Source organism: Staurois parvus, unplaced genomic scaffold, assembly GCF_062004578.1.
Source record: "Staurois parvus isolate SC_StPar_1 unplaced genomic scaffold, SC_StPar_1.0 ptg000157l, whole genome shotgun sequence".
Lineage (NCBI taxonomy): Eukaryota > Metazoa > Chordata > Amphibia > Anura > Ranidae > Staurois > Staurois parvus.
In genome coordinates, this window is record NW_028317953.1 from 5,354,069 (window position 1) to 5,498,247 (window position 144,179).

The 144,179-nt window shown below is 42.5% G+C and overlaps 2 protein-coding genes across 2 annotated transcripts in view; one reads left to right on the top strand and one right to left on the bottom strand.

The window, feature by feature from the left end:
* The window catches only part of LOC149463189 (V-set and immunoglobulin domain-containing protein 10-like 2), an 11,095-nt gene extending 6,242 nt beyond the window's left edge, over positions 1–4,853 (bottom strand). Inside the window, exons 1-2 of the mRNA XM_089675744.1 lie at positions 4,699–4,853; positions 1–270 (exon numbers count right to left, since the gene is read on the bottom strand). The exon at positions 1–270 is cut by the window's left edge and continues 42 nt beyond it. Of these exons, the coding sequence (XP_089531870.1) occupies positions 1–270; positions 4,699–4,777 (349 nt within the window). The 5' untranslated portion in view covers positions 4,778–4,853. The remainder of the gene's footprint in view (positions 271–4,698) is intronic.
* Positions 4,854–16,566: 11,713 nt separating this feature from the next.
* On the top strand, positions 16,567–105,361 carry LOC149463190 (ATP-dependent RNA helicase DDX25-like). Its single transcript, XM_089675748.1, has 12 exons — positions 16,567–16,680; positions 20,240–20,279; positions 26,750–26,785; positions 39,755–39,890; positions 50,767–50,859; positions 51,012–51,114; positions 53,502–53,616; positions 72,632–72,809; positions 90,928–91,165; positions 101,922–102,084; positions 102,657–102,845; positions 103,756–105,361. The coding sequence occupies exons 1-12, from the start codon at positions 16,567–16,569 to the stop codon at positions 103,827–103,829; spliced, it is 1,479 nt and encodes a 492-aa protein (XP_089531874.1). The 3' UTR covers positions 103,830–105,361.
* The last annotated feature ends 38,818 nt before the right edge of the window (positions 105,362–144,179 follow it).

The window sequence follows — 144,179 nt, forward strand, 5'->3', positions numbered from 1 at the left end:
TCTTAACCATACATGTGAACTGCCCCTCAGCCTGAAGAGTCAGTTTGTCTATGACCAGGGTACTGTCTATCAGACTGACGTTTCCCAGCCATGCAACTTCCTCACTGATCAAATCTCCCCAAGCAATGGGGACAGACCGATTAGTTCCCAGAGCAATAAATGACCAGAGGAAAGTGACAGTAGATATAATTTCTCCACATGCGAGTGCCACAGACTGGTCCACTACTCCATAGAGTGTCTGTGGGGCTGCTTGTGTATCCAATTTTTGTCCTGGAAGAAAGCACAAAGAACTTCAGTAAATTAAATGCTCTGGGATTCATTTATAATAAGAGAGTCTAGTCTCAGACAGTTGGTTCTGCTTCTCTGAGCCATAGGAAACCTGACCTGTATTGATAATACAGATTTGTGTGCATTCCTCTGTCCCACACACTAAAATGAGACAATTTGATTTATGAACACATAATGAAGTGCTGCTCCATTCTTAAAGTGTATTTCCACTTTTATAGCCAAATTTGGATAACACCTACTTTATATTTATTACATGTTTCCATTAACAGAACTTTAAAAAAAAATTAAAAATTGATTGTTACCCTCTCCTTAAAAACATCTAAAAGGCATGAAATATAATTTAGTAAAAAAGAGTCAAATTGCGTGGAGAGGGTTTTTGAGAGGAATACTAGCCCCAGAGTGGGACCCTTAGTGGAGCCAGAGGAGCCAGTGGAGCCAGGCTGAGATCCCTCCAGGAGTGGGATATCCTATGAGCTGTGGCTCTTAGTGGTCGAGTATAGGAGGTGAGGAGGCACTCTAGCTATTCTAGGGAAGTCACGTCAGAGTATCACCAAAAGAGCACCTATCCATCATGGAATGAAGAATTGAAGCACTGTGTGTTGGATTGAGCACCTTTAATATTGCACACTTTATTTTGGACTGCATTTATTATTCATCCATATTTTTAGTGTTTGAGCACTTGCCACTTTGAATCACACTGAGTGATATCACTCAATATATTTTTTCACCATAGTCTGGGTAGCCACTAGGTGGCAAACCAGACAGTTGTTGTTTTTGCACATATATATATATGTTGGATTGTATGAATATTAATGGAGAGCATAAGTCACTTTGAATAATATTGCATATTCAATTTATCACGGTGTTATACTAGTTTATTTTTATTATTATATATATATATTTATATATTGTCTATAGGGAATTGTGTGGGGTCTAGGAATATTGATTTTTTTTTTTCATTTATCTGGTTTATCACTAATCGGTGTATTTATTTATATTATTTTTTATTTATTTGCATCATTTGAATTTTGAATTTTATAGTTTGCTGATTTTCAAGGGGTTATTTGAAATATATTTATTGCACTTTTGCATGCTTAGCGCTTCATCATTTTTTTGGTATATCCACTATATATATATATATATATATATATATATATATATATACTTCCCTTACTGATCCAAAAACCAAGCTCCCTTATATGGTTCATTGGGAATGGGACTTAAATATCTCCCTAGAACTAACTGATTGGCAGGACACTGTTTACGTTCTGTCCAAGATTTCTATCAATACCACGCTAATAGAATCTAACAATAAAACACTTATATGATGGTACTTAGTTCCCACATGCCTTGCAAAAATACACCCTACCACATTGCCCTCCTGTTTTCGCACTGTGGCAGGAGGGAACCATGTGCCACATCTGGTGGCAATGCCCTGTGGTGACTAGATTTTGGACCAGAAAGTTTACCTGTATTTAATCAGTGACAGGAGTGAATATTCGTAGATCCCCAGAGATAGACCTTTTTAAAAAATTACCTTTAGCAATCCCCCCAAAAATTGACCAAATTGATCCTTTACATGATCCTGGCTGCAAGAATCACTACTGCTAAACATTAGAAATGATCGGTGATACCACTTGACTATGTTAAAAATAAACTGAATTGGATCATGGTTAATGACAAACTCACCTGCACTCTCAATAACAATACGTCAAAATTCGACAGAACTTGAGATCCGTGGATTCAATACCTCTCCGTGCCTTAGAGGTAACAAGGCTGACCCTCTTTTACTTCACTTTTTCCCTTATTCTTTATTTACTCTCATTCTTTCTTCATACTTTTTCTTTCCAACATTACCTTTTGATGTATCTGACTTTAGTACCTGAATACTGTTTGGTCATGCTCATTATTAATCGTTTTTCATAGTGAAATATGTACTGGAATTCTGTCCATTGCCGCAGCTTATCCTCTTTACCTGTAGATTACACCAGAGGGACTTCCTGGTCACATATGTGTAAGCAATGTTTGATTCCTCAATCTCTCTGTACAATGCCAATGTCACCTATGTTCATATGTGAATATTGTCCTAGAAGTTCAATATCTCTCATTTGTTGGTACTGTCGGTCTGTACGTTTGGTCTTTTCAATAAAAGATTGAAATATAAACGAAAAAAAGACTGAACATTTTTGAAAAAAAACAATATTTTTTACTTTCTGCTATAAAACTTATCCAATAAAAAACTAACAAAAATCAAAGTTCTTCATTAATTTTGGCTAAAATGTATTCTGCTACATGTCTTTGATACAAAAAAAACCCCAACAAGTGTATATTGATTGGTTTGCATGAAATTTATAGCGCCTACAAACTATGGTATATTTACTGGAATTTTGTTTTATAAATACTACTAATGGTGGTGATCTTATAACGGGACTGTGGAATGCAATCTGACACTAACTGACTAACTACCAGTGACATTAATACAGTGATCAGTGATAATAATAAATACCATACTAATGACACTGGCTGGGAAGGGGTTAACATCTAGGGCGATCAAGGGGTTAAATGTGTGCTTAACTATGTGTAGAGTGTACTGCTTTTTACAAAGCGATCTCTAAGATTCTAATCGCTACCTCTGTACAGAACTCTGGGCTGTGATTGTACACAGCCGATTAACAAGTCCCGGCCGTGAATCATTGGGCGGGACTTCCCGACAGACTTCCAGCGGTTGCTGGCAGGGAGCGCACTCCCACAACCCAGAATATACATACCCACCCGCAATGCAGTACATTGTGGGCAGGCGAGCATGAAGTGGTTAAAGAAAAGCTAGAGACTAATTAAGACTATACACAGAAATAAATCGGGTATGTTCAATAATAGGAAGTTAGGAAGTGCAGTAATCACAAAACTATAAACAATGTATGTGACATGTGGCTTCAGCTCATAAAGGCAAATGCATCACGGGATTCAATTTCTCTTTCCTGCTTTAGACCTTGGCATTTATGATACACTGGGGAGGAAGACTGCAATGAATAACTGCATGGCATTTACAAACATGATCCTTGTGTACATCAACTTAGTTTTGGACTGAAAAACACACAAAAGGATATTTATCTGGTATACAAGCAATTTTGTAACTTAACATTATTGAAAATGGATTTTCCATTTCAGTCTGCAGATGCTAGAATTTCTATAAATGCCAAAAAAATTACAATTTTATTTTCTCCCCAAAACCATGTTCATTGAAGATTTTCTGCAATCCTCCTCCCCCTTGCTCCTTTAATAGGTTGCATAGCCTGTTTGCTGAATATGTGCAGTTCTTGTAGGCTGAAGTATGAAAAAGATTATAGGGGCACCCAAAAACCTTCTTGACTGCATAATGTCTGCAAGAAAAGTTTGGTCAATAATGCTGCTGGACCTCTTAGGTGTTTATGATGTAGGGCTCTGATGCCCAAACTACTGGACACAGGCCACATGGTACTTGATGTTCGGGCTGCTGGAGCCAACAGTCAGTAGTGGGCACATTGGTTTGTAAAGGAATATTAGTAGTCATCCCTAGTAGACACATAAAACGTACCCAATCTCTCACTGTTTTCTGTAACACATTTGCAGTGTCTAACCAAACTTTCTTAGCATTACATATACTGAACATTATGTGTGGTCCCTTAGTGATGTCAGGGGCTACAGCTGAGGCCCCCTACACCCTGCTGACTACCACTAAGGTGTCAGCATCTCAGTTAGAAACCAGGGTTTCACTTTACTCACTGAAGAATTCTGAGTGAAATTTCAGGTGCAGAAAAAGTCTCAAAAAAAGGACAAATTGGATAAGGCAAGTGCAAATGATTGTGTTTGATTACAAGTTATGTAATGCATGTCTGAGGTTAACAGGGCTCTCTTCAAGAAAGCAATAAGCTATATAGGTCAATACAGATGTCACACTCTGGGTTGCTGCCCCTTTTCTTTCATCCAAAACTTCAATAAGCAGACAGACATTTGCTGCAGTGTAATTTTTACTGCCAAGTCAATCAGGCTTCTGTGCTTCCAAGCCCCGAAGAAGGAGGATCCTGTTACCCCTGAAATGTGCTGGATATAAACATATTAAAGATGATCATTTGCACCTGGCCACCTCATTGTTTGGCACCTAGCGGTCCTTTTCTTCTACACTTCAATATTAATATTTATTAAAACTGCATGGTGCAAAATCTGGTACAGCTCTGCATAATAACCCATCAGCTTCCAGGTTGTATTGTCACAGCTTAATTGAACAAGCTAAAGTTAGAAGCTGAGTGGCTGCCATACACAGCTGCACCAGATTATGAGTGCTCCAGTTTTAGTAAATCCCCTCCTTTATGGCCACAAAAGGCACTTCTAATTGATTCTCCTGAATAAAACAATTAATCAGAAGCTACTCACCAAAGGAAAAAGTTGGGAAAACATAGAGGGCAATCAAGATTGCCTTGAGATGACAATTTCCTGTCAGTCTATAATCCATTTCCCCATTTTGCTTACAGAAAAATCATCCAAAAGAGAAGATATGCAGAGATCTCCCTTCCGTGCTGGTCCTTTGGTTTATGCAATTACTACTGATGGAATGTGCTCAAAATTTCCATCATTCATGTACACTAAAGCACAATACTCGTGTTACACTCTGAATAATTCACCAGAGTGTCTCTATCATGTTTCTTGTTGCATACTGCTTGTCCCATCTTAATTCATAATGCAAGAGGAGGTTCACAGTTCTCACTCTCAACCTGAAACCTTCTTTTCAAAGTCTTAAGTTTCTCATAGATATTAATCTCAGAGACTAAAGTTATCTCAGAGACTAAAGTAAGCTGATAAAGTAATGGTATCTTGACAAAGCAAAACAATTAAAACCCTATTCCATTCAAAGGTTTCTGTTGCTTTTTTTGTTTTGTTTTGCATGGTTGCTGGCAAGGCGAATTAAACGCTGGCTTTCCTTTTTTGGGGGACTCTAACTATGAGACATTTCCATTAGAATTCTTACTCTGTCTTAAGCGAGGCATAGATGGATCGAAGTTAAGCAGAGCCTAAACAAATTTTGATTTGTGTGTGGCCCTCCATGTTAAAGAATATGTTCTCCTTTGGGGTGGAACATGTAACATGTTACCATAGCTGAAGCCGAGACCACCCCCCCCCCCCTCCCTTTGACAGATAGTATGGGAAGAAGTAATCCCATACTATCTGTCAGATTTGAAAACAGTGTTTTCAGTACAGTGTTCTGTGAATGAGCGCCTACAAGTCCCGACAGCCTTAACGGCTGTGGGCTTGTAGTTTTCAATGAACTACCATGGCACTATGGAGCACTGTGGTAGTTCATTGAAGCTTCCTGTCAGTATATCTGCTTGACTGTACATCCCATACAGCAAGCAGATATTCTGACAGGTCTGCAGGAGATCTGCATGGCATCAGAGATCAACTGATCGCTGGTGCAATGCTTTACAGGCTCCTTTGGACAAAAATAATAAATGCACGGTTTTACCTGCATTAATTATTTTTGTCCAAAAGGTGCACTTATCCTTGAGCCTAGGTCAGTGGTGGGCAACCTATTTTTTCAACTGAGCCAAATCTCGCCAAAACCACGATTGAAATTTATTATGAGAGCCACATTTTTAAAACTGAAAATACATCCCCCATATAGTAATTCATCCCCCATAGTAATTCACCCTCCATAGTAATTCATCCCCCATATAGTAATTCATCCCCCATAGTAATCCATTCCCCATATAGTAATTCATCCCCCATAGTAATTCATCCCCCATATAGTAATTCATCCCCCATAGTAATTCATCCCCCATATAGTAATTCATCCCCCATAGTAATTAATCCCCCATAGTAATTAATCCCCCATATAGTAATTCATCCCCCATAGTAATTCATCCCCCATATAGTAATTCATCCCCCATATTGTAATTCATCCCCCATATAGTAATTCATCCCCCATAGTAATTCATCCCCCATATAGTAATTCATCCCCCATAGTAATTCATCCCCCATATAGTAATTCATCCCCCATATAGTAATTCATCCCCCATATAGTATTTCATCCCCCATATAGTAATTCATCCCCCATAGTAATTCATCCCCCATATAGTAATTCATCCCCCATATAGTAATTCATCCCCCATAGTAATTCATCCCCCATATAGTAATTCATCCCCCCTATAGTAATTCATCCCCCCTATAGTAATTCATTCCCCATATTGTGTCAATTCACTTACCTTTGCTCCGCGCGTTCCTCTCGCCGTGTTCCCGCGCCGTTCCGGTCTTCAGGGCGGACTGTGAGAGGAGAGGAGTTTGTCACGCTGCCCCGCCTACATCCTGACAGCCAATGTTTGCCACGCTCCGCGGGATTAAAAGGTCCGCCGGGCCGTATACGGCCCGCGGGCCGTAGTTTGCCCATTGCTGGGCTAGCTGCAGAGTCCTGACTTTTGGGGCGGCCGCCCGAGAGGAGGGAGGGGAGCGGGCGCCCGGAACACAGAAGAGCCACATTAAAATGTGTAAAGAGCCGCATGTGGCTCGCGAGCCGCAGCTTGCCGACCACTGGCCTAGGTTTACACTACAGCAGTGCGGTAAATCCCATGTGATTCGCACAGGAACCACACTGCACCTGTACAAATCACATGCAATTTGTACGCGGTGCGATTAGAGCCATACATTTTGTATGGCTGTATTCACACTGCACCTAAAACGTGCAGGACCCTTTTTTGGTCCGCACTAGAATCAGATCGCATAGGTATTCACACCTATGCAATCCGATTCTGCACATCCCATCGCGTTTTGCAGACCGATGTCAGTTGTTAACTTAACATACACATCCGCATTGGTTCGTATGAATGGGGTGCAATTGTGATGTGGTGCGGAATTCGCACTGAAAATGCTGCAAATTCCACACCACATCAGTGTGAACCAGGGTTTAAACTGAAGTTGATCATCAGATCAACTTCTGTCAATTGAAGACAATAGAAACTTTTGTCAATTGGCTGTAGCTGCTAATCGGTGTATTCTGACAGCTAAGTCTCCCGCTTTCAGAATACAATGTTCCAGAAGGGGGATTCTTCCATCCACCTTGGTTGTGTGGATCAGTCTTTTTCAACCAGGGTGCCTTCAGGTTTCTTCAGGGGTGCCTTGGCATAATTCCAAAAAATTGTCCACAATGGTATCCAAGCCAGCAGGTGGATTAAGCCTGCCTTTTAGTTACACAAAGCCACGTTTTCAGTATGCATTATTACAACTATTACAAAGGAGGAGTTGGGCACCTGCACAGCATCTTTTTTTGCCCCTCCTCTGCCCCTCTCCACCAGCACTGGGGTCACATTAGCTGAGTGAGGGAGAGAAACTGAGGGAGAAGAGAAATATTGGAATACTAGTCAGTACCAGTGTACAGAGGTGTATTTGCTTTAAAATGATATATCACCCCTAATGTTGGGTGTCCTATATGTGTGGATGCAGCTGCATTATGTAAAGCTGTTAGTTTAGTTTTTATATTTTTGAATGGGGTGCCTTGAGTTTGTGCATAGTTCTAAAAGGGTGCCTTGACTGGAAAAAGGTTGAGAAACCCTGCACTACACCAACAGAGAAGAATACATAATAGAGGCTGGGAACAGGGGCTGTCAGAGCTTCACATAAATTGTATGTAGAAAAAGGTTGTAATTTGCATACACAGCACAAATTTTCCTACAGTTGTATCTGTTTATCTGTAGCTCTTTCCCTCTATAGCTGTTCAAGGTGCAAACTTTATACAGCTTGTCTGAGCTTACAGAAAGCAGGGAGTGTGGAGCTGAAGTTACACTCTGCAGAGCTCAGTAAGAGCTGATTGGAGGGAAGGGACACATTCCCATTCACACTGCACACAGGAGGATGTCAATCACAGGCTGTGCGCTGGAGTTCCCTCCACTGTCACCATTTTATCTTTTGGTGTCAGGAAATTTTGTCAGAAGTGACTCATGCAGATAGCAGAGGAACAAGGCAGCAGACAAAATGACACCAAAGCCTGTAGTAAGTGAAAAAAATAACACTTCTACTGGCGGCATCAACAGGTGATAAAACTATGTTACATGGTAACAGGCTACATTATACATGTCATTTTTAATTTTGCCCATAGCAACACTTTAATTCTGAGATTACCGTATTATCCAATCAACACCTAACTCCTATGTAATCTGGAAAATAGTTACAGCATGTTGTCTTTTTCTTTGCACTCTGTGGGGTTTATTTATTAAAACTGGAGAGTGCAAAATCTGGTACAGCTCTGCATGGAAACTAATCAACTTCCATGTTTTAGCCCTGGTTCACACTGGATGCGACTTGGCATGCCCTGCAACTTGCAAATTGCATGCCAAGTCGCAACCTATTGTCCACAATTGGAGCAGTCATATCGGTGCGGTTCCAACTTGATCGGAGCCGCACCAATTTCAAAAGTAGTACATGCACTACGTTTGGTGCGATTTGCATAGACATCTGTATCAGATATCTTGCAAATCACACCTGAAAGTGTCTGGTTCCCCCCGACTTTGAGATTGTGTGACTTCACTCTAAGTCGTACGATTTCAAAGTCGGGCTTTATGTGAATGGAGGGTTATTCCCAAAGCTTAATTGAACAAACTGAAGATAGAAGTTGATTGGCTACCATGCACAGCTGCACCAGATTCTGAGTGATCCCAGTTTTAGTAAATTTACCCCTTTGTCTTTTTTCTTCCCTGAAATTTTACCCTGCCCCTCTATGACAAATTAGATGTTACACTTTGGAACTTTGACTCAACATATCCAGTTCTGAGGTAACCAGAGCTGGCACCCTTAGGTGACAGCTGAATGTGGTGTGCAGGAGCCTAGCTTCTCTTAGCTAATGGGTGCACAGTCATGTCTTATTTATGATGAAAACAAAAGATATGACCAATGCATAGCGATCTTTTATTTAGCAGCAAGATTTTTTTTTTGCGGTTACTCGTTATAAACATGTTTTTAATCATGTCCAACTTGACCTCATGCAAGAAGAATTGTTCCTATGACCTAAACAACTAATCCGTTTTCTCCTTGGAGAATTCTAAAACAACCAGTTTCTTCTTTTCATTTTCCTGTGCACAATAGTGGAGAGCTCTGTTCAGCCCACCTCAGATCTGACTCAAATGCATTTAAGCGAAGTGGTGAAATTCTATTCATAAGTGGACCAGAAAGCTGTGAATACCACCATGGTTGAGGCTCAGGTGTCCATCTGTGGACGACTCTACTTCTGCACAGAAAGCAAGGGTCCTCTTCTCTGCAGCATGCTGGCAGTGGACAGACTTTTCACTCAGGATTGAATTGCTTTTTAAAGAAAACAAACTGTTAGGGCTCATTCACACATCTACATTTACCTCTTCCTGTCTGCCCATAATTTATAGACGGTGGCCGGGAAGCTTTGCTGATTCGGGCTAATGTACCTGTATGTTAGCCCCCATCAGTGGCTCCTGTGCGGCTCACAGAGTGCACACCCAGGAGCCTGGCGATCGGTATATCACCCGGACTTATTGCCACTATGTCCAGGCAATCACATGGTAACCATATGATTGCTGAGATTGGACACAGCAATCACATAGTAAACACTAGAAAATGAAACTAAAGATCACTTCTCTGCTCTCAGTGTGAGAGCAAAGAGAAGCAGACCTGGAGCCTGTGAGTGTACAGCAGCCTGTCAGGCTGCTTGTACACTCACAGACCTTCAGTGCCAACCAGCCACAGTGTCCGTGATCACTGCCCCAGTGTAGGGACAATAAGTAATGCAGCCAGTCCCTGTCACCTGTCCCAGTGCTCACAAAAACACCATCATACACCATACCAATGTCCTGATCACTGCCATATCCCATACCAACACCCTGATCACCACCATATGCCATACAAGCACCCTGAACACCACCATACACCAAACTAGCATCCTGATCACCGCCATACCCCATACCAGCATCCTAATCACTGCCATGCCCCATGCCAGCATCCTGATCACTGCCATGCCCCATGCCAGCATCCTGATCACCCCATACCCCATATCAGCGTCCTGGTCACCGCCATACCCCATACCAGCGTTCTGGTCACCATCATACTCCAAACCAGTGTTCTAGTCACCACCATACCCCATACCAGTATCCTGATCACTGCCATACCCCATATCAGCATTCTGATCACCCCCATACCCCATACCAGTGTCCAGATCACTGCCATACCAGTGTCCTGATCACCGCCATGCCTTATGCTAATGTCCTGATCACTGCCATATGTCATATCAGCATCTGGCATTTTAGGGTCTCAACTGATCAATTTTAAAATATATATCCCATATTTTGTAGCTTTCACACAGACTAAATATACAATGTATGCCCTTGCAAGGGCCATGTTTACCCATATGGGGATGCACAGAACACCTTTACATTCATGTAATTTGGGACACAAAGGCTGCACGGACATAGGCCCTGCAAGGACATAGTCCCTGCTCCTAATTTGACATCCGTGTGGGTGTTGGCCCCAAACACAAATTGTCTTATTTCAGGACAGTGCACCAGCGTGGTTGTCAAATTGGGAGCAGTGGTTGTATCCGTGCAACCTCTGCATCCCAATTGACATAAACAGGACTGCCTACACAGGGATGCACAAAATACTTGTGCATCTCTGTGCTGGTAAACACGGCCCTAGCATGGGTGTACACTGCAGTATGCCCATGTGAACAAGGCCTTAAAGAAGAACTCCACACACTGGCCACTGTTCAATTGCTTAGTAACATAAATTGCTAATCAGCCAATCACATGGCAGCAACCCAATGCATTTAGGCATGTAGATGTGGTGAAGACGCCTTGCTGAAGTTCAAACTGAGCATAAGAATGGGGAAGAAAGGGGATTTAAGTGACTTTGAACATGGCATGGGTGTTTGGTGCGTCTCACACAGGGTGAAGAGCTCAGAAATGCATCTCACACAGGGTGCAGAGCTCAGGAGTGCGTCTGACACAGAGTGACGAGCTCGGAAATGCATCTCATACAGGACATAGAGCTCAGGAGTGCATCTCACACAGGGTGAAGAGCTCAGAAATGTATCTCACACAGGGTACAGAGCTCAGAAATGCATCTCACACAGGGTGCAGAGCTCAGGAGTGTGTCTGACACAGAGTGACGAGCTCGGAAATGCATCTCATACAGGACATAGAGCTCAGGAGTGCATCTCACACAGGGTGAAGAGCTCAGAAATGTATCTCACACAGGGTGCAGAGCTCAGAAATGCATCTCACACAGGGTGCAGAGCTCAGGAGTGCGTCTGACACAGAGTGAAGAGCTTGGAAATGCATCTCATACAGGACATAGAGCTCAGGAGTGTGTCTCACACAGGGTGAAGAGCTCAGAAATGTATCTCACACAGGGTGCAGAGCTCAGAAATGCATCTCACACAGGGTGCAGAGCTCAGGAGTGCGTCTCACACAGGGTTCAATTGTTTGTGACACACATGGCGCGTTGTGGCTGAAAAGTCCTGTTTAGACTTTATTTTTTCTGTCTGGAGTGGGGCTTCAGGGTAAAAGATCATCTGAACTGTATCTAAATCCAAAACCAAAAATGTAGTAAACTGGAACTTACCAGTCGTTAAATATGGTGGCTGCAGTAGTTTTCTTTATTCAAGCAAAGAACATTCTCTTCTACTACAGAAATTGAGTTCTAATAACTTCCATTGTACTGAACTGAGATCTTAAAAACAATTATCAGCTTTTCCAGCTATCTTCTGTGAACTACAGAAACCTCCTCCCATGTCATGGAGAGGAAGACATGTTTGTAGTCCAGATCAGAAGAGCAGCCTAGGGTGACAATGCTACTCCTCCATTGATACAGTATGGTTGGTGAATGCTGTCACTCGTCTGGGACATGTTATCTATGGGATCACAGGTGAAAAGAAAGGGAAAAGGCCTGAAAAAAAAAAAGGCTAATGAAGCCTTGTGCAGCTCAGCTTACAGAGACTGGCCTGATCCCTGAGTGTCAGGATGACTAGCTCCTGCGTAAGCACAAAAGTGATGTCATCCTGTACTGGCCAGTAAAGATGGCTGAAAACCAGCATAGAGAAGAAGTTGTTGGCACCGGCAAGGGATGGGGACCATTGGAGAAAATGTGAGTATAGTTTCCTTTAGTTCTGCTTTAACTGTTCCCCAAAAAATATTTGGGAGATGCTTACAACTATCAACTTGTTTTTGGTTAAACCCTGTTGCTATAACTGCTCAAAAAATGTTAGCTGGTGTTGGGTTTTTATTTGTTTGTAACTCACTTAAATAGGAACTGAAGCCATTTTTCAAGAGACTACGAGCAGGCGGGCTATTATTGCAGAAGAGACATGCATTATATTTTCTGCGATAAACTACACCTACCTACCAACTTGCAGTCTTCAACGACAGATAAACTGAGCTGCGCAGCTTATATCGCCAACACAGTCCCTATCTGCCAGGATGACCGACTCCTGGACATGCGCAGAGTTATGTCATCCCACACTGGCCAATGGAGATGCCCGAAGACCGGCACCCAGTGAGAAGATGCCGGCACCAGCAAGGGACCCATTATAGATCAGGTAAGTAAAATTCCTTCAGTTCCCATCAGTTTAGCTGCTTCCCAAAAGAATTACATTCAAGGCCTCCTGTGAATAACTGTCGCAGTTGCTTGTGATCTCAACTAATCTATCAAGCCATCAAATGCTAGTGTCATAACAGATCATATGAGCAGAACTATGGCAACTGCAGATCAAACAGAGGCTAAAATGGCTGCCTATTTGGCTGTAAAAGTTAGGAGGGTTTAGTTCTGTGTTAACATCCTTTGCGATCAAGCTGGCACCATCTGAGGTCACACTGATGACCCCTGAGGTCATACCAACACCCTCCAAGGTCACATTGCAAATTTTTAGGGGTCATACCGATGCCCTCTGAGGTCACCCAGACTTCCTCTAAGGTCACATTGCACCATTAGGGGTTATACTGACACAACTTTTAGAGGTCATATGCTCTGAGGTCACACAGATGCCCACTAAGGTCACATTGGCAACCTTCCTCTAAGGTCGTACTGACGCATTTTGACACCCTGTGAGGTCATATGATACACTTTGAGGTCATACTGATGCCCTCTGAGGTTACATGACAGCCTTTGATGTAATTTTGATGCCCTCTCAGGTCACAGGACACCCTTTGTGGTCACATTACATCCTCTGAGGTCATATCAACACCCACCAAGGTCACATTGACAAGTTTTAGGGTCATACCGATGTCCTCGGAGGTCACATTGACAACCTTTAGAGGTCATACCGATGCCCTCTGCGGCGACACAGATGTCCTCTAAGGTCACACTGCAATTATTACGGGTTATATTGACGCTCTCTGAGGCCAAACATATATTACCTAAGGTCATACCTAAGCCTGCTATGGTCACATTGACAACCTTTGGCTACGGTCATACCTTTGTCTTCTATGGTAACATTGACAACTTTTATAGGTCATATGCTCTGAGGTCACACAGATGCCCACTAAGGTCACATTGGCAACCTTTCGGGGTTTTACTGACGCTCTCTGAGGTCACACTGACATTATCTAAGGTCATACCTAGGCCCTCTAAGGCAGTGTTTCTCAACCTTTTTTCAATCATGGCCCCCTTTAAAATTATGGACAATCCCAAAGCACCCTTTAAAATTATGGACAGCCTTGACGCACCCCATTATAAAATGTGAAAAACTATTCTAACAGGGTAGGGCAAAACTAGGATGCTGTGCAGGCAGCCGACATCCTCCTTATCAACTGATGATGTCATTGGTTGTCAGGGTGCCAGCAGCTAGTAGGATGTAATGGTACACAATGGAAACCTGTGGCTTTGTGTAACTAAAAGGCAGGCTTGTTCCACCAGTTGGGTTGTATACACATTTTGGGCAATTTTTAGACATTTTGCCAAGGCACCTCTGAAGAAACCTCAAGGCACCCTGGTTGAGAAAGGCTGCTCTAAGGTCACATTAACAACCTTTGGGGTCATACTGATGCCCTTTGAGGTCACACTGACACTGTCTAAGGCAGCAATGGGCAAACTACGGCCCGCGGGCCGTATACGGCCCGGCGGACCTTTTAATCCGGCCCGCGGATGTGGCTGTCAGGATGTGTGTAGGCGGGGCAGCGTGACGAACGTGAGGGGAGGGGAGCTAGGCTCCTCTCACAGTCCGCCCTGAAGACCGGAACGGCGCAGGAACACGGAGAGAGGAACGTGCGGAACAAAGGTAAGTGAATTGACACAGGGGGGACTTGGCTTACTACTTGGGGGGGAATAGTACTGTGGGGGATGAAATACTATATGGGGGATGAATTAATATGGGGAATGAATTACTATAGGGGGGATGAATTACTATATGGGAGATGAATTACTATGGGGGATGAATTACTATGGGGGATGAATTACTATAGGGGGGATGAATTACTATATGGGGGATGAATTACTATGGGGGATGAATTACTATATGGGGGATGAATTACTATATGGGGGATGAATTACTACATGGGGGATGAATTACTATGGGGGATGAATTACTATATGGGGGATGAATTACTATGGGGGATGAATTACTATGGGGGATGAATTACTATATGGGGGATTAATTACTATGCTTACTATGGGGGAATATTACTATACTTACTATGGATGACACATACACATCATTCATCTACTCTTGGTCCGGCCCCCGGGTCCAATGTATGAACCCATTGCGGCCCTCAAGTCAAAAAGTTTGCCCACCCCTGGTCTAAGGTCATACCTATGTCCTCTTTGGTCACATTGACAGCTTTTAGAGGTCATATGCTCTCTGAGGTCACACAGATGTCCACTAAGGTCATAATGATGACCACTAAGGTCAAACTGATGGACGCAAATTGCACCGCAAAGATCAGTATGCATTTTGAACAGGAATGTGATTCCTGTCCAAATCGCATGCGGTTTCCCCACTGCTCCTGTGTGAACCCAGGTTTGTCACAACTCGAGTTCACACATGTGCGGTGCGGGAAACCTCCCTTAGGTGCCACCAAGAACACAATGATGACCTTTAGGGGTCAGACCGAAACCCTCCAAAGGTCATACAGAAACCCTCTGCAGGTCATACTGATGCTGTCTGAGGTCACGACTCCCTATCAGGAGGGATTCGGGTGATGTATTTTCCAAAAACTGAAAGTGACAAGACAAAGGAGACCGATCCTTATGTCTGTATGCTATTTTAACCACTATATTGTAATTCTTTTAAAGAAGACTCCGAGATACCAGGAATCACATGGCCTCAAAGGACAGTCAGAGGAAAATGAAAACTCTTCCTACAAGCTTTAACCAGCGCTCTGCTAGACAAAGATAAAAAATCTCAAGACTGCTATATACTGCTGACGAGAAAAGGTATTTAGCAGTTTATATTTAGGCTCCATTCACACTTTTCAAAATCCTGTGCTTTTCATGGCGACTTCACAGTGCAACGTGATGCAACTTTGGCTTTTACCAAGGATGATTGTGCTTTACAAAGTCACACACAAGTCGCATGTACATCATTCAGGTGCGACTTTGGAGGATTTGCATTGAAGTCTACAGCCCTCAAGTTGCTTAAAAGTTGGATTGAATGCAGGAACTACTTTTGAAGTCGCACAGATATGAAAGGTACTCATTAGGAAACATGGGGTGTGACTTGTCATGTGATTTTGGACCCCAAAGTTACAGAACAAGTCGCACAAGTGTGAAAGGGCTCTTGCTACAATAGCTGCATTCCCATGTTGTGTGTACTGTGGGAGACCAGGTATAGTGAATGCAGGCTCCTGGGTTTAGTAACAAGTGTGATATTTACAATGTGATACATCCAGTTCATTTACATGGTGTAATATTTATTTATGGATACATTAAGGCGTTGCTATACCAAAACATTTTGCACTCAATCATTTGTATGTTTGAGACCCTTTAGTAGGTCACACCAACACCCTCTGAGGTGATCACATAAACACTTCAACGTTGATGTCACACTGACTCCCCCTGGGGTATCCCATCCTCTGTCCCTCTCATAGCTAGCACCACATCAGCCCACAGAGAAGCCGGGAACAACCACCGACTTAACACTGCCACTTGCAGCTGAAGCGCACCATAAAGGCCCACACGCTTTCCCACCAGCACGCCGTGTAGCGTCGCGACGTTCAGCCCGGGCGTATTAAGGGGGCGGGTCTTTATATATCAAGCCCCGCCCAGGCGTTGTAAACGGTGTTTGAGGAGTACAGAGAGCTGTAGATGGCTGGGGCTACGTGGGAAGCAGGTGGACGCGGCCGAGGTCGAGGGGCTCTGGCGGCCGCTGTGCGGAGCTGGAACCCGTTCGAGGAGCCTACCGACCTGCAGAACAACAATGTGAGTGTTACACAGAGCACTGCCATGGAGGACATACACGTAGACTAGGGGGATCTAGAACTGCCTCTCACAGTTGGGGGAGGAGAGACTAGTTAATGGTGGTGAAGTAGGTGGTCAGGGTGTGACGACACTGGAAATATCAGTCCAGGACCCTATGTGTGTTTATGTAACATGTTTTTACAGTGCAGGCCTACTATATTAGTTTACTCACACTCCGTCTACCCCCATCCATCATTGCGCACAGACAAATATCAGGGACGTATTGAACTGCATATTGGGGTGATTGGCTGCAATGCTCAGCACTCTCACTAGGTGGCAGTATATTTTACACACATGTATGGTAAATGATTTTGTTGCTCAAAATGTTTTTCTTTTCTGCAGTGCTTGATACTATGTATGCGAGTAGTAGTGGCTAATATTTACCTCTTCACTTACTGATATATGTGCAGCTGTAAAGTAGCACCATAGTACATTTATACAAAAAACAATGGAAACATTACTCCATATATTTAACAGGAATAGATTTACTGATTTCATACAGTACACATGTGTACAGCACTACATTCTGAACTGTTTTATTAGGAACCTTTAAAAAAATGAAGATTAAAAATTACAAATGCCACTGAAAAAATGAATGGATTTCTGATAACAATGTGGTTAATATTGATCTGCATGGGTATTATGGGGGGATATCATGGTAATCTATTTTTTATAAGCAAATGCATATATTTTTTCTACATGGGGATTATGGGTGCAGTTTTGTGGATACACATGCCAAGGATCATTTCATCAATTTCTGACAAGATTATGGGTATAGTTGTTTTTCTACATGGTGATTATGGGTGGAATGTCAAAGTTAAACATGCCCAGGAACACATTTGACCCCTTTCTGATAAGAATGAGACTAGCCATTTTTCTAGATGGGGATTATGGGTGGATTATTGTGGATACACATGCAAAGGATCATAATTGCCTATTTCTGAAATGATTATGGGTATAGTTATTTTTTTTCCATGGAGATTATGGGTGGAATATCATGGTTAAAAATGCCTAGAAACACTTTGCCTCTTTCTGATATAAGAATACTTATTTTTCTACATGGGGATTATCGGTGGATGATTACCGATAAACATACTGTACCAAGGACCAGATTTGACATGTTTCTCCTAGGATTATGGGTATAGTTATTTTTCTTAATGGGGATTATGGGTGGAATATCATGGTTGAATATGCCTAGGAACTCATTTGACCCCCTTCTGATAAAAATGAGAATTCTTTTTCTACATTATGGGTGGATGATTGCAGATACACATGCCAAGGACCATATTTGACATATCTCTCCTAAGAATATTGGTATAGTTATTTTTCTATATGGGGATTATGGCTGGAATATTATGTTTAAACATGCCTAGGAACACATCTGACTTCTGTCTGATAAGAATGAGAATCCCTATTTTTTTTCTACCGCTTTAAAATATAAATTTAGGATATATATATACACCGTATATTGCTAATAGTATTGAGATGCCTGCCTTGGCACACACATGAACGTTAATGGTGTGTTAGTCCGTAGAGTTCGATATTGCATTGGCCCACGCTTTGCAGCTATAGCAGCTTCAACTTTTCTGGGAAGGCTTTCCACAAGGGTTAGGAGTGTCTATGGGAATATTTGACCATTCTTCCAGAAGCGCAAGTCAAGCACTGATGTCGGTCGAGAAGGCCTGGCTTTCAGTTTCCTCTCTAATTCATCCAAAAGGTGTTCTATCGGGTTGAGGTCAGGACTCTGTGCAGTCCAGTCAACTTCCTCCAACCCAAACTCGCTCATCCATGTCTTTATGGACCTTGCTTTGTGCACTGGTGCGCGTTCATGTTGGAACAGGAAGGGGTCATCCCCAAACCGTTCCCACAAAGTTGAGAGCATGAAATTGTCCAAAATGTCTTGGTATGCTGACGTCTTAAGAGTTCCCTTCACTGGAACTAAGGGGCCAGGCCCAACCCCTGAAGAAAACCCCACACCATAATCCCCCTCCACCAAACTTGGCAAAATGTAGTCAGGCAAGTACTGTTCTCCTGACAATCGCCAAACCCAGATACGTCCATTGGATTGCCAGACAGAAACGTTTTTCATCACTCCAGAGAGCACTTCTCCACTGCTCTAGAGTCCAGTAGTGGCGTACTTTTATACCACTGCTTTGCATTGTACTTGGTGATTGTAAGGCTTGGATGCAGCTGCTCGGCCATGGAAACCCATTCCACAAAGCTCTGTACGCACTTTTGTGCTAATTTGAAGGCCACACAAAGTTTGGATGTCTTCTGCTATTGACTGTGCAGAATGCGCTGACCCCGCTCTGTCATTTTACGTGGCCTACCACTTCATGGCTGAGTTGCTGTTGTTCCCATTTGACTGTGGAATATTTAGTAGCAAGGAAATTTCACAGATGGATTTATTGCACAGGGGGCAACCTATCACGGTGCCATGCTTGAATTCACTGAGCTCCTGAGAGTGACCCATTCTTTCACAAATGTTTGTAGAAGCTGCATGTCTAGATGCTTGATTTTATACACCTGTGGTCATGGGGGTGATTGGAACACCTGAATCCAATGATTTGGAGGGGTGTCCCAATACTTTGGCAATATAGTGTGTATTATACATTCACATCAGTCTCTGCCCCCAAGGAGCTTACAGTCTAAGGCCCCTACTTCGCATATGTACACATACTAGGGGCAATTTAGAAAGGATCCCATTAACCTACCAGCATGTCATTGGAGTGCGGGGGGATACTGGAGTATTCTGAGAACCCAGGAGCAGTGTTGGGGTTCTTTAACACTAGTAGCTAGGGGGTGATAAAAACAGCCACTTACCTGCAACTCTGACACTGCTTGACTATGGCAGTAGCACCTCCTGAATGTCTGCCAGCCCCTTCTGTAAAGTACTTTGAAATGCAGTTCACCACAGATTACTTTTCAGATGGCAGTGAGCAGTACCACCTGTCTGAAAAAAAGCTTTTAAACTACATTCACACCTGAGTGGTCGGAAAACATGTCACTCTCAATACCATTCATTGTTGAAGGCACCACAAATGCAGCAAGCAGACATACGTTTTTCATGCTTTAAAACATGTGAAACTCCGCTCCCAATAGGTATATGAGCTACTTTGCTGTGCTTGGGGTAGCACATTGAAATGAAAGGGCGTGTGTGTTGCAGATAACAGGTGTTTATCAAACACTAGCTGTGAACCCAGCCTTACAGAGCATTGCAAGCCATTAGTCAAAACCTTGCAGTTGTGCATGTCAGAAAGGAAGGGGTAGAGTAGATAATTACAATGCATGCAAATCACCTATTCTTCATCCCTGGTGTTTGTTGTTATTATTATATTATTATACAGTATTTATAAAGCGCCAATAGTTCGCTCAGCGCTTTACATTACAGAGGGGGACAGAACAATACCAATACAATGCAAAACATGAGGGGAGCGAGGGCCCTGCTCTTTTGAGTTTACAATCTAGGAGGTGTTATATATGTATGTTGTAATTTCTGTACATTTGTTTCATTTTTCAGATTATTGGTTTTGCTTCTCGTAAGAAAACAAATGTAGCAGGTAGGATCGTGGACAGTGGTGACTATATCAGGATAAGTATGTGGCGCCTGCTGTATGGCTGATGGTTTGTGTACACAGAGCCATCACACCTATATAAGCTTTTTGGACATACCATTCCAAAAACATTATGTGGTTGACACTCACTCACTTACTCACTCACTCTGCAGCTGTAACATCCTTCACTCCTCAAGTCTTTCCACAGTGCCTGTGCATATATGTGCCTATTTAGCCAAAATGAATTTGTGAGGCACTGATGTTGGATCAGAAGACCTGGCTTGAAAACGGCATTCTAATTCATCCTGGTAGGGTTGAAGTCAGGGCTTTGTGTAGACCACTCAAGTTCCTCCACACTGTCATCAAACCATGTTTTTATGGAGCTGGCTGTGTGCAGAGAGCACAGTCATGGTGGGACAGAAAAGGGCCTTCCCCAAACTTATCACAAGGCTGAAGAGCACAGTTGTCTGAAATGTTTTTGTATGCTGTAGTATTAACTGTGTTTAACTATTAACTGTAACCTTTCACTAGAAACACCTGAGCTTAATCCTTTGGAGGGGTGTCCACCTACTGTTTCGCCCATAGGCTCTGTAAGGGGTTATTTTTGTTTTTATAAAATTCGGCTCTCCTATGCACCAATATACCATAATATATCTCAGTTGCAAAAATATTCAACCTGTTTGATCTGGAGAGCAAGGCCTTCCCTTAGCCTTTGGTAAATTTCTTGGGTAGCTTTTTCAATTCCTGGAATGTAGACCCAGTAGGACCACGGAAAATGATTACCAGCTGATCTCATTAGCACACACATCCTGAACTTACCTCATTAGTACACACCCTTCATCCATCAACGGTTTTTCACAGCATCCCTGGGATCTCTTCCCCACTGCATTTGCCTGGCTACCCCAGCGTATCTACAGACAGGCTCAGGCCAAGTGATTGGATAGATGCTCTATCCTCCTCCTATATGGTTTTAGTAAATTTAAAGGAGATTGTACAATCAGATTGTATAGTGTATGGCCAACTTTTATACGCCTAAAATTACCTAGTTGTGCTTTAAGTATAATTAACAGCACACCAAACACAGAAACAAGCACACGTTTTGCCACAAGAAAAAAAGGTAACCGATGCAGCAAAACGCGCAGTAAAAAAAATGTGTGATGTGCATCACGCCTAAATGTCCGTCCCATGAGCCTTTGCCACGTGTAGCGCAGCACATTGAAATTAACAGGCTGACCTATGTGGGTCACTGGAAAAACAAGCCAAAAAACATGTGCCCCCTCTACTCTAGGTGTGAATGAGGCCTGAAAGTGAAATTGTTGCGTCTATACAGAACAATGAGGCTCCATTCACATCTGTTTCCGAATGCATCTGCACAGAAAATGCATGCTTTGCCATGCATTTCAAAAACATGCTGCAAATGTGCATCGTGTTTGTGTTGTCATTGTATTTTAAAGGCACCCCAAATCTGGCATACACCAAAAACTATAACGCACCGTGCTCCACTCCAAAGAAAATTCTGGGGTGATTGTTTTGTTTATGGCAGCCAGTTCAAGTGAATGGGCTGCCCTGTGTGTCGAGTGAAATGCCCAAAACAAACGCATGCGGGAATGTGAGTTTTCACTGCGTTGAGATGTGAACGGGGCCTGTCCTCCTCCCTATGAACTTGTATAAAGATGGCCATACACTATGCAATCTGATTGGTACAGTAAAAGGAAATTGTACAGAATTATGGAATAGGAGGACAAACCTAAAAAATCAAATTTGTATCAGATCAGACAGGTCCTTGTACTACACAGCTGATGGGAGGAAGGTAGTATTGTAATGAGGGAGGTGTGGTCCAGAGTGGTGAACACACCCTCTTCTGTGATGCAATAAGGAAGTGAAGGCTTCTGGGAAGTGGCCCACAGGAAATGAATGCTGAGAAACAATACAGGAAATCGTGCAATCTGAAAATCTGTTCAAAATCTCACAAACTAATAAATTCTATGTCTTGTGGATGAGGTAAGTGAGAACAAATCACACTGGGATGGCTGGGCCAGAAGTGGCATTGGAAATGCTTCGATTTATTATGAGAAGTGAGTTTTCACCTGAAAAGGTGAGCTTATCCTTTCACCAATTCCATACTGCACCCTGTGCTGTCTGATTGCTGTCTTTTGGACACAACTGATTACATGACATGGTAAAAAGTAAATCAAATCACAGCTGACCACCATGTAAATACACTTGCTGGTTATCAGTACTTTCCTCACTCTTTCACAGTGTGAGGAAAGTACTGCCGATAACCAGCAACTTTCAAAAGACATCTCCACTGATTATCAGTGCAGCCCCAAAAGTGCCCAGCAGTTCCTAACAGTGCTGCCCAGCTGCCCTTCAGTGCTTCTTATTCGTGCCCATCATGGCCGCATTTCAGTGCCGCCTCATCAGTGCAGCCTCCAACACATCAGTGAAGGAGAAAAAATGCATATTTCCAAGATTTTCTAATCAAAATAAAGAACTTTCTCAAAACGGCAATGAGAGCATGCAGCTCCTCCTCCTTTCGCAGGAAACGCACACCCACATAGACTTCAAATTGGAGGCCTCTCCCCACAGTCCTCAGTTATTGTTTCCTCTGTCCAGGTAGGAACTGTGTTCTCTTGGGTGCTGCCTGAGTGGTCTCTGTAGTGCTTTTTTTGTTTTTTTATTTCTCCTTGCAGAAGGGTTCTTCCAGGCAGAGTCCCAGGGGGTGGGGGGGTCCTGTTCCTGGCTCCGCTCTCCCTTTTCAGTTCTTGCAGAGACCCAGGACCACCAGGTAGCCTGCAGCCCTGCTGTCCATGTGTGGACAATGATGGCGGCCATGTTTTTGGTGTCCAGCGGTGTCTGGGTATGCCTGTTAGGTCGCTTCTGGTTGGGCATGCAGTGTCTGTTCCGGCCACAGGGGGAGGGGGCAGGACCCAGCCAGTGCCTATTTCCGGTCCTGGGCTGGAATAGCTGCATTCCAGGACGCTGTTACCAGGAGACACAGCCACGTGGACCACTGCAGGCTCTGCTATGGAGGAGTCGGAAGTGACTGCAGCTCCGGAGATAGGTGGAGGCACCTGAAAAGCACAGATAGGAGAGGGCTTCCTATGGGCAAGACTGTGTCATGCTGCTTTTCTTTGCAGGGTACTGTGGTGTCTTTTCTGCTTGGTGGCCGAGGGCCTGTCTTGTGCTCTGGATTCTTGGTGTGTGTGTGGGGTCAGTGCAGTAGTGGTGTGGAGGTTTGCGCTGTGGCTGCACTGGGTGTGTTTAAGGTCAGTCAGTGTCTAAGTGACTATGTTCCTTGTGCTTTCTTGGGCTAAGAGCAGTGAAAAGGAGTCTAGCAAGAGGAGATGTCCTTCGTGCAAGTGTAAATTGTCAGATGCTGGAAAAAGCATTTGTGCAAGGTGTGCATCTCTGCTTTAGTGAGAGAGAAGACACCGTCAACTTCTAGTGACTTTCTGGCCTCCTTGAAGGTTGAGTGGAGTGCAGTCTTCCAGAAATGTCTGCCTCCGAGTGCTTCTGAGCCTACCCCCACACCACAATCAGCTTCCTTAGAAGCAGGGTCAGGGATACCTTCTGCACAGGTGGCTGTCTCTCTTCCATGGTCAGAGGGAGATTCAGAGGATGATGGGGCAAGAGGTGGAGAATTCCTCAGCATCTAAATATAAGCAGTCGCTGGAGGATGTGGAATATCTACTTAAAGCAATCCATTCCACTTATGCATTAGAGGAGGAATAAGATCTCTCCCTCCATGATAATAAAATGTACTCTGGCCTTAGTGAACCAAAAGGGAAATGTTTTCCTGTACATTCAGCCATCTCAGACATGATAAAAAAAAATGGCAGGACCTGGAAAGGAAATTTTTTTTTTTTTTTTTTTTCTTCTACATCACACGAGATGGTTCCTGTTTTTGAATAAAAACTCCTTGTCAGTATGGAAGGTTCCTAAGGTAGACTGTTTTCCCAAGTCTCAAAAATCACACTTTCTCTGAAAGAGGCTATGGATAGAAGAATGCATTTGCTGTTGAACAGAGCATGGCATTCCACAATAGAGAATATGAAGCCAGCTATAGCAGTCACATGCGAAGCAAGAAATATGGAGCATTGGCTGAACCAGCTAAAAGTTCATATCAATGCAGGGACCCCAAAAGATGAGATCTTAGATTCCTTCCCTACAATCTCAAGAGCTGTTGGGTATATAGCGGATGCATCCGCGGAATCAATATGAAAGGCCACTCACTCATAAGAAGGGCCTTATGGTTAAAAACATGGCAGGAAGACGCTACATCAAAAGTTAGGCTGCGTGGAGTCCTATTAGATCTCTTCCACAATAGGAAGACGTTGAGCCTGTATATCCAAAATCTTGTCAGCCTGGTTTGCAGAGGTCCCCCCAGGAAGGTATTTGGTTATGTATATTCCGAAGAATCCAGAAAAGCTCTTGCTATGAAGAATTTTTGGTTCGTGATCTGATATTCCAAAGAGTGGTGGTTCCGGTCCCATCAGGGGAAGAACAGATGGGGTTTTACATCCATATATTTTTGGTGGGAAAACTGTCAGGAAAATTTCAGTTGATACTCAACTTGAAACCCTTAAATGAAGCAGTGCAATACAAGCGGTTCCAAATGGATTCGATCTTTTCAGTCAGAAACCTGCTGTTTCCAGATTGCTTCATTACATCAATCGATTTAAGGGACACCTATCTGCACATCGCAATTGGAGCACTCCCAAAGATTCTTGAGGTTAGTTTTGAAGACTGGACACTAGGTTCAGCACCTGCAATTCAGGGCACTTCCTTTCGGGCTGTCAGTCTCCCCAAATCTTTACCAAGGTAAAGCGGAAGCCTTGGTTCCCTTGAGGCTCTGAGGTGTGTAAGTAGTTCCCTACCTAGATCTTCTGTTCCTGGCAAGCTCAGTGGGACAGTGGCTGAGGCAGCAAAGGTCAAACTCAAACTAGAGGGAATTTTAAAAGCGATTGCTTTTGGCTCTTGTGGCTTTCTCTTAGGAGCTCCAGGGTTGACATATGCAGGTCTAAACTGACAACACCACAGCAGTAGCCTATGTAAACAAGCAAGGCGGCATGAGAAGCAGGAGTCTTCAAAAGTCTGGCAGAAGCAGTTGTGACTTGAGTGGAGGTCATTTTGGCATCCTTGTCAGCAGCCATCTCAAAGGCTTGTTGAACCTGGTATCTGAGTTCTGAGCAGATACCAGCTGAAGGAGGGTGAATGGTGGCTAAACCAGGAATTTCTCAGCTTAGTTCAGGAATGCGGTTAGCCACAAATCTGTTTGCGAGTTGTCAGAACACCAAAACCAGTCAGTTCTTTTCCCTGAACAAGGAAGATGGAGCAGTAGGGCTTGATGCCCTCATTCAAAGGTGGAGCATCCAGATGTGCTATGCCTTCTCCCACCACTTCCAACTAATTCCTTTTGGCTCTGAAGAAGCTGCCAACAGAGGTTCAGATCATTTTCGTGGCTCCCTTCTGGCCGAAAAGGTTGTGGTTGGCAGCTCTCCTCTGGTTGTCAGACAATATCGGCCATTTCCAAACAGGAAGGACCTGCTACTACAAGGTCCTCTGTTATCCGAAAGTTGAAAATCTATGCCTTGCGGTGTGGTTTCTGAAGGGCAACTGCTAGAAAAAGAGGCTTCTCAAAACGCTTAGACACTCTCCTAACAAGTCGTAAGGGGGTCACAAAAGCTATCTACAGGGAAATCTGGAAGAATAATTCTTGGTGCCTAGCCAATTCAAGGTCCTTGGAAGATCTCCTCAGGGTAAAAAGCAACTAAAGCATCCACTGCCAGATGGCTGAGAATGGCAATCAAATCAGCCTATGAACTTTCTGATCTCGTTCCACCGCTGGGCATTCATATTCATTCCACAAGCACTCTAGCAGCCACATGGGAAGAAAAGGCCTGTGCCACCCCAGAACAATTTTGTAAGGCAGCAACGTGGTAAAGCATGCCCACCTTTGTAAGCCATTGCAGGCTGGATTTGTTGTCAGCAGGAGAGCAGGCCTTCTTGGAAGGAAAGTCTTGCAAGCTGTGTTCTTCACCTAAGGGGGTAAGTTCTTGTTTATCATGTGCTGTCCTGAATGACGTTTTGGGGAAAATAAGTTAGACTTGCCGGTAACTTGTTTTCTAGTATTTCAGGACAGCAATAATTGCACGCCCTGATATTTATGCTGTTGTGCTTATGTTTTTCAGATGGGCTAGAGGTACTCTTCGACAACTGAGGACTGTGGGGAGAGACCTCCAATTTGAAGTCTGTAGATGTTTACTGCAAGAGGAGGATCTGTGTTTTCATGTGGCACTGTAGGTTGAAAATTGGCCTGGACAGGAAGGAGGTAAGTTAAGACAGTAGAATAATGGCAGTACATATTGGCAGTGATTTTTATACGTTTCCAAGATGTTGGCAGCTGTCTACAGGACTGTTTTTTGTTAAATTGGGGAGAATCATTTTGCAATCTAAAATGTCACTTTGTTTAGGTGATTGCTGCCAAGATGACAAGGATGAAGACACTGGTAAGGTTTGTGTGTGTGGTTTTTGTTTTTTTGGTTTTTTTCTTACGGTAGAGGGCAAGGGGTTGTCAATTGTCAAACCGTTATAATTGTACGTTAAGGCAATCTATCAAAGATCCTGAACAGCAACAGGAGAGCTCTGCTACCTGCCTCTCCACCGTTGATTCCATCCTTCAACCCCTACATTGCTGCTGTGTTTAGTGTAGGAGTCACAGAATGTAACCACAGTGTGGGTTGGTGGGGGTGTCACAGGTATCCCAACACTTCTAAAAGTGTTGATTTGCTGAAGAGAATGGCGGAGACTGCAGTTTTTGAGCTAAGGAAGGTGGTAGACATATGGACCATTGGAGTATCATAGGATGTCTACTGTAGGGTGCAGCTTTCTGTAGTTTTATTACAGACTGACAGGATAATGATTAGGTGGTATTGAATCCAAAAGCAAACATTCTATATTGCAGTTTTACGAATTTTTAGTTGTGATGGCTGCATTGGTTTTTTACTTTATAGGCTTCCCTGGCGATCCTGTTATCTTTTACTTTGGAAGAAAATTCTGTCTGGCCTGTCTTTTCAATAATGAGACAGGCTCTTTTTAAAGTCTTCTTGGAAAGCATGAAGAAAGATCTTTCAGGTCTTACCCAAGTCGGAACCATACAGATTTGACCGCTGTAATTGCAGACAATAGGGTGCAACTTTGCATGTGATTTGCAAATCGTATGCCAAGTCACACCCGATGTGGCTGGGGTGTTACACAGGATTCTGCTGTACAACGAGCCCTTAAAATTTTTTTTTTTTTTGGTTTAAAGAAATAGAAGTGCTTAAAGCTGAGTTCCAGTGAAAAAGTCAGCAGCTACAAAAACTGTAGCTGCTGACTAAAAAAAAAACAAAAAAAAAAAACAGCCACTTGCCTGTCCTGCGGTGCCCAGTGTCGGTACAGTCAGTTTTTATTAGCACTGATCACTATGTTGGTGTCACTGGAGAGGTCAGTGGCTGTTAGTCAGTTCCCACCCAGTGTCAGAATGCCTGCCGCAGTCCCACTAGACGTTTCTGAGATCGCCGCCATTACTTTACTAAAAAAAAACAAAATTGTGCAAGTCGCTATTTGTAAAGGTAGAACTGTCATGTAAACCAATGAATTTACACGTATTGGGATTTTTTTTTTTTTCTTTTAGCAAAAGACTTGGCAGAATACACTTTGGGCTAAATTTTATGAAGAATTTTTTTTTTTTCAATTGGATATGTTATAGCAAAAAGTTAATTTTTTTTTTTTTCTTTCTTTTCAAATTGTCAGTCTTTTTGTTTATAGCGAAAAAAATAAACGCAGATTTCATAGATTTGATCAAATACCACCAGAAGAGAGCTCTATTTGTGGGGGAAAAATTACATCAATTTCAATTATGTACAGTGTTGCATGACCACGCAATTGTCAAAGTAACCAAGTGCCGTATTGCAAAAAATGGCCTGTCGGGAACGAATGGGGGGGCGGTAAATTCTCTGGAGGGCAAGTGGTTAATATGCAAAGTATAAAAAGGCAGTTTATTCTTGAATATCTACAGTTTATGCTGTGGTAAATTATACTGTGAATAACCACCTATATGGTAGGGAAACAAAACGTCTAATCCACTCCGTATATAGACATCTCTTTTGTCTGTTATTCTATTAGAGGTTGAATCTGGTATATATCATCAGACTCAGATCAAAATTTTTTTTTTTTTATTTAAAGGAAAGACCTGAGATGCTGTTTTTACAGCTTTCAGACAGGACTATAATGTTATGCATGAGAGACACCCCATACACAAACAAATTTTCCTTAGAAAATAGAACAGGTGGTTCTAAAATGGAGATTTTTTTAGTGGAGTCAGATTGATAGTTTTCGACCACAGTGATGGGAAAATTCAAAGGAACAAAATAGAAAAACTCAATTTTCGGACAGAATGTTGTGGGTTTTTGTTCAGAAATTACATTCCTTTTTAACTGCTTCCGCGCCTCCCTATAGTAGAAATACTGCTACAGGGCGGCACGGGTACGCAAAATCAGGTGTGCGTATATATACATGATTTGCATTTTCGTGGGACGGGGGGGGGTGTGGGTGTTGTGTTTTGATCCCCGAGGGATCAATCATCCGATTTAGGCCAGTGATCATCAGCCCAAGTCGGATGATCGATCCCTGTCCTATCAGGGATCTTCCTGTACCTGTGTCTACAGTTACACAGGTACAGGAAATGACTTCTTCTCTTTGGGCACATTCCGTCCCAGAGAGCAGAATCAACACAGTGAATAAAATAGCACCATTTTTTTTACAGTTTAGGACACATTTAACACCTTGATTCCCCCCCCCCCCCCCTCCCCATTTGCCCTTCACTGCCCTGTCACTGGTGTCATTAGTACAGTGTTCAGATTTTTTGCTGATCACTGTATTAGTGTCGCTGGTGACTTCAGATAGCATTAGTGCCCCTCCCAGATAGCATCAGATTGCCCTTCAGTACACCAGTAATCCCTATTAACCCCTTGATTGCCAGGAACACACTCATATACACAAACCTTCATTACTAGTATAGTGTCTGAACGGATCAGTATTTTTGATCAGATCGGCACTATACCAGTGTTCACATTTAGTATAGTGTCCCGAAAAATGCGGCATTAGCGGGATCAGCCCCAACGCCTGTATTTAGCTCCTACGCATAAACCCCTTCTCCCCCAGCAATGCAGTGTCAGTAGGTTACGGTCACTCGATACATTTGCACACAAAATCAGTGTTCGCAAAATCAGGCCAGACCTCTTTTAGCACTTGCTGGTAAATTATTTCCCTTTTTTTTTTTTTTTTTTTTTTTTTTTTTTTTTTCGCTGTTCAAGCAGTCCCCAGGTACTTTTTCCTGTGAGTCGCACTAGGCACCTATAAATGTAGTGGCCAAAATGTCAAACGAAAGGTACTCTAGTGAAGAGGCCTACAGGATTCTGAGAATGTCAGGTGAGAGCGAAGGGGAAGACTCCCTGACACAATCAGCCTCAGAATATGAACCTGTAGACAGCAGCAGCACCCTGACAGATGGCTCAGATGATCAAGCTAAGATCAGGTGTACCCGACCCCATTCCCAGATTGCTGAGATGTTCCAAACGCATGACTCTCATATGCAGCAGAGTGTCATTACTAGTGCCGCTCTACCTTTTGGTGAACTGGTGAGCACCAGTTGCCTAGTACATCCTGGTCTTTCACATACCAGCACTGCAGTATCACTTGGTGACGTGGCGAGTCCCAAGTGCAGTACAAGCTGGTGCAGTGGGAGCACCTAGTAGCTTTCCGGATGTGCTTGCAAATCCCGATTGGCAGCACCCGTACTTCAAACCCCCCCCCCCCCCCCCCCATTCACTGCCCAACCTGGAATTCAGGTGAAAACAGCAAATTTAAATACTTTCCTTGATGATTTTTTTTTTTTTTTTTTCACAGATCTGTATGCATTGATTGTGGATCAGAGCTATTTTATATGCACAACAGTTTATTGCCGCCAACCCAATTTCAAACCCTACCAGACCATTCGCATGGAAACACTTTACAGTTTCCCAATTTAAAGTTTGGTTTTTTTTTTCTTTGGGGGGAGGGGGGCCTAACCCTCAACATTACTAAAGAAAAAAAAAAATTGCGGTTGTATTGGTCCACAGACCCGATTCATCATTTGTCTGTGTTCTCTACTGCCATGGCCAGGCATAGATGTTATTGAAATGCATAAAAACGCATTACACTCATAACACACTGTCTTCCTCCAGGTGACCTTGAATTTGGCTCCACAAAATTCACCCCTCATAAATCACCTTAACCAAAAATTTGCAGATGTCTATACTCCCCAGCAAAGCATCTTCGTTGAGTCCCTCATTACTTTTTCTGGCTCCCTTGCGTTCAAAAATTTCTCCCAAGCAAGTGTGCCAGGTATGGGGTCAAGATGTAGAAGACCTGCAAGAGGGCAACAGGCTATACATATAAGTTTTGGATTTACAAGGAAAAAGAGAGCCCCCTGGATGCCCAGGCTACATGGGGAGCAGTGGCAAGATAGTTTGGGACTTGGTGTCAACCTTTTTCCATATGGGGTACCACTTATATACCACAACTTTTATTCAAGAGTGCCACTATTTAGAGATTTGTGCAATCTTGGAATTGGCACCATGGGACCTAATTGCTGGCGCTTCCTCCAACAGCTTGTAAATGCCCGTCTTAGGGGGAAATAGCCTGTTTGAGGAATTGATTGCAGTGAAGTGGAAGGACAAATAGGATGTTTTCCCTAGTCCTCTTCCAGGAGAGCTTCTCAGTGAGAGATAGGCTCCTCCCAGGAAACACCAGATCCACTTCCTTTTCCTTAAATAGCCTCTCTCCCTAGGGGACCCTCAGTATTAGTGTTTCCTCTGGCCAAGAACAACTCTACTACCATTTTTTTTCTTGCGGGGTACAGAGGCCCCCTGGCTGGGGCCCCCCTTCCTCCTCTTCTCAGCAAGGCAGGGGCCTTGTGGGGTGGCTTCAGCCAGGCTTTTCCCTAATAGTCCCCCTCTTTTTTCTAGGGATGGGGGTGACGCGGACCCCTCTGATGGACCTGCGGGGCTCTCCAGGGGGTATAGCCTGCTCCCCAGACCTATTCAGAAGGGCCACTACCCGTGGGGCAAAGCCTGCCTTCCTCCCAGCATCCGACATCTCCACAGGGGAACGAGGAGGTGTGGGCCGGTAACGTTACACCCATGTAATTTCCAGGTGTCAGGTCCCTCGACGTCACTTCTGGCGCTCGAGAGACAGGAAGCGGACCGCCGCCATCTTGAATATTGGTGGCAGACCGCAAATTTGCCCCACGCCACGGCTGCTCTATCCACTGGCGGCCGTGAGGGGAGGTCGGCGTACCTGGACCCAAGGGAGAAAGCGTAGCCCCATCAACCCTTCAAAAATAGCTGAGGGCGGGATGTGGCCAGAATGGAGTCAGATCTGTCTGAGCTGGGGGAGGCCAGCTAAATGCCCAGCTATTCCTCCTCCCACGAGGATCTGGACAATCACAACCAACTAAACATTAGGTTGTGGGGCCTACCCAAGGCAACGGTCACTGTGAACCTTTTACCAACTGTTCAGGGCATGTTTTTATATTTTTATTTATCTTTTTAGTTCAGGGCATATTTACTGGCCTCCTAGGCACTTCCAACTCTGGATCTGCAAATGGACAGAGTGCATTGGGCTCTAGGCCCCTGCAATCCCAAGCCTGCTAAACCTAGGGATGTCATCTGTCGGGTGCACTTCTACCATACCAAGGAAGGCTTGCAAGAAAGGCCAGTTGGACTTTGGTGCATCCATTACACTTCTATCTGATATCTCTCGTCATACTCTGGGGGGGGGAGATGGAAGGCTCTAAAATCATTACTTTGCTACATGAACACAACCTCTTCTATTTGGGCTTCCCGTTTCAACTGTAGATCTGACCAGAAGGAAAGTTATTCACCATCAGACGTACTTCTGACATACCCATGGTGTTATCCGCTCTTCACCTGCCTGACCTCCCTACCCTGGATTTGGCATGGACCTACTCCATGATGCTAGGATTTGGATGCTCTCCTGCCAGAGCGGTCAACTACTTCAAGCTCTGGGCCACCTGTGGATTCCGAATGCCCCTATTGATGTGCATCTATATGGATTTTCCCAGTGTTTTTGCTCTATTTTCTTATGGGGCCTCCATTTGTTTTATTTGTGGGGTTTTTTTTGTTTTTTTGTTTTTTCCTTCACCACCCCCCCCTAGTGTCATCTGAGAATGGAGCCCAGGATCCCACCCCTGTTATGTTGATGGCCTCAACAACCAATCTAAGACTCGACAAGTCCTATGCTCCATACGAAGTCTATTCCAGGAGACCCACTTCTGTACTAATTAGCCTTCCTATTTGTTCTAGGAGATATTATTCCAGATGGTTTGTCTCCTTCCTTCATCCAAAATCAGGGGTGTCTCCATTGCCATACACAAACATTTCTCGGTCCTCTCTCTGGAGCACAGGGATGATCCCAATGGTCTGTATCTTTTTACTTAAGTTCTCACTTTGGAATAAGCGATATACTGTGGCCAATTTTTATGTACCCAACCAGGACCAAGTTATCTCCGTAACGCAGTATTCGCGTCTAATAGCAGACTTTGTGAAGGGCATGATGTTGCTAGGCGGTGACTTCAACGTAGTGTTGGAACCCCTTCTTGACTCCTTTTCCCAGCGTTCCCACATGTCCTACAGCCGTCTTCAGCTTCTAAAAGAAAAAAAAGATTCCATGTTCACCAGCTTCTGGATCTCTGGCGGACGCTCCACCCCAAGACTCGTAATTACACATTTTTCGTCAGCTCATCAGTCTTATAGTCAAATTTTGACTATTTTTTCACAAGCTCCCATGTGCTTGAGTGGCACCCATACCTAAATATCGGCTGTCTCATATGGTCGGATCATTCTCCTCTGTTTCTGATTCTGTACCCTCCGCAAGCCCTTCGTTCTGACCTGGCGTCTTAATGATTGCTTACTAGCAGACCCTACATGCCAGCAGGCGATTACCACCATGATCAGCAACTTCTTCTCTGATCACGCCGTGGATGAAACCCACCCCACCACCACTACAGTGGGAGGCACTTAAGGCGGTGTTGCGGGCATTTTTCATCCAACATGGTATGAGGCTTAAACACGAAAGGTCTAAGTGGATTCAAATCACTTTAGACAAGCTACAGGACTTGGAGACTCGTCATAAATCTTCCCCTACTCAAGAAGTGCTTGCCTCCATATCTGTGACCAGAACCTCCTTTTTATTACAACTTTGAGATTTCTCAGTATGCATCAGGGTCGCTTTGCTTTCAGTAGATAGTTTTGGTGACAAATGTGGTCGACCTTTGGCACAATCTCTCTATCCTCGTACGTCGCCAACCTTTATCCCTAATATTAGAACCCCCACGGGTGATCTGATATCGGACCCACCCCTAATTCATGAAAGTTTTTTTTGTGATTTCTTCTCTGCTCTTTATAATCTACATTCCCAGGGACGGGATGGGAACTCCTCGGTGTTCCCTGATTTGCCTTTTGAGATTGTCTGTCTCTGTCCCACTATTGAAGCTGACACTAGGGGTTCCCTTGACAGCCCTTTCTCCACCACAGAATCGTTAGCTGCTATCTCAACGACCCCTTCAGGCAAAAGTCCAGGTGCCGGTGGCTTTACCTGTAAATTCTATAAGACCTTCAAAGATGTTTGTTTTTATGTTGCACATGTTTAACTCCATCTCTGCCGGATCCTCTTCCACAGCATACTTTGGAAGCTCACATTTCGCTTCTCCCTAAACTGGATAAGGACTTGAGTCTCTGTTCCAGCTACCAACCTATCTCTTTAATTGGTGTGGATATTAAGATCTATTCCAAACTAATCGCCACCCGCCTGCAGAATTTACTCCCGGATCTCATCCATACGGAACAAATGGAGTTTGTGCGTGGCAGGGAGGCTCATAACACCTTTTAAAAACCCTCTTGGCTATGCTCAATCTGTTGGACTCCCTTTTACCTCCTATCGAAGCTGAGAAGGCCTTTGATAGGGTGGGGTGGCCATTTTTGGCGCAAACATCCTCTCAAATAGGATTGGGCCCCGGCATGCAGCAGAAAATTCTTTCCCTTTTTATACTACCACTAGAATTCATCTGAATGGCTCTGACTAGCCTCCCTATAACTAATTGCACGCGGCAGGGCTGCCCATTATCTCTTTTGTATGTTCTGGTTATAGAACCACCTGGCGCTAAGTCCAACATTACCGGAATCCTCATTGGTTCTTTTCGCAGATCTGCTGTCTCCAACCCACCTCTCTACCTTCTATCTTATCAGAATTTCACCGGTACAGTGAATTCAGCAATTTTAAAGTCAATCTTACAAAGTCCAAGATCCTGAATGTCTCTCTGCCCCCTCCTTAAGGTACAGGAAGTTAAGGATAACTTTTCTTTAAAATTTTGCTCTGCATCTCTTGTAGTGAGATGCAAAAGGTTCAAGATGGAGTCAATATACACCAGAAGGGAGCTCCTGACGCCGGGGGCTCTTTTGATGTCACTAGACCTGAGGGATGCCTACCTTCACATTCCTATCTGTCAGGAATCAAAGTACCTCAGATTCACAGGGCTCGACAGTATTCTTTCAGTGCAACACACTTTCTAGTTAGCATCAGCACAACGAATCTTTACCAAGGTGCTGGCAGAGACTCTTTAAGGCCTGAGTTTGGCAGGGATACAAAAATCCTTGGTTACTGTACCGCTATTTGGGGAATTCTCCATAGGAAGTGAAGTAGAACTTTGGATGAGACCATCAACCACCATCAAAGCCTAGGATGGTTGATTTAAACTGGGAAAAGTCCTACCTCATACCTTCCCAACAAGTAATCTTCCTGGAATGTATCATAGGCTCTTCAGTAACCAAGATCTTTCTAACAGAAGATTTAAACCTTGACTGGGGAGATCATAAACTTTGGCCTCAGTTCAGAAACCTCAAAGTTCATGAGGATACTGGGGGGCTGATGACATCAGCCATTCCTGGAGTTCAAGGGGCCCAGTTTCATACAGGACCCCTTCAAAACTTTATGCTGACAATTTGGGATGTTCGGAAGGAATCCCTTCTAACGTTGGTAAAAATACCTCAAGAAGTAAAACAGTTGGTGAGATGGTTAAGGCAGGAGAAACTTTCAGTAGGTAATCTCTGGAGTCAACCGCATCCTGTAGTTGTCACTAGAGATGTGAGCTTGTTCAGATGGGGGCACACAATGTTCAGATGGCTCAGGGAGCCTGGAACAGTCAGTGGGCATGCAACTCACTCAAGGCAGTTCTAGAGACTCTAGAAGCTTTCTGGCCCACTTTTAAAGAACCATGTTCAAGTATTCTCAGACAACATAACCACAGTGAGCTACATCAACAAGCAAGGCGGCACAAGAGCAGCAAACCTTGTACGATTGCAGAACTTCTAAATTAGGTAGAGGAGAACTTGGCATCATTGTCAGCTGTATACCTGAAGGTCAAACTGAACACACTAGCAGACTTTGAGCAACAAGAAATGTTCTTAGAATGTAGCCTGAATCCATCTAGATTCGACCAGATAAGAGGTGTGGGGAAACCGGCATAGACCTGTTCACTACAAGGGAAAACCAGAAAGTAGATTGCTTCTTTACTCTTCAAAACTATCCTGTCTGGGGCTGGATGCTCTATTCCAGCTGAGAGGGGGAATGTCTGTTTTTGTTCTCATATCCAAGATCTTAAGGAAGATAAGACTCGGTGGCAAAGGTCATTCTGATTGCTTCCTACTAGCCCAAGAAGGGTGCTTCACAGGGTTGGTAAAAGTCTGCGTGACAGAACTATGGTGACTGCCCTGCTTGCCAGACCTCATTCACCAAGTAGCCGTGACTCATCTAGGAGTGGACCAACTTTTACTGACAGCCTAGCTTCTGAAAGGACATTGCTACAGCAAAAAGGTCTGTCAACAAATTCCTCAATACCATCCTCAGCAGGAAAGCTTCAACTAACTCTATATACAACAAAGTGTGGAAGCGATTCTGCGAATGGCAAAAAAGCTAATTGATAGAATAATAGGTCTCATTCTATCCGTGTTGGATTTTCTTCAGGCCAGGGCCAATCTGGGCTTGGTTCTAATACACGGAGGGTGCTTGCATGTGGGTTTTTTTTGTTTTGTTTTTTTGAGCCTAAGACTTATAGCTGTTAAGATGTTCCTCTATTTTGAAAGTAGAATGCCAAAAAGTAACATTCCCATTTGGGATTTATTTACGGACGTGCAAAGCTTTTGTAAAGAACCCCTTGAGCCGTTGGATGTCTGTGTAGTCAGAATGTTAACCTTGAAAACGTTCCTTTTTAGTGGCCCTAGTTTAGGCTAGGAGAGAGTGCAAAATTCAGGCTCTGCAATCCTGCAAGGTGAGGTTCTTTCCCTGGAATCTAGCCTTTCTCCCTAAGGTGGCATCAGATTTTCACTGGGGGAGATCATGTTTTTTTTTTTTTTACTGAGAATGCAAAAGAGGTGGAATTCAATAAATCGGATGTTAGGAGATACATGATTGCTTACATTGAGTACACTACAAAAACTAGAAGTGAATCTCCAGTCCTTACTCTTCTCTGGGCCCAACAAAGTCAAGAGCCTCAAATACTATTCCAAGGTGGATGATGTCGGTGATCATAGCATATCAAACATCTTCTTTGGTACCCCCCCCCCCCCCTTCAGCTATTTGACTCAGTGGTGGCATTCCTTTTTTATAATGTGGGTCATATGTTTCCTGTACTAAGTGAGAGGAGCCTCTCTGTAAGCCTTCTTGGAGTTTAACAGAACAAGCAGACCTACATATATTTAGAGTATTGAGACAAACGATTTTTCCACTGACGGGGCTTACTATGATCAGCTTTTATTATATAAAGCTTTTGTCCCAAAAGGAACAAAACTCTGAAGCCAAACTCCAGCTAACACATTATCCGTTACAGCACAATTTGTTAGTAGGTTTATAAGTCTACTAATGCAACACTCCCCTCCCCCCCCCCCCCCCAGACTGAAAATAATGTCTGCTGTGCGCCTTCATCCAGAGTGGGGGCACTCTAGTACAGGAGGTGTTACTAGCCAGATCATCAGGTGAAAACAATGGGGGGGGGGAAGAGTAGGAAAACCAATGCAGCAGCCACCATTATTAAGCTGCAGTATATTATATTGGTGTCATGGAATCAGACAAACACTACAGATAGCTTTTTGCTTTGTTCAATCTCCAATGCTCTTAAGTGTTTTCTCTGGTGCTTTGTTCCTCTGTTATCGGCCTGTCACTTCTGAGCTTTTTCTGACACCTGGGGTGTGTGGTGGGGATGGGGACTCTGCAAACAGCTTGTCTATTCACAACACAGCAACTGTGCTGTGTGTGAAGGGGGTGTGTCCCTATCTTCCAATCATCTCTTAAAGCAGAGTTCCACTCACTCTGTTTAATAAAAAAAAAAAAAAGTCAGCAGCTACAAAAACTGTAGCTGCTGACTTTTTTTTTTTTTAAACAGCCGCTTACCTGTCCCACGATCCCGCGTTGCCTCCGCCGCAGCCAGTTTCACCGGCCGTCCTATAGTCCAGGTGCCAGCATCTTCAGTGTGGGCACCCGGCCGTGACCGCTTGCGGCTTCAGTTGGGTGCCCACTGCGCATGCGCAAGTAGCGCTGCACTTCCTGAATGACGCCTTCTAGGACCTGTCACGGTTCCCACAAGACTTTGGGGAGGGAGGGTAGGAGAACAACAACCAAAGGTGCCGATCCTTAATGGAGAGCGGGGGACCAATCTTTAAAGCGGAACTTCCCCTTTTGGGTGGGACTCCGCTTTAACTGCAGCTCCCTGCCCCTTTCTCTGTGATGCTGACAAATGGAGTTTTTCTAAAAATCTGCACTTTTGAAGGGATGTACAAACACTACAGATAAACAAAAGGTATGTAGGATTGTTTCATCTGTATCACCAGTTCAATGCTGCTGTGAGCAGAAAGCGGTAACTCTACTGTCACCGTTGTGAGCCCAGTGTTGTCCACTGGAGTGCTGGGCTGTGGAAGGAGAGGGAGCTGGCTCAGGCTTGCTGGAAAGGCTGAGCCAGTTGCTGCTGCAGGCTCTGGGGTGGATACTTATTTTGAAGTCGGGCTCTCTTCTCAGACTGGACTGGCTGAGTGTTACGAGAGCAGAAGGAACTGCACTCCACTCCTGTGATCCACAGGAGAAGTACAAACCAGAGCTTTGGCTGTACCTCTCCTGTAACCACTTGCCCTGCATTAGATTTACCAGACCCCCCCCCCCCCCCCCCCCAACCACCCTCTTATGACCAGGCCTTTTTTTTTTTTTTTTTTTTTTTTGCTGTTCTGCACTGCACTGTAATTGCATGGCTGTGCAATGCTGTACCCAAACAAAATGTGTCCTTTTTTCACACAAATAACTTTCTTTTGGTGGTATCTGAACATCTCTGTAGTTTTTTAGTTTTTGTGCTATAAACAAAGACTGAAAATTTTGAACACCCCCCTTTGTCTTTTCTGACACTTTGTTCACATGAGAATTTTTTTTTTTTCTCGCTAGAAAATACTTTGAACCCCCAAATAAAATATATACATTTTTTTTTAAGCAGAGGCCCTAGAGAATAAAACAGTGGGTGTTACGTCACACAGTGCTTGGGCAGCGATTTTTCTAACTCGAATCTTTTGGGAAAAATACACTTTAGAATTATAATGCACAAAAACACAATATATTGCCCAATTGATAAAATAAAATATAAAAGATAATGTTATGCCTTCCCCCCCCCCCCTTTTTTTGTTTCTTTTTTTTAAATTTTAAATACATTTTTACATTCTGTCCCTTTTTTTCATTTTATTGCTATCACAGGGAATGTAAATATTCCCTGTGACTGCAATAGGCATTGACAGACCCTAGATTTCTCAAAGAATACGTATTAGACTCTAGGTTTCTCCTCAAGCTTTACATCTGATCTCACCAAGATCAGTGTGATTCGATGCTTTCCCAGTTTACAAATGGCGCTGTTTATATTCTGCAAAACCGAAGTGATGAAATGCTCGTAGCTTCCGATTTCTTAGACTGTAGAGATGATTGGAGCCAATGGTCAGCAGTGGAACTGACGGCTGCATTCTCTGATTCCCCTATGGGACAGTAGAGCCCAAGAAAACTGTGGAAGGTGGCGGTCCCTTCCCTTCCTGCTGCTTGTAAAAATTATTCAGCAGCTAATTGGCCAGAAGGATTGCTTTTACATGAAAGTTGACCGCCAGCTGAAGAAAAACTATACCAGGATGATGCCTGTAGCATTAAAATACCTGTCTCTTTTCCCATCTTTAATTATTCCTTTTTAATGGTCTTTAAATTAGTGTAATTAAAGAACATTCAATGTGTTTTTTCCTTGCATGTATGTTTTTTCTTTCTGTTGTGTTCAACCTTTATTTTTTTTCCTTACATGCTAACAGGTACAGTGGACCTAGCAGCCACCTCTTTACTAAATAAGCTGATCCATAAATCTTTGGTCGAATCTCGTCAAAATGTGGAGGTTTTGCAGAGAGATCCCACCTCTCCTTTATATTCAGTGAAGACTTTTGAGGAGCTTCACCTGTAAGTAGTTAAAATATGTTGGCAGTGTCAGGCGGGGGTACAGTCACAGAGGGCGTTGTCCTGCGTAAATGCTGCGGTCTCCTCTCCACCTAACGGTTTCACTGCTGTGCACTGACTTCCTGCAAAACTCAGGATAATTTAGTCTATCTTTTTTGTCTGTGGTTGTTTCTCACCTCCTTTTTTGCCTCTGTGATCAGAGAATCCATCCATCTTTTATGGCTTTGGCCTTTGTCTGTGGTTGGTGTGGCTTTGACCAAATTCATGTGTTCCTTATCCATTCCTAATTGGGGTGGAGAAGGGTTGCTAATTTGATCTCCCTATAAATTTAGACCAGCTTATTGGGGTTGGAGGAATCAGACGGGGTACAGCATTGTCCTGTGAGTGCATTTTCTGCTGGAGTGCAGCACAGCAGTTGAGCACAGACGGCAAGAAGATATAACTAAGAACACTACTGCAACCAAAACACTCTGGGGAAACATCTCCAAGTCTGATTCCCACTCCATGTACACTTTTTTTTTTTTTTTTTAATTATTTATTTATTTTTAATATGCCCCTTCTACTCCTTTTCATAATGCTATCCCCTGTTCTCAAAATCGAACTTCTTTACCCCTCTGCTCTACCCCAAAGCTTATACATATCACCCTCACTTCTACCATCTCCCTACTACTGCTTTCATCACCCTCTGCTAATTCTTAACTCCCCTGCTGACCAGAAAAGAGGCATGTGCACTAATATACATCCTGCTCCCATCTTACTTTCCTCACCCTCCTAACCTGTGGGGATATCTCCCCAAACCCTGTCTCCCACTCCCTTAACTTACTAGCAATTACAGAAACCTGGCTACAAGCATCAGATTCTGCTTCTCCTGCAGCACTTTCCTATGGAGGCCTCCACTGGACTCGCTCACCCAGACCCAGTGGTTGGAAAGGTGGAGTTTGGTTTGCTTCTGTCCCCACTGAACATCCTTCAAGTCCTCACTACTACTCCCTCTCTATCCTTCTCTTTTGAGACTCATTGCAGTTGGCTGTTTTCTCACATTTCTGAGGATTGCAGTAATCTTTCGTCCTGGACCGCTGTCGCGCTTTCTTGATGACTTCTCTGGCTACCCTACTTTCTCTTCTCTGAAATACTCATTATCATTCTTGGAGATTTTAACATCCCCATTAACCACTTCCTGTCCGGACACTTTTACCCCCTTCCTGTCCAGGCCAATTTTCAGCTTTCGGCGCTCTCACATTGTGAATGACAATTACTCAGGCATACAACACTGTATCTAAATGAAATTATTATCATTTTTTTCAAACAAATAGAGCTTTAATTTGGTGGTATTTAATCATCACTGGGGTTTTTATTTTTTGCTAGAAAAATGAAAAAAGGCTGAAAATTTTGAAAAAAAACATGTTTTTCTTAGTATTTGATACTAAATTTTGCAAATAAATATACTTTCTTCATAAATTTAGGCCAAAATCCATTGTGCTACATTTTGTTGGTAGACATAACCCAAATCAGTGTGTATTATTTAGTCTTTGTGAAAGTTATAGAGTCCACAGACCACGGTATATATATTTGATATATTTTAAAACGTATCAATCCTGATGCACGGACTACCTATATAATTTCTTGGGGCCCTAAAATGCCAGGACAGTACAAATACCCCCCAATGACCCCTTTTTGGAAAGTAGACAGTCTGAGGTATTTAATGAGAGGCATGGGGAGTTTTTTGAAGTTGTCATTTTTTGCCAATTTTTTAAGGAAATGATGAAAGTAAAAAAAATTCTTTTTTTTTTTCCCACAAAGTTGTCATTTAACAAGTTCTTTCTCTCACACGGCATAGGCATACTTGCAATTACACCCCAAAACACATTCTGCTACTCATCCTGAGTATGGCGATACCACATGTGTAAAACTTTTTCACAGCCTAACCACATAGAAGGGCCCCACATCCAATAAGCACCCTTAGGCGTTCTAGGGGCAAAAATTACACATCTAATTTCTTGACTGTCTATCACAGTTTTGGAGGTCCTGGAGCACCAGGACAATTGAATTACCCACAAAATGACCCCATTTTCAAAAGAAAACACCTCAAGGTATGTTTTAAGAGGCATGGGGAGTCCTCTGAAGACTTCATTTTTTGCCACATGTTTTTGGAAAATGTGAAAAGAAAATGAAAATGTATTTTTTTTTACGCAAAGGTGTCAATCTATGAGATATTTCTATTACACAGCATAGGCATACTTAAAATGATACCTCAAAACGCATTCTTTAACTCCTGCTGAATATGGCGATACCAAATGTGTGAGACTTTTTCACAGTCTGGCCACATAGAGGGGTTCCACATCCAATAAGCACCTGTTAGTGTTCTAAGGGCAAAAATTACACATCTAATTTCTTGACTACCTATTGCCGTTTTGGAGGTCCTGGAGCATCAGGGCAATGGAATTATCCACAAAATGACCCCATTTTGGAAAGCAAACACCCCAAGGTATGTTTTAAGAGGCATGCAGAGTCTTCTGAAGACTTCATTTTTTGCCACAAGTTTTTGGAAAATGCGAAAAGAAAATGAAAATGTATTTTTTTCTACACAAAGTTGTCAATCTATGAGATATTTCTAATACACTGCATAGGCATACTTAAAATTACACCCCAAAACACATTCTCTAACTCTTCCTGAATATGGTGATACCAAATGTGTGAGACTTTTTCACAGTCTGGCCACATAGAGGGGTTCCACATCCAATAAGCACCTGTTAGCGTTCTAAGGGCAAAAATCACACATCTAACTTCTTACCTACCTATTGCTGTTTTGGAGGTCCTGGAGCATCAGGACAATGAAATTATCCACAAAAAGACCCCATTTTGGAAAGCAAACACCCCAAGGTATGTTTTAAGATGCATGGGGAGTCTTCTGAAGACTTCATTTTTTGCCATATGTTTTTGGAAAATGTGAAAAGAAAATGAAAATATATTTTTTTTTTTTATGCAAAGTTGTCAATATAGAAGATATTTCTAATACACTGCATAGGTATACTTAAAATTACACCCCAAAACACATTCTCTAACTCTTCCTGAGTATAACGATACCACACGTGCAAGACTTTTTCACAGCCTAACCAAATGGAGGGGCCCCACATGCAATAAGCACCGTTAGGCATACTAAGGGCAAAAATTACACATCTAATTTATTGACTACGTATCACAATTTTGGAGGTCCTGGAGCAGCAAAGTCTTCTGAAGACTTAATTTTTTACACAGATTTTTAGAAAATGTGAAAAAAAGTAGTTATTTTTTCTTTAATGCAATGTTACCAATAATAACATATTTCTAACACACTGCATAGGTATTCTTAGAATAACACTTTAAAACACATTCTGCTACTTTTCATGAGTATGGGGATACCACATGTGTAAGACATTTTCAGTGTTTGGACTGATTACTGGTCATTGCAACCTGTTTATCACAAAAATTAGCAAACATTATATATCAATAAAGCATAGTGTAGCTTCACCTACAGCCTGTTCCTAAAAGCTTAACCTATTAGTACGTGGCTGTCCACATAGCACTATGTTCATTCACCAAGAAGTTGAACAAAAGATAAACCAAAGAGTACCTGTTGTTTCAGTGCAGAGGGTGGGTGGCACCAGTGTCTTGCAGGAAGGTAGCCAGTGGGATGTGCAGATGGGTCAGTACCGGTGTCATGCATAGACGTGGTGAGCAAACAGGCAAAGTAGTGGTCCAGGAAGAAGACAGGAACATGGTCCATAAAAAGGCCACAGTCAATACAGACAGCAAGCAAAGACGTGGTAAAAGGATTGGTCCAGGCAGAAACATTAAGCTTAGGGCCTTGGTTAGGTAAGACTGGACAAAGGGGTAGAGGCTTCATCCCACCCAAATCTCTTCGAAGCCTCTGGTCTCCAGACCCTGATCCGGGAATTAAAAAACCCAAAGAAAACAAAAAAGTTTTCTCTGCTCGGAAACACTACTCTGGATCCCCTCACATACGTGAGACCCCTGTGTTGTCTTGAATCCCACTACTAAAGTGGGAGGGCAAAAGATCAGTCCAGGAGGCAGGCAGAGGCATGGTCGATTAACAGGCCGAGGTCAGTTCAGGCAGCAAGCAGAGGCATGGTCGATTAACAGGCCGAGGTCAGTTCAGGCAGCAAGCAGAGGCATGGTCGATTAACAGGCTGAGGTCAGTTCAGGCAGCAGGCAGAGGCATGGTCCATTAACACACCGAGGTCAGTTCAGGCAGCAAGCAGAGGCATGGTCAATAAACAGGCCGAGGTCAGTTCAGATGGAAGGCAGGAAAATGAATTCAGGCAACAGGCAGAAACGTGGCAGGGAAATAGCAAACAGAGGACAAAGAAATATATCTTCACCGTACTTCACTAATAATGTAGTGCGGTATGGTAGATACGGAAGCACTCTTCTATACAGAGACCAGGCTTTGAGGGACACTGGGGACAGTAGTATCGGGTGTCAGATCGAATTCTATGTTTGGAGCATACCCGACATCTCTTTTGAGGATTGCGGTCTGTTTCGGTAGGGGGGACGATATTGGGGAAATGTCTTTCATGCAATCGGCTCACTGCATCAGACCGAATTTGTTCAGGTACGGGTCTTCCTTGATAGATGAGGGATGTGATAATCTCTTCCTGATATTGTAAGAAGGTGACAGGTCTTTGTGTGGACTTCTGGAAAACGATGTAGGAATTGTACAGGGCCATATGGAAAAGGTAGAAGGATACTTTTTTATACCAGTAGATTGATCTTCTGTTGGGTATGTAGGGCTGTAACATTTGATCATTTAAATCCACTCCCCCCATGAACAGGTTGTATTCGTGTATGCATTGGGGTTTTCGGATGGGACCGCGACTTCCTTGAATTTCCAATGAGCTGCTGTTATGGATAGATGAAAGGACATACACATCCCGTTTGTCTCGCCACTTAAGGGCCAGGATCTCTTCATTTCTCAAGCTAGCTGACTCCCCCCTGTTTAGCTTGGTGGCAACCAATTGTTGTGGAAATCCCTTCCGATTGAGTCGAGCTGTGCCACAGGCTACAGTGTCCTTGAGATAAAGGTGGCGGAAAAGGGGCAGGCTTGTGTAGAAATTGTCCACGTAAAGATGGTACCCCTGATTGAAGAGGGGGTATACCAGGTCCCAGACAATTTTTCCACTAATCCCCATATAGGCTGGGCATTCAGGGGGCTCTAGCTGACTGTCCTTTCCCTCGTAGATACGGAACTTGTGCACGTATCCTGTGGACCTTTCGCAGAGTTTGTTCATCTTCACCCCGTATCTGGCCCGTTTACTTGGAATGTACTGTTTTTTATGATCAGCCTCCCAGTGAAATGGATTAGGGATTCATCGACACAGATGTTTTTTTCAGGACAATATATTTCTGAAAATTTTTGGCTGAAATAATTGATTAGTGGACGAATTTTATAAAGTTTGTCGTACTCGGGGTGATCTCTGGGGGGGAACAGGGAATTATCGTTGAAATGTAGAAAGTGCAGAATTGTTTTATAGCGGGTCCTGGACATAGTGGCAGAAAAGAGCGGCATGTGTTGAATGGGATTTGTCGACCAATAAGCATGCAGTTCATTTTTTTTTGTTAGTCCCATATTAAATGTAAGGCCAAGAAAAACTTTAAATTCTTCAACTGTGAGGCATTTCCACTCAAATGTTCGAGCATAACAGGAGTTGGGATTTTGAGTGATTAATTGCTGGGCGAAAATATTGCATTGGTGCACAACAGAATTCAAAAACTCTTCAGTGAAAAATAAATGGAAATAATCAATGGCTGTAAAATTTTGGGTTTCTGCCTGAATGCCTGACTGGGCTATGAATGGGGGAATTATAGGTGCTCCTGATCCTGAAGGTAGCCACACAGGGTTTAAAAGAGCATCTGGGACAGCAGTATGGGCCCTAATCCTTGGTGGCGGATGTGACACCTGAATACTAGAACTTGCACTTACAGTGCTGGTAGTAGCCATATCAGAAGAACGTATTGAGCTGCTGGTGGTTGCTTGCTGCTCCTTGGAGTTCCTCATTCTTTTTGTTGGAACACCTTCTTCTGATTCAGAGAGTGAACCGCTGCTGTGTTCTGGTTCATATACAGAATCAGAGTTTGACAGTGAGAGTTCTCCGTCACTCTCATCTGTCATACTCAGAATTTGAAATGCCTCCTCGCTTGTATATGATCTTTTGGCCATATTTTTGACACTGATCAGGACCCACTGGTATGGCAGTGATCAGGATGGTGTTGCAGTGAGGGACAGATATCTGGCTGCAGTTGGTTCACACTAGTCACTGTTGGGCAAAAATCAGAGATACAGTGAGGTGGCTGGCAATGTTTTGTGAGTGTGTGTAAACTCTGTGCAAAGGCTGAAAATTACTCAGTTAGCTGTACTGGATCTCTCTCCTCACAGACGATGGCAGTGAACAGGATCCACTGGTGTGGCAGAGATCAGGGACACTTTATGAATAGGCACACTGTAAGGTGATCAGGGACACTGATTGAGCCACTGTATGGTGATCAGGGACACTGCTGGGCCACTGCGGTGATCAGGGACACTGCTGGGCCACTTGTGTGGCGATCAGGGACACTGTGGCGATCAGGGACACTGCTGGACCACTTGTGCGGCGACCATGGACACTGCTGGGCCACTGCGATGAGCAGGACACTGCTGGGCCACTTGTGTGGCGATCAGAAACACTGCTGGGCAACTGCGGTGATCAGGGACACTGCGGTGATCAGGGGCACTGCTGGACCACTTGTCCGGCGATCAGGGACACTGCTGGCCACTTGTGTGGTGATCAGGGACACTGCTGGGCCACTTGTGTGGTGATCTGGGCCACTGCGGCAATCAGGGACACTGCGGTGATCAGGGACACTGCTGGACCACTTGTGCAGCAATCGGGGACACTGCGGTGATCAGGGACACTGCTGGGACACTGCGGCGATCAGGGACACTGCTGGACCACTTCTGCGGCGATCAGGGCCACTGCTGGGCCACTGCGATGATCAGGACACTGCTGGGCCACTTGTGTGGCAATCAGAAACACTGCTGGACTACTGCGGTGATCAGGGACACTTCGGTGATCAGGGGCACTGCTGGACCACTTGTCCGGCGATCAGGGACACTGGGCCACTTGTGTGGTGATCAGGAACACTGCTGGGCCACTTGTGTGGTGATCAGGAACACTGCTGGGCCACTTGTGTGGTGATCAGGGACACTGCTGGGCCAATTGTGTGGTGATCAGGAACACTGCTGGGCCAATGCGGTGATCAGGGACACTGCTGGGCCACTTGTGTGGTGATGAGGAACACTACTGGGCCAATGCGGTGATCAGGGACACTGCTGGGCCACTTGTGTGGTGTTCAGGGACACTGCTGGGCCACTGCGGCAATCAGGGCCACTGCGGCGATCAGGGACACTGCTGGACCACTTGTGCGGCAATCAGGGACACTGCGGTGATCAGGGACACTGCTGGGCCACTGCGGCAATCAGGGACACTGCGGCGATCAGGGACACTGCTGGACCACTTGTGCGGCAATCAGGGACACTGTGGCGATCAGGAACACTGCTGGACCACTTGTGCGGCAATCAGGGACACTGCGGTGATCAGGGACACTGCTGGGCCACTGCGGCGATCAGGGACACTGCTGGACCACTTGTGTGGCAATCAGGGACACTGTGGTGATCAGGGACACTGCTGGGCCACTGCGGCAATCAGGGACACTTCTGGGCCACTTGTGTGGCAATCAGGGACACTGCTTGGCCACTGCGGCGATACTGCTGGGCCACTTGTGTGACAATCAGGGACACTGCTTGGCCACTGCGGCGATCAGGGACACTGCTTGGCCACTTGTGTGGCGATCAGGAACACTGTGACGATCAGGGACACTGTGGAGATCAGGAACACTGCTGGGCCACTATGTGGCGATCAGGGACACTGACAATCAGGGACACTGCTGGGTCACTTGTGGGCGATCAGGGCCACTTGTGAGCGATCAGGGCCACTTGGGGCAATCAGGGCCACTTGGGGCAATCAGGGCCACTTGTGGGGGCAATCAGGGCCACTTGTGGGGGCAATCAGGGCCACTTATGGGCAAAGCCACTTGTTGGGGCAATCAGGGCCACTTGTTGGGGCAATCAAGGCCACTTGTTGGGGCAATCAGGGCCACTTGTTGGGGTGATCAGGGCCACTTGTTGGGGTGATCAGGGCCACTTTAGGGGCGATCAGGGACACTTTAGGGGCGATCAGGTGTCTACTACCTCCTCTTGGCTGTTTCTCCTCTCACAGACAACTCCGTGAGAGGAGAAGGAGGCGGAAGCCGCACCATGCGGCTTTTGTTTACACTTATGCTGTGTCCTTATTGGACACAGCTGATCACATGGTATGGGACCGATTTCATTGGTCCCATACCATGTCACGTAATCTACCGAGTCCGTCGGACTCGGCGATCATCAGGCTCGCGGGTGCGCGCTCTAGGAGCCGCGCACGAGCCTCAGACACAAGGTGCCGTTTAGAGACGGCAACCCGCTCCTGTAGATGTCCCGTCCTGCCGTTTATAAACAGCGGCCGGACGGGAAGTGGTTAATGTGAACAACCCAGCTACATCCCAACTCTTCAACCAAACCTCATCTTTTGCCTTCACATGATGGACACAGTCCTCCACTCACTCTGGGAATATGAGACCTGTTTTTCTCCCATCTTTGCACCCCCTACAGCTTCACAAACACCCCCTTTTCCTTTCTCTGATCACAATCTCATCACCTTCAGTGTCCTCATCTTCAAACACCTATCCCTTCAAGCAGCAAACAATTAGCTGAAGAAACCTTCATAACTTTAATCCTTCTCTTTTCTACTCTGTACCACCTCTGACAGAATCTCTCCCCTGTCCTGCCTTGACCTGACCACTTCTGTCTAAAACAGTTCACTTTCATCCACACTAGGCTCACTTGCTCCTCTAACTACACAAAGTATCAGGCCCCAACCATTACAACCTTGGCAGACTGACACCAGAAATCTAAAGAGACCTAGTCTTGCACTGGAGTGCTTGTGGTGTAAAACCAAATCCCAGCAGTCACCCGATATGAATCTGCTTTCTTAAAATACAATTCATCCCTCTATACTGCCAAACAAGCCTATGTTGTCACTCTTAATACCTTTTTCATCCAGTCCTCATAGTCTTCTCTACTTTCTCCACCTCCACCCAGTAACTCGCTCACTGTTCACGAGATTGCAAGTAATTTTAAAAAATTATCAATATTTAAACTCTGAGTGCCACATCCCTAATGTATATTTTGAACCAAAATACCTGAGAATAGGGACTTTTAAGGCACAAAATGAGCATAAAAACATGATTTATGATGCATCAAAATCCAATATGACAACATTCTATTTCACATCAACAATACTAAATCGCTTTCCTCTTATGACCTTGCTACATCTGAAGAGGTTTCTAAAGTTTTCTCAGAAGCCCATCTCACTACCTGCTGCTTGAATCCTGGTCCCTCACCTTTTGTCACCCTCTGCTATCCTTTGCTCCCTCACTCACATCTTCGATCTCTCCTTCTCTACAAACCTTAACAATAACATAGCCATTTATAACTCTGCTCCAAATTACATCACCAATCTTGTCTCCAAATATCACCCAAACCGTCCTCTCCGCTCCTCCCATGACCACCTGCTCTCTAGCTCGTCTCCTCCTCCCATGCTCGTCTCCAGGACCTCTCCAGAGCCTCCCCCATCTTCTGGAACTCTCTACCCCAATCAATCCGACTATCTCCTACTTTGCCCACTTTTAGGTCATCTCTGAAAACCTATCTCTTCAGGGAAGCCTATCCTGCCTTCAGCTAATAACAATCTTCTATTTCTATTAGTTCATCTACCACAGTTATTACTTTTTTTTTTTTTGTACCACCAGCCCCTCCCTCTTAAAGAGAGCAGGGCCCTCCTAACCCTCTTGTATTGAACTGTATCGTTGCTGTATTGTCTCCCTTTTTATATTGTAAAGCACTGAGCAAACTGTTGGTGTTCTATAAATCCTGTATAATAATGTTTAAACTTTCCTTGCTTCTCAATCACATGCAAAAGCTCATATGAGTGTACCCAAAAGAAGCATGTAATCCTCTGCCCCTGCTTTTCAGTATTATGGGTTTTTTCTCCTACTTATGAAAGTGAGTCGGCGTGTCAGCAGCCACTCTGAAAATTGGTGTCAACTGTATTGTTAGGATGTCCTAGCAACTGTACATCCATTTCCAGGCTCACTTATTTTTGGCACTGCACCATGTGTAAGATCCTCTTTGGATCTTCACCCAGCAGTGGACAGTCCCTAACATGCAGAGGTAAGAAATGACTTGTGGACAGTCTTTTTTTTTTTTTTTTTTTTTTTTTTTTAAAAGTGCAGATAACGAAAATGGTCTGATTATGCAAATGCAGCTCTGTCCGTCCTTATGTGTGGGGCATCATGGTTATGCCCTTTGGGGCAGGTCCATGAAATCTTGTGCTCACAGCATGTCCCCAGTCTTCTGGGTTAATGACTCCGGTCCGTAAAAGGAATATGGAAGGGGACAGCTGTGGATTGAAGCATATTGCAACAAAGGCTGCATTGTTCTTGTAAACACCTGTGGGCTTTCATAACAGAGAAAGTAGCCTTGAATTTAACTTTGATGCAAGGCAGAACTGGTTGCCCCAAACTAATCTCTGCCCCTTAGCATATGCTGTATGTTACCCCCTTTTAAGCAATTGGCTTTTTAGTGGAATTGTTAAGGCTGCCTGCTCAAAATGGATGCTTGGAGAAGAAAAGTAAACTGAGGTGAGAGGCTTAATGGATGCAAATGTTTTCATTGCTTGTTTCCCTCTAGGAAGCCTGAACTGCTTAAAGGAGTGTATGCAATGGGATTCAACAGACCATCGAAGATACAAGAAACTGCTTTGCCTATGATGCTTGCATTTCCGTAAGTTCAAATTGAATAACGTCTTATAATCAACCCCCCCCCCCCAAGAATGACAGGCCTGGAAGACACCTGCCTGTGTTTTGAATAGTGTGATGGTTGTCTGTGAAGCCAGTTCAATTCCAATCTACTAACCAGTTCATTTGTGTCTGCAGCCCACAAAATCTGATTGCCCAGAGCCAGTCAGGCACCGGAAAGACTGCTGCTTTTGTCCTCGCCATGCTCAGCAGAGTAGACCCCTTGAAAAAATACCCACAGGTAAGCTTGTGAGAAGGACGATGCTTTGAGGTTCTGAATGCTTGCAATCAAGTTTTTATAAATGCCATTTTTAGTCCGGGGCTAGAATGTTCCATCTCATGGAAATGGGTATACCAACTCTATTCATGGGATGCTACTGCTTACTGGATGCATTAGAATTTTGCTATTGGTTTTATTTCTTTATTTTGTGATAAATCCCAAACATACTAAAATATATTTTCCTAAGCACCCTAAAAGTTTACTAAATCCTATTCTACAGCCCAATTGAACACTTTGTTTATATCAACGAAGTACCTTCCAGGTGCATCAAAACCATTGCGGAAAGTCTTAGTTAATATTAGGGATGCACCGATATGGTATCTGTTTCGATACTAAGCATTTTCGCAATTACTTGTGAAAATGCTCCCAATACCTAAAAAAAAAAAAAAAAAAAAAAAAAAAACTTCATCCACTGATGCAAATAACACCGCAAAGAATAGTGTGCTATTTGAACAACAATGAAGTACTATTCCTGTCCAGAATCCAAATGCAGTTTCCCCATTGTTCCTGATTGAACTCCGTCTCATACGAGCGGTGTGGGAAGCCTCCCTGCACCAGACCCATGCTGTCACAGCACAGATACTGCAGTCGGCATGAGAGAACACAAGCCTGTTTCCTGTGTGGGTGTTTCTTTTTTGTAAAATATATATAATGCGAAAAATTAGAATATCGTGCAAATGTTCATTTATTTCAGTAATGCGACTTAAAAGGTTAAACTAATATATGAGATAGACTCATTACATGCAAAGCAAGATAATTCAAGCCGTGATTTGTCATAATTGTGGTGATTATGGCTTACAGCTCATGAAAACCCCAAATCCACAATCTCAGAAAATTAGTATATTACATGCAATCAATAAAACAAGGGTTGTACATAAAACAATGTTGGACCTCTGAAAAGTATAAGCATGCATATGTACTTGGTTTGGGCCCCTTTTGCAGCAATTACTGCCTCAGTGCGGCGTGGCATGGAAGCAATCAGCCTGTAGCACTGCTGAAATGTTATGGAAGACCAGGATGCTTCAATAGTGGCCTTCAGCTGTTCTGCATTGTTCGGTCTCATGTCTCTCATCTTTATCTTGGCAATGCCCCATAGATTATCTATGGGGTTCAGGTCAGGCGAGTTTGCTGGCCAATCAAGCACAGTAATCCCACGGCCGTTGAACCAGGTTTTTGTGCTTTTGGCAGTGTGGGCAGGTGCAAAGTCCTACTGGAAAATGAAGTCCGCATCCCCATAAAGCTCGTATGCAGAAGGAAGCATGAAGTGCTCCAAAATCTCCTGGTAGACGGCTGCGTGAACCCTGGACTTAATGAAGCACAGGACCAACACCAGCAGATGACATGGCTCACCAAATCAACAGACTGGAAACTTCACACTGGACTTCAAGCATCTTGCAGTGTGTGCCTCTCCATTCTTCCCCTATACTCTGGGTCCTTGGTTTCCAAATGAGATGCAAAAGTTGCTCTCATCAGAAAAGAGTACTTTGGACCACTGAGCAACAGACCAGGTCTGTTTTTTTTCTTTAGCCCAGGTAAGACGCTTCTGACGTTGTTTGCTGTTCAGGAGCGGCTTGACAAGAGGAATACGACATTTGAAGCCCATGTCCAGGATCCGTGTGTGTGTGGTGGCTCTTGATGCACTGACTCCAGCCTCAGTCCACTCCTTGTGAAAGTCCCCAACACTTTTTTGAATGGCCTTTTCCTGACAATCCTCTCCAGGCTGCGGTCATCCCTGCTGCTTGTGCACCTTTTTCTTCCACATTTTTCCCTTCCACATAACTTTCTATTAATGTGCTTTGATACAGCACTTTGGGAACATCCAACTTCTTTTGCTATTACCTTTTTGAGGCTTTCCCTCCTTATGGAGGGTGTCAATGATGGTTTTCTGCACAACTGTCAGGTCAGCAGTCTTTCCCATGATTGTGATTCCTACTGAACCAGACTGAGAGACCATTTAAAGGCTCAGGAACACTTTGCAGGTGTTATGGCTTAATTAGCTGATTAGAGTGGGACACTTTGAGCCTAGAATATTGCACCTTTTCACAATATTCTAATTTTCTGAGATTGTGGATTTGGGGTTTTCGTGATCTGTAAGCCATAATCACAATTATGACAAATCACGATTTGAACTATCTTGCTTTGCATGTAATGAGTCTCTCATATATTGGTTTCACCTTTAAGTTGATTTACTGAAATAAATGAACTTTTGCACGATCTTCTAATTTTTTTTTATTTTTTTTTGAGGTGTGTATTTTACAATTTTGTTTTTCTCTCAATCTATAACTCTAGTATCTCTATATCTCATGCATTGTTATAAAAGTGGTGACAAAGTTCCATTTCCCTCTTAGTGTATCTGTCTCAGCCCTACATTTGAGCTTGCTTTGCAGACGGGAGAAGTAATTGAACAGATGGGGATGTTTTGTGATGGTGTTGAAGTGGTCTATGCACTACGTGGAAACAGACGTATGTTTTAGCATGAGTAATTGCATTAATGATTTCATATCCCATATGCAAAATCATTTTTAAATATTATGCAGTTCTGCTCAAAAGTTTGCATTTGCTTGGAGAATTGGCATAGTATGTACCATGAGTGAGCAGGCAAAAAACATTTTTTTGTTATGGGATTCATATTCAACTGTAGTTCATAACAGAATGGCACAATCCTAAAACAAGTAAATGAAATGATCCCTGTTGAAAAGTCTGCATACCCTTTTAGTTCTTAATACTGCATATTGCCCCTTTAGCATCAATGACAGCATGCAGTCTTTTGTATTGGTGGTCTGAGGCCCCAAGTGCTTGCAGATGGTATAGCTGCCCATTTGTCTTGGCAAAATGCCTCCAGATCATGCAGAGTCTTTGGTCGTCTTGCATGAACTGCACATTTGAGATCTCCAGTGGCATGATATTAAAGTGTTACTAAACCCACAACCGTAAAATCAGTCTGTATATGCAGTAAAGCATAGTTGCTATAAGCACTGTAGAATCTAAGGAGTTAATCCTTTGCATTGTGTAAAATACGGTTTGATCCTGACTTCTCTGATCCCCCCTTCTTCCAGTGTCCCTGTTATCTCCTGATAAGACCTATCATGTGGAGATGCTCAGTTTGGTGTATATTGCTAGGTGTTTTTTTTTTTTTTTTTTTTTTTTTTTTTCTTGAGATTGCATGCGATCATCACAGTGCCAATCTGCACTTTCCAGACAGAGGTCAGGGGTTCTGTATCCTAGAGCAGAAAAAACTCCTCCTACAGGCTTTAACCAGTGCCCTGCTGGACACTGATAGAAGTCAGAAGACTGCTGTAACTGCTAATGGGAAAAGGTATTTAGCAATTTTATATTTACTGAAATAATTGTATTTCCATGTACTGTGGGAGACCAAATATGGTGAACAAAAACAAACAAGGGTGCACTTCCATCGTGCATTAACGTGGTACACCACGTATTTATTGAAAAATAGTAGAAATATACGCACAAACCAAAAAGGTTAAAAACAGAACAGGTAATCCGTAAGGGCAGTCCAGTGGTCTACATTTTAGCTCTGAGGAAGGGGATTTGTCTCCCGAAACGCGTTAGCCTATCCCATATAGGTGTTTGAATCCATTGGACTGCCCTTACGGATTACCTGTTCTGTTTGTAACCTTTTTGGTTTGTGAGTATATTTCTTCTATTTTTCAATAAATACGTGGTGTACCATGTTAAAGCACGATGGGAGTGTGCCCTTGTTTGTGTTTGTTCACCATTACCTAGATTATCTAGATTTCCCGATCGCACCTCAACTTTTTGGCATTCAAAATTTTCTTTAGTCTGCATGAAGATTTGAGCGCTGGTTTCATTTTTGTTTTGTTAGACCAAATATAATGAATGTAGGGTCCTGGGTTTAGTAACACTTTAAGGTTAGGATGGCCACTCGAACATTCACCTTTTTCTGCTGTAACCAGTGGACGGTCAACTTGGACTTTCCAGCATGACAATGACCCCAAGCACAAGGCCAAGAGTCACATGCACAGCTTATGTGCAGAAGAATGTAAATTGTCTGCCAATATTTTCTGATAACATTCTGCATGCGTATTAAAATCAATTTTCACAAGATTCCTCGTGCCTTTTAGAGCTCGCACCCCTAAAACATCATGGAGCCACCACCATACTTCACTGTGACGATGGTATTCTTGTTGCTATAGGCCTTGTTGACCCCTCTCCAAACATAGCGCTTATGGTGTTTCCATAAAGCTCTCTTTTGGTCTTGTCACTCCAGATTAGTGTGCTAGAAGCTTGAGGCATGTCAATGTGGTGTCGGACATATTGTAGCTGGGCTTTTTTGTGACATTGACACAAAGGCGGTTTTCTGGCAAATCAACCAAGCAGCTTTCTGTTCAAGTGTTGTGCTTCTTGAAACAACCACACCATCTTTTTCCAGAGCAGCCTGTATTTTTCCTGAGGTTACCTGTGGGTTTTTTCTTTGTATCCCAAACTATTCTTCTGGCAGTTGTGGCTGCAATTTCTTGGTCTACCTGACATTGGCATCTATCAAGAGATCCCCAAATTTTCCACTTTTTTTTTTTTTGAACCGTACTGATTGGCATATTCAAGACTGTGTAGATAGACATTTTTTTTTTTTTGTTTCATTACCTTGTTATGCAGGTCTTTTGACAGTTTTCTGCTCCCCGTGGCTCTGTATCTAGCCTGCTCCGTGTATTCATATGAGTGAACAAACTCATTGACTATACAGACATTAACTACAATTTAAAAAGCCACCAATGTAGGGAAATTGACCGTTAATTGCAATTTTTAACCTGTGTCTGTACCAAGGCCAGACGTTCCAGGGTATGTAAACATTTTTGATCAGGGCTATTTGGGTGACTTGCTGTTTTAAAAACGAGCCATAAAAATGCGATAATAAATGGCTTCATATGATCTCTATCTTTAACCACTTGGTAACCTTGCTATAGCCGAATGACGGCTACAGCACATCACCCAGTTCTGGAAGGGCGTCGTGACGTGCTCCCAGTATGTACTCTCCTGCGCCCCCCCCGGTGATCTCCATGATTGCTGTGTCTAATGACACAGCAGATCACGGAGTAAATACAGTTGCCGGTTATTGGTAGCACTTTCTTCATGCTGTGACAGCGTGAGGAAAGTACTGCTGATAACCGGCAGCTGTCAGGGGAGATATGTGGCACTGATCATCAGGGCCCTGATGATCAGTGCCGCGATGATCAGTGCCGCCTCATCAAGAAAACAAAGGGATGTGGCGCTGGAGTACTAAATAACAAAGTTCAAATGTATATACACACATAAATTGCACTAAACCGAAATGTGGATATAAAGTGACAAAAGTGCAAAATGCAAAGCTAAAAGGTGATAATGGTGAGCACTGACAATGTGCTGAGTGTTAATAATTATACATAGTCCTGAAAACAGTTCATGTAAAGTGCTTAGAAGTGGTGATCCATCTGAGGGGACCTCAGGTAAGTGCTCCTTACAACATCCTGGTGACGTGCCGTGAAATTGTTAGGAATACGCACTCACCAGATGCACAACCTTTATGCGCATATATGTATATCTCAAAGATGTCTGCTGAAGATCTCCTTCAGAACCGGATCAGCCTGGTCTGGTCACAAACCGGTAGGAATCCCCTTCCCCTGGGCAGTTTGCAGCACTCTAGGCCTTCGTGCCTCCTCATCAATGAAGGAGAAAAATTAACAGTTTGCAAAATCTTATAATACAAAGACTATTTTTTGCGCAACAAAAAAAACAAAAAAACACAAACGCCCAGTGCCAATTTAAATACCACCAAAAGAAAGCTCTATTGCCTCTACCAGGCTCTTTTTTTTTTTACCCCTTTTTGTTTCCAAGCCAATTTTCAGCATTGTTGTACTTTGACAATTGAGTGGTCATGCAACATTTTACCCATAATAATTTTTTTTTTTTTTAACACAAATAGAGCTTTCTTTTGTTGGTTTTTTATTTTGTGATATAAACAAAAAAAGCAAAAAATTTGAAAGTTTTTCGATTATACAGTTTTGCAAACTGGTAATTTTTCTCCACTGATGTGCATTGATGAGGCTGCCCTGAGGAGGCAATGATGGGCACTGACTGACGGCAGGGCAGTAATGATCGGTGCCGATCTGCTCTGTAACAGCTGCTGGTTATCGATAACGGCGATTGTATTTACTCCATAATCTGCTGTCATTGGACACAGCTGATCCCATAGTAAAAGGCTGCTGTGATTGGCCTTTTACCTTATGTGATCAGCTGTGTCCATAGGATACAGCGATCACTATGATCGCCGGGGGTGCGTGGGAGGGCATCATGACACCCTCCCAGAACTGGTTAACTGCGCTGTAGCCGTCATTCGGCTATACCGCAGTTAGTGGTTAATGTCATTTTAAAAAAGAATAAATGTCAATATTTTTAAATGAAGTTTTTCATCAGGTCCTTGTTGAGACACTTTCTGATCTAGGGTAACAATGCTCTGTCCTTTGCCTCCACTGAGGGCAATAGGTTGACAACATATTGCACAACTGGGAGACTGAGCTGCCATGGTGGCATACATTGAGTAGACATGGTCCACTGTAGTAATCGGGAAACCTGCACTGAGAGATGCCATGCAGCCATCACTGAAATGCATGTGGATGGGGTAGCCACAAACAGGCTTCAGGAGAAAGTAGTCCTGAGGGGAAATCAAGCATTTAAAGTCCTCCGGATAGCCGTAAAACCTCAGTAGGAATGATCTTATCCTTCCCCAGTCTACCCAAAACTAAAAAATGCTGGGTTTGCAGTGGGTGCACATCTCTTCTGCCACAATTAATTTGCCCATGGAACTTCATTCTTGATTGATTCTTCATATTTGACATAAATCGGTGTATGAAGTACATACATATTGTAATTCCATATCATTCGTTTTAAAAAAAAAAAAAGTACTTGCAAACCAGCTTAATTGGTATAAAAAAAACATTGTTGTGACTGCTACAGTGTATCCTGGAGTTGTGGAAGGGGCTCAAAGTACCCCCCAGGACAACCAAAGGTGGCACGTGATGACAAATGAGTGGAAATTAGAAGGCCAAAATCCTACCAAAGCTAACAAATGAGCCTGTGAAAAGGAATTGAAATAAAACCTGTATTGCCTATGTGTGAAAGACTACCACCAGGTGTTGAGAGAGGGAATGCCTCAATATATCCTGTCTATAAAAGGACATACAGTGGGGGAAAATAAATATTTGATCCTCTGCAGATTTTGTAAGTTTGCCCACAAAAATCCACCTATGATAAAAATATCATTCTTCATTTCTTTGTAGAGACAGAATACCAACCAAAAATTCTGAAAAAAACATGATACAAATGTTTTTACTTGCTGAACAGTAACACCAATTTATAAGTATTTGATCCCCTACCAACCAACAATTCTGGCCCCCACAGGCTGGCTGTGTTCATGTGGTACACAGATTAGTCCTGTCAATTTAGGAAGGTGTTCCTAATGACATCTCCTTATGTGTACAAGACACCTGGCCACAGAATCTTTCTTCGGTACCACCATGGGAAGACAAAAGTGCTGTCAAAGAACATCGGGGTCAAAATTGTAGACCTGCACAAGGCTGGAATGGGCTCCAAGACCATTAGCAAGAAGCTTGGTGTGAAGGAAACTGTTGGAGCGTTTGTTCGCTAATGGAAGAAATACAAAATAACAATCAATTGCCCTCGGTTTGAAGCTCCATGCAAGATTTCGCCTCATGGGGTAAGGATGATCATGAAGTAGGGGGATCAGCCCAGAACTACACAGGAGGAGCTTGTGAATTATCTCAAGGCAGTTGGGGCCACAGTCGCCAAACAAACTATGTGTAACACAATACACTGCCATGTATTGGAATCATGTGGCGCCTGCAAGGTCCCCCTCAAGAAGGCACATGTACTGGCCTGTCTGAAGTTTGCCAATGAACATCAAAATGATGTGCTCAGATGAGACCAAAATTGAGCTCTTTAGCATAACTCAACTTGCTGTGTCTGGAGGAAGAAAAATGCTGACTATGACCCTAAGAACACCATCCCTACAGTCAAGCACGGAGGTGGAAGCATTATGCTTTAGGGCTATTTCTCAGGTAAAGGTGCAGGCTGACTTTGCTGCATTGAGGGGCCAATGGGCAGGGCCATGTATTGTAAAATCTTGGATGAGAACCCTCTTCCCTCTGCAAGAACACTAAAGATGGGTTGGAGATGGGTTTTCCAGCATGACAATGACCCAAACCATACCGACAAAGCAGCAAAGGAGTGGCTCGAGAAGAAGCGCATTGAGGTCCTGGAGTGGCCTAGCTAGTCTCCAGACCTTAATCCGAAAATTTATGCACGGAGCTGAAACTTCGAGTTGCCAAGCGACAGCCAAGAAATCTTAAGGATTTAACAAAGATCTTCAAAGAAGTGGACCAAAATCCCTCCTGAGATGTGTGCAAACCTAGTGACAAACTACAAGCAACCTCTTACCTCTGTGCTTGCCAACAAGGGTTTCACACAAGTACAAAGTCATGTTTTTTGCTTGTGGATGAAACACTTTTTACTCACTTAACTGCAACTTAATTTATAACAATTGTGTGTTTTTTCTGGATTTTTGGTTGATATTCTCTCATGTAAAATCCACCTATGATAAAAGTAATCAACCCTTCATTTCTTTTGTAAGTAGGCAAACTTACAAAATCTTCATGGGGCCAAATGACCCTGGACCTTGTTTTCTCCCATCTCTGCACCCTCCACAACCTCACAAACACCCCTTTCCCTCTCTCTGACCACAATCTCATTACGTTCTTCATCTCCCTGTCCTCAAAAACCTCCCCCCCCCCCCCCCCCCCCAAACGTCAAACCATCACCAGCCGTAACCTCCGCAACCTGAACCCGGCCCCTCTCCACTCTGCAGCTGACCGTCTGTACGACAGTATCCTTCCACTGTCATGCCCTGACCTGGCCATAGTATGACTATCAACTGCCTTAGACTCAACACCCCTAACCACACGTAGCATTAGCCCCCGACCGCTTTAACCCTGGCAGAACGACCACACTAAAAATCTTAAGACGCAGTCGCGCGCTGGAACAATTATGGCGCAAAACCAAATCCCCTCGAGCGTTCTCCCTCTACAAATCCGCCTTCCTCACCTACGCCTCCTCCCTCCACGCCACCAAACAAGCCGACTTCGTAAAGCTCATCAACACCCTCTCCACCTGTCCTCGCCGGCTCTTCTCCACTTTCAACTCCCTACTCTCTCCCCCCCCTTTCACCCAGTACCTCACTCACCGCCCACGAGATTGCCAATCACTTCCAAAATAAGATCGATGTAATCCGTAAGGACATCGCTAATGCTCAACCTTCTTACCCACCTAGCCTCCCACTATAACCCCATCAACTCTCCCCTCCTCTGACCTCGCAACCGCCCTACCCCCCCACCACACCTAACATCCCACACACCATAACCTCCCCAACACTCCGCTCCTTCAGCCTTGCTACCACTGAGGAGGTCACTAAGGTCTTCTCAGAAGCCCGCCTCACCACTTGCCCCCTTGACCCTGTCCCCACACAACTCCTCCGGTCACCCTCCTCCTCCATCCTACGCTCACTCACCCACATCTTCAATCTCTCCCTCTACTGGTGCATTCCCCTCCCCCCTTAAAGCACGCGCACATCACCCCCATACTCAAAAAAAACCCTCCCTGGACCCCACCGATCTGAACAACCTTAGACCCATCTCCCTGCTGCCATTTACTTCCAAGCTCCTTGAGCGCTTAGTCTACAATCGCCTAAGCACCCACCTCACTGACAACATTCTCCTCGATCCACTACAGTCTAGCTTCCGTCCCCTACACTCCACCGAAACCGCCCTACTCAAAATCACTAACGACCTGCTAACCACCAAAACTAATGGCCACTACTCAGTCCTCTTACTCCTCGATCTTTTCACGGCATTCGACAGTTTACCACCCCCTCCTTAATAAACTACACTCCCTCGGCATCAGAGACTCCGCTCTCTCCTGGCTCTCCTCCTATCTATCCCAACGCTCCTTCAGCATTACCTAGAACGCTACCACCTCCCCCTCTCCCCCTCTCTGTTGGGGTCCCCCAAGGCTCTGTCCTCGGGGCCCCTTCTCTTCTCCATCTACACCTCCTCCCTCGGCAATCTGATACACTCCTACGGCTTCAACTATCGCCTCTACGCCGATGACACGCAAATTTACCTCTCCACCCCTTCAGTCTCCGCCCATATCACCCACCTACTGAACGACAGACTGGATGTCGCTCCATTTCCTCAAATTGAACCTTTCCAAAACAGAGCTCCTGATTTCCCCCGCACCCCCCACCCTCTCCATCACGACCAACAACGCCACCATCAGTCCCACCCCACAAGCCAAAGTCCTAGGTGTCACTCTAGACTCAAACCTGTCCTTCCAATTGTTGGCAAACTCATGCAGGCTCCACCTCCGCAACATCTCCAAAACACGTACGTTCCTAACCCCAGACACTACTAAACTCGTTCACTTCCTTATTATCGAACGTCTGGACTACTGCAACTTCCTTCTCACTGGCCTATCTCATCAGACTATCCCTGCTTCAGTCTATCCTGAACTCAGCGGCCAGACTTATCCGCTTCTGCCACCCCCCCTCTGTCATTCCCTCCACTGGCTCCCGATTGCCCAACGCATTAAATTCAAACTACTAACACAGACATACAAAGCCCTTCATAACGCTGTCCCAAACTACCTCATCGACCTGATAGCCAAATACCACCCAACCCGTACTCTTCGCTCCTCACAAGACCTCCTACTTTCTAGCTCTCTGGTCTCCACCTCCCACGCCCAACTGCAGGACTTCTCCAGGACTTCCCCCATCCTCTGGAACTCACTACCCTAATCCATCAGACTGTTACCTACCCTCCTCACCTTTTAGGCGCACCCTGCAAACCCATCTCTTCAGGGAAGCCTACCCCACCCTCACCTAACAGCCAATCTCCTCCTACCACTCCATCCCCCACAGCCACTTCCTCCTGTACCACTATCCCCTCCCTCCTAGATTGTAAGCTCGAAAGAGCAGGGCCCTTGACCCCCTCGTGTTTTGTTTTGTTACTGTACTGTCTCATGTTCTGTCCCCCACTACAATGTACAGCGCTGAGCAAACCTTTTAGCGCTATATAAATACTGTATAATGACTTTCCCCACTGTATACACAAACTAAATTTTAAGATAACTTCATTGTATTATAAATTTACCAGAAGACACCAGTGAGTGAAAGATGGATCTAAGAAAAGGCAAACTCGAAAAAGCAAAAGATAAAGGGATCCAACTCCTATATAAACCAAAATGGGGAAAAGGTGCAAGGATTGCAAAGTCATAGCCACTAGTTTAACAATCAGTTGGTCTACTGTCATTCCCTATGCTGACAAGCGTCTTGAAAAACTCTTAATGTGCGGACACGATGCCACAATATTTTTAATAAGCATCATAACTTTGCAAGTTTGTGCAAGAGGCAAAAGGTGATACTGCAGTCACTGTTGGTAGTGTAACTGGAGTACACATGTCCACTGCATGTAGGTTGCTAGAATCTTACTGCAGCCCAATTGGGGATAAAATATGCTCCCATAGAAACTGATAAGGAATGTTCACAAATGCTAGGAGTTTGAACAAAATAGAAAAACTGGAACTACTGATATAGAAGTATTTTTACTTTGTGGCAGTATCAGAGATCTGGTTTGACAGCATGCATGACTGGCTTGTGGCTGTTCAGGGGTACTTGCTGTATCAAGGAGATAAGATGGGTAGAAGAGGGAGAGGGTGTGCATATTTGTCAATTTTGCTCGTGAACACAAGTGAGGAGGTGGAATCTTTCTTCCCTTCAAAGCTCCAGCCACAAAGGGAAATTATTAGTGGGGTATGCAAAGGCCCCCTACCCTGAAAAGTCTGATCTGCTCTTGCAGTTAGAAATGTTGGCAAGACAGGGCAATGTTATCACTTTAATTATCCAGATATTGACTGGGGGGCAGATGGAACTGCTCACTCTAAGGCCTGTAAGTTCCTGAAAGTCTTGCAGGACAATTTTCATATGTCAATTGGTGGAAGCCCCAACTAGAAACAAGGCTGTGCGTGACCCAATAATTACAAAAAACTGAGCTGATAGCGAATGTGGAAGTAAGAGATAACTAGGGGAAACGGCGATCACAGGATTATTACATTCACCGTAATTTATAGGAAAAGCAGATGGGGTTGGACAAGCACATTAAATTTCAAGAGAGCTAAATTTGCACCATACTACACATTTAAATGGGAGGATACTTCCATCTTGAATAATGGCATTAGCCAGTGTATTCCAAAAGGCAATAAATATAAATACTAAAGCTTTAACCTGGGTGGTTAAATTTGAGCATAAAAAGGCATGCTAAAGAGTAGGTATAGAAAATCAACAACCCCCCCCCCCCTTTTTTAAATTAAATTTTGTTACTTTGCAGCCTTTTAATGGAGATAGTTGTGTTTTTTTTGGGGGGGTTTTTTTTTTTTTTTACATTTTATCCAGCTGCAGTTATAACTTATAACATCCAAGGGGAGAGAGAGATTCACTAAAATGTAAAAACCAGAATCGTGCAGTTGGAAAAGATCTCAAAATTCCAAAACAAAAAATGCTGGCAACTCAGTGTGCTCTTTTGATTCTTGTTTATTGGCCATACAACATGAATACAGTAAAACGTGTTAACATGTTTCAGCTATTCCTCAGTGTGCTCTAAAAAAAAATAAATTGATGCTTGTATACTTTTTAAGCCCAGCTCCACAACCAGTCATGGAGGCGGGACTACAGCCATTTAAAAACAATTAGTACATAGGTAATTGCACATTAACCCTAGGTTCACATCTGTGTGGGTGGTGCCGCTGCGGATCCGCATGAAAATCCGTGCAGCCACACCCACCCGCACAGACATGAGGACCTGTGGGCGGGTTTCATTAGTTCTAATGGCACGTCGTCCACACTGGGAAACGCAACCGTACTGGAAACCGAGGTTCCCGTGCGGGCTGTGTTTTCAAAGTGGTGCAGGGACTACTTTCCCTGCGTGGCACGGGAGTACATTCAAATGAATAGGCTCTCGGGCCCGAGCAAAATGCGGCCCGCACAGCCACAAAGGTGTGAAGCGGGGGTGAGGGAACTGACAAATGTTGAGTTGTAACATCTGGGAAAATGGAGATGCAATACAGTACTTACAGTGAAGGAAAAGTATTTGATCCCCTGCTAATTTTGTATGTTTGCCCACTCACAAAGAAATGATCAGTCTAAAAATCGAATGGTAGGTGTATTGTAATACTGAGAGACAGAGTAGCAACAAAAAAATCAAAAGAAATGCATGTCTAACAAATTATGCACTGATTTGCATGTTCATAAGGGAAATAAGTATTTGATCCCCCTATCATTCAGCAGGATTTCTGGCTACCAGGTGTCTTTCGTACAGGTAACAAGCTGAGATTAGAAGTAGCCTCTTAAAGAGTGCTGCTAATCTCATTTTGTTACCTGTATAAAAGACACCTGTCCACAGGAGCAATCAAACAATGATTCCAAACTCTCCACCATGGCAAAGAGCTGTCCAAGGATGTCAGGGACAAGATTGTAGACCTACACAAGGCTGGACTGGGCTACCAAACTATCGCCAAGCAGCTTGGTGAGAAGGTGACAACAGTTGGTGCAATCATTTGCAAATGGAAGAAACACAACTGTCAGTCCTCCCTAGGTCTGGTGCACCATGCAAGATCTCGCCTTGTGGAGTGTCAATGATCATGAGAACAATGAGGAATCATCCCAGAACTACACGTGAGGACCTTGTCAATTATCTCCAGGCAGCTGGGACCACAGTCACTAAGAAAACAATTGGTAACACACTATGCCGACAAGGATTGAAATCCTGCAGTGCCCACAAGGTCCCTCTGCAAAAGAGAGCACATGTCCAGGCCCTTCTGAAGTTTGCCACTGAACATCTGATGCAGAGGAGCACTGGTTGAAAGTGTTGTGGTCAGATGAAACCAAAATTGAGCTCTTTGGCTTCAACTCGCTGTGTTTGTAGGAGGAGGAATGCTGCCTATGACCCCAAAAACACCATCCCAACTGTCAAACATGGTAGTGGAAACATTCTGCTTTGGGGGTGTTTTTCTGCTAAGGGGACAGGACAACTGCACCGTATCAAAGGGCTGATGGACGGGGCAATGTACCGTCAAATCTTGGGTGAGAACCTTCTTCCCTTAGTCAAAGCATTGAAAATGGGTTGTGGATGGGTGTCTCAGCATGACAATGACCCAAAACACATGGCCAAGGCTACAAAGGAGTGGCTCAGGAAGAAGCATATTAAGGTCCTGGCCTAGCCAGTCTCCAGACCTTAATCCAATTGAAAAATCTGTGGCGGGAGCTGAAAGAGTTGCCAAACGTCAGCCACCAAACCTTAAAGACTTGGAGAGGATCTGCCAAGAGGAGTGGGACAAAATCCCTCCTGAGATGTGTGCAAACCTGGTGGTCAACTACAGGAAACGTCTGACCTCTGTGATTGCCAGCAAGGGATTTGCCATTAAGTACCAAGTACATATTTTGTGAAGGGGATCAAATACTTATTTCCCTTATGAACATGCAAATCCGTGCATAATTTGTTAGACATGCATTTCTTTTGAATTTGTTGTTGCTATTTTGTCTGTGTTACAATACACCTATTTGATTTTTAGACTGATCATTTTTGTGAGTGGGTAAATATTAAAAATCAGCAGGGGATCAAATACTTATTTCCTTCACTGTATAATATAAAATGTATATTCTTGGCATTGTGGTTATTGGTGTTAGTGCTCAGATTCTAATTCTAAGGGGCATGCGGTGCATTCCACATACTGCATCTTACAAATATTGCACTCGATAATCTATACCACTGATTATGTATTACAGTTAATATACTGTTTATTTGGAAAAGGTTTTCCAGTGGTAAGACACAACCTGGTTTTACAGTACCTGCAGGTGTTATATCTGCAACAAAGTGCTAGAACGAGAGGTGGTGTCTGAGTAGAATAAACTAGGAGATAAAATACACCCCAGTGTAGGTGCCGTCTGCTAGAAAAATTGCAACCAATAAGAATGGTATGCAATTCCTTGTCCATATAAAGATTGGAGAAATGTTTTTTTTAATTGAACTAGTTCAGTAGAAAATGTTACAAAACTTAATTGAATATGCTGTAATCAATGTTTCACTTTTGAAGCAGGCTCTCTGTCAAGATCAGTCCTGTGTGGCTATGCTTCGGCTTTTTGAGATCCACTGTTCTTTTATATCCACGGGCACGTAATAGTCTTGTGTGACACAGTTCCTCCTAGCTCTCAAACTCTGCTGTAGGAAGATTTTACTGTGTGGAATCGATGACAGCTGGAGGCTAACCGAAAAGAATTACCCTCATTTTCTCTCCTATGTTTCTCCTGTATTGACCTCACCTGTAAGAACGTCCAAATAGTGTATGTACTTGGGATGATGGATACTGGTGAATTCCAAAATAAAATCATTCTGGCTCAAATAAGAAATTAAGTCCGCTTTTTCAGTACCTGCTGGATGATGAGGTGGAAACTTACATCGCATGCTGCTAGCGAGGGAAGTGTGGTGGATCCACATTCTTAATACAAAAGCACTGCTGGGTTCAAAGAAGACTCATTACAGTACTTAAGCTTTCAAAAATAAGTCTACGTATATCCCAGATGTTACAACTCGTCAGTTCCATCCATGTGCAGTTACCTGTGTACTGTTTTTAGATTGTCTGTAGTGTGCCTCCATGATTGGGTTTTTTTTTTGTTTGTATATTCTACAATAAAAAAAAAAGTTATAAGGAAAGCTATATAGCTAAAATGCATTAGCACCTTTTTTTTTTTTTAGTGTATTCATGTTTTGTGTGGCCAATCTATAAGCATTGGAGTATGCAGAGTTGCCAGTGTGGGTTTTTTGGGGGGGGGGTTTTTTGTTTGTTTTGGAATTACTATATGTGGAGTTGGACGTCCAGCTTGTGCACCGATCTTCAGCGTCCATTCTAACAGAGCGGGTGAGCTTGGGTAAGATTCTTTCTTTTCTCCTAAAAATTACTTGTAAACTCAATCAGGTGTAGCTAATCACCTTCTCAATGGCACACAGCCATTTGATGTTCAACTGCGATCAGTTGTGGTCCTTTTTTATCAGCATGAAAAGCTTTTCTGGAGCATTTCAGTCCCTGATAGTGCAACTGAAGCAAACTATGGGTGGCAAGGCACTGTCAATAGATCTCTGCAATTAGTTGTGGACAGGCACAAGTCTGGAAATGGATCCAAAAAAAGTCAAAGGCTTTATCAACGCCTAAAAACACAGTGAAGTCTTAAGAAGTGGAAGGTATTTTGTACAACAAAGACAGTCCCTGGCTCAGGACATTGCTCCAAACTGGATGAAAGGGCCAGAAGGAAACTGGTCCGAGGCTACCAAGTGGCCTAAAGCAACTCTAAAGCAGTTCCAGGAATTTTGACAAAAGGTGGTCATAGTGTGACAACGCTATCTCAAAATTCTCCACAAATGTGGCTTGCATGGGAGGGCCACAAGAAAAAAAGCCACTCAAAGGCCACATGCAGTCACAACTGAGCTTTGTCAAAATGCACCTTGAAGATTGAGGTCGCATGGGAAAAGTGGTCTGGTCAGATGAGACTAAAATTGAATTAGTTGACCTAAACGGAATGGCTGCTGGAATTCCAATACAGCTCACCATCCAGATAACATTCCTACAGTAAATCATGGAGTTGGTAATAGTATCATTTCATGTGACAACACTGAAGAAATTACTTTGTTACAATGTAAAGTAGTGAGTGTACAACTTGTATAACTGTGTAAATTTACTGTCCCCTCAAAATAACTCCACACAGCCAATAATGTCTAAACCACTGGCAACAAAAGTGAGTACACCCTTAAGTGAAAATGTCCAGATTGGGCCCAATTAGCCGTTTCCCTCCCTGGTGTCATGTGACTCAGTGTTACAAGGTCTCAGGTGTGAATGGGGAGCAGGTGTATTTAAATTTGGTGTTATCGCTCTCACTCTTACTGATCACTGGAGTTTCAACATGGCACCTCATGGCAAAGAACTCTCTGAGGATCTGAAAAAAAGAATTGTTGCTCTACATAAAGATGGCCAGGTTCCACTCAGAACAGACATCGCCATGGTCGGCCAAAGAAGTTGAGTGCACGTGCTCAGCGTCATATCCAGAGGTTGTCTTTGGGAAATAGATGTATGAGTGCTGCCAGCATTGTTGCAGAGGTTGAGGGGGTGGGAGGGTCAGCCTGTCAGTGCTCAGAACATACGCCGCACACTGCATCAAATTGCTCTGCATGGCTGTCGTCCCAGAAGGAAGCCTTTTCTAAAGATGATGCAGAAGAGAGCCCGCAAACATTTTGCTTAAGACAAGCAGATTAAGGACATGGATTACTGGAACCATGCCCTGCGGTCTGATGAGACCAAGAAACTTATTTGGTTCAGATGGTGTCAATCGTGTGTGGCGGCAACCAGGTGAGGAGTACCAAGACAAGTGTCTTGCCTACAGTAAAGCATGGTGGTGGGAGTGTCATGGTCTGGGGCTGCATGAGTGTTTCTGACACTGAGGAGCTACAGTTCATTGAGGGAAAAATGAATGCCAATATGTACTGTGATCTACTGAAGCAGAGCATGATCCCTTCCATTTGGAGACTGGGCTGCAGTGCAGTATTCCAACATAACCCCAAACACACCTCCAGGACTACCACTGCCTTGCTAAAGAAGCTGAAGGTAAAGGTGGCTGGCCAAGCATGTACCCACACCTAAACCCTATTGAGCATCTGTGGGGCTTCCTCAAATAGAAAGTGGAGGAGCGCAAGGTCTCTTTAACAACCCCCCCCCCCCCCCCCCAGCTCCGTGAGTGGAAGAAGACTCCAGAGGCAACCTGTGAAACTGGTGAACTCCATGCCCAAGAGGGTTAAGGCAGTGCTGGAAAAGAATGGTGGCCACACAAAATATTGACACTTTGGGCCCAATTTGGACATTTTTACTTAGGGGTGTACTCACTTTTGTTGCCAGCAGTTTAGACATTAATGGCTGTGTGGAGTTATTTTGAGGGGACCGCAAATTTACACTGGTATACAAGCTGTACACTCTCACTACTTTACATTGTAGCAAAGTGTCATTTCTTAATGTCACATGAAAAGATATAAAATCTTTACAAAAATGTGAGGGGTTTACTCACTTCTGTGGGATACAATACACACTATATTGCCAAAAGTATTGGGATGCCTGCCTTGGCACGCACATGAACTTTAATGGTATCCCAGTCTTAGTCCATAGGGTTCAATATTGAGTTGGCCTACCCTTTTGCAGATATAGCAGCTTCAACTCTTCTGGGAAGGCTTTCCACAAGGTTTAGAAGTGTCTATGGGAATGTTTGACCATTCTTCCAGAAGCACATTTGTGAAGTCAGGCATTGATGTCTGGCTTGCAGTCTCCGCTCTAATTCATCGCAAAGGTGTTCTATCAGGTTGAGGTCCGGACTCTGTGCGGGCCAGTCAAGTTCCTCCATCCCAAACTCTCTCATCCATGTCTTTATGGACTTTTCTGTGTGCACTGGTGCACAGTGCTATTGGAACAGGAAGGGGTCATCCCCAAACTGTTCCCACAAAGTTGGGAGCATGAAATTGTCAAATGGCTTGGTGTGCTGATGCCATAGGAGTTCCTTCACTGGAACCAAGGGTCCAAGCCCAACCCATGAAAAGCAACCCCACACCATAACCCCCCCCCACCAAACTTTACACTTGGCACAGTGCAGCCAGGCAAGTACCATTCTCCTGGCAATTGCCAGACCCGGACCCGTCCATTGGATCGCCAGAAAGAAGCGTGATTTGCCACTCCAGAGAACATGTCTCCACTGCTGTAGTCCAGTGGATGCGTGCTTTATACCACTGCATCAGACGCTTTGCATTGCACTTGGTGATGTAAGGCTTGGATGCAGCTGCTCGGCCATGGAAACCCATCCCATGAAGCTCTCTATGCACTGTTGTGCTAATCTGAAGGCCACACAGTTTGGAGCTCTTTAGCTGTTGACTCTGCAGACAGTTGCTGACTTCTGTGTGCTTTAGCATGTGCTGACCCTGCTCTCATTTTGTGACTTACCATTTCGTGGCTGAGTTGCTGCTGCTCCCTGTTGCTTCCACCTTTGTTAAATATTCCAGTCTTCTGTTCGTGATATAATAGCAAGGAAATGTTATGGATGGACTTATTGCACAGGTAGCAACTTATTACGGTACCACGCTTGAATTCACTGAGCTCCGAATGACCCATTCTTTCACAAATGTTTGTAGAAGCAGTCTGCATGCCTAGGTGCTTGATTTTATACATCTGTGTCCATGGAGGTGATTGGAACACCTGAAGCCAATGATTTGGAGGGTTGTCCCAGTACGTGTGTGTGTGTTTACATGCCCTCTGTTCATAAGAGCTGCGGGAGGAGGAACAGCCACACACAACTTCCCAGTGAGTGGCTGTGCAAGGGGGGGGTGTCAGGACATGTCTGACCATTGAAGGAGAGCAGTCTTGTTTCCCAGCACTGCTGTAGAACTGGCCATGCTGTGCTTGCATGCCTTGTGTGGGCAGTTTTTAATAAAAAATAAAAAAAAAAAAGGGATTGGCAGAAGCGCCAGGAATCTCACACAATGGAAGCAAACTTTTTCATAAGAGTACATGGTACAGCAGGCACATATCAGGAATGTGAAATTTTACATTTTCTTGAATGCTGGCAGATTACCAGGGCCAGATGGCTTACACCCAAGAGTCCTCAAAGACCTTAGCATGGTCTTATTCCTTATCTTTAAGGACAACTTGCTAACCAGAACGGTACCAGCCGTTGGCGAAAAAAGCTATTGTAATTCCAATACATAAAGGGCCAAGATAAATACCTGGAAACTACAGGCCAGTCAGCCTAGCATCAATAAGCTGTAAACTATTAGAGAAAATAAGGATATCCAAGAATTTGCTGATGAAAACCATATCAGTAGTAGTCGGCATTGACTTACGATCGTTTTTGTTATACCAACCTGTTAACATTCTGCGGAAATGAGCTATAATCTGGATAGACGGAAGCCCTGTGGATGTAGCGTATCTAGATTTCCTCAAAGCATTTGATATGATACCTCATAAAACACTTAATTTAAAAATTTAAGATGTGTTTGGTATTGAAGATGGTGTATGTACCTGGATAGAAAACTTGTTAAAGGAGTGCACTCAAAGAGTGGGGATAAATGGAATATTTTCTAAATGGTCTGAATTGTAAGTGGTGTGCACCAAGGCTCTGTCCTGGGACCAATTATATTTAACTTGTTTGTAAATAACAGAGGGGAAGGTGGGTATAAATTGTATCGTTGGCAAACAGAGATTGAACAAAGTGTGGCAGGGTAAAACCCCCACAACAGGATATAGCAACTTCTCAGGAAGGACTCGATCAGTTAGAGGTGGGCAGCTACATGGCATGAGGTTCAATGTGGGAAAGTATAAATTGGTACACTTGGGTTATAAAAACACAAATGCAAGTTACACACAAGGGGAGAACCTCTGGGGGTTCTAGTAGATGACTGACCCAGCAATGTCCTGTAATGCCAAGCTGCAGCGAACAAAGCCAGCAGACTGTTGGCCTGCATTTAAAAAATGCTGTTTACTCCAGAGAGAAACTATAATTCTACCACATTACAATACTAATTTAGCCACATCTGGAGTATGCTGTCCTTCTTTTTTTTTTTTTTTTTTTTTTTTGGTCACAGGTCCGCAGGATGTGCTGCAACTGGAGAGCGCCCAGAGAACGACAACAAAACTAATAAGAGGACTGAAGGATCTCTGTTAGGCGGAACATCTGCAATCCTTAAACTTCTTTTCACTGTAGAAGACTCTTAAGAGGAGACATGATCACAATAAACAAATATCTTAACGGTTATGCCAGCATAGGGGAAAAAACTATTCAGTATCAGATCTTTTACACAAGGTCATTGGATGAAGTTGGGCGAGAAGTAGTTTAACATTTTTTGTGTAGAGTTTTTTATGGTTATGATGTAGAACTCCTTCCACAATCAATGTGTCAGCAGGAAGTGTGGATACTTGAAAACTTTTTTTAGATGGGCATCTTATCAAACAAAATACAGGTTTATGGGAAGATATAATTAATTATACAGGATTTTTATATAGCACCAACAGTTTGCTCAGCACTTTACAATATAGCGGGAGACAATACAGCAACATTACAGTTCAATACAAGAGGGTTAATTTTATGCCCACACAGACTGAACTGAATGGATTGGTGTCTTTATTCAACCTTGGCAACTATGTAACTCTAACAATTTGACACTAGGTTATTGCTGTTTTACCACAAAAATATACCTTCATTAATCTACATTTACATTGCCTGTCATCAATACAAACCATAAAATTAGATTTATTTTGTTGTCTTTAGCGGCTAAAGGCAGCAATATAGAAGCGCAGATTGTCGTTGGGACCCCGGGAACAGTCATGGATTGGTGCCTCAAGCTGAAGATTGTGAATCCGAAGAACATATGTGTCTTTGTACTAGATGAAGCAGATGTCATGATTGGAGTTCAGGGTTATGCAGCCCATAGTGTGCGTGTAAAGAGGTGGGTACATGATATACACGTTACAGATTTGCTTTTTTTTGTATAAGTCTTACCTCCAGTAGCCGAAACCACAAGATGCCTGCTGTTTTAGTCAGAACACTTTTACTAGTCCTTTATTTTTCTATGCTCCACCCACCTGCAGTTCCCTGTCTGAGAGCTGCTCTGTGGTTATTAAAGGTGTTAGTGGAGAATCCAGTCAACACGTGGGTAAGCTTGGTTTAAAGGGGGTGGAGCTTATTCTCAGTCAACCAAGTCAAGGCCTTTAAAGCCAATCTCCAGGATTTCACCTCCTTCACGAGATACTTTTTCTCTTAAGGGCTTTTTTTTTTCCCTTTTTAATACATTCCCTCTTTCTAGAAGTCTTCTGTGTTTTTGCAACCTCATCCCTGGCTTCTTTTTGCATCGGTGGGCAGGCCTTTTTCCAGGACTAAGCAGTGCTTGGATCAGAGGGGAGCACAAAGGTTGCTTTCTTTATTGTACATCACGAGACACCGTCTTCAGTATAATTGTGCCATCTACCAGTGATTGGACACTGGCAAAAAAGGCAGGAAGCACCCTTCCTAGGCCTAACCTGTGCCTGTTAGGGCCATCCATCTGAAGGTGGTCACATCTGTGCAGTTCTCTGCACAAAAATAGCTTCCCAGTGCTTCCACCCAGGATCAGAATGGCTTTATCTGGATCCATTTCTACAGCTTTTTATTGCTCAGGGCAATGGTACCCAGACCACATGTGGGACGATGCGGTGACGGCATGCACAGTGTGGCCGATTGACTTAACTAGTAAGGTAGAGCATGTGAACTGGAGCGTTGGCAGCAGCAGGGGGGGTGCTCTGAGAAGTCAGTATTTCATAGTGGGAATACAAGGTGCAGTAGAACTATTGGTAAAAGCAGCGTGTCTTGGGGGATGTCATTCTTGACAGTGGAGCTACTGATTGCAAGTATTCCAGGGACCATGAATACTTTTTTTTTTTTTTGCGTGCAATCTTCAAGGACGGGGGTTCTTCTTGAGATACAGGCCTCTTAAAGAATCTGTTGAAAGCTATGGACCCCTTCCCCAGAAATATTCACATATACATAACTTTCCAATAATGAAAATACACTGCTCAAAAAAATATAATGCTGGATATGTATACTGAAATGGACTGGGTACTGTGTTAGGAATGGAAGGATGCCCCATCATTTTGATGGAAATGAAAATGATCAACCTACAGAAGAACTGAATTCAATGACACCCCGAAAATTAAAATGATTAAATGATGCAACAGGTTAGTCCAATTTGCTGAAACTTCATTGCAGCAACTCAAAATGGTACTCAGTAGTTTGTATGGCCCCCACGTGCTTGTATGCATGCCTGACTACATCAGGACATGCTCCTAATGAGTTGACGGATGGTGTCCTGGGGTATTTCCTCCCAGATTTGGACCAGGGCAACCTGGTGGCGTCGGATGGACCGAAACATGATATCCCAGAGGTGTTCTGTTCAATTTATTCAGCGTGGGGGCCATTCAATGGCATCAGTTCCTCCATCCTCCAGGAACTGCCTGCATGCTCTCGCCACCTGAGGCCAGGCATTGTCGTGCACCAAGGTAGGGTCTGACAATGGGTCCAAGGATTTCATCCCGATACCTAATGGCAGACAGGGTGCCATTGTCTAGCCTTTAGAGGTTTGTACGTCCTTCCATGGATATGCCTCAACGGAAAATCCACTTACCCACCACCAAAACTGTCATGCTGAATGATGTTACAGGCAGCATAATATTCTCTACGGCTTCTCCAGATCCTTTCACGTTTATCATGTGCTTGGGGGGGGGGGGAAGAGGACCTGCTCTCATCTGTGAAAAGCACAGGGTGCCAGTGGCGGACCTGCCAATTCTGGTGTTCAATGGCAAATGCCAATTGAGCTCTATGGTGCTGGGCAGTGAGCACAGGGCCCACTAGAGGACATCCAGCCACCCTCATGAAATCTGTTTCTGGTTGTTTGGTCAGAGACACTCACACCAGTGGCCTGTTGGAGGTCATTTTGTAGGGTTCTGGCAATGCTCATCCTGTTTCTCCTTTCACAAAGGAGCAGATACCAGTCCTGACGGGTTAAGGATCTTCTAGGACCCTGTCCAGCTCCCCTAGAGTAACTGCCTGCCTCCTGGAATCTCCTACATGCTCTTGAGACTTTGCTGGGAGACGCAGCAAACTTTCTGACAATGGCACGTATTGATCTGCCATCCTGGAGGAGTTGGATTGTCTGCAACCTCTGTAGGGTCCAGGTATCGCCTCATGCTACCAGTAGTGACACTGACCCTAGCCAAATTCAAAACTGGTGAAAAACTGTCAGAAAAGTTGAGTAGGGAAATTGTCAGTGGCCTCCACCTATAAAACCATTGCTGTTTTGGGGGTCGTCTCATTGTTGCCCATCTAGTGCACCTGTTAATTTTATTAACACCAAAGCAGCTGAAACTGATTAACAAACCCCCTCTGCTACTTAGCTGACCAGATCAATATCCCAGGAGTTTAATTAACTTGATGCTCTACTCTGATTTAAAGTGTTGCTTGAATTTTTTTGAGCAGTGTATATACTTTAATTGAAACTTTATTGCCTCATATATATTGTGTAGGACATACACAAAGTATGAATTAAGTAAATAGTCTTAACGCACTGCTTTTCCTGCAAAAAATAATGGCCACTCATTACAAAAAATACAATCTTGTGTAAATTAACCGCTTGCCGACCAGCCACAGTAAATTTAATGCGGCAGGTTGGCACTGCTGCGCAAAGTGTGTGTGTGTGTAAAATATATAAATTTTAGTGTATGTGATATTTTTCATTTTGGGTAGGAGGCGCACACCCACCCTACCCGTGCTGCCAATCATGGCCACGGGTGTCAGCCACCAGATCCCAGCCGATGATTACCCGCTGGAGCCTGGCAATTACCGGCAAACACTGACTGGGAGGAAGACTGAATTGTTTTCAATGCAGCTCTCCTCTGACAGTTTTTAAGCACACTGATCAGGAACACTGAGCACAGCCTTCTGGATCAGTGTGTTACAGTGAAGCACACACCCCCTGCCCCCTAGTGAAACCCTTTCCTCACACAGTTAACCATTTAATTGCCTTCTAATGTTAACCCCTTACTCCCCAATGCTATTAGTACAGTCAGGTGTTTTTTTTTTTTTGTTTTTTTTTTGCACTGATCACTGTATTTGGGTCACTGACATCCCCAGTGACACCGTCAGTTCCCCTGCAGTGTCAGAATGTCCGCCGCAGTCCCGCCATAAGTCACTGATCACTGCCATTATTAGTATAAAAAAAAAAAAAAAAAATTCCAGTATATACACTGCCATTTGTAGACGCTATAACGTTCACGTAAACCAATTTACATGTACTAGGATTTTTTTTTTTCCTTTTGCAAAGATATGTCGCAGAATACATTTTGGCCTAAATTTATGACATTTGATTTTTATTTTTTCTTTACTGGACATGTTTTATTTTAAAAACTCATATATATATATATATATATATATATATATATATATATATATTATACATTTTTTTTTAACTGCAAAAAATAAAACCGCACAGGCGATCAAATGCCACCGAAAGAAGGCTCAATTCATGGGAAAAAATGTAAATTTCGTTTTGGTGCAGTGTTGCATGACCGCCCAATTGTCAAAGTAACACAGCGCCGTAACACAAACCACTACCACCTGACCGCTCTATAGCAGAAATACTGCTACAGAGCGGCACAGGTGCGCAAAATCGTGTGTATGTGTATATGTATATAACCTCTTGATTGCCAGGAGCACGCTCATGCACAATAAAACTCCATTGCTAGTATAGTGTCTGAACTGATCAATATCTTAGTATAGTGTCCCCAAAAACTCAGCGTTAGCGGGATCAGCCCTCATACCTACCAGCACCTGCGTTTATTCCCAAGCTTACCCCCCATCCCTTCTATCCCAGCAAGTACAGTGTCAGTAGGTCACTGTCGCTTAATACATTGCACACAAAACCATGTTCGCAGAATCAGACCTGATCTTTGTTAGCACTTGCTGGTAAATTTTGATGACTCTCATATGGAGCAGAGTGTCCGTACTAGTGCCACGCTACCTTTTTGTTGAACTGGCGAGCACCAGCGGCCTAGTACATCCTGGTCTTTCACATACCAGCACTGCAGTATCACTTGGTGATGTGGCGAGTCCCATAAGTGCAGTACAAGCTGGTGTGCTGGCGAGCCCAAGTATTGTCCCGCAACCACCAAGAATTTGCACACAGGTCCATAGTAACCTTCCAGATGTGCTTGAAAATCCCAATTAGCAGCCCACATTCTGCAGCACCCATACTTCCCCCATCCACTGCCCAACCCGGAATTCAGGTGGAAACAGCACATTTAACTCCTCCCCTTGATTTTTTGGAGCTTTTTTTCAAGAAATATTTGTATGCATTGATTGTGGATCAAAGCAATTTATATGCACAACAATTTATTGCCGCCAACCCAAATTCAAACCTTACCAGACTATTCGCATGGAAACCCATTACGGTTTCTGAATTTACATTTTTTTGGGGGGGCCTAACCCTCAACTTGGGCATTATTAAAAAAAAAAAAATGAATTGCACTTGTATTGGTCCACAGACCCAATTCATCATATGCCCATGTTCTCTGCTACCATGGCCAGGCATAGATATGAGTATAATGTTTTGTGCATTTCAACGATAATACACTGTCGTCCTCGGGGTAACCCTGAATTTCACTGGCTCCACAAAATTCAGCCCCTCAAATCACCTTAACCAAAAATTTGTAGGTGTCTATACTCCCCAGCAAAAAAATCTGCGTTGATGAGTCCCTCAGTTTTTCTGGCTGCCTTGCATTCAAACAATTTCTCCTCAGCAAGTGTACCAGATATGGGGTCAAGATGTAGAAGACCTGTAAGAGGGCAACAGGCTGTACATATAAGTTTCAGCTTTACGAGGGAAAAAAATAGTAACGTGGAGCCCCCCGAATGTCCAGACTACATGGGGAGTAGTGACAAGATAGTTTTGGACTTGGTGTCATCCTTTTTCCATATGGGGTACCACTTATACGTGGACAATTTTTATTCAAGCATGCCACTATTTAGACATTTGTATAATCTTGGAACTGGCGCATGTGGCACCGAGTGACCTAATGTGTGCCCACCAATAGAAGTGGGTGGATGCAGGGCGGCATATTCTAAGGGTGGGCATTCCATATACTTTTTCTGGCAGTTTTTTTCTTTTTCATTCCGTCCACAGGCTGCATACAAAAAAAAAACATAGCATATATACCCAACAAGGACCAGCGACGTACTGGAACATCACTGGACTTTGGTTATACCAGGATGATGCCTATAACTGCAGGCATCATCCTGGTATCGTTTTTTTTTTTTCAGCTGGCGATCGGTTTTCATGTAAAGGTAATCCTAGTGGCTAATTTGCTGCAGGATTGCTTTTACAAGCAGCGGGAGATGATGCCTTCTTGGACAGTCCCATGCCATTGGGGGAACCTGAGAATGCAGCCGGTGTTTGTCAGCTGACCATAGAGCTGATTGGAAACCGGAATAGTGCAATCATCTCTACAGTCTAAGAAATCGGACGCTACGAGCATTTCATCACTTCAGTTTCGCAGGATATAAACCGCGCCATTTGTAAATTGGGAAAGCATCTGATCACACCAATCTTGGTTTGATTAGATAATTAAGAGCAGAGGAGATATCTAGAGTCTGATAGACCCCATATTTCTCAAAAAAGACTGACGGTGCCCATTGAAGTTATAGGGGATATTTGCATTCCCTGTGAGGGCATTAAAAGTGATTTAAAAAAAAACGCTTACGTTTTTGTGAAATATCTAATGTTTTCATACCTGGTCCAAGGCATTGAACTATTTCATGCTTTTTGACAGCAGAGAGATCCTTTTTTCTTCCCCATATTGCTTGAAAATGGTGCTCTGCTTAATAATGTGGAACACCCTCTTTTTAGTAGTTTTTCCTTAAATTGGGCTCACCTGCCAATCAAATTATCTCAGGTGTCCGAGGATTGTTTTCAGTGATCAAAACAGTCCTGAGACACAATGCCATCCATGAATTAAACTGAAAAACAAAATATTTAATCTTTGACACTTAAATAGAATTTGCATAATAATTTGGAACAGGGTGTAGAACCACTTGCAGAAGTGAGTGATGATTCGTGGGGAAATTCGTCATCAGACACTGAAAAGGATTTTGTGACTGAACTTAGCAATGTGCAAACTTGGCGCTCTATTTAAAATTTTCAGTGTTTTTTTTGGTTTGATTACATTATTAAATTAAATGTATTATATTTTTATGATTATATTATAATTTATGATTTTGCGTTTCATATTTTATCATACCCGGGATGTTTACTAGGCTCTTGTTCGGACAGATTTCAGTGAGTTATTCCTAAGAATTACAGGCCTACAATAAAAAAAATAAATTTTCATTGAAAATATTGTACCGCTTTGAGCACGGAAATACTGACATAATCAGACCGCTAGGGAGGCTAAATGATTTATTGCTCACACATGCCATGGGTATATGTAGAATTACTCCCCAAAATACATTCTGCTACTTCTCCCAAGTATGGGGATACCACATGTGAGAGATGTTTTGGCAGTGGAGCAAAGTACATGACCCCAAAATCCAATAAGCACCTTCAGGCTTTTAAAGGGCTTTATTTCCTCATTACACTTCCTGACTACCTATCCGTTTCGGAGATAGCACCGAACCTCCCCAAATGACTCCTTTTTTGGAAAGTAGACAACCCAAGGAAATTGATAAGAAGCATGGTGAGTATTTTGCAGTTATCCTTTGCCACAAGTTTTTGGAAAATGAAGAAAAAAACACAAACATTTTTTCTTTTGTATTTCAAAACCTTGTGAGAAAAAATGAGATCTGCAAAATACTCACCATGCCTCTTTTTAAATTCCTGTGGGGTGTCTACTTTCCAAAAAGGGGTCATTTTGGGGTTGTTTGGTGCTATTCTGTCATTTCAGGGCCTCTGAAACTGTGATAAGTAGTGAGGAAGTGAAACAAAGTTACGCACCTTCAGGCTCTCTAAGTGGTCATTAGATTTCAGGCTCCTGCATGTGGCTAGGCTCCCAAAGTCTCACACGTGGTACCCCCATACTCGGTAGAAGTAGCAGAATGTATTTTGGGGTTTAATTTCACATATACATGGCTTGTGCGCGAAATATATAATTTAATTGACAACTTTGTATAAAAGTTTGTAATTTTCCAGAAACTTGTGGGAAAAAATAAATCTTCCATGGACTCGATATGACTCTTAGCAGATAGCTTAGGGTGTCTACTTTCCAAACATGGGTCATTTGGGGGTGTTTGTGCTATCCTGGTATTGGGGGTGTTTGTGCTATCCTGGTATTTTAGCACCTCAGGAAATGTGATGCAGTCAAAGCAAAAGCTGTATAAATTTCATTATCTATACCATAGTTTGTAGATGCTATAACTTTCACACAAAGCAATCCATATACACTTCTTGGAATTTTTTTTTAACCAAAAACATAAAGCAGAATACATTTTGGCCTACATTTATGACGAAATTTAGTTTTTTGGGTTTTTTTTTTTTTTTTTTTTTTTTTTTCACAAGAGAATTTTTTTTCAAAACTTTTTTGTTTATAGCGTCCAAAATAAGCGCACAGGTGATAAAATACCATCAAAAGCTCTATTTGTGTGAAAAAAGGACATACATTTCATTTATGTACCATATTGCATGACCGCGCAATTCAATTAAACTAGTGCAGCGCTGTATAGCAAAAAATGGCGTAAATTGCAGTATCTATACCATAGTTTGTAGACACAATAACTTTCACACGAAACAATCAATATACACTTCTTTGGCTTTTTTTTTTTTTTTTTTTACCAAAAACGTAGCAGAATAAATTTTGGCTTAAATTTATAACTATCTTTGAGTTTACTATATCTTTTAATATTGTTTTTCTTCAAAATTTTTGGCCTTTTTATTTTTTTTATTTTTTTTTTGTTTATAGCTTGAAAAATAAAAAGAGCACAGGTGATCAATTACTACCAAAAGAGAGCTTGATTTGTGTGAAAAAAAGATGTAAATTTCGTTTTGGGTACAGCATTGCATGACTGCAATTATCAGTTGAATTAATGCAGCGCCAAGCAGCAAAAATAGGCCTGGTCATTAAGGGGGGTAAATCCTCTGGAGGGCAAGTGGTTAAACAAATCATTTTAATTTTTGCTCAATACTACTACCTCATTTGCTATTATGGAGTTTCATTAGTTGGCGGACAAGTCAAGATCCTTGGTAAGCACTAGAATTAGTGGGAGGGTGCCTTTTTTTTTTCTCCAGTTTCTTACTATTGGAAACCGTGTGTGTGTGTACTTTATTTACCATTTCTGTCCCCCTGATACCCTTTCATGGACCCCAGGTTAAGAACTCCTGTCCCAGGTAACAGTACCCTAGTGTTTTGTTTGCTAATGTTATCTCAGCTGACTAGAGCCACTGTGTTTGTAGAGTCCTGATTATATGGGTCAGCAGGCAAATGTCTGAGGGGATTAAAGGATCAGGGGTTCCAGAAACCTTTTGTCAGGTAGGGAGGAACGTGGACATAGCCCCCTGTGGAACATAATGTGTTCCTTTTTTTGTTGGTCTGACTCTCCACCTATCTGGTAGCTCCTTCCTCCATTTCTTTCATAACATAGAAGTTTTCATCCGCACATGGTGGGGTACAATAGCAGCTTTCCAAAATGCTTGCTGTTTTGGACAGCCTGGGTTGCAAACAGAAGCACTCAATGTTCTTCCCCTCATTATTGGAAGAGGAACCAGTGGAGGAAGCAGAGAAAAGGCATTTATTCGAGTTGTAGGATGCAGAAGACTACACCTGAAAAACCCCTTGGACAGTGTTTATCCTAGATCCAAAAAGCCTCTGAATTTTTTCACAGAAATTGTTCACGCTAACTTGAAGTTACCGCCTCCCCCCCCCCCCCCCCCCCCCCCAAAGGTTTCAGGACTTTAATGGTGGCTGCCACAAGATGTTCAGAAAGACTGGGCTCTCCCTGGCAAGGTGTTTGCTTTCGCAGTATGCCATGGAAAGTGAGTTCACCAAGAAATGGCGTATGCCTTTTGGTAGATCTAACGGTTCTTGCCTCAGTAAAAAACTGCCAATACCATGTGATGAGCCTGGACATTGCCAGAGAGCAGGATCCTTCTAGCAGAGATTCCGATTTGAACAGGAACCTAAATTTCCCTTGTGCTCTTGGCTTCTTCATGGATGCACTAAAAGACTCAGGATTCTATGGCTGAAGTGTTGGTCAATGGAAAGGGGCATGTGGAAAGTGTTTTTTTGTTTTTGTTGTTTTTGTTTTTTTTACCTTTTCAAGGGGAACATTTTTGTTGGAACTCTTCTGGATGATTACACCTAGAAGAGATCAGAAGGTAGGAGTACTCTGTTACTGCTTAGGGTAAGCATGGGGCTCATAAACCTGCCGTTGCTGCTTCAACAAAGCATTCTTTCTCAAAACATCTTTCAGGATAGCACATGAAAGCAACGTAGCTCTTCCTACAGACACACAACGCACACCCACAGTAGACTTTACATTGGGGGTCTCTCCCCACAGTCCTCAGTTATGTTTTCTCTGGGCCAGGTATGAACACACAGGAACTGTGGGGATTACGTCCTCTCGGGTGCTGCCTGAGAGTGGTCTTTTACATTTTTGCTTTTGCAGCAGGATCCTCCAGGCAGTATCCCAGGTGGTGGGGTCTGTTCCTGGATCCTCTCTCCTTTTAGTTATCAGGGAGAGCCAGTACCCGCTGGCAATCTGCAACCCCTTGTCTCCTGCATGGCGACGACCATGTTTTTGGTCTCCAGCAGTGTCTGTGCCTGCCTGTAATTTAATTCCAAGTGAGGGTGGAGCTTCCAGCTGGGTTTGGCATCACTTCTGGATGAGGGGGGAGGGAAGGACTCAGCCATTGCCTATTTCCAGTCCTGGGCCGGCGCAGTGGCTTTACAGGACTCTGAGATCAGGAGACACAGCAACGTTGCTTGCTGCAGGCTCTCTCCGGAGGTAGTAGAAGGGATTCCTGTGCGCTGTTTATGCGGCTTTTTTTTCCTGTGTACATTTTCTCTGTGTCACACTCCCTGGTGGCTGAGGGCCTGTCTGTTCACTTTCTCCTATATGGAAAGGGTCAGTGCACATGTGGCATGGAGTCCAACTTCTGGGAACTAGCTGCATAGGGTGCGTGTGTTTGTGGGGTTGTGTTTTTTTTTTTTTTTTTTTTTTTTATTTTGTGAAAAGCAGTGCAAGATAATCTAGTAGAACGCGATGTCCTTCATGCAAAAATAAATTGTCAGATTCATGGAAAAAAGCATTTATGCAAGAATTGCGTTTTGGGCAGTAGTGAGAGAAGAGGCAGCTTTCAGCATCTAGTGACTTTCTGGCTTCTATGAAGGCTGTGTGGAGTGCGCCTTTTGCAGTCATTTTAAAGATATGTTGGTCTTTCTGAGCTCACAGCCACACCATTATCATCTGCTTCCTTTGATGCAGGGTCAGGGATACACTCTGCACAGGTTGCTTCCTCTCCACCACAGTCTGAAGGAGATTCAGAAGTTGGGGAAGAGGTTGAGGTCAGCGTCTAAATAAAAAATGTCGCTGGAAGAAGTGGACAGACATCCTTCATGCATTGAGCAAAAGGATCTCTTCATGATAAATTTTACATGTGGCTTAGCGAGCCAAAGGGTAGTTGTTTTTCCTGTCCATTCAGCTATCTGAGACCTGGTAAGAAATGAAACCCGTGTTTTTTTTTTTTGGTTTTTTTTTGAGATCTCAAAACTGTTCTCATTTTTTGAGGAGGATTCCATCAGTTTCTAACAAAGTGCCCAAGTTAGATGCTTTCTCCCAGGTCTCAAAAACCAGACTCTGCCTTTGAAAGACATGGGAAGCTTAAAGGAAGCAATGGATAAAATGATGGATTTATTGTTGAAGAGAGCATGGCAATCCTCAGTGGAGAATTTGAAGCTGGCTATTGCAGTCACGTGCATGGCAAGAAATCTAAAACACTGGTTAAACCAGCTCAAAGCTCATATTAGCACAGAAACACAAAGTGATTCTAGATTCTTTCCCTACAATTTCAAGCGCAGTAGGATGTATAGTGGACGCGTCCGCAGAATCCAAATTCATGACCGCACGCTCAGCTGACTCTTCTATTCTGCAAAAAGAGCCTTATGGCTGAAAACCTGTCAGGGGGACACTGCCTCAAATGTTAGGCTATGCAGTGTCCCCTTTTTTCATGAGATCTCCTCTTTGGGCCAAACTTTGGAATCTATTTTGGACCACACAGCAGATTGGAAAGTCTTTTTACTGTTAAAGAAAAAAACAAATGCCAAAGTGTGTGTGTGTGTCCTTTTTTTTTTTTTTTTTTTTTTTTTTTTTTTTTTTGCCCCCAGAGAAGTTTGCAGCAAGGTGACAAGTCTCGGAAGAGGTGTGGGGGTCACAGAAGGTAAGCAAAAGGAGTAATTTTCCATACTACTGTGCAGCCTGAGAAGTTGCAATGACTTCCAGTGGGAAGACTTCAGGCGTTCCATCCACAGTGTGAACAAGTAACAAGCTTGTACATCCGGAATCTTGTCAGCAAGGGGTACGAGATTGTTTGTTTGCAGAGGCTCTGCTAAGGAGGTACTTTGTTACACATATCCCAAGAAATCCGGTAAAAGCTCTTGCTATTAAGAACCTGGTTCAGGATCTGATACTTCAAAGAGTGGTTGTACCGGTCCCTGCAGGAGAAGGACAGATGGGATTTTATTCCCATATATTTAGTGCGAAAACCATTAGGAAAATTTCCTTATTCTTTAAACTTCATCTTCAACCTGAAGCCATTAAACATTGTACTACTATACAAAAAGTTTTGGATAAATTTAATCTTTTTGGTCAGAAATCTGCTGTTTCCAGACATACATGGAATTGATCAATCTAAGGGATGCCTATCTACACTTCCCAATCAGAGTTCTCCCAAAGGTTTTCGAAACTGGACCTGAAATTGGGAAACAGGTCCAGCACCTGCAGCTCAGGACACCGCCATAACTTTCGTGAACATGAGATGTTAGCATGACAGACCAAATGGCACTGTTGGCCATGCACATTCCATGTGAAAATGGGCTCTGTAACTGGAAGTGTTTGAGGAACTCTGACAGTGGGGCACCCTGGATATGGATTTTTTTTTTTTTTTTTTTTTTTTTTGGGACGCCCAGGTTTAATGCAAAGCTGGAAAGGTTTGCCTCTAGGACCAGGGATCCTTGAGAATTTGCAGTGAATGCTTTGACACTGTGGGACCAGTTCTCCCTGATTTTATGCTTTCATGCCATTGCAGCTTCTACCCGGTCTGCTTTTGAAGGATTCAGGTGGTAGGAATTGCAGTGATTCTAGTCACCACGGCGTGGCCCAAGAGAATGTGGTATTCTGATATCGTGCACATGGCAGTGGATGATTTTGGATTCTTCCACATCGATACAACCACCTTCTGCAAGATCCAATTTTCCTTCCTCCTTTGCAGTCGCTGGCTTTGATAGCTGGCTGTTGAAACCCAAGTCTTGACGGGAGTCTCATTTGGTTATTCCTACTAGTGGTGCACCAAAATGAAAATTCTTGGACTGAAACCAAAAATTCAGGATGCTGAAAACCGAAATGGACAGTTGAAACGTGTGTGTGTGTGTGTGTGTGTGTGTGTGTGTGTGTGTGTGTCACGCTGTTCAAAAAAGTTAACACTTTGAAAACATCAGATCTCAGTGGGGAAAAATATCATACTGATATGGGCTAGGTAATGTGTTTGGATTGTACACTTGCATCCTTTACGTTTCAAACACACACATTCCTGCGTTTAAAAATGGCTGTGTGAACAGAATCAGCAAGGGAGAATATCACCAGCACAAAGAGGCTCACCAATATAGGTCAGAAAGTTTTAATGAACGATCACATGAAACGCAAGGATGCCCCGTGTGATAGAAATGAAAATTATCAACCTACAGAGGACTGAATTCAAAGACCCTGAAAATCAAAGTGAAAACAATGTTGCAGCAGGCTAGTCCATTTTGCTGAAACTTCATTGCAACAACTCAAAATGGTACTCAGTAGTTTGTATGGCCCCCACATTCTTGTATGCATGTCTGACAATGTGGGGGCATGCTCCTAATGAGTTGTCTGTCCTGGTGTATTTCCTCCCAGATCTGGACCAGGGCATCACTGAGCTCCTGGACAGTCTGCGGTACAACATGGCGGCATTGGAGGAACATGATATCTCAGAGGTGTTCCATTGGATTTAGGTCAGGAAAGCGTGGGGGCCATTCATTCAATGGTATCAATTCCTTCATCCTCCATGAACTGCCTGCATACTTTCGCCACATGAGGCCAGTCATTGTCATGCACCAGGAGGTACCCAGGACCCAATGCTCCAGTGTAGGGTCTGACAATGGGTCAAAGCATTTCATCCTGATACCTAATGGCAGTCAGGGTGCCATTGTCTAGCCTGAAGAGCATGGGTGTCAAACGGGTGGCCCTCCAGCTGTTGCCAGACAGTCTTGTGAGGCTTTGCAAGATTGACCGTTACAAGCATGACTCACAAAGGCAGATGAATGATGGGACTTGTAGTTTTGCAATAGCTGGAGGGATCGCAGTTTGACACCCCTGTTGTAGTGGTCTGTGCGTCTCTCCATGGGTATGCCACCCCAGATCATCACTGACCCACCACCAAAAAGTCATGCTGAACAATGTTACAGGCAGCATAACGTTCTCCACGGCTTCTCCAGACCCTTTCACGTCTGTCACGTGCTCAGGGTGAACCTTCTCTCATCAGAAAAGCACAGCGCTCCAGTGGCAGACCTACTAATTCTGTTTAATGGCATGCCAATCAAGCTCTATGGTGCCAGGCAGTGAGCACAGGGCCCACTAGAGGACCTCAGGCCACCCTCCATTAAGTTTTACTGATTGGTCAGACACTCACACCAGTGGCCTGCTGGAGATCATTTTGTAGGGTTCTGGCAGTGCTCATCCTGTTCCTCTTTACACATAGGCACAGATACTGGTCCTGCTGATGGGTTAAGGCCCTTCTACGGCCCTGTCCAGCTCTCCTAGAGTAACTGCTTGTCTCCTGGAATCTCCTCCATGCTCTTAAGACTTTGCTGGGAGATGCAGCTAACCTTCTGGTAATGGCACGTATTGATGTGCCATCCTGGAGTAGTTGGACTGCCTGTACAACCTCCTGTAGGGTCGAGGTATCTCCTCATGCTACCAGTAGTGACACTGCCTCTAGCCAAATGCAAAACTAGTGAAAACAGTCAGAAAAGATGAGTAGGAATAAAAATGTCAGAGGCCTCCAACTGTAAAACCAGTCTGGGTCTGTAAAGCATGTTGCAACTGCAGGTATTGGTAAAACCACCTCTAATCTAGAGCAAATTTGGAGCAAAGTATTGAAATGTATTTAGCGCACCACCAGAATGGAGCTGCAGTAGGGAGGGACACCTGCCCATTCTTAATGTCAAAAACCTTTCAGGTAGGATGCCTCAGGAAGCTACCCATTTGCCCATAGCGGAGTATATTGGGTGTGACCTTTTTTTTTATTACCCAGTACCATCTTAGTTGCCTACCAGATCTTGTTTATCAGGGTGGGTGAGGGGATGACCGAGTGGGCATATGGTAGGATATTGGAGTAAAAAATCTGAAGAGGGTTTCAGCCAGCAGGTAAGTGAGTATAAGATTTGAGGGCCCCAATTTTCCCTTCAAAAGTTGACACGGCCAGCCACTAAGGGGTAGTTGACACGGCCAGCCACTAAGGGGTAGTATACACCATATGCTGCACTGTGGAATCTTGACTGTGAAGGAAGCAGGTTTCCAGGAATATAATCATGAATCTGAATGGAAATGTTCACCCCGAAATAATTAAAATGGGAATCCACCTGGACTTAACTGCACAGAAAGGAGAGTGTCCAGAGGAAGGAGTATGGATTTGTCACAATTTGAAGACCTGAAAATGTGCTAAAGCTTGTGGTAGCAGACTGGAGCAGAGAATAAGAAACCGTGAGTATCACTCAAATAGGAGTATGTAATTTGTGTAGCGCTATTTTATCCTCTATCCCCTGCAAGGACCATGCACCTCCAGGAGTCTGAAGCAGCAGGGTGGTTAGGGGCTCTGTGACCAGTGCAAATAAAAGGAGTGACAATGGCCAGCCTTGTCTAGTCCCACATGGCAGTAGAAAGGGGGTGCAGAGCTCTCCATTAACCCAAATCTGCCTTTGGAGAGGCATACAGAAGTCTGACTCATTTCCAGAAGATGTCGCTGAAGTGTTTGAACACTTCTCAAAGGTAACACCATTCAGCACTCTCAAAGTCCTTGGTGGCATCCAGAGACAAAAGGGCTCTGTTCTCAGATCAGCAGGGACTTGAATATTCAGTAAAGTGCGTCTAATGTTAACTGCAGTGGAGAGGTTGAGCATAAAGCTCATTTTTAGTCTGGGTAGAGTAATAACTTTATTCAACTTGTTGGCTAATACTTTGGCAAGAACTTTGATGTCTGTCATTAACAATGAAATTGGTGTATAAGACTCTGGATTTAGGGTATCTTTAACCTTTTTAGGGCTAGTGAGTCTTAGAATGACAAACTGCAGCTCAGTACGGTAAAAATTACACCACAGGTTATACAGATTCAGCTCTCTAGAGTCTATCCAGGGGAGTAAAGGTGTCGGATGTGGTTGACAAGGATCCTTTCACAGGCGATGTCAAAGACATAGTTAAGATCGTCTAGCTAGTGCAAAGGTAGTTTATTAGCTAAAAATTTGTTAAGCAGGCAGAGTAACTCTGGCAAGAAAGGAGGCAAAATGCATACATTGGCAATAAAACCACTTATCAAAGCGTTTACAACACAGGAATATCTATCTACCATGCTTTATAATGTCTGGCTGATCCCACCGCATAACAAAATGGAAATGCCTCTTGCCTTATAGGAGTAAGTACAGCGGTATGCCTTATGTAATTGTTCCAGGAATCTGGTAGTTTCGGGGTTGGCATGCCTCTCCTGCAGGCAGATCAGAGCTGGTTTAAAGGCATAACCGTGTCAGATCACCTGGCGTTTCAGAGTATTGTTACTACCCCTCACATTCCAGGATACTAGTTTTGTTATAACTGAAAATGTGAAACTACTCAAATGGATGCATAGCAACCTGAAAGCTTTGAGGTGTACAGAAGACCCAGTTCCGCTGGTTGTAGCTATTTGTCTTCATTGTTTACGTTAATTTTTTTGTGGTTTCTCTGCTGCACCAAACAGAACTGTGACCCTAGTCCAAAAATATACCAGCCAACACATGCTGACCATGACCACAGGGCCAACAGAACAGCAAAAAAAAGATACAAAAATCCCTGCAGCGGAAACATGGGGCAGATCCATCCTCTGGCAGGCTGAACATGCTTCATTAGCTGTACAGGTGTCAGCCATAGCCATGAGGGAAAACAAGGTGCTATACAGGAGCCTTGAAGAGAGACCGCATCCAGCTCTTGGTGCGCATCAGAGGGTATGAAACCCCAGGTGTCTTGCATATTGTAGTGGTTGTCCAGCCAATCAGAGGCAGCACACAGCGTGTCAAAAAGAGTAGTGTCATTCGCCACAACTCTCAGCTTAGCTGGGTAGAGCAATGGAGTAGGTGAGATGAAGTTGCTGCAGACGTTTCTTGACCTGGAAGTGGGAGTGTTGTTTTTGTACTTCCAGACATGTCAAAGAACAAAACTTTTTGTATCATTGAAAAAGCGATCTCTTTAAGAGCCATAACACTACGGAGGATAATTTTTCTTAAAATTTAAGATGGATCAGGAAAGGATGTGATGGAATGCCAGGAGGCAGAGGTCTGGTAGGAACTCAATAAGCCCTTTCCACTGTGAAGAGAGAAGAGATGTTCCTTCCCAATGCGGTATCTGAGGCTGCACCACTATCTTGAGTCCCCTGCTCAGCCACTCCAACTCCCTCCTTTCGTCTTGTCATAACACTGGGCTGCCAGAAGATACAGGGGAGAGTGTCAAGGAGGGTCCGCGGGAGGAAAGCGGGGTACAGCAGCTGTAGGAAGGATACTGGCAGGATTATGAGCTGGAGCTGCAAGGCACACGTCTGCTTACATGAGCCACCAGCCATGCCCCCTTGTATTTTATTATGGAGTTTGCTAAGAGAAATATTTTAGCACAAGTAGATTTTAAAGCTTCTGTAGGACATGCAAGTGTGTAAGTATTGATATATAAAGGGGAAGTAATAGCAGTGGGGCAGTCTTGGACAATATCCCCAGGTTATGACCTGAAGCACCAATAACTCATAGGATATTTAGGCCTGGTTCACACCTATGCGTTTTTCAGTACTTTTGGCGTTTTGTGGAAACTCACTACAGTCCATTTACTATGGTTTCCTATGGGACACAATCACATCTATGCATTTTCAGCCACATTGTTTTTTTGCATAGGCTCAGGGACTTTTTCTCGCAGCAGGTGTGAACCAGGCCTTAGTCTCACCATCCCCTGTTGCAAGTTTTTGACAGCTTTCTGTAGCATCACATTCAGGGCTAATTCACATAAGCATTGTAAAATATCTCACCGAAAGGACACACGGGAAACTACTTGTTTCCAATTGTCACATTCACACTGCAGTGCAGCATATGATTGCAATAAAATGCAGACATGCTGCATTTTATCGCACTACATCACACTGCTTTACAATGCAGTTGAGTAGGTTTCTTAAACTACAAAGTTTGTACAAAACAAAGGAGTCGTGTGATGCGCTGCCTACCGCAGCCAGCAAGAGATCTGTCACAGCAGTAAATCACTGTGGCTGCTCTGCTTAGGGTATCAGTGAACATTATGTACTGATGACCTTTGTCATGGGCCACACTTGTCAAGTAAGTTGTTCACCACTACTATACTATATAGATGAATGTGATAGGTACCCCATCAGCCACTGAGTTACACTGAACATTCTTTTAATTTCTTACTAAATACCTTTGTTTCCTCAGGTGAAGGTGATGAGAATTCACATAATCATTTTTTAATTTTTTTTTTTTTTTTTTCCCCGCTCTCTCTCCCTCTTGCCTCCACCATAGAGTAATGCCAGCAACATGTCAAATGCTCCTATTTTCTGCTACATTTGAAGACACAGTGTGGCAGTTTGCTGACAGGATTGTGCCTAACTCAAACATTATAAAGCTTAAGAAAGAAGAGATGACCCTTGAGAATATCCTGCAGTTCTATGATTCCTGTGAGGGCATAGAGCAGAAGTACAGTGCACTGGGCAACATTTATGGCACAGTCACCATTGCTCAAGCTATAATATTTTGTAGGGTAAGGCCTTTTTTTTTTTTTTTTTTTTTTTTTAATTGCATTTTGTTAATGTACCCTAATTGTGTTCACATTCAAAATGGTGCTTGTCTTTTAAATTGAGCTGAATCCTAAAGCTTCCTTTAGCTTTGGATAGAGTGGGGAATGGTTGGAACCACTGAAAGATGGAGAGGTTCTTGGAGCACGAAGAGTGTTCACTATCAATTTTGGTTATTGCACCCAGTTGAGAACAGTGTGCTTATGTGGGGGGATTCAAAGGGGTGTGTGTGTGTGGTGGTTTTTTTGTTTTGTTTTTGTCTTTGTTTTTTACCAGAAAATGCAGTGTAAAGCTGTGATGAAGGGAATATTTTTTGGATGTTTTTTTTTTTTTTTTTGTCTTTAAAGCAAAACTAGACCCTCCTATCCTTTTTTTTTTACGGCTTAGGATGATGCCATCTTAGCCACTGATCTGCAGTTGCCATGGTGCTGGCTGCACATATGATCAGGAATGAAACTGTTTGGCTTGACAGTTTTTAGTTGACAGGACAAGTAGCTGTGATTGTTGTAGTCATGGCATGCCTTAAATTTAATGGTTTTGGCAAACTGGTAAAGTGATGGGTTTAGTTTCTTTCTAACCGGATAGAGCAACATAAAGATGATCTGGTATATTATCTACACAGTGGGCATTTTTTTCTTACCATTCCAAACTGTTAAACCTGACAAGGATTCTAATATACCCACACTGTCCAAAAAGTTTTAGGTTTTAAAGCCGCTTTTCACCTTCCTGGCATTTTATAAATACAGTAGAGGTGAAAGGATTTTACCTTTTGTTAAATTATATCTCCGGGCTGCTTCTTGTTTGTTGATGAGGATGATCACAAGATGAGATGTGCTGTAACTAAATGCTATTACCCGCATTGGCAGATGTGCTCTGTCAGATCTCTGGAAACATATTTCCGAGAAAATGTCACAAGAGTATTTGATTTTCAAACAGGAAAGTCCCCCTTTACAAACCTAACTTTTCAGGTCTATGGATTTAAAGAAATAATGACTGTTATAGAAATGCTGGGTCTTCTAACACTGCATTCTGTACACTGCTCAGTGCAGCAGAGTTTTAAAGCTGGTGTCCTATTATTCTTGCTCTGTTCAGCTACACTGCTGAATTGTCCATGTTGGAGACACAGGTGAAACTCAAAAAATTAGAATATCGTGCAAATGTTAATTTATTTCAGTAATGCAACTTAAAAGGTTAAACTAATATATGAGAGACTCATTACATGCAAAGCAAGATGGTTCAAGCCGTGATTTGTCATAATTGTGGTGATTATGGCTTACAGCTCATGAAAACCCCAAATCCACAATCTCAGAAAATTAGAATATTACATGCAATCAATAAAACAAAGATTGTACATAGAACAATATCGGACCTCTGAAAAGTATAAGCATGCATATGTACTTGGTTTGGGCCCCTTTTGCAGCAATTACTGCCTCAGTGCGGCGTGGCATGGAAGCTATCAGCCTGTGGTACTGCTGAGATGTTATGGAAGACCAGGATGCTTCAATAGTGGCCTTCAGCTGTTCTGCATTGTTCGGTCTCCTGTCTCTCATTTTTCTCTTGGCAATGCCCCATAGATTCTCTATGGGATTCAGGTCAGGCGAGTTTGCTGGCCAATCAAGCACAGTAATCCCACGGTCATTGAACCAGGTTTTGGTGCTTTTGGCAGTGTGGGCAGGTGCCAAGTCTTGCTGGAAAATGAAGTCCGCATCCCCATAAAGCTTGTCTGCGGAAGGAAGCATGAAGTGCTCCAAAATCTCCTGGTAGACGGCTGCTTTGACCCTGAACTTAATGAAGCACAGTGGACCAACACCAGCAGATGACATGGCTCCCCAAATCAACACAGACTGTGGAAACTTCACACTGGACTTCAAGCATCTTGCAGTGTGTGCCTCTCCATTCTTCCTCCATACTCTGGGTCCTTGGTTTCCAAATGAGATGCGAAAGTTGCTCTCATCAGAAAAGAGGACTTTGGACCACTGAGCAACAGACCAGGTCTGTTTTTCTTTAGCCCAGGTGAGACGCTTCTGACGTTGTTTGTTGTTCAGGAGCGGCTTGACAAGAGGAATACGACATTTGAAGCCCATGTCCAGGATCCGTCTGTGTGTGGTGGCTCTTTATGCACGGACTCCAGCCTCAGTCCACTCCTTGTGAAAGTCCCCAACACTTTTTTGAATGGCCTTTTCCTGACAATCCTCTCCAGGCTGCGGTCATCCTTACTGCTTGTGTACCTTTTTTTTTTTTTTTCTTCCACACTTTTCCCTTCCACATAACTTTCTATTAATGTGCTTTGATACAGCACTTTGAGAACATCCAACTTCTTTTGCAGTTACCTTTTGAGGCTTTCCCTCCTTATGGAGGGTGTCAATGATGGGTTCTGCACAACTGTCAGGTCAGCAGTCTTTCCCATGATTGTGATTCCTACTGAACTAGACTGAGAGACCATTTAAAGGCTTAGGAACCCTTTGCAGGTGTTATGGCTTAATTAGCTGATTAGAGTGGGACACTTTGAGCCTAGAATATTGCACCTTTTCACAATATTCAAATTTTCTGAGATTGTGGATTTGGGGTTTTCGTGAGCTGTAAGCCATAATCATCACAATTATGACAAATCACGATTTGAACTATCTTGCTTTGCATGTAATGAGTCTATCTCATATATTTCACCTTTTAAGTTGCATTACTGAAATAAATGAACTTTTGCACGCTATTCTAATTTTTTGCGTTTCACCTATATACAGTGGGGCAAAAAAGTATTTAGTCAGCCACCAATTGTGCAAGTTCTCCCACTTAAAAAGATGAGAGAGGCCTGTAATTGGCATCATAGGTAGACCTTAACTATGAGAGACAAAATGAGAAAAAAAATCCAGACAATCACATTGGCTGATTTGGAAAGAATTTATTTGCAAATTATGGTGGAAAATAAGTATTTGGTCAATATCAAAAGTTCATCTCAGTACTTTTTATATATCCTTTGTTGGCAATGACAGAGGTCAAACGTTTCCTGTAAGTCTTCACAAGGTTGGCACACACTGTTGCTGGTATGTTGGCCCATCCTCCATGCAGATCTCCTCTAGAGCAGTGATGTTTTGGGGCTGTCGCTGGGCAACACGGACTTTCAATTCCCTCCAAAGGTTTTCTATGGGATTGAGATCTGGAGACTGGCTAGGCCACTCCAGGACCTTGAAATGCTTCTTACGAAGCCACTCCTTCGTTGCCTGGGCGGTATGTTTGGTATCATTGTCATGTTGGAAGACCCAGCCACGTTTCATTTTCAATGCCCTTGCTGATGGAAGGAGGTTTGCACTCAAAATCTCACGATACATGGCCCCATTCATTCTGTCCTGTACATGGATCAGTCGTCCTGGTCCCTTTGTGGAGAAACAGCCCCAAAGCATGATGTTGCCACCCCCATGCTTCACAGTAGGTATGGTGTGCTTTGGATGCAACTCAGCATTCTCTCTCCTCCAAACACAACGAGTTGTGTTTCTACCAAACAGTTCTATTTTGGTTTCATCTGACCATATGACATTCTCCCAATCCTCTTCTGGATCATCCAAATGCTCTCTAGCAAACTTCAGACGGGCCCGGACATGTACTGGCTTAAGCAGGGGGACATGCCTGGCACTGCAGGATCTGAGTCTCTGGCGGCATAGTGTGTTACTGATGGTAGCCTTTGTTACGTTGCAGGTCATTCACTAGGACCCCCCGTAAGATCCTGGGATTTGTGCTCACCATTCTTGTGATCATTTTGACCCCACGGGGTGAGATCTTGCGTGGAGCTCCAGATCGAGGGAGATTATCAGTGGTCTTATATGTCTTCCATTTTCTAATTATTGCTCCCACAGTTGATTTGTTCACACCAAGCTGCTTGCCTATTGCAGATTCAGGCTTCTCAGCCTGGTGCAGGTCTACAGTTTTGTTTCTGGTGTCCTTCGACAGCTCTTTGGTCTTCATCATAGTGGAGTTTGGAGTGTGACTGAGGTTGTGGACAGGTGTCTTTTATACTGATAACAAGTTCAAACAGGTGCCATTGATACAGGTAATGAGTGCAGGACAGAGGAGCCTCTTAAAGAAGAAGGTACAGGTCTGTGAGAGCCAGAAATCTTGCTTGTTTGTAGGTGACCAAATACTTATTTTTCACCATAATTTGCAAATAAATTCTTTCCAAATCAGCCAATGTGATTGTCTGGATTTTTTTTCTCATTTTGTCTTTCATAGTTGAGGTCTCCTATGATGCCAATTACAGGCCTCTCTCATCTTTTTAAGTGGGAGAACTTGCACAATTGGTGGCTGACTAAATACTTTTTTGCCCCACTGTATGTATAGAATTCTTGAACTCTGGACCTTATTTAAAAGAAAATAAATTCTGAACCGTATTAATTTAGAAGAAAGTCAATTGGCTAGGTGTCAGTATTGCCTATGGTCTTTCTTCAGCTGATCCTTTCTCCATTACTAACTTGGTCCGAACTATGTGCATGCATTTTGGAGATCATCTTGGTAAGGGGCAGGGCTTTGGTTTAGCATGTTAGGGCTGCCCCTGGTGACTGTTGGGGAAATACAGGGGTTAGACAAAAATTGGAAACACTACATGATTTACAGGTGTGAAAGTGACATGTTTTGTGTTGAAAGCGAAAGTGATGTTTGCTTCTGGTGACACACCTAGATAACAGGTGAAGACTGAGATTGAGCTTTGCAGTCACTTTTTGTAGCAGTCTTCTTATTCCGGGCCACATTCTTGCACAATGTCCTTTTTTTGTCTTTTGGTCAGTTGACCACGCTTATGCTTTTTAGACTGTTTTCTTTGACACGTTTCAAAATCTTTTTGATACTGTACCATGTGACACAGCAAATTGGCAGCTTCAGTCAGAGGCACCAGCTAAGCAGGCACCAACAATTTTGCCCTCGTAAGCTCTGACACGACTCCGTATAACTAGCAGTGAATGACAAGTGAGGCTTCCCACCTGTTGACCAAGTCTCATCACACAGCAAAAGAATGTTACATCACTTTCGCTTTCAACGCAAAACTTGTCATCACTTTCACACCTGTAAACCATGTAGTTTACATTTTTTGTCTTAACTCCCTGTACATAAAGTGCCTAAAGACATGAAAGAAGCACAGATCTAGAGAATAAATGAAGTGGAAATGGGGAGATCATTGCAGTACAGCTTTTCAGGTAAAGCTTCCTCTCCAACTGAGAGAACAGTGAGGAGCACAGTAGTGACATATCCAGAAGACACTAGCATTCACAGGCAAAGTGCTTCTCCCTGCCTAAATGCAGCTATAAGGATGTAGGCACAAGTCTTCTGTTTTATGCAAGAACAGCTATTGTGATTAAGTGGAAATCGAACCAAGACCCCACCCTGCCTTTTTAGAAAAAAATTGGTTAATTTAGCTGTCCCCCTTTATAAAGTGACCTATTACCCAGGGGGGTGCCCCAAAAAGTTAGAAAAAGTATGCAATCTTTGACCTATTCCTCTACCACGGATTCCATAGATTATGGTGCTGAGTCCTCAGCTAATACTGTGTGACTGGATTGAGCTTGAATGTACACTGCTCAAAAAAAATTAAAGGAACACTTTTTTTTTTTTTTTTTTTAAATGAGTATAGTATCAAGCCAATTAAACTCCTGGAATATTGATCTGGTCAATTAAGTAGCAGAGGGGGTTTTTAATCGGTTTCAGCTGCGTTGGTGTTAATGAAATTAACAGGTTCACTAGATGGGCAACAATGAGACGACCCTCAAAACAGCAATAGTTTTACAGGTGGAGACAACTGACATTTTTTTCCCTACTCCTCTTTTCTGACTTTTCTCTAGTTTTGCATTTGGCTAGGGTCAGTGTCACTACTGGCAGCATGAGGCGATACCTGCACCCTACAAAGGTTGCACAGGCAGTCCAACTCTTCCAGGATGGCACATCAATACGTGCCATTGCCGGATGGTTTGTTGTCTCCCAGTACAGTCTCGAGCATGGAGGAGATTCCAGGAGACAGTTACCCTAGGAGAGCTGGACAGGACCATAGAAGGTCCTTAACCCATCAGCAGGACCGGTATCTGCTCCTTTGTGCAAGGAGGAACAGGATGAGCACTGCCAGAGCCCTACAAAATTACCTCCAGCAGGCCACTGGTGTGAATGTCTGACCAAGCAATCAGAAACAGACTTCGTGAGGGGGGCCTGACGTGCTCTAGTAGGCCCTGTGCACACTGCCCTGCACCATAGAGCTCGATTGGCAATTGTCAGATCCGCCACTGGCACCCTGTGCTTTGTCACATGTGCTCAGGGTGAACCTGCTCACATCTGTGAAGACGCAAAAGGGTCTGGAGAAGCCATAGAGAACGTGATGCTGCCTGTAACATTCAACATGACCGTTTTTTGGTGGTGGATGATGGTCTGGGGTGGCATATCCATGGAGGGACTCACAGACCTCTACAGGCTAGACAATGGCACCCTGACTGCCATTAGGTATCTGGATGAAATACTTGGACCCATTGTTAGACCCTACACTGGAGCAGTGGGTCCTGGGTTCCTCCTGGTGCATGAGAATGCCCGGCCTCATGTGGCGAGAGTATGCAGGTAGTTCCTGGATTATGAAGGAATTGATGCCATTGAATTAATGGCCCCCATGCTCACCTGACCTAAATCCAATAGAACACCTCCGGGATATCTTGTTTCGGTCCATCAGACACAGCCAGGTTGCACCTCAGACTGTCCAGGAGCTCAGTGATTCCCTGGTCCAGATCTGGGAGGAAATACCCCAGGACACCATCCGTCAACTCATTAGGAGCATGCCTTGATGTCATGCATACAAGTACGTGGGGGCCATACAAACTGAGTACCATTTTTTATTTTTTTTTATTATTTTTTTTGAGTTGCTGCAATGAAATTTCAGAAAAATGGACTAGCCTGCTGCATCATTTTTTTTTCACTTTGATTTCTGCGGTGTCTTTTGAACTCAGTCCTCTGTAGGTTGATGATTTTAATTTCCTTGTGTTCCTGACACATTACCCAGTCCATATCCGTATAGATATCCAGCATATTTTACCTGATGTGAGATTAATATTATTATTATTATTATACAGTATTTATATAGCGCCAAAGGGTATACTCAGCACTGTACAGTAGCAAGGGGGAGAGAACATGAGACAAGACAGTAACAAAACCGTACACGAGGGGTTCGAGGGCCCTGCTCTTTCGAGCTTACAATCTAGGAGATCTGATGTGTTTTCAAAGTGTTCGTTTAACTTAGGGATTGCGTAATTCAGATTTCTGATTCTGCCCCCAATTTTTTTTTCTTTATATGCTGGGGGGTACGATCATCTGGAGACTCATGTTGTTCCTTGATGCAAGAAAGCAGGTCTGAGCAGAAGATTTTACTACAAGGTTGTTATTTTTAGTATGTTTAGTGATATCCAGGTGTGTTTGTTTTTGAACTGGGGAATGCCCCAAGTCTGTTTTGTACTTGCTTTCAAAAACTTCAATAAATAGAAGTTTTGAAAGGGGGAAAAAAAAATGTAGGCACAAGGCTGCCTAGAAACCTAGTACACTATTTTTCCAGGGAGAATTCAAGACATAAGTTTAGTCTGTTTTGCTGCTTAGACACAAGGGCAAATCTTTTAAGTTTAAAGTGGAGATCCACCCAAAAGGGGAAGTTCCACTTTAAGCCTTTGTCCCCCTGCTCCCCATTAAGGATTGGCACCCGCTACCACTTCTGCTGCGATTGCCTAGGCGATCGGAAGCAGAAGTTGTGCTCCCCCCTCCCCCGTAGTCTTCTGGGACACGTGACAGGTCCCAGAAGATTACGGGGGCCATTCATAAAGCGCAACGCTTCTCGCACATGTGCAGTGGGCAGCCAGCTGTGAAGCCGCAAGCTGTCACAGCCGGGTGCCCACACCGAAGATGCTGGCTCCAGGGAGAGAAGACGGCCGGTGAAATCAGCGGTGGTGAAGACACCACTGGACCGAGGGTCAGGTAAGTGGCTGTATTTTTAAAAATCGGCAGCTACAGTTTTTGTAGCTGCTGACTTTATTTTATTTTTAATTTTCTTTTAGGTGGAATGCCACTTTAAGTCTATAAATGATCTGAGTAAGTGGGTTCCATTTCTCGTGGCAGAATGCTGGGTGCCACATGCATCCCCAACTGGGAGAATTGTTCTTGATGCCATTCTAGTGGACAGGAGATAAATGGTTAGTTGCATAAATGTAAAACTGCTCCATTTAAAATTTTTCAGCCTGGATCAGGAAATTGTCTGCAATTAACCTCCCTGGCGGTAATTCTGAGTGTAGTGCGGGGTTAACTTTCAGTATCAGAAGCGGTAACCCCGAGCAACACTCAGGATTACACTGCAGTGATCCCTCGAGCGATTACCTTGTCCTGTGGTCTCGCGATGCCTCCCGCTGCGTCCCTGGCCATGTCCTCCGGCCGATTCCGGCATCCGTCTCCCAGGTTCCGTTCTCTGCGAGGGTCGGGACGTACGGGGGGGCAGAACCGGCGGGAAATTCAAAAAAGTTATAATGTGACACACACACCATACATTGCAATATGTTAGTATTGCATTACCATATCAATCCATTTCACCTCAGATTTGTCCAGTGCCCTGCCTGCATTTTGACTGTTCTTTCTGCCTGGAAACTTGAGAACGTCCATGGCATCCAAAAAGCATCCCTGTATGCCAAAAGTGGTTTTGGACCAGCTAGAATACGGCGACGGTGAATTAGAATCACTTGTAGAATTGAGCGATAGTGATTCCTGGGGAAATTCATCATCAAACACTGAAAGTGAGGACAGTGATGATTCTGCGACTGAGCTAAGTGATGTGCGAATTTTGGTGCGCTATGGACTGGTACAGATCAGACAGCGCCCCCAAGATTGCCGTTTAATGGAGCACCTTGTATGAAAGGTAGATGTCCAACATGACAACCCCTTGGCATACTTACAATTATTTTTGACCGATGAGGTTATTGAAAAAATTGTTACTGAGACAAACTGGTACCAAGAGCAACAATTGGCTAGTCTGCATTGAAAGTTTCCAAGAGGCAGAAAGTGGGAACCAGTGACCAAAGATGACATTTGGAAATTTCTGGGCCTAATAATACTTCAGGGAGTGGTGGGAAAACCCATGCAGAAGTGGAATTGAACAACTAATAAATTACTTGCCACTCCATTCTTTGGCACAGTCATGTCAGAGTACAGGTTTTCCCTGATCATGAACTATTTACACTTTGAAAACAACAAAGAAATTGACAAATACTCACCAAATGCACCAAAACTAAAGAAAAGTATCTCAAATGATTCTAAAGAATTTCCAACGGCGGTGTGTGCCAGAAAGATATCGGCATAGATGAAAGTCTAATGGCCTACAAGGGAATGCTCAGCTGGGTGCAGTACGTTGCATCAAAGAGAGCATGATTTGGCATAAAAACCTACATGCTATGCGAATTGTGAACTGGCTACATTTGGAATTTAGTTATATACACTGGAAAAGGAACAAAATTCAATCCAAAATACAGCAACTATGGAATGGCAACATCTTCTGTTCTTTCACTAATTGAGCCATTGCTAAATCAGGGCTATTGGGTGACAACGAACAACCTTTATATGTTTCCTGAACTTTGAGGTTCTTCTACAAAACAAAACCGATGCCTATGGAACCATTAGGGCTAACCGGCACAAGATGCTGCCAATGTTTGGCAATAAGAAGCTGAAGACTGGAGAAATAATTGCTTGTCAGGCAAAATGATGGCACTGCAATGGTGTGAAAAAGATGTGTGCCTAATGAGTATGAGTCATAATACCTCCAGTGTTATGGTATGCACAAAAGGTGGGAAACAAATGAAGCCAAGAGTAGTGATAGACTACAATAACACCATGGGAGGTGTTTGACAGCCGACCAAGCAAGGACATTCTACCCAGCAATGAGGAAACAGCAAAAGAAGTACTACAAGATCTTCAGGCATCTTCTTGAGAATGCTTGTGGAATTCCTACATTCTGCTCAAAGTGACAAGCCTGTGATTCATTCGGACCTTTTCAGAAAATTGCAGAATGTATCTTTTGTGAACCACCAAACGCCATCAATGACTGTGAATAGAGGTCGTCGTAATGTTGGCATTTTTCAACCCGGAACGCCTAACTGGTTGACCCTTCATGGACTACTCTCACCAAACAAGAAAGTCAGCACCTACTAGGATGTTCCTGGTTTGTTTGCTCGAAGTGGGGTGACAGTGGAAGGGAAATTGGAAAGGAAACCAGATTCCGTTATCCTGATTGTAACGTCTGACTTTGTGCAGTCCCGTGTTTCAAAATTTTTTATACCCGGGAGGTTTACTAAACCAATATGTAGTGTCTAGTAATATTGCACCCTTGTTTGAACAATGTGTTTTTGGTTTGATTACATTATTGAATTAAATGTATATTATTTTTTATAATTTATTATATTCTAAAATATGCTTTTGTGTTTCAAACCTGATCATACCCGGGATGTTTACTAGACTTATTTTGTTTGGACAGATTTAAGTGAGTTATTCCTACGCCTACAATATAAAACCACAAATTTCCATGCAAAACAATGTACCGCTTTGGATTCAAAATTACTGAGATAATCAGACCTCCTTGGAGGTTAATGACTAATAACCTTATAACCTTGAGATGCAGCTGTCTCAGAGTTGGTCCTTCATCCGCATCTGTTTTTTTTTTTTTTAACTTTTTTTATCTTTTTTTTTTAACAGACCCGCAAGACAGCTAAATGGCTTGCCTGTAAAATGGTGATTGACAGTCACACGGTAGAGCTTCTGAGTGGAGAGCTTACAATGACAGAACGAGCCTGCGCTATTCAGAAATTCCGTGAAGGCAAAGTGAAAGTTCTCATCACCACAAATGTCTGCGCACGAGGTGAATTGTTTGTGTCAAGCTCGTAGATTGTATGGTATTTTTTCACTTCCTTTTTTGAGGCTTTTGAGTGGCCTGTGTATGTGAGACAGTGGGTTTTCTAAAATCTGGGTGAGTAAAGCACTAGAATGCAAACAGTTGTTCTAATCCACTGGGACACTATGGCAGATGCTGGCGCACTAGGACACATGTTGACATTCCACTGTGGACACTGCCAGATGTGGATGGGACACTGGCTGGGTGATTGGTGTGTGAAAATGCTCCAAAACTCACTGATACCTGGCTGAAAACACAAGTTGGCTTTTCTTCTGCGTCTTCCTTCTCGTGGTCTCTGGTCTGTAGTCTGGCCACCATTCTGTTTCCCTTCCCACCCCCCTGCAGCAAATAATGGACCTTTTTTATATAAACCTCTCCATATTCTCTCCCCTCCCTACATAGGGGAGTGTGTAGCCCTGTGGGGCTGCAGTAGAGGTGGTGATCTGCATAGCTTGTAACTCGCTAAATTATGCTTGTTCCATGCTGTATGATATACAACTTTAGTCAGCACGACATTACAATTTTAATTTTCTTTTTAGGAATTGATGTGGAACAGGTGTCAATCGTGGTAAATTTTGACCTGCCCGTGAACACAGATGGTCAGGTTGATTTTGACACTTACCTGCACCGTATCGGACGCACCGGCAGATTTGGAAAGAAGGGCATTGCCATCAGTCTCATTGAAAGATGCTATTTGAACATGTTACGTCAAATAGAAGAACATTTTGGTAAATAGACCTTCATATTTGCGTATATTAAAATTTTTTGAAAGTACCTAAAGCTTTACAGAGTGACTGACTTTTTGGTGGCAAAAGTATTCCCAGTCATGGCACAGGAAGGCTTCCAAAGCTGTGAATTGTCTTTGTTGGGCCCCTTTCACACGAGTGGTCTCATCAGGTCTGTTTTTCAGGCACACCCTCCATTCTGCTCTGTGGAGCGGCAGGTGTAAACAGACTTGTCTAGTTACACCCACCTACCTCCGATCTGCCAAAACAAATGGAAGGGGGATCTGTTCCCCTCCACCTCATCAGATCAGAGGGTACTCAGATGTCAATGGACAGTAGGTCCGTTTACATTCCACTGCCTCTAGAGCAGCGTGAGCTGTGCGTGAGCGGACACAGACCTGTCATCCACATGTTCAGCTCTGATTTTTGTTGGATTCATACGCAGCATTTTTGGCGGCTATACTGAGATACCCTCCTAGAGTGTAAAATTTACTCTGGAGCCCCATTCACATCTCGTTTGTAAATTTTGTGTTAAACCCTTATTGCCCTTCGTTCGTGTCAGATCTGGAAATTGATGGGCCAGTCCAGAGTTTAGCCTACACATCCCAGGGTGACTGTGCTAACCCCTGGTGTATGGAAGTTGCATACCTACTGATCAGATGCCCTACAGGGACCACTTCAATATAACTGTGGCATTAAGTTGAACACGAAACTATTACCTATATTTAGCTCCAGGTTCCAGTGCCCTTGATCTACCCCCTTAGTGTTCAGTTCATATCTTGCTGTAGGACTGCAGAACCCCTGTTGCAAAATGTAAAGACAAGATGTCTGTCTCAATGCACATGATACAAATGCAAAAATGAACTCCTAGGTCAATGACTAATCACTTATTCATTACACTGTATCATTTCAGATACAAAGATCAAGAGACTCAACACAGCAAATGTGGATGAACTTGAAGAGTCTTTACCGTCAAGAAATCTGTGAAAACAATAACAAAAGTACTCCAGTAAAGACATTTTTGCACTTAAGTTTGAGAATAAAGGATATTTGTTTAATACAAATGTATCAGGCTTAGTAATAAGAGTGGTTTATTTCTACACCCACCAGCTATAGACTCTCTGTCCTGCATAGGAAAGATCATGAATCTTGTGGCTCTGAGACTAGAGAATTTTTGACTCCTTGATGCATGAAGCTTGCGGGCTTTGTAGTGGCCAATATAGTACTAAGCATACAGGTTTGATGTTTACAGTTTGAAAGTTTTTTGCTTTGTGAGATGTTATGTTTTGTGCACATTTTTTCTTTGTTACCCTATCCTCACTTTAGGAGTTTTTCTCCCCTTCTGCATTTGTCACTTTTTTTTTTGTTTTTGTTTTTTTTCACATGACACGAATGCACAACAACCCTAAAATGTCAAATCTGTTTAAGAAGCTGTGACCACACACACAACTGTTTATACCTAGGTTCACACTAGGCAATTCACATGTGATTTTTGTGCAGTTCAGCTTGAGCCCATTCATTCTGAAAAGGCTCAAATCGCACTGCATCTGCATGGAGTTTTGCAATCTGCTTTTGGAAGGTCGTTACCTTTCAAGTGACATTCACAGCAGATCGCAGAACACAGTGCAATTGCAAGGTGGTGTGGGAAACTCACAGGGAAGCGCTGCAGTTTGCCACACTGCATCAGTGTGAACCAGGGCTAAATGAGCACTAGAACACTGTAGAAATCACTTATTTAGTTTCTATATCACACTTGGGTTTCTTTCTACTGCTGAATATTTCTGATTTGTATTCTAGAAATAGTGCATAGTGGATTTATTTTAAATATTTCAGGTACTTGTATAGCGCCATCAATTTATGCAGAGCTATATATATATATTCACATCAGTCTCTAACCCTCAAGGGATGTACAATATAAGGTCCCTAACTCACATTCATACATACACATACTAGGTTAATTGGATCCTGTCTAAATTGGCCCTAACAGCATGTCTTTGGAGTGTGGGAGGAAACCCACGTAGACACGGAGAACGTGCAAACTCGAACCAACGACCCTAGTACTGCCAGGCTGAAGTGCTAACCACTTAGCCACTTTGCTACCCCCGATCATACAGAGTATGAATACTTTGGGTGCTGCTGATACTGCAGTGACTCAGTGGGGTTAATTTGCTACAGCTGGCTCAGCCAGTAGCCTATACATTTTCAAACAAATGCCTTATTTTTTCTTTTTCTTTTTTTTTCTAGTAAATTTGTGTGGAAACTGACTTGTATTGATGTTTGCTTTTATGTAAAGTTTTTACGTGTGCACTTTGACTCTTTTAATGATCGTGATTCATGTAAATTACTTGACCATTGCACAAAGGGCTCTAAGAAAATTGTGTTGTCAAATAGTAATCCATTAGGGTTTTTCATTTTATATTCTTTTATTCCAGAACCAGTTGGTTGCTTTAGGCCTATATAAATCTGCCAGTGATTGTAAAGGTCACTAGTATGAAAAGTTATTAAACAACTGTTATCTAGTCATGGCTGCAGGTTTCTTTTTTCTGTAAAAGTGTGGCTATAATATAATCCCTTGTATGTAAATTGCAGGTGACGTAATCACTGTAGCTCCCTGAGCAATCCATGTATATGCTGGTGGGCATGTTGACAGGGATGTGACATCATTGCCGGAATTTCCATGGCGATGAAGCACAGCGAGACCTGGCAGCAAAACGTCACTTCCCCAACCAGTGCAGTAAGAAGAGGAGGAGGGGGGGGCGCGTGGCTTGCTACAGACCACAAAGCATACAGGCACACTGTGCAGTGTGCCTGTGTTAACAGCTGGATGACACGACTGACCACACATGGGAGGCGGGACAGCAGCAGGATCAACCAGGTATTATACCACACAGGCAAGAGAGGTTAAAAAAAAGCAATATTACATTGCTTTTAAGAGGCGTGTGTGTGTGGTCACATAGTTACATACTCTGGGGGGAAAAAAGAAAAATGTTCAACCATTATAAAAAAAAAAAAATAATAATTATCCTGCACCCACAGTTGATCCAGAGGAAGACAAAAAAAACAGCAAAGCATGATCAAATTTGCTCTTGCAGGGGAAAAAATTCCTTCCTGATCCCTCATGAGGCAATCTGCTATTCCTGGATCAACTTTTACCTATAAATGTTAGTAACCAGTTATATTCTGTGTATCCAAGAACCCAGGCCTTTTTTAAAGAAATCCACTGAGCTGGCCAAAACCAACTCTTGAGGGAGTCTATTCTACAATTTCACAGCTTTTACAGTGAAGACTACATTTTCACAGCTCTTACAGTGAAGAAATCACAGCTGATCGCATGTAAACAAGGAAATGCCGGTTATCGGCATTTCTCTCCTCCCGAGCTGTCACGCTGACTGCTAGGGAGGACAGCTAGTAATCTGCATTCCTCAGAGGGGCCATCTACACTGATTGTCAGTGCCCTGATGATCAGTGTAGCCCCATCAATGCCACCTGTCTGTGCCCATCTGAGCTGCCTTTCCCTGCCACCTATAATTGCCAGTGAGTGCCAACTATGAGTGCTGCCTGTCAGTGCTGCCTATCAGTACCATATGAGTAATGGCCATCACTGCAGCCTCATTAGCACACATCAGTGAAGGAGAAAAATTACTCATTTATGAAATTTTATAACCGAAACTAAACTGAAAATTTTGTTCTTGGTTTATTAAAAAATAAAAAAAAACCCAGGGGTCATTAAATACCACCAAAAGAAAAGCTCTATCTGTCTCAAAAAATAAAAATTGCATATGGGTACAGTGTTACATGATCGTGCAGTTGTCATTCAAAGTGCGACAGCATTGAAAGCTGAACATTGGCCTGGGCAGGAAGGGGGTGAAAGTGCCCGGTAGCCAAGTGGTTAACTTGAAAAAGGAAGAGTTTTTTTACACTTTTGCTTATGTTTATCTTCCTAACCAGAACCCAGTGCACTTCTTCACCACCATCACTTTGAAACTTGAGACTTTGGAGCTCACAACCTTATACTGGTTGCAGACCTTAATCTGGCGTTGGCCCCAGCGATGGCTTTTACTTCGGGTAGGCTTTCTGTTTCCTGTTCCTTGCTACAGCAATTCAAGGCCCTATTACACAAGCTACAAGATGTTGATGATGTGTGGCGAGTCCTACATCTATCTGAGAGGGATTGCAGATATTATTCCCTTCATAACATCTACAGTAGGACTATTTTCTCATTTCTCAAGCTTTACTCGACTCCTCCCCCTCTGCCGGTATTGGATTATGATCCGATCACATCCATATCCTGGCGGTTCCTCCCCCTCTGCCGGTATAGGATTATGATCCGATCACATATCCATATCCTGGAGGTTCCATATCCTGGCGTCTTAATGACAATCTATTACTTGATTCAGTCTGCATAGCGGACGTCATCCAAACAATTCACACCTTTTGTGTGAACATACGCTCAAGCCGACACTCATCCTCTGATCAAGTGGGAGGCTCCCAAATGTACTGTCTGTGGTGTATTTATTAAACCTGGGACGCACCTTTAAAAAAAAAAAAAAATGAGCACAGGACATTTCCACACTTTTCTCCACTATATCTTGCTGGAAAGCCTTCCATAAAAAGGATTTGGATGCACCTATTCTACTCGAACTTTCTAACACTTGCCGAGAGCTCCTCCGTCTCACTGAAGAATACTCCCTAGAAGCTAGAGAGAGCACACGCAAAACTCATTATGCCCTGGCCAATAAATGTCATCAACCTCTGTCTAGGATCTTGCACCCAAGACACCCTAGGACTACTATTCCGTTCATTGTCCCCTGCAGATACTAAACTACATAACACTGCCATCTCGGAGACGTTCCATCAATATTATTATTTTTTTTTTTTATAATCTTCCTTCTTCCCAAACCCTCTCACCTCTCCAGTCTACCTCCTATTTTATCTTTCTTATATATATACAGGAAACCGCGCTGCCAACCGTTGATCCGGAGCAAGCGGATGAGTTGGATTCTCCTCTTTCCATACCGTTGTCCCTTTAGCACTATTAAATGCTTGAAAATTGGTAAGTGTCTGGGTCCTGATGGGTTTACGCCTCAGTTCTTCTTTGTGGATCTTCTTGCTCCTATCATGGCCCAGACTTTTAACTCCATTGACACCTACTCTCCATATTCTCAACTACTATCAGCTACCGTAGCACTTATTTTTAAACCTGAGAAGGATCCTTTTAGCTGCGGCAGTTATAGGCCCAGCTCTTTGTTGGATATAGACCTGAAAATCTTTTCAAAGATGCTGGCATCAAGGTTATCTCCCCTACTTTGCAAGCTTATCCACCCTGATCAAGGTGATTTTGTCCCTGGTTGTGAGGCCAGAGACCATGACTAAAACGCTGAACCTCATAACCTACATTAGGAAACCTCTAATCTTTAGAAAAAATTGGTCTGGGCCCCAATTAAATCAACAAAATTATGGCTCTTTTTTCCTCTCCATCCGCATCAGTCTTGGTAATCGAGAAAGGTTTAGAGCATACTTTGTTAACCAACAGCACCCATCAGGGTTGCCCTCTTTCTCCCCTCTTATTTTGTTCTTGTGTTGAACATTTGGCTCAGGCCATCAGACAAAACCCTTGTATAGTTGGCATACCTGTATCCAACAATCGTTATAAAATATCTCTCTATGCCAATGATCTACTCTTATACATCCAACATCCCCATTGTAGCTTACCCTCTCTTTCGTGAAATCAGACGCTTTGGAGACCTATCTAACGTTAAACTCAATATACTGTATCGAAGACAGAAGCCTTAAATATCTCCCTTCCACTACCTACTGTTCAACTCCTTCGCTCTAATTTTCCTTTCCTTTGGTCTGATCGCTCAATTAAATACTTGGGTACTGCGATTCCCACCCTATTGACGGAGGTGTTTTCACTCAATTTTGGCCCTGTACTAGCCCAGCTTCAAAGGGATTTGGAATACTAGAAACATTCCATGGTTTGGAAGAATTAACTCTTATGATACACTTCCTAAACTCCTTTTTAATCTTTCAAACTCTTCCAGAAGCTCTCCCTTCATTTTTCCGAATGCTCCATACACTCTTCCCATTTTTGTTGGTTATTTTTTTTTTTCTTTTCAATTTTGATTATTTTTCCAGCCCTATCATACCCAAATGAGATTTTCTGTATAGGTAAATTAGACAGGGAAAATACAGGACTGATCTACACTTTAGATTCCCCATTTTTCATTTAAGATAAATTTATCAAGGGGGTGGAAGGATGTAGAACTCTTTTGTTTACTATAACTAGGTGCTTTCTTTCCACTGACATGTAGCCTTTATGTACATTTAGAGGCATCACACTATATTTGTGAGCTAGGGTGTGGCGTGATAGGAAATTGCATATGCCATATTTCCTTATTGCTATTGTGTCTCATTGGGTTTTTTTTTAAATTTGTTTTGAGTTTTACATATTTATATACAACAACCCCACACAGTTACAATAGAACAAGCCATAAAAAGAACCAGTGGCCTCGCAGGGCCAAGTTTGACATTATTATTATACAGGATTTATATAGCGCCAGTTTGCTCAGTGCTTTACAATATAATGGGAGACAATACAGCAACAATACAGTTCAATACAAGAGGGATAGGAGGGCCCTGCTCCTTGGAGCTTACAATCTAGGATGGAGGGGCTGGTGGTACAAAAGGTAGTAACTGTGGGGGATGGACTGGTAGGAAGAGTAGAAGACTCCATTATTAGCTGAGGGCAGGATAGGCTTCCCTGAAGAGAGAGGTTTTCAGAGAATGCCTAAAAGTGAGCAGAGTAGGCGATTGTCTGATAAATTGGGGTAGAGAGTTTCAGAGGATGGGGAAAGCTCTGGAGAGGAGCATGGGGGGAGGAGGAGACAAGGGAGCTAGAGACTAGGAGGTCTTGCGAGGAGTGGAGAGTACGGTTTGGGTGATATTTTTTAGACAAGATCGGTAATGTAATTTGATATAGCGCTCTACCATAACCTTTACTAACAGGGCAACCCCTCCACTCACCTGAGATAGACATGATTAGGTAGAGGAGGAAGGGCTATCCATCCAGACTTGCCACACTTTATCAAATTTTTTTTATGGATACCCCCTATTCCTGTAGATGGCCTTATCGAATTGGATCATTTTGTTAACCAATCCCTTGCAGTAAGATAAAGAAGGAACCTTGGATTTTCCAATTCAAAATTAAGGCTTTGCAAGCAGAGAATAGCCAGAGGCTAAGCAAGGTGTGTTGGGCCCTAGTAGGGGGGAGGCAAGACCTTCCAAGAAGACATACTGACATACTGTCCCTAGAATTGTTACAGTTGTAATCTTAGTAACACAATGCAATAGATCTTTCCAAAACTTCTGAAGTACCGGACAATCCCAAAAGATATGTCCAAAGGTGGCTGGAGAGTGTGAGCAATGCTATCACTCCGTGGACACCCATGGGTAGATTTAAGCCAATTTGGCAGGTATCCTGTACAAGAATTTGAAGTGGATCAATCTATCTCAGGTGGACATCAGATGAGAAAATAAAGGTCCACTCCATCCAAATCTGGGACCTCCTCTGTCCATCTCACCTGCACCTAGTCACGGAGGGAGCGAGAGTCGGAAAGAGCGCTTTGTATAGGTCGGACGTTGGTTTTTGGGGGTTTTTTTTTTAGTTATGAATCTGTAAGGACATTTTCAAGCAATGGAAGGCCGACTCTACACCAATGGAGCCATACTGAGCAATAACGGCGTGTTTTAGTTGCAAGTAACGAAAGAGATATACATTTGGCAGGGTAAATTTATGCTTAAGGGCATCAAATGTGAGCACTACACCCTCCCCCACTGCATCACCCTTGGAAGCCCATTTAATGGGTTTTCAGGTATAGAGGCAACAAGAGGAAATTTGGGGAGGCTGGTGGGACAGCCATGCAGGTATGGGCCAGAATGTGCCGAGTAACCTCCCATGCTTTGATAGTAGCCCTCATGGTGTCAGTGAGAGGAAAGGCAGCTCCCAAACCCTGATACAGAAGTCAAAGGCTTTCATACAATCTTAGGACCAATACTGTGGCCAAATCTCCAATGTCCCCAAGAAGCCATCTGCGAGCAACGACTCCCTGCCCAGCTAAATAATATATATAGAGATCAGGAAGTGCAATGCCTCCCTGACCCCAAGGTTCCTGGAACACCCTCAGGCCAATCCTAGGCTTGGAAAAACCCCAGATAAAGGAGCTGAATAGTCATGAATGAGTAAAAAAATTAGTGTGGGATCCATGTAGAGGAGTTTTGTAGGAAATAGAGGAAGATTGGTAGCATCTTTATTTTGAGAAGATTAATATGCCCCAGCAGGGACATTGAAAGGTTACACCACACTGCTATTTTAGAATTGAGAAGGTCAATCGGGCAGTAGGTTCAATATACAGTAGTCTTTAACCTTAGCAGATAGCCGAACGCCCAAATGGGTAAATTGGGTCACCCACTGCAGAGGTAGAGAGATATCTTCAACGGCCCGGGTCCCTAGGTCCACCAGTAGGATAATGGACTTATTACTGTTTACCTGGCATCCAGAAAAAGTTGCATACTTATTTTATTTGTGAAGGACTGCACCAAGAGATGGACCCGGATCCTTAAGAAAAAGCAGAAGGTCATCAGCATATAATGCAAGGCATTCTTTAATCTCACTTCTAGCGCACCAACCTACTGAGAGGAATGCAGGGCCACAGCCAGGCATTCTATCATAAGTGAGAAGGAGGAGAGGAGGCAGCCCTGTCTAGTGCACCTGCCTATGTTGGAAATGGAGGTTTCAATTTTAAGAGCCATCTTTGGGATGCTATACAATAGGGAAACCCATTTACGAAAGTATGGTCCAAACCCCATCCGTTCTAACATTAGATGCATATATCCCCGATCCACTGAATCAAACGCTTTTGCGATGTCCAGGAATACCACCACCCTGGAGCCAGTGGAGAATGAGATATCTGTAGATGCGTAAACGATCTACAGAGAATGTTAGTAGACTTCCCAGGCATAAAGCTTGTCTGGCCAATATCTACCAGGGCAGAGATAACCGGGGACAATGTTGTGGCCAGGAGCTTTGTAAGAATTTTGAGGACAGAATTAAGCAACACTATAGGCCTGTAAGAGGAAGAGTAGGTTGGGTCTTTCCCCAGGCTTGGGAAGATGAACCACATGAGTTTCAAGCATAGATTGGGGCAACACGTTATGCTGCAAACAGTATTGATAGAGGACATTAAGCTTGGGAACCAGGATGTCAGGGTACTTTTGGTACCATTCGATGGGAAACCCATCAGGTCCAGGAGTTTTGTGCGAGGGAAAGGAATGGATGGCCACCACAATTCCTTCCTCAGTAATATCTCGATTGAACCATGCTCTTTCATCCACAGTCAGAGTTGACAACGGCATGCCAGCCAGTAGGGTATCCAAATCTCCAGGATCAAACAGTAGTATTGGGGCATAAAGAGCAGCATATTAATCTGTAAATACAGACATAATAGTTGTGGGGTCTGTGACCAGGTCTCCAGCCGGAGACCTGATACAAGGGACACTGACTTGGGCACGTTGATCAGCGACCAGCATTGTATACAGTTTTCCATTTTTGTCTCTCTTTTCAAACAGACTCGGCCTTATAACACAGGGAGGAGAGCATACGCTGTGTCTCAAGTAAAGCAGCGCAAGTCATATCAGTTGGCATATCCGCGTAAGAGGCAGCACACTGCTGCTCCTCCTCCTGCAACTCCTTATATTGGGAGTTATAATCTCATCCAGTTGTTCTTGCAGAAATATATGCACCTTCACATTACTGCCTTGAACGCATCCCAGACAATGAGTTCTGCTGTCAAGGGGTTTGTAAGCCAATACGTAGCCATGGGGGTGGCCACCTGCTGAGTTACCTGTTTAGTTTGTGACCACCCTGAGGACAACCCTCATGCATGTCCTCCCACCCTGGGGGCCAGCGATGAGGTAAGTAGGAATGGTCATGGTCCGAGATATTGCCAGCCAGGTAAGATGTGGCCTGTACCAAATTTGGAAAGGGGGCTTATGCAAAAGCAAGATCAATCCTCAATGCTGTTTTGTGTGTAGCAGAGAGACAGAAAAAAGCTGTCTGCTAGGGGCTCTTCTAGCGCCGTAGCTCAGTAACTTGTGCAGTGGAAGGCCAGGAAACCAACTCTACAGATGATAATCTGTTCAGGTTCGTAGTTTCCAACTATAGTCCCCACCCTTGAGTAGAGGGAGTATGGATATAGGGGGCCAGTACCATTAGAAGGTCATATAGGAGTTGAGAGTGAAACAGAGGTGGTATATATATATATATATATATAAGTTGTGTTCAAAATAATAGTGTGTTGAAAAAAGTGAATAAAGCTCAAAATCCTTCTAATAGCTTTTATTTCCATACAGACAAATGCATTGGGAACACTACACATTCTATTCCAAATCAAAACATGAAGGAAAATATATCAAATTTGTGTTGTTCCTCTAAAAAAAAAAAATTGAAAAGTGAATATTAGACTGTTCAAAAAAATAGCAGTGTTTGTATTCTTCTTTACAAACTCAAACATTCACTATATAAACTGAAAAATGTTTGAAGATTTTGCTTTCCTTTGAATCCCTTAATTAATATTTAGTTGTATAAGCACTGTTTCTGAGAACTGCTGTACATCTGTGTTGCATGGAGTCAACCAACTTCTGGCACCTGTGAACAGGTATTCCAGCCCAGGATGATTGAACTACATCCCACAGTTCTCTATTTCTTGGTTTTGCCTCAGAAACTACATTTTGATGTCACCTCACAAGTTTTCTATTGGATTAAGATCCGGGGATTGGGCTGGCCACTCCATAACTTCAATCTTGTTGGTCTGGAACCAAAATGTTGCGTATTTACTGGTGTGTGTGGGGTCGTTGTCTTGTTGGAACACCCATTTCCAGGGCATTTCCTCTTCAGCATAAGGCAGCATGACCGCTTCAAGTATTCTGATGTATTCAAACTGATCCATGATCCCTGATAAATAGGCCCAACACTGTAGTATGAGAAACATCTCCATATCATGATGCTTGCACAACCATGCTTCACTGTCTTCAGTGTACTGTGGCTTGAATTCAGTGTTTGGGGGTCGTCTGACAAACTGTCTCCGGCCACTAGACCCAAAAAGAACAATCTTACTTTCATCAGTTCGCAAAATGTTGCTCCATTTTTCTTTAGGCCAGTCAATGTGCTCTTTGGCAAATTGTAACCTCTTCAGCACATCTTTTTTTCAACAGTGGGACTTTGCGGGGGCTTCTTGCAGATAGCTTGGCTTCACATAGGCGTCTTCTAATTGTAACAGTACTCACAGGTAACTTTAGACCTTCTTTGATCTTCCTGGAGCTGATTTTTGGCTTGCCATCTTGCCATTTTGGCTATTCTTCTATCCATTCGAATGGTAGTTTTTCGCTTTCTTCCACGTCTTTCAGGCTTTGGTTGCCATTTAAAAGCATTTGCGATCATTTTAGCTGAGGAGCCTATAATTTTCTGCACTTCTTTATATGTTTTCCCCTCTCCAATCAACTTTTTAATCAAGGTACACTGTTCTTCTGAAATTCTGAGGAAAATGGGTCATTCCAGACATTGTTCAGAGAGAAATGCACTGTAACCAGCATGTACAACATTTGCTGCCTTCCTTCCTTAAATAAGGGCAATAATTGCCAACTGTTTTTCAAAGAATAAATGACCTCACTAATAGAACGCCACACTGCTATTATTTTGAACATGCCCCTTTCAATTACTGATTCAATTACACAGAATCAGCAGCATGCATGTCATGACTGTTGGGTGTGTTTGATTTCTATTACTCTACTACACCTGCTAGTAAATTATTTGCAATGTAGAAATATGATTTCTACCAAAAACAGTGATTGATCAGGTTAGTGATGTCTGACTGCTATTATTTTGAACATAACTGTATATATATCCACTATATTGCCAAAAGTATTGGGACACCCCTCCAAATCATTGGATTCAGCTGTATAAAATCAAGCACCTAGGCATGCTGACTGCTTCTACAACCATTTGTGAAAGAATGAGTCTCTCTTAGGAGGTCAGTGAATTCAAGTGTGGTACCATGATTGGTTGCCACCTGTGCAATCAGTCCATCCGTGAAATTTCCTTGCTACTAAATATTCCACAGTTAACTGTTAGTGGTATTATAACAAAGTGGAAGCAATTGGGAACAACAGCAACTCAGCCACCAAGTATTAGGCCACATAAAAATGACAGTAGGGTCAGTGCATGCTGAAGAGCGCAGAAGTTGCCAACTCTATGCAGAGTCAATAGCTAAAGACTTCCAAACTTTGTGTGGCCTTCAGATTAGCACAATAACAGTGTGTAGAGTGTTTCATTGAATGGGTTTCCATGGCCGAGCAGCTGTATCCAAGCCTTAAATCACCAAGTACAATGCAATGTGTGGGATGCAGTGGGGTAAAGCACGCCGCCCCTGGACTCTACAGCAGTGGAGATGTGTTCTCTGGAGTGATGAATCACGCTTCTCTGGCAATCTGATGGGCATGTCTGGGTTTGGCAGTTGTCAGGAGAACTGTATTTGCCTGACTGCATTGTGCCAACTGTGAGGTTTGGTGGAGGGGGGATTATGGTGTGGGGTTGTTCATCATGGGTTGGGCCTGGCCCCTTAGTTCCAGTGAAGGGAATTCTTAAGATGTCAGCATACCAAGACATTTTGGACAATGTCATGCTCCCAACTTTTCAGGAACAGTTTGGGGATGGCCCCTTCCTGTTCCAGCATAACTATGAACCTTGCTTTCTGCATTGGTACGCAAACACATGGATGAGCAAGTTTGGGGTGGAGGAACTTGATTGGCCTGCACCTGACAACCCGATAGAACACCTTTGGGATGAATACGCTTCTGCAAGAATGGTCAAACATTCCCATAGACACACTCCTAAACCTTGTGGACAGCTTTCCCAGAAGAGTTGAAGCTGTTATAGCTGCAGAGGGTGGGCCAATTCAGTATTGAATCCTACGGACTAAGACTGGGATGTCATTAAAGTTCATGTGTGTGTAAAAGCAGGCATACTTCTCTCTATCATATCTTTTGGACATGCAGCTCCATTACTCCTTTCTGGAAAGATGTTCTCTCCCTGTTACAATCACTAATGCGTACCTCTCTCCCACTTGATCCACTACATTTTTTGCTAGGTCTACCATTTCCGGGTTTACCTAAACCATCCAGAAAACTTGCTGTACATGTTCTGACCGCGGCTAGGAGAAGCATTCCTATGTGTTGGTTGTCTTCTACCCCTCCTTCAATGTCGATTCTGTACAAACTTATTGCTGATGTTAGACAGATGGAATACTTGACTGCACTACATAATTGTTCGTTTGCTGTGTTTGAGATGATTTGGCTCCCATGGGATACCTTCATTTCCTCTATGCCGGCCCAAAATGTAAGGTCCTGATAACCTTCACACTGTTATTTTATGTTTTTGTTGGTCCTGTCCTTACGCAGTTTTGCCATCGATGTAACTTTCTGTTTTGCTTGTTTTCTTTTCCTATCCTTTTTTTTTTTTCTTAAACATACTGTTTGTATATTTTTGAAAATCAATAAAAATTGTTATTATAAAAAAAAAAGCAGGCATGCCAATACATTTAGTGTATATTTCTCCCTGTAAAAAGGTAACTCCCAAAGGTTGCCCACATCCTCTGGGAGTCTATACCAATAGGATTGCGTATGCCCGCCTGATGTGGGAGGGCTTCTCCTCCCTCTCTGATGTGAATAGGTATGAAAACACAGGAAGGCACCGTCTGTCTCTCCTCTCCTGATCTTCACTATATGGTAATGTGGACCAGACCTGCCCCCTCCAAGATGAATCCCACAGTGGAAACCGTGTAGAACGGCCCTAATGTCACTTCCAGTTCACTTCCTGGTGCGTTCCAAGCTGAAACACAAACCAGAACCAAGTGAACAGATCCAAGTCCACCTAATGGGGGGAAAGGAGGTGGATATCCACCTCCACCATCATGGGCTGCTATTCCCCCAGATAAACCAAAAGAAAAAGGTGGAAGGGAGGACACAGGCCAGCAGACATCCACCAAGGGGTGCCAAAAAAAAAGGTGGGGAGGGTAAAATAGACAAATATTTTCCTTTCTTTTCTTCTTAAGGTGTACAAATATGGAATAAGGAAAGAGCACAAATTATGGCAAGTCACAGTATGATTATCTTATGAAGTATTAGATAATACTAGTATATTTGATCTACAAAAAATGGGCTTAGCTACTTTTGCTCCCCCTCCCTTTTTTTTTCCTTTTGTAAAAAGGGGTAGTATATTTAAGGGTGTAAATAATATTTGATTCATGTATATACATATGTTTGCATAATGTTTAATATGCATTTAATTGACAAAGCGACTTACCTTTTACTGGAGATTCAAGGTCCTGAAGAAATTGGGTTTCTTGTGAAATGCATCGACTTGAATAGAATGATCTCCAGGGACTCTACAATTTGTCACCATTGTTTATAGCATTTATCAATGTTCCTCTATACAACGTTTAACACTATGTTTGTTAAACGTTTACAAAAATAAAAATGTATAGTTGTTTTTAAACATGGTTTCTACTGTCTGTTGTACCCTTTCAATATATGCAATATGTGCAGTTTTGGCATTATCTATACAGGGATGATACTCTCCAGTGGGAGGTTATATTTTATCATATCACTCCCCCAATCAAGTTTGCCTAAAAAAGGAAACTAGTGGAAGGAGGCCTTCTCCTGCAGGAGCAAAGAGTCCATATCTGAAAGTGGAAAAAATTTCACGTTTTTCCTGGGGAAGAAAAACTTCTGACTTAACATGTATATAATAAGACCAAGATATTCCAAATGATGGGTCTGCCCCAATGCCAACTTTTGAGGGTTCAGGAACCAGCAGAACCTCTGAAAGGTCTGGACAGTCATGGTTGAATTGCCCTCCAGAACCTGTGCTGTGCTCACCAACACCTTGGTGAATACTTAAAGGGAAGAAGCCAGGGTCACAAACACAAACTGCAGAAGACCCACACAAAAGCAAAGGAATCACTGCTGCACTGGAAAAATGGGGAAGTACAGGTGTCTTTGATGTCCATAGAGCTCAGAAAGTCTCCTGGGTGAAGGAGTGATGACACTGTTGTTCTGAGCCCAAATGAAGACAAGGCCTTTAGATTCAAAATGTGGCAAAACAAGTAATTTGGAGCTAATGAACAGGGAGAGTGGGCTTGGAACAAAATTCTAGATTGTAGTCAGAGAAACCTCCTTGCACAATCAAGCCTCTGAGATGCTAGTTGCCCAAATGTCTGCAAGGCTAACAAACATATGCCTAATGAGAGTGGGGACATCCCCTAATGCTCAAAGGGTTTGGAGGCAGACTTGGAGCTAAACCTGGGTTTAGAAGCTGAGGTCTAGAGTAACAAAAAGGATTCCTCTTGGACTCCAATGAGGAGTAAACCTTCCCAGACTGAACACTAGGCTCCTGCTGGGGCAGATGGGTACTCCTGCCTCCAGTACATACAGTACTTAATGAAGGCATCCAGGGCAGCTCTAGGAGACTTTGAAAGGTATGTGAACCAAGTGCATTTTGCATGTGGATTTCACAGCTGAATAGTTTATCCAAGTATGTATTCACAACTCAAAAAAAAGTAATTTCTATTGTTCTCTGCTTCCTCTAAATATTTTTGTTTATTCTGCTGTTGTGATCTGATCTCCTGTTAGAGGGTTACTGCCTTTATTCTCCAGGGTTTTACTAAGAGCAAAATAACCCTCTCTTTCTCTCCTGAAATTAATTAGGGTCTATGGGAGTTTGTACTGTGCATAGAGCAGTGCATATGACACAAACTGAAGTGAACTGCTCATTTTAAACAGAAGTGAGTCAGAAAAGGAGAGGTTTGGGAGCTCATAAGGATGTTACAAGGAAACAGAAAATCAGCAAGAAACAATGTAATTAAAAATAAATTACAGGGCCATTAAGTAGCGGATGTGTATTGTTATTTTTTTCTTAATAAGGGTATTGTTTAGTGAAACAAATAAAACTGCCAAGACAAGTTACAGTACAGGGCCTGCCAGAGAGAAGGAAGCTCTAGAAAGAGCCTCCAGATGCTTGTAGATGGGACCCATTAAAGTAGGTGAATCCTTTACTGGGATGGTCAAAGCTATAAGATGGGATACTGCAAGATCCACATAGGAGATAGTCCACTTGTTAAAAAAAAAAAAGTCCTTTTAAATTGGGTACAAGGCTGATATCCACTTGAGAGGGACAAACCGCTTGTCAGGTTTCTTCATAGGTCTCCATAAAGGAAGACTGCAAACAGTGAGTGCACTAGAAAAGGCGTGGACTTAGGGACCCCAGAACAGCCTAGACTGGAGAGAGATGGTGAAAACTACAGGCTGATCCTCCAGGTTTTAGGGTATTCCATACAGTGTCAATACAAGCTGAGACAGTCAAGTTTGGTAGTAATGGCAGCAAAAAGGCCACTCTTTCTGTGTAGGATCACCTTTTAACTGTCTTAATGGTGGCAGCTGAAGATAATAAGGCTATGTTTAGATCAGACAAGGAGAAATCCATGCTAGTCTGCTTATGACCTTTGTGGTGAGTCAGCAGCGAAATGTGCTATTTAAGCCACAAAATCTTGCATGACCCCAGTGAAATCCTCTCAGGAAAGAGCCAAGGTGGTGGCCATGACTGACTGCGGTAAGAAAGAGGATGGCATAGACGCTAGAAGAGGATAAAATCCGAGACATTGGGGTTTGTTTACTAATACTGGAGAGTGCAAAATCAAGTGCAGCTGTGCATGGTAGCCAATCAGCTTCTAATTTCAGCTTGTTCAATTACGCTTTGACAAAAAGAAAATGGAAGCTGATTTGCTACTATGCAGAGCTGCAGCAGATGTCGCACTATCCAGTTTTAGTAAATCAACCCCATTGCCAGGCACCTTAGGGGGTGCACTGCAGACAGTGGAAAAGAGTGGCGCATGAGCTGGAAGCACTCTGTACAGCAGGACGTCCCCATGTGTCTAGAACAGTGCACCACAGAATGGAATGCAGCATAATACAAGGCTAGGCCTCTGCTACTCAGGAACATGGCTGCTGGATAGCAGGAGTAGAGTCAGGTGGCCAATAATTATCAGGTCACTCTAGGTGGGCCGCAAGGACAAACTGAGGAAAGTTCCATGTGTCTCTCACAATCAAATGCAGTAGTAGGAAAGGGCTTCTTCAATGCTGAATGGCAGGAAAGAGCGCAACACTCCACCCAGCTGAGCAGATGACAGAGCTCAATTGCTCAGCATTAACCCATTCTGCAGTAAAACCGCTGGAATGCAGAGATTTTAAACTGTGCCCTGTGCTTACAGTAACACAGTAGCTCCCAATGTCTTTGAAGAGAAAGCAACATCCGGGGTCTGTTCCACGACTCTGAACCCAGAGAGCACTCCTCATCTAACTCACAGTTCAGACAGGTATGAAAGTGCCACAATGCAGTGTCCAAAGGTCACATTCCAGGCTAGCCTCACAAATGTTTGTGACATTGTTCATGTTTGTGACACAATTGACCCACAGCAGGGTCTGGGCACAACACTCCAAAGCCAGGCTTAGGAAAGGCCAATCTGGACATCTGTATATGGAGACCAGGCTCAGCAGCAGTTTAACAAGAACCTTAAAGTGTTACTAGACCCACAACAGTAAAATCAGTCTGTACAGTATATGCAGAAAAGCTTGTTTGTTATACTCACTGTGGAACCTAAGGGGTTAATCCTCTGCATTGGGTAAAAATGCGGTTTGATCCTGAGGTCTCTGATCCTCCCCTTCTTCCAGTGTCCCCCTCTTATCTCCTGATAAGGCATATTGTGTGGAATCACTCTGCACATGCTCAGTTTAGTGTGTATTGTTATTATTATTTCTTGGGCCCACAGCCACCTGGGACTTGTGACATTTCCCAGGAGATTGGGAGCAGAGGGGGTGAACTTCCATTTGGATCGCCTAGACGATCCGAGCAGAAGTGGGAGCGGGTACTTGCCAGAAATAGGTACCTAGTCCCAAAAAAAAAAAAAAAAACTTCCAAAAATGTTAGGGGGGAATTAGAAAAGGCTAAACTTCCCTTTTCAGGTGAAGTTGCTCTTTAATGTTATTATAAATTACTTCTCCATTTCAATATGCAGCTGCTGTAATTTTCTAAAACTGTTAAAAAAAAATTATTTATTTATTTATTTATTACAGGTGCTTATATAGCGCCATCAATTTACGCAGCGCTTTACATAAATATATATATTGTACATTCACATCAGTCCCTAACCCTCAAGGGGCATACAATCTAAGGTCCATAACTCACATTCAAACATACACATACTAGGGCTAATTTAGACAGGAGCCAATTCAACTACCAGCATGTCAATGCAATATGGCACTTGGGGACATTCTGTACATCCATGGTATATGGAATGCCCCCAGAAATGTAACTTCCCGCTTGCGTGATTGGAACAATACTGTCTGCACTAAGACACGAGAAGTTTTAGGCATCCCCTACAATAGAAATTCTATTTTTGGTGAGATATTCCTTACAGTTTAACAACATCTAAAGAGATGCAGACATTTCAGCTTTTCTCAATAGAACACTAAAAATGCACCTGATAGTTGTAATGAATAGGCCAAACATACCTGCATTCTATTCGCTTGAGGTGTGTCGGACAGTACAGAAATTATTAGCATTAACCCGGACCCCATTAAGGTTGATTGGAGGTGGATCTTTAAAATGCTAATCATTTTAAAAGTCAATAGGCAAGGAACTGTCAAAAAATGGCATAGGGGTTGGGCACTACTCTGTGGGGCATGCACTAATGCAAAAAACAAAAACACTGGCAGGGAGCAGCCATTTTAATGCTTGGAGGGAAACATTAAAAATGCCCAATTCATTTAAATAACATGATTGGGAGTCTGCCTGTGAAGTGGAGCACCTGTACAATGTAAAGAATGTACTACAGAAGAAGTGGCATTTCCAAATAAAAACAAGCCCTTGAACTGTACTAAGCATTATGGAAAGTTACAGCTATGTCCTCATATATACTTGTACCCTGGTATATGTTTGGATAAAAAGTTATTTGACTCAAAAACATGCCCATGAAATTGCCAGTAAATGACATTTCCTTGCCAGCTTGGTTTTCTTTATACAAACCACAAGAAGAACACCTCCTTCAAAATACATACCAGATTCTTAAGGGTCTGCTATTTATTTTAGGGAACCTTCAGGAATCTGGCAATGAATGTAAATAGTATGGATTTAAAAAAGATAGAGTTTTGAATTTTATTTTAACACAAAAACCCACATTATACAATTTATCAAAACATCTTTAATCCCACTAAATATCTTAAACCCTCCTATCCTCCCATACTCCTCCTATTACTCCCATACACATCCCCATATTGTCTTCTCCGATTACCATTTTCCATTTATTCAGTTTCAATCTCCGACTCTCTAACCGGGGCGCCCATTATTACAAGATATTTTCCCGATGTTTTAAACACATGCCAGCTACTCCATTCTTCTCTAAGTTTTCCCCTTCTATCCTCATCAATGTGGTTCAACTCTTCCATCCTATATACATACTCAATCCTCCTTATCAAATCTCTCACTGTTGGGTGGTCCCTTAACCGCCAAAATGTAGGTATAAGCCCTTTTGCAGCACTAATAAAATGGAATAATAGGCTATTTTTGTATTTTTTTTAATGGTTCATCTGTCCTATACAGTAGGCACACCCACGGATCTTTTTGAATAGTTATCCCCATAGTCTCCTGTAATAGTTGCATCACTTCCTGCCAAAACCCCTGAATTCTTGGGCATTCCCACCATATGTGAGACATAGTCCCTCTTCCACCACAACCCCTCCAACACATTTTCTTCCCTTTGTTTGTGTGCAACACTCAGTGTACAATACCATCTAGTTAAACATTTGTAATTCATTTCTATTGTGTTCATGTTCACCACCCCGTGCAAAAACTTAAAATATCTTGATATTCTGTTACTAGTTCATTTTTGTTCCCAATTCTCTCTCCCACTTCTCTAAGAACGGCGGAGGCCAAGCTCCCATCAATTAAATAAGAACTTTATATATTCTAGATGTTACATGTTTAAAACCTGTCTCTTGACTCATCATTTTTTCAAATGGCAGCATGTCCTCCGGCATCCTCAGAAGCTGTGGAAGTGCTGATACAAAATGTCCCAATTGATAATATCTAAATTCATCTATAATGAAAAATAAATATTTTTTTACTCCTCAATTTGTGGAAATTACATAACTTACTCTTATCTATTATATCCCTCAACCATGCATTTCTATTTTTAAACCATTTCCCAGTAATATTACTTCCAGGCGGGAAAAAACGTGTCTCTACCAAGGCATTAACAATGAATTATATTCCCAACCCATGGACTTGTGCAACCCATCCCACAATCTCAGTACCTCTCATGTCAACGTACTACAATTCTCATCAAGTTCTCGAAACTGTCGTGGAATCCAGATAATCTTTTCTAACTTGGCATTACTTAAAATTCCCTCCATTTTAACCCAACTTTTCCCATCTGAGTTATTTGTCTAGTCTACCACCCGTGACAATAGAACCAACATATAATACTTCCTCATATTTGGCAAGTTTAATCCTCCCTTTACTTTACTTTTACATAGGGTCTCATAACTAATTCTTGGTTTCTTATTAGCCCAGATAAACCTCAGTATAATTTTTCTTATTATCCTAAAAAAGGATCCTGGTAAATATATTGGCATCATTTGAAATTTATATAGAATTTTTGGAACTATCACCATCTTAACTAAATTATTAGATCCCATCCACGAGACCGACCCTGTTGAGAGTCTTCTTAGCTCATCTTTAATTTCATTTATTAAATGTATATAGTTATCTTGATATAGGTTCTTTATTAAAGAGGTTAACTTTATTTCCAAGTAGCTTAATTCCCTCTCTCTCCATATAAAAGAGAAGTCTTTTTGCAGGGTCTGCAATTTTACCTTTGGGGCGTTAATATTTAAGATCTCATATTTAGAAAGATTAATTTTCAGGTTTGAGAACTTCCCATACCTTTTTATTAATCCCATTAAATTAGGCAGCATCAATCTAGGATTGACAATGTAAAGTAGCATGTCATCTGCATATGCTGCCACCTTATGTTTGACTTCTCCTACCTTAATTCCGTTGATGTCTGCATTTTTCCTTACCAATGATAGAAGTGGTTCCAGGGATAGAACAAATAACAATGGTGATAATGAACACCCCTGCCTAGTACCATTATACATTTTAAAGGGTCTGTATAAAGACCCATTCATTTTAATTGATGCAGAGGGGCCATCATATAGCCCCTTTATCCATCTTATCATCTCACTCCCCATTCCTAATACTTCAAGCGTATTGATCATAAATCCCCAATTTACCCTGTCAAAGGCTTTTCCTGCATGTATTGACAGTGTGATCGAACTCATGTCTTTTTATAATTTCTCTTCCACTCCTCTGGTTACATATAGACAGACACAAGATGTTTTTTTCATGGACATTCACCCAACCCCCTCTCCCCCCTTTCCTCTTGCTCCTCCCTCCCCACCCCCCTCCTCCAAACCCGCATCCACCCATCCCACTCTTAACTCCCTGGCCTATATACTGCCCTAGAATCTGACGTGGGTTATCCCCACTAGCGATTCCTATTTTAGGGTAAGGCTCTGAGCATGGACACCTAACCTGCTCCCTCTTTCCCATCATGAGGGATCCCATCATAAGCCTCCCGACGTCGGCCTACTTCATTTCCCTACTTTAGAATCCCAATTGGGACCTCATAGGAAAACATCCGAAAGGGCTGGCAGCAAAGCGGGCGGAGGGACCAGAGAGAGAGAGAGAGGAAAAAAAAAAAAAATATATATATATATATGTAATGATAATATAAGAAAAAAAATAAAAGCATAGAGTCTTATCCTAGCATGCAGCCTGACAGGCTAGGTGGGGGGGGGGGGTGAGAAAGCTGCTACGCCCCTCTTGAACTGTACCAGGTATCATGTTCTCAACATTGGGAGGGTACCTTGCTTAAAACACCTTGTCTCCATGTTGATTAAACAAAGGGCAGAAGGCTTATTGGAATCTGGAAGCACACTTTGAAAATAGGGGGCCCCCAGATGCTGCCCCACCGATATGAATGAGTATGAGGTATGTAGCACTAACCCCTTGGAGGTTGCTGTTGAATTTTGGGTCCTACTATAATTCTACACAGCCAGTCAGTCAGCATTTCCCACACCGCTTTCATCCACAGGCAGAAATCAGGCCTTGAGTGATGGCTTTGTCATTTTATTGAGAGGATTAAACTTGGATAGGGTTTAGGGATGTATAGGATGCCAAAAAGAACTGAAACCTGAGGACAAACTTCCTGAACTATTCACAGCTTCTCTTCTCTGATACAGTCTCCATTGGAGTGCAAGCCAGCAGCTCCAGTTGTACTACTCCAGACTCTAGATTAACTCCTCTTCAGCCAGCAATTTGAAGGTTTTCTTCCTGAGCAGGAGATCTGGCTCCTGTTCCCTTAATTAAGGTACACAGTCACTATCAGAGGGCTAATCTGGTTTCCTACCAGATTTCTTCTTCCCCTATCCACCCAGGGGGTGTAGGTGTACTCACTAAGATCCTCTCCTGTACAGCTTGCAGAAAGGCTGCTGCTTTCAGGCCTATCAGCTGGGCTGTTCCTTCCTTGCCACACAGGTGGTCCTCTCTCAGGGGACCAGTGAGTCCAGAGTTTTCTTCTTTTCCAGCTCCAGGCTCGCAGGCAGGCCTCCTGGCAGCCTTCTTCCTCCTGCCTCACATCTTCCTGCTTCTCACTCCTCTCCCACCACCACACTCCAACTCCTGCTACTGAACAGACTCTAACACCTTTTAAGGGAGTCCAGCCCCTTGCCAAGCCTCCTGTTGGGGATTAGTTGAGGTCCCTCAAAGGTGCACCAACCACTCCTCATATCAACCCACTGCCTCCAAGGCCCTCCTCCAAAAAAGCCTCAAGCAGGGGGAATTTCCAGAGGGGCTGGCCTGCAGAGTCTCTCATCCCTGACCCAAATTTGACCCCTCTGGCTATTGCACCTGAGCTACAATTCAGCTCCCATCTAACCAGCGTGCTACGGGTACATACCCTCCTATTCACTAATCATTCTGGAAAGGACATGGTGAAGCAAAAGCAAATGGTTATTTCTTCAGATCAGAAAAAAGTATCTGCAACAAAGTTTGTTAAAAAAAACTTACAATGTACATTCATCACCCAAGATGGGGATCCAAAGGAAAATAAATTAGGTTCAGTGAAGAAAAATATTACGTACCACCAGGCAAGATCAAGTATTTCAGTCATATTTTGTCATCAGAAGGACATACTGATGTTTTGTTATCTCTAAGAGCAAATTTAAAAATAAGCTTTGGCTTTCAGTAGTAATTTCAAAAATTCATGCAGTGTATTTGGATGTTAACATTTTCATTGATATACAGAGTATTCACAATGTATTCAGACCCCTTTACTTTTTTCAGTGTTGTTATGTTGCAGCCTGATACTACAGTTGTTCAAATTTATTTTTTTCTCATGAATCTGCACTCAGTACCCCTTAATGACAAAGTGAAAGCAGAATTTTAGAAATGTTTGCAAATGTATGAAAAAAGAAAAACTGAAATAACAAATTGGCATAAGTATTTAGACCCTTTGCAACAACACAACAATTTAGCTCTGGTGCTTCCCATTTCTCTTGATCATTGCTGGAATGTTTCTACACCTTGATTGGAGTCCACCTGTGCTAAATTAAATTGATTGTACATGATTTGGAAAGACACACACCTCTCTAAAAAGGCCTCACAGCTGAAAATGCATACTGTATCAGAGCAAAAGCCATGAGGTCAAAGGAACTGCCTGCAGAGCTCAAAGATGGGTTTATTGCAAGATCTGGGGAAGGTTACAAAAAATTTCAGCTGCACTGAAGGTTCCCAAGAGCACAGTGGCCTCCATAATTCTCAAATGGAAGAGGTTTGGCACAACCAGGACTCCTCCAAGAGCTGGTCGCCCAGTCAAACTGCGCAATTGATGGAGAAGGGCCTTAGTAAGAGAGATGGCCAAGAACCCAATAGTCACTCTGACTGAGCTCCAAAGATCCTGTGTGGAGATGGTACAAAGTTCCAGAAGGACAACCATCACTGTAGCCCTCAACAAATCTTGCCTTTATGTTAGAGTGGCTAGACAGCTTCTCCTCAGTGCAGATGAAAGTCTGCTTGGAGTTTGCAAAAAAGCACCTGAAGGATTCTCAGACTGAGGAACAAGATTCTCTGGTCTGATGAAACCAAAATTTAACTGTTTGGCCTCAACGCTAAACACTATGACTGGAGGAAACCAGGCAGTGCTCATCACCTGCCCAATACTATCCCAACAGTGAAGCATGGTAGTGGCAGCATCATGCTGTGGGGGTGTTTTTCAGTAGCACGGACTGGAAGATTAGTCAGGGTTGAGAGAAACAGAATAGAGCAAAATACAGGGATATCTTTATTGAAAACCAGTTCCACAGCACTCAGGACCTCAAACTGGGCCGAAGGTTCATCTTCCAGCATGACAATGATCCTAAGCACACAGCCAAGACAACGCAGGAGTGGCTTAGGGACAACTCTGTGAATGAGTGGCCCAGCCAGAACCCTGACTTGGACCCTATTGAACATCTCTGGAGAGACCTGAAATTGGCTGTTCACTGACAGTCCCCATCCAACCTGACTGTGCTTAAGAGGATTTGCAGAATTACAGCTTAGATTCCAATCCTGTGTAGAAAATCCAAACATGGAATCCAAACAAAATAAAACTATTGTTTTTTTCTCATCATAATAAAGCTATATTGTGGCTGGGAAAAAAGAGAATTTCTAAGCTAAAGGGATTTTGAGGGTACAGGGAACGCCTTCTTATCTTACTAGCTACAGTATAATATCAAATATTTTATATTTTTTTAATGGTTCATCTGTCCTATACAGTAGGCACACCCACGGATCTTTTTGAATAGTTATCCCCATAGTCTCCTGTAATAGTTGCATCACTTCCTGCCAAAACCCCTGAATTCTTGGGCATTCCCACCATATGTGAGACATAGTCCCTCTTCCACCACAACCCCTCCAACACATTTTCTTCCCTTTGTTTGTGTGCAACACTCAGTGTACAATACCATCTAGTTAAACATTTGTAATTCATTTCTACTGTGTTCATGTTCACCACCCCGTGCAAAAACTTAAAATATCTTGATATTCTGTTACTAGTTCATTTTTGTTCCCAATTCTCTCTCCCACTTCTCTAAGAACGGCGGAGGCCAAGCTCCCATCAATTAAATAAGAACTTTATATATTCTAGATGTTACATGTTTAAAACCTGTCTCTTGACTCATCATTTTTTCAAATGGCAGCATGTCCTCCGGCATCCTCAGAAGCTGTGGAAGTGCTGATACAAAATGTCCCAATTGATAATATCTAAATTCATCTATAGTGAAAAATAAATATTTTTTTACTCCTCAATTTGTGGAAATTACATAACTTACTCTTATCTATTATATCCCTCAACCATGCATTTCTATTTTTAAACCATTTCCCAGTAATATTACTTCCAGGCGGGAAAAAACGTGTCTCTACCAAGGCATTAACAATGAATTATATTCCCAACCCATGGACTTGTGCAACCCATCCCACAATCTCAGTACCTCTCATGTCAACGTACTACAATTCTCATCAAGTTCTCGAAACTGTCGTGGAATCCAGATAATCTTTTCTAACTTGGCATTACTTAAAATTCCCTCCATTTTAACCCAACTTTTCCCATCTGAGTTATTTGTCTAGTCTACCACCCGTGACAATAGAACCAACATATAATACTTCCTCATATTTGGCAAGTTTAATCCTCCCTTTACTTTACTTTTACATAGGGTCTCATAACTAATTCTTGGTTTCTTATTAGCCCAGATAAACCTCAGTATAATTTTTCTTATTATCCTAAAAAAGGATCCTGGTAAATATATTGGCATCATTTGAAATTTATATAGAATTTTTGGAACTATCACCATCTTAACTAAATTATTAGATCCCATCCACGAGACCGACCCTGTTGAGAGTCTTCTTAGCTCATCTTTAATTTCATTTATTAAATGTATATAGTTATCTTGATATAGGTTCTTTATTAAAGAGGTTAACTTTATTTCCAAGTAGCTTAATTCCCTCTCTCTCCATATAAAAGAGAAGTCTTTTTGCAGGGTCTGCAATTTTACCTTTGGGGCGTTAATATTTAAGATCTCATATTTAGAAAGATTAATTTTCAGGTTTGAGAACTTCCCATACCTTTTTATTGTTATTTTTTCGCACAAGACAGTTATTTTAGCTCTCATTGGCCATCTCTGCTTAAAATAACAGTTATTATGGTAAATAACAATCATTACATTTGAGTAAATTGAGCTAATATATTTCATTAGTTGAAAGATTCTGGTTTGGGTGGGACTCTTGTTTCTTGCAAGGAGCAGAAATATAATTCAGGTTAGGGACAGTCCAGAGTCCAAACACAGTGATTTGTGTATGAGAATGTCTCTTCTATTTTACAATTTACTTATATTATTTTCTCCTAAATACTGTACTAGAGAACCCCTATTGTAAACCCAGTGGCTGATAGGTGAAGGGGATTTACCCATAGCTGATCACTAAGATGCAAGGAGGATGCAATGGGATCCAAGTTCAGATCACAAGCTAGAACCCTATGAATTTTAGCTATACCTTTCAGCAACATACTGGTGAATCCTTTGTTTTCTGGAGAGGCAAGGCTAACAGTTATTCATGTCAATCTATTGATGCAAGAACAGCCTATATCTGCTTCTCCTATTCCAAAATGAGTAACATGCACGCAAAAGGTACATACATGTATTTCAGATATCATACATATTGTGTTGTCAGAGTAGCCTCCTATACACCACAAACCACTACTACCACCATCAAGACATAAACAAACACACTTGCTAAGCAGCTGTGTTCATAAAGAAATGTAATGGATATTAAACTCAGAAGCCATTTGTATCTCCAATCAAGAATTAAATCTGGGTTTTAGCATAAAATACTAGCAACTGTGCAATTTTAATAGCAAAAGTGTAAAATTTGTCAGTCTTTCTAACTGAATGTATTACCCTGAATAATGCATTATTAAATTACAGTACAAAATACAATGTCAATGGTGTAAAATTAAATCTCCATCTATAGCACAACATATTTATGAAGAATTTGTATTAGAAGAGAGTCTAAACTTAATGTCAGTTTGCATGATTTCTATCTAGCACCAAATCAATGCGAGGGAAGAGTTGTTGAACAAAGATTAGATATGCTAACACACTTAGCCTGGAGCTGAGGAGGTTTAGTAGAGATATAACATCAGCCTTAAATGACAAAATGGACTGAACAGATTTATTAACCCATAATCAGAAAGTAGATATTTCAAAATGTGCTCTGTGTATGTGTAACTAGTTAGATAGGAACTGTTGAATTTAGCTTGGCAAGTAATTTGCTTAAAGGTACCAACAGAAATCAAGCAGGGATTGGGAGATACAACTGCTGCACACTCCATACAATGATTGCAGCATCAACCTGCATAATCACATCAGCCAAACATGCATATTTATACCCTGTGCAAAAACATGATGGATTCTTCATTCCAGATGGGCCAGCCTCTGAATCTCTGAACAGGATGCCCACTGTAAAATGTGCTCTGTTTATGGTGCCTCAATTCTAATGACGGACCACTAGCTCTTCAAACAAGGGTTGGGTTTGTTTACAAATCATATACATACAAATAGGGAAATGGAAAAGGGGATATGGTAACAGAGAGATGAAGGGTGATGGAAAGGGAAAAAAGGTGTCCTCTCTAGGCTAACATACAACAGTTCTGACCAAATATTTCACACCAGTGCTTCTTATTCAGTCTTGAGACTCCCCCTCAAGTTGGGTCCCAGCAAACTGCATCTTTGATCTGTCATTGAAGAAATCTTGCACCAGAGATCACAAAAGATCATTCTTCTACCAGGCTCAGAGTTGAGTGTTTGTTCAGATGATTACACAGGATGACCATATGATGCTTATCCCAGAAAGTGAAGCGGCTATGCTGAATACGAGTGAGCAATCAACACGACAAGGGGTCCTGCTTGTCAAAGTGCTGACAATCTTAAGCAGTCATCCAGTCCTTTTTGTGATAATTGGCTTTTCAATCATCTTCTGCCTTAATACAGATCCATTTTCAGTTTGCTTCTGGAGAAGTTATATTTTAGTTCATAGTAAATGGTGAGTAATATGGTGCAGAAGCGTAGTTGGGAAGGGGATGACTCAATAGATAAGGGCAGACAGTTAATGAAAAAACGAGTCCTCTGGGCAAATCTTTAGAATTTAAAGTCCATGTTGTCCTAAATGCAGTACACTTCACACAGAACCTCTAAGAGACTGAAGGATTCTCAAAAAATAGCAAGCAAACACAGTAGAGTGTACAGACTAAGTGTAGTAGATGTCACAAAATATTTTAACACAACAACAATTAGCAATTCACATAAGGATGTATGTAAAATGCTTGTCATCACAGTCATGAAGAGGCATCAGTGAATAGGTGAAGTTGGAACACTTGCAGGAAATACACCTGTAGTAACTGGGAAGACAGCAAGAGGGTGCCAATCTAAGTGCAGTGGGTAAAGGAAGTAAATTCATGCTCACTCGGACAATGTAAAGATCGCTTGTATATAGTCTGATGAAGGTTTTGTCTCAGGTCAGTCTGCTGCTGTATTTTCTGGGTTCGAGAGGTTAATACTGCCACTGGCAAGTGGTGGTATAGTTTCTTAGGAGATCAGGCAGCCTTGGAGAGGAACCAAGAAGCAGCATGCTGAGATCGTTGGAGCGCACCCAAAACCGGAAGTGACAATGGGCATGGCGGCATGTTTTGAGGCATCTCCAGACTCTTTCTCAAGCCAGCTGCTTCTTGATTTCTCTCTAAGGCTGCCTGACCTCCTGGCACACCATACCACCACTTCCCTGTTAATTCTTAGGATCCAGAAACTACAGAAGCTGACTGACCCAGGACAAAACCTTCAGAAGGACTACATACAAGTGATCTTTACACTATCCATGTGAGTTGCCAATTGCTTTGTGTGAATATACTTCCCTTACCCACTGTACTTAGATTGGCACCTTCTTGCTGTCTTCGTAGTTACTACAGGAGTCTTTTCTGCCAATGTTCCTGCTCCACCTATCTACTGATGCTCCCTCTGGATGAGACCCCTTCCTGACTGTGATGACTGTGATGCATTTTACATTCATCCTTATGTGAGTTGCTAATTTTTGTTGTTTTAACAAATTGTGTGACATCTACTACACTTTGTCTGTGCACTATTCAGTGTTTGCTTGATATTTTTATTCATACCGAAAGTGCATGGATAAGTGGATTAAATATTTTCCAAGGAATCACAATCTGGTGTCTGATTTTACAGCTAATTCTGCGTCTTTATGTTTGTGTCAACTACGTCTTGATGTGTAAGATTGTTAATTCAACTACTGAGGACTTAAAGGATAGATTCTACCCAAACTGACATTTGGACTTGTTGGATATTTGCCTTCACTTCCTGTCTATTGAAACCATTATCACTGGAACAGTAAGTGAGGGGAGCACTGGATAGCAGTAAAAACCTGACAGGTATTCTAATTCTATCCTATCAAAAAAAAGTTTTGCTTAGGCTTATACTTTGAATTAGATAAATCTGAATATTCTTACCTACTCTTCTCCATAAGCAAATACATCCCTGGGAGCCGTAATAGTGTGAAAAAAAGACATTATTTCCATTATGAAATGTGACAGTAGCCATAATTAGATACACATACAACAGTACTGGTACTTTCCTACTAGTAACATTAACGCCACATTATAAAGGTTTAGCAGTAGCAATTTTTATGATGCATCGACCAGTACTGAGCCATACGTAGTCACCTCACTCTCCTCCATCATTTATTTGTGGTGGTCAATAAATAAATAAAGTATTATTTTTACACAGAGCAGCATCAAGATATCAGGACATCAATGTCATAGATAATATGTAAATGTATATGCCTTGTTTATGTTTTTATGATTGCAAAGTATGTATTAATAAAATACACTCTTTATCAGCTTATTATAGACTATTCACAGCAACAGAAATGTTAAGAAATATAATAATAATGTTAATAATTGTTATAACAACAATACTTTGAAAAATATAATTGTTACATTTTTACAATGACATAGACCTAGATTTCTTGGGTCTAGGAAAATTGGCCCCCAAACTGCATAATATTTTATGGGAAACTAAAGGAAGAATGATATGATCTTTTCATATAGCTGAGAGATTGTGAGTGCCAGGCTTTAACCTTGCAGGTTTATAGAAAATTATGAAACTCCCTACCAGCTATCAACAAAGACAAAAAGTGAACTGGACTGAAAGAAATGTGGGAGTGGTAATGAATTTGATGTGGCATGTCTCCCAGCAATCAGGAAGCTTGTAAATAATAAAGTAAAGAAATAGAAAGTGATGTTCTCATAAATATATATCTGCAGGCTGCTGTGCCACTAGAAATTCTCCTGTCACTTTTGAATATTTCGCTCTGGGGATCTCTAGTTACAGAGTATCTTTTCATGATGAGCAGGTTGAACATACTAAGACAAGGAAGAGAACACATATTCCCAGAGTACTTATGCAACTTTATTTAAGTCTAATTTTCTGAGTTTTGTATGCAATTTAATAAATCTCACTTTTCTACAGATGTATGTCACCACATCTAAGTATGACTGCAAGTATGATTGCCTCTGGCCATTTCTACTGTTCAGGCACTTATGACATGATCTTCAGGCCTCTGCACAATTATAAGAGTTTAGATTGGTTGTTCCGCTAAGCTACCTTTGTCCACAAGTGAATTCTATAAAGATTGCTGTACGGCCAAATTATATTTTTTTTTTCTTTTTTATTTAACCCACATAGTAGTATATGGAATATCTACTGGGCTAGCTAAAAATAGCTAAACCCACCATAACTAGCAATGAACAGAATTTAAATTATTATATTTGATTTTTGAGAATGATTTCCATGAAATGCCATGATTTTGGCAACATGCATTGTAGACAAAGGGAAGATTTTAGGTGTTTTTTGATGGATTTCAAGGGCAGCATTTGACTTTAGTTGGCACCTGAGGGTTATAGAGTGCTATTCAACTATCCTGAACCTGTTCTTGTGCCAAAACAATAGCCTCTTATTAGCCTTACTATTTAACATTGTTTTCACAAAAATAAAAAAAGAGTAAAAAAGCTATTAAATGTAAAAAATAAAAATAGGACAGCATATACACAAAAAATTACAATACAAAGAACATTGATAACATTAACTAAATTAAGTAAACTACAATAAATAAAAGCACACACACACAATGACTCTCTAAATAAAGATGACAAAACGTTGAGATGTTTTTTAAGCATGTTTCATCTAAATTGGTCAATGGGTGGAATCCCACTTCACAAAATTTGGCTGATGGAGAAATCAATTTTGCACCCCTAATCACAGTTGTGCTTAGGATGGGGTGGAAATTCGTTCACCAGGATCTGGGAATAGTAATGACCCAGTGGGGACGTACAATTGTACCATGTATCAAACAATTTAAAGATCTACTTTACATGCTTTAGTCTCAACTCATTTGCTATACTGCCTGAGACTGTGACATGCATGCACAGTAGGAGCAGAGACAGCTGGGAGATTTTTAAAAAAAAGCCTATGCAATATCCAAAGGAGCGCACTTCTAATTGGAGCAGGAAGTATGAAACTTGGAAGTGCTGGTAGGGGAAGAGTGTTGGGCAAAATAATGAAAACGATCCTCAAAGCACAGTTCTCCTTTAAGCCCATTAAAGAAATATTAGAAGCTGAAAACTTATGAGGATTTGTAAAGACTGGCAATAACAATCACTTATGTGAGGTTCTTATATTTCAGTTTTGTAGATTGCCTACTTCTAGACAAGGACTGTTTTCCAGTTCTTTGCTTCTCATTTCATAAAATAAAGTCACGGTTTCACATTTATATGCAAAGCTCCACTCATTATTATTCATCTCCTTCATTCCATATGGAGCATGTTCTGTATATTTATCAAACATTTGTTCAGCCTTTAACAGACAGCTTGCTAATCACAATCCAACAGGATGAAAGGTAATTATCTCTTTTAATGGTTAAATTCTTGTAAGCTTTCTTTTTTGGATAAAGATTTAACATTTTATATTTCCAGCATCTTAGTATACATAATTACATCTGATGTCAATCTATCAACTTTAATACATTTAATCAGTTCATCAGCTGAAATGCTCAATTGTGTATCAAAATCCTCGTTAAATAAAAAATATACTGTCTCAGTAATTTAGACCCTCTATACTTTTAAAGAAAATGGAGGCTGACACTGTTGACATCAAATTCTGCAAATGCTAGTTACCCGGATGCCATACTGAACTTCTACCTTTAACATTTTGAGTTAATAATCCAGAACAAGTATGCAGTTTAGGAGTTCTGACTTTGACCTGCCTTTGCTGATTTGCATATTTGTTTCCAGCCAGTGACATAAAACTTATTAAATCCAGAAGGTCAGCATCTGGGACAAAGTGACAGGATCTCTGGAAAGAATATAAACTCCCCACCCACACACTTATAGTCACCCTAACTCGGATTCTCCATCTCTCCATTGCTCCACTGGAGCTGTTTGGAAATACTTATGATCTCCTCCCCATTCACCCAGGATTCAGTGCTCAGGCCTGAGCAGCAAACCCACAGGCCAACACACTGTCACTATTATTATGGAGGAGAGGAATTTATAAACCACATGCAAGCTTCAACTCCATCTGACATGGAGCTTACACAGTAGGTCTGATGGAGGAGTGGGGCATGAAGGAACCACAGCAAAGGTAGATATCGGTGGTGGGGAATGTTAACAAAAACCTGTAACTTATTCCTGAATGGGCCAAGTGGTAATCACTTTAATTTTAAAGTGTTTTTGTGTGTGTTCATATAAGCTTCTAGTGCACGGAAAGGAGTCAATCAGCGACATCTACACTGGAACTAGAACTGGAGCTAGAACTGTACCATTACATGGTTTGTTAAACATCTACCTGTACCAAGCCCTTTGGCTAAACACAAGTTTCATACAACAATCACAAAGTAGCACTTACCATGAATCAGAAACACTCACTTACTGTTTTCATTTACAAGCAAATCCTAAAACACTCCGGATAGGGAAACTACACCACAATTGAGCACAATGTAAAGTTGTTTTGTTAGAAAACAATAATTAAAAGAGGATATCAAAAATAAAAAAAATAAAAAACTTTTGTTAGCAAATTTATAAAACATTGGGTTATCTTCATTTAGAATATCTGTTTTTATTGTGATTTACAGAAATACCTATACTGAAAATGCAGAATAATATCACAGCAACTGCACAAATTATTTGCAAGCTATTAATTAAATTGGATTGGCAGAGCCTAATGTTGGATCACATCACAATGCCTGTAATGTCTATGATTTAGAAAAGGTAGGGATTCCCTGTAGTACCTACCAACATTTCTCTATTAGGACATATTATAAAAATGATCCCCAACCAGGGGCGGACTGACAACTCATGGGGCCCCCGGGCAATAGGGGATCATGGGGCCCCTGTGTCCTTGCCCAAAACTCAAAAAAGCCTATGAAAAAGGTTCCAGGGGCATCTCATGGGGCCCCCTACTGACCCTGGGCCCTCGGGCAGTGCCTGTGTTTCCAAATGGTCAGTCCGCCCCTGTCCCCAACTGAATGAAACTTTAAAGGTAAAAATACACAAATTATTAAAATAATTATATCAATATTTATTGTGAGAATAATCATAAAAGGAATAAAAAAGGTTTCACGCTGTGAAATATACATGCATATTTGTTGCACTACCACTGTAATAGATTCAATTTATAAAACTGTTACATAAAAACTTGGTGTGCAGAGACTATAAAAGAATAGCCAACACATTTCAGAGTCAGCTAGCTTCTTCTTCAGGGATAACTCTGTAGTCTGTACAATGTAATTTATGCCAAAAATAAAATCATATTTTTAGAACATACATATCATCATTGTATATATTGTTGTAATATTCATATGAGTAGGTAATGAGTATGTAATACTCACACAGAAATCAAGAAAGGATAAACAGAAACATAGCCGTGTCATAAAAACATAGCTTTCCACCATTCCTTTCTCAGCCCTCAAAGAAAGAGGGATGAATTCTCAGTGCATGTTGGTGAAATGATATATACTTTGTAGGAAAAGCATCGACACCCAATTCCAACAGGTCTGCGCTGAGAAATACCACCACCAGAAACCCCTCTGCAAACCAGGTTTTGAATTCCCTGTAATAAAAAAGATATAGATATTTAAAAGTCTAATAAATCTATAGCAACCTATGTTATTTACGTATATGTGAAGACAACAACCCTAATAAAATATGGCACTTTTTCTATGAAATGGATGGTATGGACAACAACTGCATTTTTCTACTTTCTTTTTCCAGGTTTTTCTGTACATATTACCAACAGCAACTGTGCTCTGCTTAATAACCCCCACTGTAACAACTTTAATCCTTTCAGATAAAGCTTTTATGTTATTTATAATGGTTTAGGGAAGTATACATTCATTGTGCTCTATCACTGAAATCGATCATTTTTTCCCATGTTGACCCTGTTATTATATATCACTTTGATTTCTATCTTTTATTTCTTTGTTTTCCAGGATATGCTTTAATTCAAGGCTGCAGAGAACAATTGGGTCACTGATGTGTTCTTGATCATTCCCTTGAACTTTCTTTTTTTAACAATACATTGTATACTTCAAACTCACTTAAAAATACTTCAACATTTTTAATTGAAAACAATATATTATATTTGGTACATACCGTAATTCCCTTTAAACAAGTATGCATGCATGCTTATCTCACTTCTATATTATGGTGTTGTTGATTAGGGACTGACTCAGTTGTTGCCAAAAGCAACCAATTAGATTTTTATCTTTTATTCTATAGAAAAATTAAATAAGAATTTTATTTTTAAAATTCCTGGTAATTTTCTTTACTCCACTTTTTTAATCAGCCTTTTATACTAAAGAGTTATTTTAGCAGTTTTTAAAAGTCTGAGTTTAAATTTGTTTACAATAGATTAGGAGCTGAAAAGTAACTGGTGCCATCTCAGATGATTGTTTAATGGTAATAAAGCTAATGTTAAGTGTTGCACTGCTGCAAAACATTACAACATAAAAAACATAACATGCGGTCCAAAAACACATATGTGAAGCTACAATGTAAAAGTCCAAAAAGAAGAAAACGTAGGAAAAAGACTCTTCAGCAAATCTGGATGGAAAGAGCCATATTTCTACTGGAGAGTGGGCCCGCAATCCCGGTGCTGTACGTCTTTAAATGGTGTGCACCATCACGGTGAACATATAGTATAGGTGGACCCTTACCTTCTTGTATGGACCCGTATAAGAAACAGGTCAACCAGGTATCTCCCCTCCTAACGGGGGCAAAACAAAGATCTCTCTTCTATGGATAATCCTCCCCTCATATATGGCCACTTTATCCTCTAAAAGGACCTTTTGGCGGTAAAACTGACTCTGTGGTTGGAAATCAACAACCATATAAAGTGACCATAGTGCAGCACGTTTGTTAAAACCTCATTAAAGTTTATTAAAACACACCCACATGGTAACAGTAATAAAAACCGCAGTGTGATAATACTGGTGAAGCTGTACAATACACTGAGCAGTGTCTCCTACTGTGCTAACAGCGCTCTGGCTCTGAAATCACCTGGCTCCTCCCCACACATATCGTCACGCATCACATAACTTCAGGGGTAGCTAGGTGAAATGCGCAGGTAGTATAAATAGCCGGCAGCTTCCTATGATTATCTCCCATCATGACAGCTGGGGAAAAAAAGAAATTTCCAACAAGAAGCCATCTAGTGGCCAAAAATAGGAAGCACCTCCTACTAGCATATCTATAAGGATCAGCAAAAAACTATGTCAGGAAATGGACACAGGAATACCTAAAAATATGCATGAATAAACATGCACCTGAGGCTAACTGAAAAGGGGGCATAAATAAATACTAAGGACAGAATAAATGGAAAAAAATGGAAATAAAGATGAGGAAAAGGGTATGGAAAAAAGGGGAATTGTAGCCCCCTACAATAATATAAAAATCACTAAGAGAAATATGATATTGGGAAGGTCACCCCCAAAACTAAGGACTTTAGTAATTACCAATAAAACAATTAGTGTCAAAATCAACATTTAATCCTTTCGTTACAAAGGTCTGAAGTTCATAAATCCAGCGAGACTCTTTTTGACTGAGGACTCTCATTTTATGGCTACCTCGTCAATGTCTATTATAAGCTTCCACCCCCCAGAATTGGAGCCCTGTGGGGTCTTAATTGTAGTATCTAAGGAAATGTTTGGACAGCCAGTGCTTGGTGGATCCTTTATTAATATTCTGAATATGTTCCTGAATTCTAATTTTTTAATGATCTCTTGGTTCTCCCTACATATTATTTATGACATGGGCACTGAAGTATGTGTACAATCCCCGCAGTGTAGGGGGTTGTGAGGGGGTTTTATACATATATATACTTATATAGCTTTATATATTTTTCATATGTGATGAACACACATGTTACGTGTTTGCAGCAGCATGTATATCTTTATACATATTTTTGTGTGTTATATTATTGCTTTATTTGGCGGTACTTGTTTAATGGTAATAAGTTACAATATTCAGTGATACAACTTTTTCTTGAGAATTTTTGTGACTATGTAGTACATATTTATATATTTTTAGGTTGCACAATTGGGTAATGTAGTATTTTTCTGGGATTTGGAATAGTCAATTTCTGACAGGTTGGGAGATGCTACTTTGGGTGACCCGCGCATAAGGACTACATTCAGCATTCATAGCAGCAGGCATCTGAACAGTATTCCTGATAAGAAATTAAGGACTTAGCATAGTGCCTTACAGTGAAATTTTGGTTGAACTACATTTCTGATTTCCCCTTGGTTGGTGTAAATCTTAGGTGGGCTTTTTGTCCAGAAACAGTGAACCAGGATCAATTGAAATTACTATCTAATTAGCTTAATTTGATATAAAGTATTTGGTATATGTAGCAGGTAAAAGCATAATCCTCCTAGCAATGCTATTACTAGGTTGCAACTAGAGGGAGCTCTAATAATTTGCAGTGTGACTTCAGTAGACTATCAATCAACAAGCTCACTTGAATGAGCAAGTGAGCAACTTGTGTTTTTTTTCTCCTCTTGATACAGGTTAGTCACACTTGGTTTATGCTATTTTGTTCAGTTTTGTCTTTGTTCTGACATTCACTTTCTCTGTTTTGTATTCTATATGTTAGTAATGCTAACTCTCTAACACAAATTGATACGCTTTTCCATGTGGTCTGCACTGCCACTATAAAGAAATTAATTATCTGTATAATGTAATCCATTTCTGTTTGTCACATTAAACTCGGAATGAGCAAGTGAGCAACATGTGTTTTCTGTTCTCCTCTTGATACAGATACTGCAAGCTGTATCTTTGTCAATCCTCACACTGAGATCACCGATAATCCTGTAACATATTCCTTTGTTCTAACAGTTTTGGTCAGGGCTCACATACACCATGCTTCCTACAGGAGTGTGATATGTGAGATTTCTATTGAGAGCAGTCTGAAATCTGTTCCATGTAAGTAGTAAGCAGTAAAATAAGCATATTACTGTTCTTTTTATGGGTTTTTGGAATCTGAGGAAAAAACCACTTAGAGGAGATGCAGGTATGTCAATTAAATAGTTTAGAATAAAGAGGATGAATCAAGTTAAGCTTGTGTTCCTGCTTTGATAATAGGCATTTGTTTTCATTTGCTTCTTTCTCTGATCTACACACATAGGTAGATCTTTTGCTATCATCTGTGGAGAGAGGAGTGCCTTCCAGAAGAACAACCATCTCTGCAGCACTCCACCAATCAGGCCTGAAAGTAGATTGGCCAGACGGAAGCCACTCCTCAGTAAAAGGCAAATGGCAGCTCGCCTGGAGTTTGCCAAAAGGCACCTGAGGGACTGTCAGACAATGAGAAACAAAACTCTCTGGTCTGACGAAACAAAGATTGGACTCTTTGGCCTGAATGCCAAGCGTCATGTCTGGAGGAAACCAGGTACCACTCACCGCCAGGCCAATACCATCCCTACAGTGAAGCATGGTTGTGGCAGCATCATGCTGTGGGGGTGTTCTTCAGCGGCAGGAACTTGGAGACTAGTCAGGAATGAAGGAAAGATGAATGTAGCAATGTACAGAGACATCCTTGATGAAAACCTGTTCCAGAGTGCTCTGGACCAGGGGCAGACTGACCATTTGGAAACTCGGGCACTGCCCGAGGGCCCGGGGTCAGTAGGGGGCCCCATGAGATGCCCCTAGTACCTTTTTCATAGGCTTTTTTGAGTTTTGGCAAGGACACAGGGGCCCCATGATCCCCTATTGCTCGGGAGCCCCATGAGTTGTCAGTCCGCCCCTGCTCTGGACCTTAGACTAGAGCGATGGTTCATCTTTCAACAGGGCAACGACTCTAAGCACACAGCCCACATAACAAAGGGGTGGTTGCGGGCCAACTCTGTGAATGTCCTGGAGTGGCCTAGCTACAGCCCAGACTTGAACTTGATTGAACATCTGAAAATGGCTATGCACCGACACTCTCCATCCAACCTGATGGAGCTTGAGAGGTACTGCAAAGAAGAATGGGAGAAATTGCCCAAAAATAGGTGTGCCAAGCTTGTAGCATCATACTCAAAACGACTTGAGGCTGTAATTGATGCTAAAGGTGCTTCAACAAAGTATCGAGCAAAGGCTGTGAATACTTACGTACATGTGGGGTTTTTTTTCATATTTTATTTTTAATAAATTGCAAAGATTTCAAAACAAACTTCTTTCATGTTGTCATTATGGGGTATTGTTTGTAGAATGTTGAGGTAAAAAAGGAATTGAATCCATTTTGCAATAAAGTGAAGCAACACTCTATAGATATGAGAAAGGGAACAAAATGGGGCGCCAGCCTAAGTGCAGTATTAAAAGACAAGTTTATTAAGATTAGCCAAATTACTACTCACAACTGAACTAAGTATATGGGCATTTTCGAGTCCCATAAGGATATACAGTATGCAGGAGCTGGTGTGAGTCCACTGGAGCTCAGCCACAGAGGATCGGATGTGAACGTGGGCAGTCAGCTAAGGACGCCATAACTACCATGGAATGCACGGAAGACCGAACCAGAGGCAATATCCAATGGGAACAGAGGATGAGTAAGGTGATGCGTTTCAAAGCTTCTGCTTTTTCTTCAGACTCGATAGGATGGCACAGTTGTCGCTCTTTATAAGGAATCGTGTAAGGAAAGAGGGAAGGAAAGGGGGATGATATCAAATATACAACTGGAGAAATGCACATAACAGATGAAACAACATATACTGTGTATATATATATATATATATCTATATATATATATATATATATATATATATAAAATATTTTTTTTTTTTATTAATATATATATTTCTACTCGTATATAATACAATATTATGATACATACAAATTCTAATGTAAATTACGATTAATCCGTGGATTGCATATATAAAATTCCTGGAATGCATATGAAAATTAAAAATTAATATAAATAATAATAATGGGTAAGTAATAACAATATTAGTATTTCTACTAAGAGATTTTAATGCTAATTCTTCTCGACTTGAAAGATTGGATGTAAAGTATTGGAATTTCGAAGCTCACATCTCAGTGAGCTCACTAAAAAGCACCTGATAAAAGGCATCTAAATAGGGTCCTTTTGCTTGAGTAGGGTGAAAATCTGACTTATGTCTAAATTGAGTGTGTTTAACAGGGGGTGTTGTACATGGATATTGTTACAAAAAAACAGCTTCATCTTCTTCACTAGTGTTCCATAGATCACTTAGATAGATCCCTGATAACAGATTCCTCCAGAGATACCTCTATTTCCGGGGAGGGGTTTTCAGACTCCAAAACTGGATCTTTAGTAGCTTGGATATTATAATAGCTTTTGAAGGTGAGATTGCGGATGAATTTATTGAGATCCTTGAACATGGTAAAAGAATTGGGTAAAATGGTAGGTGCAAAATTAAGACCTCGTTTTAACAATGTGGTTTCCTCTTCTGAAAGAGTGTGCGAAGATAAATTGAAGATCTGTTATCGTTTACGTAGTTTTAAGGGAGATGTTTCTATGTTTGCCCCCTCTCCTGTGACTTTTCCTTTAGTTGGACTGGATCGGGGGCCCAGGACTAATAAAGGGGATTCATTACATTTAGGTCATGATTATTATTATTATTATTATACAGTATTTATAAAGCGCCGATAGTTCACTCAGCGCTGTACATTACAAAGGGGGACAGAACATGTGACAGAACAATACCAATACAATGCAAAACATGAGGGGATCGAGGGCCCTGATCTTTCGAGCTTACAATCTAGAAGGGATGGGATAGTGGTACAGGAGGAGATAGCTGTGGGGGATGGAGTGGTAGGAAGAGTGGAGGAGGTCAGCTTGTAGTCTAACAGAATTCATGTAATTATTGTATTAACACATCGACAGCATAGCTAATAGAGTGTTCAGGCATTTATATGTACATTTTTGAGAATCCACCTTTAATTCTATATCATATTTATTTATACATGTATCATATATATATATATATGAGTACTTTACTTTTTTACAAGTGTAGTTTTTTCTATTTTTAAGTCCCATACCTACCATAATATTGATTTATATACCCATAGAGATATATTGAGAGTTTATATATCCCCCTTATCTTCCCTCTTTCCTTATGTGATTCCTTATAAAGAGCGACAACTGTGCTATCCTATCAGGTCTGAAGAAAAAGTGGAAGCTTTGAAACATGTCACCTGATTCATAATCACATTCCCATTGGATATTGCCTCTGGTCCGGTCTTCCGTGTGTTCCACGGTGGTTACTGCGTCCTTAGCTGACGGCCCATGTTCACATCCGATCCTCTGTGCCTGAGCTCCAGTGGACTCACACCGGCTCCTGCATATATTCTTCTGGGACTCGAAAATGCCCATATACCTACCTCAGTTGTGAGTAGTAATTTGGCTAATCTTAATAAACGTGTCTTTTAATACTGCACTTAG

Coding starts and splice junctions, on each gene's coding strand:
- LOC149463190 (XM_089675748.1), top strand. CDS start 16,567: ATGGCTGGGGCTACGTGGGAAGCAGGTGGACGCGGCCGAGGTCGAGGG. Junction 53,617..72,631: donor TGCACTACGTGGAAACAGAC/GTATGTTTTAGC, acceptor TGTTGTCTTTAG/CGGCTAAAGGCAGCAATATA. Junction 102,846..103,755: donor TCAAATAGAAGAACATTTTG/GTAAATAGACCT, acceptor GTATCATTTCAG/ATACAAAGATCAAGAGACTC.